This window comes from Diplotaxodon limnothrissa, linkage group LG10 (genome assembly GCF_057381915.1).
Source record: "Diplotaxodon limnothrissa isolate DT_005_m linkage group LG10, D_limnothrissa_male_GT1.1, whole genome shotgun sequence".
In the NCBI taxonomy this organism is placed as follows: Eukaryota; Metazoa; Chordata; class Actinopteri; order Cichliformes; family Cichlidae; genus Diplotaxodon; species Diplotaxodon limnothrissa.
In genome coordinates this window covers 13288235-13428725 of record NC_140605.1, presented here as the reverse complement: position 1 = coordinate 13428725, position 140491 = coordinate 13288235, and the positions used below count along the sequence as shown (strand labels likewise).

At 41.1% G+C, this 140491-nt stretch overlaps 11 protein-coding genes across 13 annotated transcripts; 5 read left to right on the top strand and 6 right to left on the bottom strand.

Moving 5' to 3' along the window:
* Window positions 1-5748: 5748 nt before the first annotated feature.
* On the bottom strand, window positions 5749-13946 carry rtn2b (reticulon 2b). Its single transcript, XM_085363568.1, has 7 exons — window positions 13856-13946; window positions 9619-9826; window positions 9368-9506; window positions 8956-9025; window positions 8237-8283; window positions 8008-8066; window positions 5749-7884 (listed from the first exon to the last, which is right to left on the bottom strand). The coding sequence occupies exons 1-7, from the start codon at window positions 13866-13868 to the stop codon at window positions 7782-7784; spliced, it is 639 nt and encodes a 212-aa protein (XP_085219694.1). The 5' UTR covers window positions 13869-13946; the 3' UTR covers window positions 5749-7781.
* Window positions 13947-16362: 2416 nt separating this feature from the next.
* ppm1nb (protein phosphatase, Mg2+/Mn2+ dependent, 1Nb (putative)) lies at window positions 16363-19882 on the top strand. The gene is made up of 5 exons (XM_085363567.1): window positions 16363-16777; window positions 16978-17549; window positions 19005-19122; window positions 19586-19700; window positions 19798-19882. The coding sequence occupies exons 1-5, from the start codon at window positions 16372-16374 to the stop codon at window positions 19880-19882; spliced, it is 1296 nt and encodes a 431-aa protein (XP_085219693.1). The 5' UTR covers window positions 16363-16371.
* Window positions 19883-22804: 2922 nt separating this feature from the next.
* Window positions 22805-24259, bottom strand: kcnk12l (potassium channel, subfamily K, member 12 like). The gene is made up of 2 exons (XM_085363566.1): window positions 23911-24259; window positions 22805-23805 (listed from the first exon to the last, which is right to left on the bottom strand). Exons 1-2 carry the CDS (start codon window positions 24257-24259, stop codon window positions 22805-22807), a joined length of 1350 nt encoding a protein of 449 aa, XP_085219692.1.
* Window positions 24260-32606: 8347 nt separating this feature from the next.
* On the top strand, window positions 32607-37154 carry ccdc61 (coiled-coil domain containing 61). Its single transcript, XM_085363565.1, has 13 exons — window positions 32607-32672; window positions 33997-34154; window positions 34241-34323; window positions 34873-35033; window positions 35118-35270; window positions 35362-35569; window positions 35660-35760; window positions 35871-36091; window positions 36191-36269; window positions 36344-36541; window positions 36641-36674; window positions 36889-36955; window positions 37060-37154. The coding sequence occupies exons 2-13, from the start codon at window positions 34007-34009 to the stop codon at window positions 37152-37154; spliced, it is 1548 nt and encodes a 515-aa protein (XP_085219691.1). The 5' UTR covers window positions 32607-32672; window positions 33997-34006.
* Window positions 37155-39732: 2578 nt separating this feature from the next.
* LOC146623978 (chromatin remodeler ATRX-like) lies at window positions 39733-61018 on the bottom strand. The gene is made up of 35 exons (XM_085364412.1): window positions 60861-61018; window positions 59505-59608; window positions 59382-59416; window positions 58746-58774; window positions 58490-58614; window positions 58041-58157; window positions 57525-57634; window positions 55725-55792; window positions 53861-55623; window positions 52586-52646; window positions 48561-48715; window positions 48182-48358; window positions 48005-48110; window positions 47683-47773; window positions 47339-47524; window positions 47045-47189; window positions 46722-46831; window positions 45750-45893; window positions 45462-45639; window positions 45227-45364; window positions 43941-44116; window positions 43742-43859; window positions 43519-43649; window positions 43378-43442; window positions 42868-42968; window positions 42624-42783; window positions 42456-42547; window positions 42250-42355; window positions 41981-42158; window positions 41476-41667; window positions 41217-41360; window positions 41060-41131; window positions 40882-40977; window positions 40272-40400; window positions 39733-40186 (listed from the first exon to the last, which is right to left on the bottom strand). The coding sequence occupies exons 1-35, from the start codon at window positions 60878-60880 to the stop codon at window positions 40103-40105; spliced, it is 5706 nt and encodes a 1901-aa protein (XP_085220538.1). The 5' UTR covers window positions 60881-61018; the 3' UTR covers window positions 39733-40102.
* Window positions 61019-63260: 2242 nt separating this feature from the next.
* On the top strand, window positions 63261-78184 carry pls3 (plastin 3 (T isoform)). 2 transcript variants are annotated; one of them, XM_085363563.1, is made up of 16 exons: window positions 63261-63320; window positions 69696-69800; window positions 69887-70038; window positions 71788-71917; window positions 72143-72275; window positions 73241-73322; window positions 73435-73600; window positions 73692-73834; window positions 74523-74618; window positions 74726-74921; window positions 75417-75495; window positions 75601-75718; window positions 75799-75929; window positions 76571-76694; window positions 76872-76996; window positions 77095-78184. In XM_085363563.1, exons 2-16 carry the CDS (start codon window positions 69740-69742, stop codon window positions 77225-77227), a joined length of 1869 nt encoding a protein of 622 aa, XP_085219689.1. In that variant the 5' UTR covers window positions 63261-63320; window positions 69696-69739; the 3' UTR covers window positions 77228-78184. The 2 variants fall into 2 exon arrangements, with proteins under 2 accessions (XP_085219689.1, XP_085219690.1); XM_085363564.1 differs by lacking the exons at window positions 63261-63320; window positions 69696-69800; window positions 69887-70038 and adding an exon at window positions 70617-71283.
* Window positions 78185-82421: 4237 nt separating this feature from the next.
* Window positions 82422-88934, top strand: cnga2b (cyclic nucleotide gated channel subunit alpha 2b). The gene is made up of 6 exons (XM_085363562.1): window positions 82422-82522; window positions 82638-82748; window positions 83212-83388; window positions 83874-83981; window positions 84095-84201; window positions 87481-88934. Exons 1-6 carry the CDS (start codon window positions 82422-82424, stop codon window positions 88932-88934), a joined length of 2058 nt encoding a protein of 685 aa, XP_085219688.1.
* A 3906-nt stretch (window positions 88935-92840) lies between these two features.
* rraga (Ras-related GTP binding A) lies at window positions 92841-97282 on the bottom strand. The gene is made up of 10 exons (XM_085363561.1): window positions 97148-97282; window positions 96743-96866; window positions 96491-96590; window positions 96328-96394; window positions 96001-96223; window positions 95062-95157; window positions 94788-94910; window positions 94596-94687; window positions 94392-94507; window positions 92841-93273 (listed from the first exon to the last, which is right to left on the bottom strand). The coding sequence occupies exons 2-10, from the start codon at window positions 96767-96769 to the stop codon at window positions 93170-93172; spliced, it is 948 nt and encodes a 315-aa protein (XP_085219687.1). The 5' UTR covers window positions 96770-96866; window positions 97148-97282; the 3' UTR covers window positions 92841-93169.
* Window positions 97283-99107: 1825 nt separating this feature from the next.
* LOC146623974 (charged multivesicular body protein 1b) lies at window positions 99108-103102 on the bottom strand. 2 transcript variants are annotated; one of them, XM_085363560.1, is made up of 8 exons: window positions 102944-103102; window positions 101375-101472; window positions 101137-101283; window positions 100968-101036; window positions 100776-100883; window positions 100636-100679; window positions 100407-100479; window positions 99108-100247 (listed from the first exon to the last, which is right to left on the bottom strand). In XM_085363560.1, exons 1-8 carry the CDS (start codon window positions 102957-102959, stop codon window positions 100203-100205), a joined length of 600 nt encoding a protein of 199 aa, XP_085219686.1. In that variant the 5' UTR covers window positions 102960-103102; the 3' UTR covers window positions 99108-100202. The 2 variants fall into 2 exon arrangements, with proteins under 2 accessions (XP_085219686.1, XP_085219685.1); XM_085363559.1 differs by lacking the exon at window positions 102944-103102 and adding an exon at window positions 102779-102925.
* A 3192-nt stretch (window positions 103103-106294) lies between these two features.
* Window positions 106295-108610, top strand: LOC146623973 (terminal nucleotidyltransferase 5D-like). The gene has a single exon (XM_085363557.1). It carries the CDS (start codon window positions 106295-106297, stop codon window positions 108608-108610), a length of 2316 nt encoding a protein of 771 aa, XP_085219683.1.
* Window positions 108611-116264: 7654 nt separating this feature from the next.
* Window positions 116265-134697, bottom strand: brwd3 (bromodomain and WD repeat domain containing 3). Its single transcript, XM_085364411.1, has 40 exons — window positions 134554-134697; window positions 134320-134378; window positions 134186-134215; window positions 133940-133999; window positions 132896-133046; window positions 130776-130874; window positions 130471-130631; window positions 130064-130285; window positions 129728-129828; window positions 129558-129628; window positions 129068-129168; window positions 128922-128962; window positions 128727-128831; window positions 128493-128643; window positions 128266-128400; window positions 128052-128180; window positions 127646-127871; window positions 127425-127565; window positions 125618-125798; window positions 125401-125494; window positions 125149-125319; window positions 124930-125006; window positions 124656-124848; window positions 124437-124547; window positions 124244-124351; window positions 123760-123884; window positions 123589-123671; window positions 123385-123496; window positions 123172-123233; window positions 122603-122758; window positions 122379-122499; window positions 122157-122282; window positions 121977-122046; window positions 121544-121594; window positions 121315-121458; window positions 120997-121149; window positions 120718-120887; window positions 119279-119367; window positions 117262-117396; window positions 116265-117159 (listed from the first exon to the last, which is right to left on the bottom strand). Exons 1-40 carry the CDS (start codon window positions 134585-134587, stop codon window positions 116330-116332), a joined length of 5379 nt encoding a protein of 1792 aa, XP_085220537.1. The 5' UTR covers window positions 134588-134697; the 3' UTR covers window positions 116265-116329.
* Between the last annotated feature and the right edge of the window lie 5794 nt (window positions 134698-140491).

The following is a 140491-nucleotide window of genomic DNA, read 5'->3' as shown; positions in this document are numbered from 1 at the left end:
CTGCCAGTTCAGATAGAGGGGGAGGAGGTGGAGGTGGTCAACAAGTACCTCGGGCTGTGGGTGGACAACAAACTGGACTGGTCATGCAACACAGAGCACCTGTATAAAAAAGCCCAAAGCCGACTGTACTTCGTCAGGAGGCTGAGGTCTTTTAACATCTGCAGGAAGCTCCTGAGGATGTTTTACCAGTCGGTGGTTGCTGGAGTACTTTTCTATGCTGTGGTGTGCTGGGGGAGCAGCACAGCAAAGAGGGACTCATCCAGGCTGGAAAAACTGATCAGGAAAGCTAGCTCTGTGGTCGGCATGAAGCTGGACACTCTGGTGACAGTGGTAGAGAAAAGGACACTAAAAAACTGCTGGACATTATGGACAATGCTGGGCGTCCTCTGCACACGGCCATAAACAACCAGAGGAGTCTGTTCAGTGACAGGTTGCTTCTCCCAAAGACAAGAACCAACAGACTTAAAAACCTCCTTTGTCCCACACGCCATCAGACTGTTTAATGCCTCTCTGGAGGGGAGAGGGAGGGGAAACAGGAGGACAAAGGAGGGGGGAACAACTAAGCTGTAGTGCCTCTTCACTTCACTGTGCAATACTTTTTATTAATAGTCAACGGTGCAATAGACTTCAATACTTGAAATGTGCAATTCCCTTGTATTCTTATTCCTATTTATTCTATTTATCCCTTTCGTATATTTTATTTATATATGTCTCTGTATTTATAGATGTGTATATATATAATATTCTGCTCACGTTCTGTAACTTCTGTCGGTGCTGTGCTTTTGGAAACCGAATTTCCCAGAGGAACCCACCCGAGGGATTAATGAAGTTTTATCTTATCTTATCTTAATTACCAGGACACAAGTATGTGTTCTGTCATCGTCCTAAATAAGAACACTCAGTCATTTGTTCCCTCAATCCAATTTTATTCTCCCATGTAAACATTTACATCCTAATTTCAGCGACTGCGTCGTCAGAAGAAATCTAGTGTACATGCTCCCAACTGCGCCTCAAAGGTGCGGCTTGAATAACGAACAACCCATCAGCCTCTGGGTGCAGGTTCAATGTATGTAGCCCGTGTGTCAGGCTGGTCAATGCCACGACAAACTTAGCATCTTAAGTGTGACCGTGGCTGGAAGTCCCAGTGGAACAAGGCGTGGGTAGGGGGAGGAGGAGGCTTCATCACCTCCTTCATCACACGCAGATGTGAGAGTAAGACGGCGGGTCAATGAGAAGCTCTGACTGTAATCGGTCACTTCGAATCCCAAATATGAAAGAGAGACTCTGCATTAAGTGACACACAGTGTTAGAAAATCGATGCCTGTCATGACGCTGTGTTGTGAATGGCTGAGGTTTGTTCTTAGGCTTCAGTTTAGCAGGCAGGGGGATTTCAGCCAGCGAGGGAGCGAGTCTGACTTCAGCGTCTTGCAGGGGTTTAGAGGAACAGCTGTCAGAAAATGTTCTAATTTACTCGTCCGCGTGGAAGTCCGTCACTTTCATACACCTGCTGTCATGTACACTGAGCCATCTTCATTTAATCATCTGTAATAATGGATTCCAGGGCTTCGAGGAATACCCTGTCTAGGACTATTAAACTGCAGGACTTGCAAGATGCATTTAAAAATAAAAAGAGAGGCAAAATTTCATCAAGTTTCAGACATGCAGTATCTGTACGGTGGCCCTCAGGTGCAAATAATAAAAACTATTTGACGAAACACACAAGACAAACACAACCACAGCAAAAGGCGAAAAAGTGCATCATCATTTTGTGATTTTTGTTTGTTTGTTTTTGTTGTTGTTGTTGTTTTCTGCCATGTTTTCTGAAATCTTATGCCTTTGTGTTGTTGTGTTTTGCACCTCAGGGCCTCTGTAGGCTCCGATGTTTTCCACAGAGCGTCTGTTTTTCATCGTCTCCGCCTAAAAAAATTCTCACATCTTTAAAGCTCTGCACATCAAGTTGATTTTGCTGCCTCTTCTGTTGTGAATCCATCTCAAAGTTTATCGCAGGATACCATAAACAACATCAATATGCCTCAGAAGGAACTCGTTATAGTGGCTGCCCTTCAAATTTGATCCAGTAAATTGATTTTGTACCGATTTTATCTATCGCTGATCGTTTTATTCTGTTTCTTTGCGAGTACAGTGTTTTTCCACTCTGAAATTTGTCTCCATTGACATTTCTTCTTCCCCTTTTTCTTCCTCTGAAGGATTGACCTTCCTCCGACACACAAGCCGCCTCCTCCCTACTCTGAGAGAGCACCGGCTGTTCCTCTGGGAGTCCACGCATCACAAGTGGCCTGGCTGTGTCAGGTAAAACCCCACTTTCTTTTTACAACCAGCTGAAAGTCACGTATGTGAATCATGACAGCTCTACACCACAATTATTAACACTGAATGAAGCGCACTGAGTCACAACAAGCAGCAGTAACAACGAGCTAACTCATGTCATAATCTGTTTATATTAAGCAGGAGGCTCTTTGGCTTTATTAATTTAATATGTTGGAGAGTTTAATTTTTTTATTTCCCTGTCCTTTTTTGGAGTCTCACACATTATAGAGGCCTAAAGGGTGACGATGATAGAAGATGATTTAGGTGATGATTTGGTTTTTTTTGCTTTTAATATACAGACTCGCAGGGCAGAGCACAGGCACGCGGTCACGGAGAGGCAGCACCCACCCACAGCAAGGCGGGGAGCCCAAAGCCCCACCCATCAGCGCTCCCGTCTGGAGTGGGTGTGTCATCAGAGTGGGACAGACCAGGTGTACATCAACCACCGTGAACACTACGTGTGAGGAACAGTTCCAATCGCAGTCCACCAATCACCCGGCAGTCACTCTGCCTGAGCAGCAGCGAGCTTATAGGCTTCACCTGATTCACAGAGCCATCAGTCCACAGAAGGAAGCGGTTGGTAGTGTATGAGGAAAGTGTCTCTCTATATGCAGGCTTTTTTTTCTCCTTAAAACATAAATCCTTTCTGCTGTACGCTGGCTGTCACCCGTAGACTGTACAAAGAAGGTGGACATTGTCATGTTAGCTCCTTTAAACCAAATCTCACAGTTGCAGGCAGATCTGAATATAAAGCTGAGGGACACTGCAAGCTCATACAGTAGAAACCTGTCAGTCACAAAGTAGGCTCACATTAAAGCGTTTATTTTTCATACAAATGGGGACTAAAATTTACACAAACAACGTTATTTAGTATCATCATAGATTGAAAAGTAGAGCCTAAAAACTCATCAGATAAGTGTTCACTGAGGGCTCAGCAGCTGCTTTCCCATAGACTTTTATGAAACCGGATTTCTTTTGAAATCACAGGCTTTCTTGCTGGCTGTTAAAAAGCATTTTTAACCCTGGCGTCCACATATGTGGACATCACATTTTGGGTTATTTAGACCAAAATACTACATTTTGCTCTACAAGGGCCTGATATCCACTTACGAGGACATTATACTGCTACTGTTCGATCGAAATTTTAAAGGAATATCCTCATATGTGGCTCTCATTTTTCTTAGAAACAAAAATAAGGCACTCCTAAAGACACTCCTCCAACGCAAAAGCTACATCCATCTTTCATATACAGTCTATGGTGACACACTCTTGTCTATACAGTAAATATGTAGCTATAGCCAGCAATCTGTTAGCTTAGCTTAGCACAAAATTAGAGATACTAGGGGGAAAAGGGCATTTCACAAAAGGTCCAACTATTCATTTAATTACCTTTTGTTATAAGTTCTCAGTGTGTATTACTTAGGGTACCGAAGTGCTTTAGAAGAACTAACTGCATCAGTTTATATGCCTATACATGAGTAAAAGTGGTTAGAGACTAGATTAATGTCAGAGTTAGCCTGCAAAAATAAAGTTTTCTTTTTTTTCTTTGTTGGAGAGCATAAATCCATATTCTCAGTCACATCACCAGACCAAACTGTGAGGTCCAGTGAGACTAAATATTCTAGCTGGCAACACAGACATAAAGGGATTAAAGTACTTCTATCGCAGCCCTGTGATGTGCGGTTGTAATGTTATGATGCTGTTCTTTTTTTAGGAACAAAACATGTAGATTTGTAATCCTGTGGAGACTTAACCTACCACAAATCAGGGAAACGACGATATGCAACAGTACAGATTACTGTTTTTTGGTTTCATGTGCACTGAAGAAAGATGCTTGCATTGTTTTTGTTAAACTAAAATAGATTACATAGTTCATAATCCTGTAGGATATACAGTGTCTGATTATTATTGTGAGGAGCCAGAGAAAGAATATTTTTAAAGTGCCATTAGAACATTTGGCAGGGGGGAGGGGATTCCCTGCTGATACGTGTATGCTGTAGTGCTCACATTCCTCCACTGTGACTAGATGGTTTTGAGCTATTTTTTTGACTGGCGTATGTATTAAAAGTGCATATTGTTGCCAAGTGTGTTCTCAGTTGGAAACATATCAAAACCACTTGAAAAGCTATAGGAATAGAAGAAAGAGTCTACTGAATTGCTGTGTGAAGACAGAACGCTCCAGATGAGGGTGTTCAGTGACCTTTTTAAAGTAAACACTCTGAGAGATGGAAGCTCTGAGTCACGACACGGGGAAACAAGAGAAGAAGTCCTTGAAGATTTGAAAAAGAGTTTGTAGTGACGAAAAGAGTTTGGTTTTATTTATTTTTTTAAGGGAAATAAAAATCATCTCAAGGTCACAGTCACATTGCAATTACTGTGACGCCCACATCAAAGAGAAAAGCTCTTATTATTACCGTGAGTCAATGATGTGGTGTTTGTGCTGTGGAAAGCCAGAGCTCACGTTGTAATGACACCACAGTGAGGGTGGAGATGTTTGAAAGAAATCAGTGATTTGTTTAGATCAGTCCTCGTGTTACGGGCTCCTGCGAAGACTTTCCTAGGGTAACACCTAGTGGACAAATGGGTCAGCGCAACCCCCGATAGAGCGTGTGCATCACTGAATACATAATGCGACCCTTGGCTGCTCCTTGTCAGAGAGAATTAAAACTTGGGTGGCTGCAGTCTTACCGTCGAGCCTGTTTACAAAGTGGAAAACTGCTAACCCTTTGGCACAGACGTCGTTTTCACAGCACAAAACTACAAGCGATGGAATAAATGATGCATTAATTCCATTTAGATGTTTCTCTATCAGAGTCCTGGTGCTGTGATTGCTCCCGCCGTCATGTCTCACTGAGTGTTGTTACATTCTTTATAACACCAGCTGAAATATACACTATGAAAGAAGTTAGCTTAGGCAGTGGAGGAAAATTGATTAATTAAACACTACTGTGCAAAAGTGAAGAGTCACCCCTCCTTTCTTTATGTTTTGCTTCCTAGGAGCCAGACTTTCTTTTCATTTAAAAGTGATATTTAACAATGGATCTGATTTCAGAAGTTTTTCTCTGCTTCAGCTGATCCATCTGCTGTTCACTGAAGTCTCATCAGAAATGGTCTCAGTGGGGTGGGGGGTGGGGGGAGGCTGTCAAAAAGCCATTCTTAAGGAAGGGAAACAAGGAGAAAATGCTGACATATGGACTAAAAATCAGCTGCAACAGGTCTCTTGGACTGATCGATACTGAATAAAGTTGGTTTTACCAAATATTGACTTTCACGTTCAATGGAATTGTACAAACTGTTTTTGCCTTATATACTGTATTTTCATGTATACTTACTTAAACAAATAAACGAGGGGTTGAGCTCAAGAGTTTTGCATGATACTGTTTGTGAAGGCACAGAGGAAACTCGTCTTTATTTGTAGTAAACAAGATTTTATTTGGGAGCAAAATTACAATAGAACATCACAATAAAAAAAAATCCATTACAAATACAGAGTAGACCTAAAACATGGGCTAGCAGATGATGCCTGACTTTAGGCAGCTGTTATTTAAGACCATGTGTTTATACTGATGATTGTTATTACAGTGACTAAGAGAAAAAAGTCTGCTAATTTCACACGCAAAGTGCGCAGTACCACTGATACTACACTAATTCTGATATTGCACTAATGCATCATTTATGCAATCAACAGTTTTTGTTTAGAATATCCACGTTTTACTGTTCTCTGTATACTGCAGAGGTGGGTAAATATGGTTGAAGATTAGAAAAAATACTCTTTCTAAAAATAAGACTTTTGAAAATAAATCGACAGAATATTGTTGGTAAATAAAAGCATAACTATCCAACATGAGTTTTACACGCTCATTAAGACACATTAGTATGAGCAGCAGCTTCTTTTTTATGGTCTAAAACACGGAGCGTTAGAGGCTTAAACGACACTGCTGACTACTGGCTCAGGCTTGGCAGCTGGTTGCTACAATAACGAAAGAGTTCACCCAAACTCTTCTTTCCCATTCGCCCACATGTCATGTTGTTTTCTGTGCTCATGTTTGTACAAAGTCACCTAATTTCTATGTTTACAGCATGTGGTAGCAACTACTTCTAGATAAGTGGTAAAAGTGTAAAAAGCATGTTTTATACTTCACAAACTGTAATGCTGTGGGGATATATTCATTATTTTGGGGGGAAAGAATGAAATTAAAGTCCACTATTTTGCCATCAGTGCTGATAATTCCATGAAATTCCTGAAACTGCACCAAATTTGACTATAACTGATTTAATGGCTTCCTCAAATGTTCCCTGAAAGCAGTTTAAGCATCTGGTTCCTGCAGTTATGGACATGTGATAATTGATTAGCTAGTTAGTGATGGCTTAGCAAGTCGTAACTCAAAACAATGGAAGATTAGTGAATACAGCCATAATACTAAATTACTCTACACAGCGCTGTACTCATATTTATATGCACAGCGAATCACAGAAGGACAGAAGGACAATAAAGCAAGGAATGCTTTACCATTTGATTGACAAGTCATTAGCCAGGGAGAGTGTGGTGTCACCCAGTTACACAACGAAAACCGTCCCACACTCATGTCGTGTGGTTTAAAAAAACATGGCAATTTTTTTTTAAAAACATTGGGTGATTTCATGGTTGCTATGTCTATCTTTTGTATACAGTCTAAGATGTTATCTAGAAAGTGCCTTTTTGTGTTTTGATCAATCAAAATGAACTGCATTTACTACAAGAGTCAATATTCCTCCCACTTGTTAAGAGTTGTACTTTTTTTATTAGCAAACTGCTTTCCCCACAAATATGAGGTCACTGTTTGTTTCTAATTAAAAGTGATTAGCACTAAGATTAAAGGAGAACACTCTCATTATTTCTCATGTAAGTCTTTTAAAGGTTGTGGGGCTGGCTGCTTACCAAGCTTTTTCCTCGACTTAGCAAGTGCAGCACTATTAATGCTGATTAATAGCAGGCGATGTTCATGTCTTTTTATTCTATGAAGCTAACAATGAATGATGCTTCATAATAAAGGCAGCAATAATGCTGCAGGGCTTCATTATAAATACTTCCACAGTTTGACAGGAACACAGCGGACTAGTTATGTAAAAATACACTTGTTATTAAAGAAAAAAAAAAGCTGTGATGTTCTGTGCCATCCATAGCCCACTCGAAGAGTATGACTGTGTGAACTGGTTCTATTAGACGCTGCCCACAGAGAGCATCACAGTAACTAAAATTCCCCTCCTCATACACCTCCTCATCCTCTCCCTCCTTCAGTGAATGGCAGCTTTGTTTAAGCTGTCAGGATCAATTATATCTTGCTCCCATAAACAAACATCATGGTGGAGAAGTGGAAACGAGCAGCCCCTCCAGCCGCCCCCCAGAGGATGTGCCCTTCCAGTCTTTCCCCAAATCCCAAATGCTGGGTGTTTTCAATACGTGACCAACACAGTTACTTTGACTTGGCTTTCTGTTTGGGCACATTCACAGCTGAAATTGCAGGTTTTGGTGCAGGGGCTGGAGGGGGCCTCACCGAATCGTACACACTGGAGAACCTACAACAAAACGGGGGCATCACAATGAAGAAAATACCAGCACCGAAGAAAAAGCCACAATTTTGCTAGCATGACATGACCAAGAACAGAAAACAATATCACATAAATGGGTAGCTCACTTACAGGCTTTTGACTCTCTTTAGAAAAGCTCTGACGGCTCTAGCAATCCTTCTTATCCGCACCTGTCACCAAAATATCACAAAGGTCAGTGCAAACCAGCAATTTCTGCATCTTACATAGAATTACATGCGATTTTTACTAAGATATGTTTCTGTTTTGTTTGGTTTTAACTATTAATCAACTTTGCTGAATCATTTTCATTGAAATTTTTTTTAACATAAAATAAACTCACCTGCTGCTTTTTGTACAGCAAAGGAAGGGAGAAAACAGCGATCACAGCTGGACAGACAAATTATTCATGTAAATGACTGGACTGCTACTTTTAGAGCACTCTAGCTGAGCACTCTAAACACTTTCTACTACCAGCCACATTCATCCATTCACACATACATTTAGGCTCCACTTTCAATCTTTGTTTTTGAGAGCTTTGTCTAACATTCACACACACACACTTCAGTAGATGCATCAGAGGCAGCTCAGGGCTCAGTATCATGCTCAAGCATGCTTTAATATGCAGTGTTGAGGAGCCAAGGATCAATCTACCAACCTTCCAATCAGTAGATGACCCACTCTACCTCCTGGGCTTTATGTCACTTTAGCATTGCACAAAAATAATCTAATTGGTTCTAATGAAAACATTCTCCTACTTAAATAATTGGTGCAAACCAGTCATCTGAGGCGACTGATGGAGGCATGACTTCAAAAGGAACTTGAGGTTTGCAGTAAAAGTTATTCCTTAAATCTTAACCGTCATGTGCAAAGTGCTTTTTTCTGCCTAAACCCAGTCACACTTTAACTACTGAGATGATAGATCACTCATGAGTCTTACAAAGAGGAAGATACATTTGAAGGTGCTGGGAGCTTAATATATGTAGGTGGAGGAAAGAGACATGGAGGAAATTAGATACGTGTGTTAGCACAAAGCATAAGTATACAGCGGGTGCAACTTACCACTTATTACCAGGGTCAGTCCATTAGTTTGGATGCCAACATAGGTCAGCAGATACAGAAGCACAACAAACTGAGAGAAAGAGCACAGAAAAAGATTACTGAACAGTTTAATAGTTTAGTTTATTAACTGTAATTTGATTTGTGAATGATGCTGCTTTAATAAATGTCTCGCTGAGATTTAAAGCTGCTGAATGTAGTCTTGATCCCATGAGAAAATGAACACTGCATGGTGGCTCTGTTTAATTTTTAGCTGCTTTTAAGCAATATAGCCTGGATTAAAACAGTACAGCTGCTCAGAGCCCCACACGAGCGTGTGTGGTGTGTAGCTGCCACCAGGTGGCACCAAAGTCTAAAAGTCTTTTAATCTTGGCTTTGTGACATCTATACTATTGCTTTACCATCACACTCATACCTTAATAGAGTCAAATATGTTTTCAATGAAAATGAGCCGTTTGATTTCTGTGACAGCAAATGCGATCAGCAGCACCGTCTCCTCCACCAGCATCACCGTCTCCTTATTTGTCAGAGAGCTGTCGTAATCCAGACATGACCTAAGCACAGGATAACACATTTGTGAGAAAGTTCAACATGCTTCCAGAAAGCAGAGGAGCAGCATATTTAGCTGGAAAAGAAAAACCTGTGTGTGAACACTGATGGACTCACTGAAAGGGGTGAACCCCGGGGTTCCAGCGCAGGAGCTCCAGGAGCTTATAATAAAAACGGAGGGAGAAGGTGATGCACATGACACCCAGAAAGACGTTGGAGACCACAGTCACGGCACTAAGCTGGAACAAGCTGGCCAGACCGATTACCAGCCCTGTAAACACCACACCAGTCCTCCACATGTGGCGCCAGTACACCAGATCCACAACTGCAAAGCAATTAAGCACAAGACATCATCTTAAATGAGTGATGCACAGAGAGCGCGGTATATCTGAGTGAATATGCAACTGAAATGGGAAGTTGTTAAGCTTAAATTAGATACAGGCTAATGTTTCTTATACTTCATGACCTGACTGTGAAGCAGGGTTACCAAGAGTGGTAACATGACAGAAGGGTGTAGAGAAGTCGATAAAACTGGAGTGGAGATAAAACTAGCAACGAGGCAGTAAGTAGTTCAAAATGAGGAAAGTACTGAAAACCCAGGAAAAGAACTTATCTATCTCTACTTATTTTAATCCCACAGAGGTCAGTTATGTTGTTGATAATTTTACTTCTTCACTGTGTAGGACTCTGGATATTGTAGCTCCTCTTGAAAAAGACCTCCTACTATAACTCTCAAATCAAATATGCACCTTAAAGCAGATAACTCCAAAGCTGGAGAGTAAATAGGATCTCAGTAATTTAGAAGATTGTCATTTAGTCTGGAGAAATACTGCTGCTTTGTAAAAAAAAAAAAAAAAAAAAAAAAGCCCTTCGTAAAGCTAGAAAACCTTACTGTTCATCACTGATTGAAGAACGTAAGAACAGCCCTAGGTTTCTCTTCATTAGTGTAGCCTGACTGACAAAAAGTCAGAGCACTGTTAAGCTAACCATTCCTTTAACATTAACATTAACATTATTTGAAGAATGTCAGTCAGGTTTCAGAGCTCATCACAGCACAGAAACAGCTTTAGTGAAGGTTACAAATGATCTTCTTATGGCCTCTGACAGTGGACTCATCTCTGTGCTTGTCCTGCTAGACCTTAGTGCAGCATTCGATACTGTCGACCATAATATCCTATTAGAGCGATTAGAACATGCTGTAGGTATTACAGGTACTGCACTGCAGTTGTTTGTATCATATCTATCTATTAGACTCCAATTTGTGCATGTAAGTGGAGAGTCCTCTTCACACACTAAGGTCAATTATGGTGTTCCACAGGGTTCAGTGCTAGGACCAATTCTGTTTACATTATACATGCTTCCCCTAGGCAGCATCATTAGAAGACATAGCATACATTTTCACTGCTATGCAGATGACACCCAGCTCTATCTGTCCATGAAGCCAGATAACACACACCAATTAGTTAAACTGCAGGAATGTCTTAAAGACATAAAGACCTGGATGGCCGCTAACTTTCTGCTTCTTAATTCAGATAAAACTGAGGTTATTGTACTCGGCCCAGAAAATCTTATACATATGGTATCTAACCAGATTCTTACTCTGGATGGCATTACCTTGGCCTCCAGTAACGCTGTGAGGAACCTTGGAGTCATTTTTGACCAACACATGTCCTTCAATGCATATATTAAACAAATATGTAAGACTGCGTTCTTCCATTTGTGCAACATCTCTAAAATTAGAAATATCCTGTCTCAGAGTGATGCTGAAAAACTAGTTCATGCATTTATTACTTCCAGGCTGGACTACTGTAATTCATTATTATCAGGATGTCCAAAAAACTCACTGAAAAGCCTTCAGCTAATCCAAAATGCTGCAGCAAGAGTCCTGACAGGGACTAGAAAGAGAGAGCATATTTCTCCTGTTTTGGCTTCCCTTCATTGGCTTCCTGTTGAATCCAGAATTGAATTCAAAATCCTGCTCCTCACATACAAGGTCTTAAATAATCAGGCCCCATCTTATCTTAAGGACCTTGTAGTACCATATCACCCTATTAGAGCACTTCGCTCTCACACTGCAGGCCTACTTGTTGTTCCTAGAGTATTTAAAAGTAGAATGGGAGGGAGAGCCTTCAGTTTTCAGGCCCCTCTTCTGTGGAACCAGCTTCCAGTTTGGATTCGGGAGACAGACACTATCTCTATTTTCAAGATTAGGCTTAAAACTTTCCTTTTTGCTAAAGCATATAGTTAAGGCTGGACCAGGTGACCCTGGATCCTCCCTTAGTTATGCTGCAATAGACGTAGGCTGCCAGGGGATTCCCATGATGCATTGAGTTTTTCCTTTCCAGTCACCTTTCTCACTCACTATGTATTAACAGACCTCTCTGCATTGAATCATATCTGTTATTAACCTCTGTCTCTCTTCCACAGCATGTCTTTTATCCTGTCTTCCTTCTCTCACCCCAACCGGTCGCAGCAGATGGCCGCCCCTCCCTGAGCCTGGTTCTGCCGGAGGTTTCTTCCTGTTAAAAGGGAGTTTTTCCTTCCCACTGTCGCCAAAGTGCTTGCTCATAGGGGGTCATATGATTGTTGGGTTTCTCTCTGTATCTATTATTGTATGATCTACTGTACAATATAAAGCGCCTTGAGGCGACTGTTGTTGCGATTTGGCGCTATATAAATAAAATTGAAATGAAATAAAAATGAAATACAAGATCTTGAATAATCAGGCCGTATCACCCCATTAGCTCTCAGACTGTGTGCTTACTTGTGGTTCCTACAGTATTTAGAAGTAGACAGAGAGACAGACGCCATCTCCACTTTTAAGATTGGGCTTAAAACTTTCCTTTTTGCTAAAGCACATAGTCAGTGCTGGATCAGGTGAACCTGAATCCTCCCGTAGTTATGCTGCAGTAGGTGTAGTCTGCTGGCGGATTCCCATGATGCATTGAGTATTTCTCCTTCAATCACAATTCTTACTCTCTTTTTGTTTATACATCTCTCTGCATTTAATCATTACTTATTGTTAATCTCTGGCTCTCTTCCACAGCGTGTGTTTTGTCCTGTCTTCCTCCAGTCGCAGCAGATCGCTGCCCCTCCCTGAGCCTGGTTCTGCTGGAGGTTTCTTCTTGTTAAAAGGGAGTTTTTTGCTTCCCACTGTTGTCAAAGCGCTTGCTCACCGGGGCTATATGATTGTTGGGGTTTTCCCTGTTTTCTTGGTATTACTGCAGGGTTACATTAGGGTTACCTTACAATATAAAGCGCCCTGAGGCTGTTGTTGTGATTTGGTGCCGTGTAAATAAAAATTAATTCATTCGGTTTTGAAAACATATGAGGTATACAAAAGATGCCATGTGCTACTTTTGCTAGTACAGTGAATGTTTTAAACTAAAGTTAAACAGATGCTATGAGTTGCTGTATCATATTCTCCCTTTTCTCTCTGATAAGTCCCACTGTGGATATTTGAACTGTTTTGAGCCATAAATAGAGACTGAGACTTTTTCACATGGTCTCATAAAAGTCATCTAAAATTCTCTCTACCACAACGACCACAGCCAGCGGGTGTTTGAAAAATGGACACATTGTTATTTAAAGTGTGGATAAGAAAGAGAAAAGGGTAACGAAGACAAATGACAAAACAATTTTACAGAAAATGAAGGACACCCTCACCTCGTTTCATGCCATGCCATGCTCCTTTATTAAAGGAGAAAATCTTTCTGAATGAATGCTGTTTTTAATGGGATCTGTACATGTCTGAAAGTAAATCATAAATCCTTAGATTAGACACTAGATCCTTACCCACCAACATTACACGAGCATCCTAACTGCAGCACAAATTTAAGATCATTTTATGATTAAAACAGATTATTTAAAAGCAGCAGAGTATTGCTGGTTTTCATAGTTGGGTTTCCTGAGAATTATAAAAGTAGATGTATTCTTATTCATTTATAAAAACAGAAACATTAATGCTGTCACACCAGTGAAGTCACTTCAAAGCTGGGCACAAGTACGCCCTCTCATTCTTATCCGAATAACTGGAGTTATGTGTTATCAGAAGTAAAACAGCCCTGACAAGACAGCATTTCTTATCTCCTATAACAATTTAAGCCTTTACAAATAAAACAAACTACATTCAGTCAGCAGTGGGCTCTCATTTAGCTCAATCCCATTCAGCCCATCTGTCGACCAAATGAAAGACACACTGGATTCAGTGTTTAACTTGCCATCCTGCCTGCATTCACACCTGCACAGCAGAGGGAAAGTAAATAAATTCCCTTCTTCTCCACCTGACAGCTGCACTCTGACCCCGTCTGCTCTCCTTCACTTTACTTAAAGCTGTCAATATTGATTTCCTTACGTTTGGTGGCCATTTCAGCGGCGGTCCTGCTTGCTCTCCTCTCTTTCTTGTGCTTCCACCGTTGGCTTGCACTCCAGGCTTTTTTTGGCCACCCCAGCTCTGTCAGCAATATAAGGCCCGGCTGGCCTAATTTTATCCTGTATTGGATTCACACACACTCAAATTGGGAACTTGAGACTTGAGCATGTACATGCCCCACAGCTTGTAGAGGCTAATGCTTCCTCAACCAGTTGGTGGCTGATTTGCACACAGAGGCCTTTCCATGCACGACAGACCATGACAGTTTTTTTTTACGTAAAATGATCATCAATCCAAACTGATAAGAAAACAACTAATTTTAGCAGGAAGCTAATGCCAAAAGCTGCGTGCTACAGCACTGACATCAAGCTGAATACATACAGTCACTGCAGTCACTTGCCACGTTTTACAGATAAGCAAGAAAGATGAGTTTCTCTATAGATTTATTATTCACTCTGCACAAATATCCCTCATGACACCTTCTGTGTGTCAGACCAAAACACGGAGCCAAACTCGCCTCGCCATCTGTATATTTAACACTTTCACTCACACCTTTAAAGCTCTAAAGATAACATAAGAACAACCTTATAAAAGAGGAAATCCATGTTAGAAAAGCACAGGCTCAGATGTATACTATAAAAGGGAGCTGTACTAACATTTGTATTTTAAAAAGCCATGATGTGTTTGCTGTACGGTATTTAGTACGAATTAAGGGTGTTATATAACTGTTATTCAACAACTGATATATTGCTAATTAATAGTGTCTAATACACATATGAAAATAAAAGTATGTACTTTTTTTTGTATGCTCTTCTACATTTATGGTTGTAGAGGGCTATACTGACGTGTCCTATCCTAGCACTGTGGCTTCATATCAAAAGGATTCTTGCTGGACCCTTCTGAGTTGCATTAGGATGTTCTTCCTGTGCTTGTATGGCTCTCGACAGTTACTCTAGAGAGCCATGTAAGCAGAATAAGGGCATGTATGTTAGATTAACTGGTGATTCTACACTGATCATACATTCAATTCAGATTTATTTATATAATATAACTCCAAACCACAACAGCAGTCACCTCAAGGTGCTTTATACTGTAAAGTAAAGACCCAACAGCATCAAAGCAAAAACCCTAATGATCCGACGATCCCCTATGAGTGCAAGCACAATGGCAATGTTGTTCATGAAAACGAGATCTCTGCAGTGAAAATCTGACATTAGCGTGAAAAAAAGGATGGAGAGATAAAAACTGTTGATCAAGCCGAGGAACATCTAACACATCTATTCTGCCTCCTCTTGGCAGGTGGTGACAAAACAAACTAAGATGTTTATTTTTATGGCGTGTATCACTTTGACAAGTGGTTTTTACACCATCATGACTTATTAGGTGTTAAAAAAAAATCCTCCCTTCTTGTCTGATTGCAGCTTTACTAATATCTGTACCCAAGTCAGAGTAATGTGGAGAATTACACAGTGGTGATGTCACTGATGTTCACTGCACAGATGTAAGCTGTTGTTTGGGGAACGGGGCCAAACAAAAACAGCTGTAAGTCCTGTTATGGTGATTAATCATGAAAATAAAAATTGCAGTTTAAATGGCGAAGACACGCATATTTCTGCCTCTGTGATTATAAAACGCAGGAATTTTAAAAGTTTAAACAGTTTCAGTTTCTAAATAACATCAGAAAAAATAAGTAATAAAATAAACATTTCATTACTGAGCAGATATTGCAAAAAAATACAGTCTATCTCCCGCCTAAAGAATGAACGCAGCTTTGATTTCAGGAAAAAACACCTGTGGTTTGAAGTGTATGTACTATTATTGTGTTTAATAAACAAAAAGATAAGGACAATATACGATCAGTTTAACAGGATCAACCTCCAACCTCTGTGTGTCTTCTTCAAACCATCTCACACTTTGTGCTGCGTGTCCGACAGTACTGTAATCCACAAGCCTATAATCCCGACCGATCAAAGGTTGAGATTAGGAAAGATGTGGGAGGGGCAGAGAGCTGCAGACAGGAGGATGGTGAGTGAGAGTGAGCGCAAACATGACAGTGGCAAAGCAAGCCAGGCAATGATTGGTGCGCACAAATAGCCAGCCAATCACAGCACGGGCAGGGAAAATAACAAGGCAAGGGAGAAGCTGGTGAAAGAGGGAAGAGCTATGAAAAAGCGAGGGAGAAGGTGAAATCTCAGCAGCACAGAGAAGAGGCCAAACAAGCAGGAGCGGAAGGATGATCGGAGGTGAAAGCGCTGATCAGTGAGGTCTCCAGAGAGGGAGAGGAGAAGAAAGAGATGAGCAGCAAGAGGGGGGTAAGCAGCCAGCACACACAACATCCATCAGCTCAGGCAGCCATGCTCTGAGCCCTGGAGCAGCAGGGCTACGCAGACACTGCACAGGCCCCACATCAGGCCTATAGCTCAGCCCTCCATCCCGGCCAGCAACACCGGGGCAGGGACAAGACAAGATTCCCTTCACAACACCTGTGCATAAAAGCCATGAGGACAGCCAGGAAGGGCAGTGTAGAGATGCCTGCGTTTGTGCGCCAGCTGGTGAAAGAAACAGAAAAGAGGGTCAGCTCTTTCTTCAAAGGGGGCCGTGGAGGAACAGCAGAAGGAGAGCAGCAAGGGGAGGGGGAGAAGGAGGAGGTCATCCCCAGCCCCTACCTAGACCGGCCAGTCCTGGACAAGCTCACAGAGGAGGGCTGCGCCCGCTGGGGCCTCACCTATGCCCTAGGAAGTATGCAGGGCTGGAGGGCCAACATGGAGGACTTCCACAACTGTGTGCCACAGCTGGGTGGAGAGCTAGCTGACTGGAGCTTCTTTGCAGTGTTCGATGGCCATGCAGGCAGCACGGTGGCTCAGTACTGCTCCCAACACCTTCTGGGTCACATCCTGGCTACGGGTGAGAGATCTGTTCAGTGACACCTGACAGTGTGTGTGTGTGTGTGTGTGTGGGTGTGTGTGTGGGTGTTATCTTATAAGGATATTATTTTATGAGATATTCAGAATTTTAAACAGGCTGGTGATTTTCCTTTGTTATTAGTCATCAATATGATGACTGCTATAGCTGCTGGGTTCAGAAAATACTGTTTGTGCTCACAGATGGAATAGGACCAGAAGATGACCCGCCAAAAGTGAAAGGGGCCATCGAAGAGGGCTTCCTCCAGACAGACAAGCACCTGCACTCTGTGGCCCGTCGAGAGGGCTGGGAGAGGGGCGGCACCACTGTGGTGGCCACTCTCATTTCGCCATATTACATCTACTTTGCCAACTGCGGTGACTCAAGGGCCATGCTGTGCCGGTCTGGGCAGGTCTGCTTCTCCACTGAGGACCACAAACCTTACAGCCCTCTGGAGAAAGAACGTATTGAGAGCGCGGGTGGCTCCGTGTCCCTCCAACGGATCAACGGCTCCTTGGCAGTGTCACGCGCTCTGGGAGACTTCGGCTACAAGGGGGCAGAGAACCGGACCCCGAGCCAGCAGATGGTTTCACCTGAGCCAGAAGTGTGTGTGGTGGAGCGCTCGCCGGCAGATGAATTCCTGGTGCTCGCCTGTGATGGCGTGTGGGACACCATCAGCAACGAGGAGCTGTGCGCCTTCATCCACAACCGGCTGCGTGTCTGCACCGACCTGAGGGACGTCTGCACTCAGGTCATTGACCTCTGCCTCTATAAGGTCAGCACTGTTACACATACTTACTGCATGCACTTGTGTTGCTGTTCAGTAGTCTGAATAACAAATCCTTTCAACTGATTAAAAACACAATTTCAGTTTCAAGCTGAGTTACATAATTTTTAATCAGCTTTGAATTTTATGGCTTCTAATCAAGTAAAGTAATCTACTACAAGACTGACTGTGTTTTTAAACAAAGACATAATGGACTGGATATTCATTTTGATATAAGGTAATGGGCTCTGCTTCCTCTTTTAAAGATAACCCTTTAAAAGTTCTGAGGTTGTAAAGGGTGCAGAGTCACACGTGGAAATATTTTCCTACTACATAAATGTTCATCTCTGCAACTAAAAACTTATCTTGAGGTAAAACTGTTTTAAATCAAAAATAAGCACGAAGTCACCATTAAAGTTTGGCCCATGTTGGTCCTGAGAACCCACTGAGTTTTAGGAAAAAACACGAGATAAAACAGAAGCAGACTAAGTGAACTTCCTCACTAATTCTATAGCACATGCAGCATATTTGTGAAAGGTGCTCCAAAGTCAATAAACACATCCATATATGGAAGCTTAGAATATAAAAGTTTTTTTTTAAATCCATAGATAAGTAATGTTCTTCTTAGAGTGTGCTAATGTAAGCTCTCAGGGTCACTTTCTCATGGAGCTGAGGGGAGCTGCAGAGTGAGATGACAACTGAGGCCCGAGCAGAGGCACATACAAGACGTGCGCCTTTTGTTAAATGTCTTGTTTTCTTCTTAGTTTAAAATGTCATGCCAGTCCTGTGTGGTTAAATGTGGCTTTTCCTGATCCTTTTCAGCAAGTTCTGCCATACGTATCAATCCATTTACAGCCTACAATTTAAAATGAACAGGATCTTTGGCTGAAATGGCAAAAGTTAAAAATTTAAAAAGCAAGACTGACCTCAGCTTAAGCTTTGGTTTAGTCTCACTGAGACTGCCGCTGCTGTTCATGGTACAACAGACTATCAGACAGCCTTAAAATAGACTGCAGGGGTGTCGGAACAGGTTACATCGCATTATTCAGGGTTCCCATGAGGCCTAATTACCGACACTCTCGCTCAGAGATTTTACAGAATGTTACAGGAATGTAACGAAAGAAAGTAGATATTGGATTAAAATTACTTGGCAGATTACAAGCACAGAAACACATTAAGATAAACTTGAGCCACATGTGCACTCTGTTGGGTCCTCATATCACGCTTATGTTACAGTGCTTCAGCTTGGATGTGCACAATGACCTCAAAATGTCATGCCTTCTTCCGCACTCCATTTCCATTTTGCAGCTCCCCTGAGTCTGTGTGACATTGGAGTGCAAACGCTGATGTGAAAAAAAAAAAAAGATCTATTTGTAAAACTGCTCAAGTGGGATGTTTCGTGAGTTGACATTTGTAAGGTCAGCCATCATTACTCACCTCTGCTGATGCCGTTTTGTTCCACAGGGCAGCTTGGACAACATCAGCATCATCTTGCTGTGCTTCCCTGGAGCCCCCCAGCTGTCAACAGAGGCATTACACCAGGAGGCTGAGCTGGAGGACCTGCTAGAGTCCAAGGTGGCAGGTGTGTGGGTAAAGATGCTTTGCAAAGGACAGTGACAACCTTCATATTAGCAACCTGGAGTCTGTTTTTGCCATGGTGTAATGTTTCAATTCTCTTTGGTGTTTCAATGGTTTGCAAAAAAAAAAGTTTGAACGATTTGTTAATCAATGTTGTTTTTCCAAGATAATTATTTAAATGATTTCTGACATCACGTGTCTTGGGTAAAAAACAAAAGCAAAACACCAAATCTGTGATTCTTGCCATGAACCTATTTACTTGTGAACACGGGCACTATCATTTATTCTGAGTAAGTCCCACATTTACCCTAGTGTGGTAAATACTCATTAGAAATCCTGATGTGTATTGATCCACAGCTGAAAATAGTCCTAAAAACTCTGCTCTTTACAGACTTTTGCCTAAATCTAAAGTGTCCAGTGTATATTAGAAGGAAACTCTCTAAAAATGCATCTTTCTTTTTAATCAGAGATTTATGATGAGCTGTGTGTCAGAGGGGAAGAGCCTGAGCTGCTGTCCGTCCTCACAGTTCTTGCATCCACTGTCATCCCTGGATTACCACCAGGTGGAGGCATACAGAGCAAGTAAGACACAAATGAGCATCTATGTGCATTTGTGCATGTAAACCACGTTCTGCTGGATGCAATAGTGATTACATTGTGTTACTTCTGTGTGTTACAGGAGGAACTGCATTATCTCTGCTTACTATCAACAACGTGATGCGCACAAGCCCATGATACCAAATGTGAGTGACAGTTACAATTAGGTCCATACGTTTTTGGACAATGAGACTTTTTTTTTGATAGTTTTTCCTCTCTGCACCAACGCAGTGGATTTTAAATCAAACAGTAGAGATATGATTGTAATGTTTCTTCAGCTTTAATTAAAGAGGCTTTACAACAGGATTTACAATAATGTGCAAACCACTGGTTACAGTCAAAAACAAGAATGCAGGATTAGACTTTGCCCAAAAAACACGGTTCTGTAAAAAAAAGAAATGTGTTATGGCATGGGCCTGTAAGGCTGCCAGTGGAACTGGGTTATTAGTGTTTATTGATGATGTGACTGCTGATAGAAGCAGCGGGATGAACTGTGAGAGTACAAAGCTGTACTCTCAGCTCAGGTTCAGCCAAATGCTGCAAATCTGATCAGGCAGCACTTCACAGTGCAAAAAGATAAGGACCTAAAGCATTGTGCAAAGGCAACCCAAGAGTTTCCTAAAGCACAGAAAAGGAATATTTTTCAATGGCCAATTCAGTCAACTGATCTCACTGGGACAGAGCATGCTTTTACTAAAGTGACTGAAGACAATAGTGATGGCAGAAAGACCCACAGTCAAGCTGCAAGTGAAGGCAACTGCAGTAAAGGTTTGGAAGAGCATCTCAAGGGAGGAAAGAGCATTTATTGGTGTCAGGGGCCTCTCTGTCTACAACCAAGCAAAGGATTTTTACCTGAGTCATAAAAACAATCCTCATATGCACATTTATGGTAAAACCATGTCTGCACAGTCAATGCAAACTTTTTTGATAAACCCCTTGAATTAAAGCTGAAAGGCTGCACTGTAATTATATCTTGATTGGTTGATGTAAATATCCACTGTCATGATGTAGAAAGGCAAAAAAACAACTAATGGACCTAACAATACAAGTAAAAAGACATTGTTATTACACAGTGAGCTCACTCTTTGTTACTTTATCTGTCTGTCTGTTCAGGGTCTGGGAGGCTCTTGAGAAGGCCAAGGGATTTAGATTTTGTCTCCAAAGTTCCTCAAAGGAAAGGGACTGTAATAAATGTGAATATTAAACCTGTTTTTTTTTTTCATGTGTGCAGTTTCACAACAAGACAATGGTGTTTGTTAGCAGCACCATCTTGTCATGACAAAAAAAATGCAAAAACAGATCTAGTAAAGCCTGATACTTTATATTTATACAAGAAAGATATTTTGTAAAAATGACTCAGAGACACTGACCCAGCAACCAAACCTCAACCTCAATAAACAGAAAGTGCAGATGACAAATTGAACTGAATAACAACCAACTGTGGCATAGTTCGTTTTCATTGGATAAAATAAGAAAGATTAGTACATGCAGGGTTGCATTTTGAAAATTATGATTTAAGACTGTACATATGTGTGTGTGCATGTGTGTGTGCGTATTAAAGAATGAACAGGTTTACCTTTCCTCTTCAGGAAACATTGTCACCATTAAATAAAACCTAGCATGCAGCTAACATGTGTCCATTTGTTGTGACAGGAAATGCTAGTAGTTCATGAGACAGCTCGTGGGGATGCGCACAATCTTTTTCCCTCGTTGCTGTGAGTGAAAGGCAAATAAACTCATTAGATATCTGACTACTCACAATTCATGTCACGGGATCTAAAAACGTTTTTGACAAAGTGTTTTACATTTTCAAAAACAAGAACAAAATATGTCAAATTTGAAATACCTTACAAATGGAACTAAAAGTCTCCCCCCTAAAATGCATCCCGCTGTGATTACTGTCTAAATTTACATGAATGCGTTCAGCATGTACACAATTTGCAATTCTTTCTAAACATATATTATTTCTAAACACATTCAAAGGTAAAGTTTACATGAAATGGGATTTTCTCCATGAACTGATGCCTTATTCCCCTTTTTTACAGCTGACAAAACAAACAGCACCAGAGTGGGTCAGTTTCTGGATGAGTTATTTTACTGCTTACTGCATTGTAACATTACGTCAGCGAGTCATTTTCTGTGTTACATTAAGGAAATTACATTAAGTGTCACTATTGTTTTAAATCTAAATAAAGAATATTTGTCTGATGACTTGCTGTGCTCGTTTCTTAAATAATTCATTTTGAACACAGTGAAGACAAAGTATGAGCGGCGACTGCCGAAAATGGGTGATTATGATTTCTATGGAAGTTTTTAACCTCACACTCATCATCTACTCACAAAAACCCTCCTTATAAATGAATGAATTACAAACGGCTTTTGTTGCATAGTAAAGGATTTCATCTAGTTACCTAAATCTTTCTCTCTGCTCTGCTGACGTGATCCTGTGACTATCTGCAAAGCCCTCGTTGACATAAGGACGTCCTCTAAGAGTCATGTTTCATTAGATCTCAATTGAAAACCCTGGATCTCTTTCATGATTACTCTGAATTTCAATGACGTCCAATTGAAAAATGTCTTTCTTGGTGCTTCTGAGCTCCTGCAGTTTGTTTGAGAAGCTCTGTTTAAATACAAATCATATTTGAACTGTTTTATATATGCAGCTAGTTATCTAAGAGGAGATATTTTGGTTTCTACGTTCACTAACCACCTTATGTACAACGTTGTCTTCTGAGGAGCTCAGGGAGGGGGACATGTGCAGTGTCCTTAAATCAGCAGTCCTCTTTAAGTGCTCCTTCAAAGCTTCTCTCATCTGATTGCGTTTCTGTGAGTCAGTCACTTCAGGACATCAAACCCCTCTTCAAATGATGCTGAAGTCTTTAACACATATTTGTCCTTTAACTTCCTCTTTCACCTCACCAAACAGCGTATGAACAATTATTTGCTGTCTACAGTCTGCTTTTCAGAATATTCTATTCTTGGATATTTTTTAATACAGAACAAATTACTCATAATAAAAAAACAATCCTAAGGAAATGTAAGGCTTAAATATAGAGAACCCAAAGAACAATTGAGGTGTTGTTATGATGCTATCTATCCACACTGGTTTCCTGTAAGCGATTATTCATAATCCCCAGTGCTCCCACACCACCAGAGAAACCATTCTGATGGCTGTAGCTCTGCCGCGGGCCCTGGTGAGCTGTTTCACTCAGCTGTTTCTGCAGCAGTGCCAGAGACACCTTGTTGGACACCATGAACTCATTCACTGAGATCATCTCCCCTGACAAACGACGCCCCACTTGTACTTCAGCCAACGCGCCCGCATCCGTCTCGCTGTCGCACACAGTCTCAACCGAGCCGTCTGTGTAGCGGTGGTGGGATGAGATGGGCTGCACGGCGTTGCGTTTGATGCGTTTTGGCCTAAAGTGTGCCAGTTGACGCAGTTGACGCCTCTGTTTGTGATTTTTGTTGTGGAGACAGGGGCAGCAGAGCCACCAGCAGCCAGGGGTGGAGCAGGAACAGAGCTGATGCTTCCCTGAGCAGACCAGCTTTCCCAGGATCCAGTTGAGAGTCTGCTTGATGACGATAGAAATGACGTTGAAAAGTGAGTAGATGCAACAAACCCCCATTAAGATGAAAAGGCAGTTTCCAAACCGGTAGGCCTCCTGAGATTCGTACTGCTGCCTCTGGCTGCTCACCAGGTCCCCGAAGCCAATGGTGCTGAAGGCCACGAAGCAAAAGTACAGAGAGTCCACGTAGCTCCAGTTCTCCATGGAGCTGTACAGAGTGGAGGCACTGCAAGCAATCACAACAGATGCTATCCCTAAGATCAGCATCACGTAATAGACGGATGGCTTCCATCCTTCCAGACTGTCCTCTTCACCAGATGACTCCTCCCTGCTCGACACCACCCCAACTCCAGCACACCTCAGCCGACGCTCATGACACCAGCGCATGATGTAAGCTAACATGGTGATGATCCTCTCCAGGAAGAGGTTAAAAAAGAGGATAGTGGCAGCACAGCCAATGAGACCATAGAAGATTAGGAATATTTTTCCTGCTATGGTTGCTGGTGTGGTCATGCCAAAACCTTAGAGAGAAAACACAAAATACAAGGTTAAATAAATGATCACAGCCGTGAGCAACATTCCAAAACTGAAGAAAAATCTGGAAAAAAAGTTAAGTGGAGACTTACCAATAGTGGAGACCACTGTGCCCACAAAGTAGAAAGCTCCAGAAAAGTCCCAGCGTGGCCTTAATGCGTCCACCCTGATGCCAGCTCCGTTTGCCTCCTCATACTGCCTCAGCAGAGTGTGCAGGGCGCCCAGGTTGACCCTGTATCTCCTGGTGAAGTTGTCCAGCTGCTGTTTCCACAGGAGGCGTGCGCGGAGCTCAAATGGGTGTTCCAAGGCTGAGAAGATGGCAGCTCCGCACAATAAGTAGAGCAGGATGAGTCCGGCCAGCAGGCAAAAACGAGCATTGTCCTCTTTCATGGGCGCTCTGGGGCAGCAGCAGCAGCTACCTGCAGCCCTCCTCTTAGCCATGAGCACAGCAGCAGCAGCGGCGGCACAGAGACACCACTGATACAACATGCACCGCCTCTGCCGGCGCTGCCAAGTCACAGACTCACCGTGCGTGTTACATGCATCAACAGGCACAAATATACATGCACTAGCAGAATGAAACTTCTGGTTTAAACACGCATGAATACATTTGGCTCTAACATCTCACAGGCAAGCTTTCTGAAGAAGTTTTTGAGGACAGGTTGATCGTTTTGTTGAAAAAATTTCACATCAGACGAAATATCTGTAATAAAATGAGCAAAAAAATAACAATGCAGATGCAGATTAGTCAGATGCGGTTGCAAAATCTTAAGTTTAATAGGTTCCTTTAACATGACAAATTGTCAGAAAACACTTCTTGTAAGTAGCAGTTTATGTCTTATAATCCACATAACATAAAATACTGAATGTTTAAAGTAAATAAAAACCACAGTACCTGGTCTCGCTGGCAGCACCGTTCACTTAAGCGCTGCAGATCTGCGTGTGCTCATTCCATGGATGTTCTGAACAATGACCAGCCAAAGGAAGCCTCTTGATTTTGTATCTGTGTGTGTGTGTGTGTGTGTGTGTGTGTGTGTGTGTGTGTGTGTGTGTGTGTGTGTGTGTGTGTGTGTGTGTGTGTGCAGAGACACTGTCTGATGTTTCATCTGTCAAACACTCACATCATCATCCCTCTTCTCACCGCCTCCTCCTCCGAGCACACCCTGATTGGTGCAGTCAACTCTTCATTTGTAAAAGTGCTTTTTTTTTCTTTTCTGTCATCAAACACCAGTTTAACATTAAAAAAAACCTCACGTTTGCGTCAAATAACTGATCGTGTGGTCATTTCCTTTCATCAAAGCATGGGACAAGAATTTCTTCTGATAAAGTAAAACTAACATTAACCTCTTAAGCCCCAAGCCTAACTGATCTCCGGCCTTTTGCCCCTGCATCAGGGGGCGTTGGGGCTTAAGAGGTTAAAAAAAACATTGTAGTAACAGGATTAGAAGCTTGCAAGTTCTGCTGAATTAATCAAAGTGGGCAAATTTTAGTTTCCCCTGCTTTCTTGTTGCCAGTGCTCAGGTGCCATTTCCACACCCACTTAGAGTGCTTTTTTGTTATCGCTGCAGACTGTGTGGGAGGATTTGTTGAGCATGGCTATCGGTTCCTCTGTCTGTTCGTTCCTTTAATCTTGTCTGGTGCTGCAGGTAAGGGCATGGGGTTCCCCGCGCCTGCCGACTAATGGCTGAATGTCAGCAGCAGGCAGGTGTGGAAAACAGACAGTCCATCTGCCTTGTCACGCAGAAAAGCAGCAAAGCAGCAAACCAACAATTTCTCTTGATGCTGGTGTTTCAAACGATAAAAAGCAAGATTTAAGGCAATCAGCTTTCACAAGCAAACAAGACGTAAAAGATCACATTTGTGGAAACTTGATCATTTTTTATTGATGTGAAATACTTAAAAGTGCATAAAATACTAACTACTTGCTTAGCTTTAAAAAGATAGAAGTGAAAAACGAAACATAGTGCTGACAACAATGCAACAAATAATCATCTACAGAAACAGTGACCCTGCTAACACAGTGATTTTCAGCTGGGGTAAGGTTGACTGTGTTCTCTCTTGGCTTTTCTTGTCTCTGTCCTCTCTCCTCCTGCCTTGGGCCCATGAATGTATTTCAGTAAACCTTGTTGAAGTAGATTTCCAATTCCTAAACTATAATAAACCTCCTCTGGTCTCTGTCCATCGGGACAGCAGGCCTGCTAGAGAGGCAATCATTGAGGATGCACAGATGTATCTTTTGCATTAGTATTTTTACCTGAAACATATAGAAGGAACACTGTATACAGCTGAAATTTACAAACTGTGGAGGGCAGATGGGGTCTTCAATCAGCTAGTCTTTTGTATGCACACATTCATTCGGGTATTTTAGATGATTTATTATGTGATCAAACATTCTGACCTTCACTGTCTGTGTGTGTTTTACTCTTGTTGTGATTATGACTAATTAATGTAACTGTTACTTATAATATGTATGTAACTTTGTAATTTTAACATGTTGTCGCCTCTTGGCCAGGACTCCCTTGAAAAAGAGGTTTTTAATCTCAATGGGACTTTTCCTGGTTAAATAAAGGTTAATAATAATAATAATTCTTTTTTTTTTTAAAGTCTAACACTGTTGTACCTCATAAATCAGATCTGAAAATGCAGCTGGTTAAATTCATGACGCGATCGTGACACACACATCAAACTGAGGATGTCTCATCTTTCTAACTGCTTGTTGTGTTGACTCCTCTCTCTTCATGTCGCTACCTCAGCAGAGTGAAGCTGACCCCCCACCCACTTGAAACGTAAAGGCAAATAGGCGGAGCGGTTAGTGCTACGTTTGTGCAGATTTGTGCAGGTAAAATTAGCGTTTGTGCTGCTACGGTTTCCGAGATATTAAACTTTATTTTATAGGTCATTCAAAGGTCACCATCCCCCCAGACTGCTCCAAAACGGGCCAAAATGGTCTACTTTTTTAGTGCTACGTTTGTGCTGGTTTGTGCAGGTAAAATTAGCGTTTGTGCTGCTTCTGTTTTAAAGATATTAATGAAAATGTAAAGGTCAACCAGCCCCCCCACATTACCCAAATCCAACAAAAGTGGTATCAAACGTTTGTGCTACGTTTGTGCTGGTTTGTGCTGCAAAGATTTTCGTTTGTGCTGCTATCATTTTAAAGATATTAATAACAATTTCTAGAGGTCATCAGAGGTCAACCAGCCCCCCCACATTAATTAAATCAAACAAAATGGGTGTCAATCAACTGTGCTACGTTTGTGCTGGTTTGTGCTGCTAAAATTTTCGTTTGTGCTGCTTCTGTTTTAAAGATATTAATGAAAATGTAAAGGTCAAAAGGTCAACCAGCCCCCCCACATTACCCAAATCCAACAAAAGTGGTATCAAACGTTTGTGCTACGTTTGTGCTGGTTTGTGCTGCAGAAATTTTTGTTTGTGCCGTTATTATTTTAAAGAGATTAACAAAAATTTCTAGAGGTCAACCAGCCCCCCCATATTAATGGAATCAAACAAAATGGATGTCAAACGTTTGTGCTGGTTTGTGCTGCAAAAATGTTTGTTTGTGCTGCTAACATTTTAAAATGTTTAATAAAATAACGTCTTGATGCGTGCTTAATCATCCAGGTAAGTAAATCCCAAAAGGTTGATTCTGTTCATCTGGACATTTTCAGTTGGAGAAACGTTTCGTCACTCATCCAAGTGACTTCTTCAGTCTCAGCTGACTGCAGGTTTCCCCAACCTTATAAACACCCGTGAGTGAAGTTGCCCCCCCTACCTTCTTCAAATCGAACAAAATTGATGTCAAACATTTGTCCTGCAAATTATTTTGTTTGTGCAGGTTATGTTTCCCTAATTTTATAAACAGTACATGTACAGTGAGAGAGAGATGTTACATCTGTCTTCACTTGCATCCCAGTCATAGAAGCGTTGGAGGTCGTTCATAAGAGATTACAGGATCATCCCAACCTCAGCAACAGGACCACTCTCAGCACTGATCAGTTGTGTTTGCTTTTGGAACTGTGTCTTAATTCCACCTATTTTGCATAAGGGTCAGTACAGGCAGAAATCTAGGTGTGCCATGGGTTCCCACAGGCCCCTGGTCAAAGTCACCAAACCAGTTCGTAAGCAGGTACAGGTGTGGCCAGAAGGGTCCTCAGAGGCACTGCTTTTCCACCACAGGCCGCCACACACGACAACACCACAGACTTTCAGGAATATACAGAAACTGTCACTGCCTAAATCCCAAAATGCATCGATGATGTCACAGAGACCAGGACTATCACTGTCTGGGCCAATCAGAAACCATGGCTCACAGGTCAGGTTTAAATGCTCCTAAAGTTGAAAAATGCAAGCCTTCAGAGCCGGGAATTAGGTGAGTCTAAGAACAGCAAGGGCAAACCTGTCACGCGGCATCAGCTACAGCAAAGCTTCAGCGACAGCAGAGATACTTGGAGGCAGTGGCAAGGAATACAAACCATCACAGACTACAAGCCCACTCTACAGACCGTGGTGACACAATCCCCAGACAGTGTGTGGAGATCCCTCCACCATCATTACTGAACCCAAGAAGTCATCTATCTCCTGCTTTAAGGACTACCGTCCTGTCAAACTCACCTCCATCATTATTAAGTTAAGTGCTTTGAACGGTTAGTCATGCATCAAATCAAATTATTGCTTTCCCCAACCTGGATCCATTTCAGTTCGCATACCGGTCAAAACGCTCAACCAATGATGGAATTTCAACTGCCCCTCACTCAGCCCTCACACATCTGAACACTAGAGACTCATATGTCAGAGTGCTGTTCATAGACTTCAGTTCAGCATTCAACACCATCATTCCCCAGCAACTCATTCACAAACTGGATCTGCTGGGGATCAGCACCTTGCTGTATAACGGGCTGCTAGATTTCTTGACAGGAAGACAGCAGACAGTACGGGTCAACAGCAACACCTCCAGCCCAAGAACACGGAATACGGGGGCTCCCCAAGGATGTGTGTTGAGCTCCCTTCTCTTCACTCTGCTGACCCACGACGAGATCTACTACAGGGGTGAAGTTAACCATCTGCCAGAGTGGTACAGCAACAACAACCTGTCCCTGAATGTGGAGAAGACCAACAGTGACTCTACTTCCTCTGCAAACTGAGAAGCACAAGAGATTCAACCCCCATTATGAGCACCTTTTACAGAGGCACAGTTGAGAGTATCCTCACCAGCTGCATCACTGTGTGGTATGACTCCTGCATTGGGTTCTGCAGGAAAAAATGACAACGGGTAGTGAGAGCAGCCGAGAGCATTGTGGGGACCTCTCTTGCCTCCCTCCCCAGGAGATCTACTGCACCTGCCTCATCTGGAAGGTCGTCTCCATTACAGGTGACTCCACTCATCCCTTCAACAGCGTCTTCAGTTTGCTGCCATCAGGAAGGATACTGAAGAGCCTCCGGGGCAGAACCAGCAGACTGAGAGACAGCTTCGTCCATCGGGCTGTCAGGATGCTGACCATCTCTGGATCGAGAAGGGGGGCCCAAGGGTACATCTTTCGCCATCCTACAATGCTGTGATTGTAGCCATTCCCCACTTTCTGTGAATGGTACTCATGGCCATTGATCAATAGGCTTTGATTAGTTGTCATTGATCAATGGTCATAAGAATTTGCATACTAACAATCATGGAATTAACCCCCCAGCACATTGTTCATTCAGTGGCGCTAGTTTCCTTCACTATGCAAATGTACTGTTTATATGGTTGGGGAAACCTGCAGTCAGCTGAGACTGAAGAAGTCACTTGGATGAGTGACGAAACGTTTCTCCAACTGAAAATGTCCAGATGAACAGAATCAACCTTTTGGGATTTACTTACCTGGATGATTAAGCACGCATCAAGACGTTATTTTATTAAACATTTTAAAATGTTAGCAGCACAAACAAACATTTTTGCAGCACAAACCAGCACAAACGTTTGACATCCATTTTGTTTGATTCCATTAATATGGGGGGGCTGGTTGACCTCTAGAAATTTTTGTTAATATCTTTAAAATAATAACGGCACAAACAAAAATTTCTGCAGCACAAACCAGCACAAACGTAGCACAAACGTTTGATACCACTTTTGTTGGATTTGGGTAATGTGGGGGGGCTGGTTGACCTTTTGACCTTTACATTTTCATTAATATCTTTAAAACAGAAGCAGCACAAACGAAAATTTTAGCAGCACAAACGTAGCACTAACCGCTCCGCCTATTTGCCTTTACGTTTCAAGTGGGTGGGGGGTCAGCTTCACTCTGCTCTCTACCTCTCCTCCTCCACTCTTACCACTAATGGGAGGGACTAAGATGCCAGGGGAGGAGTCTAGGAGAGGAATCAAAGACGTCCAACTGCCAGCAGGATTTAATGTTACAGTAATGTAATGCGCAAGTTTGGCTGGCACTGGCACACCATCCAGATTTACTTTACAGGTTTACACACAACCAAGTCAGTAGTACAGTGGGAACATTTTCCAGCATGTAGCCAATCAAAATAAATAAATGTCAATAAAAATATTGAACTTTAAAAAAAAAGTGCAAAAAATGCAGCTAAAGCTATCTTGCTGGATCTTAAGGGCCATCCTTCTCTGTACTGACCATAACTGTCAATCTTAATCTGTTATCCGGAGTTAATGAAACAGTCGCACATAATGTCACTAAGGGCTTAGTGTGAATTTGTCAAAACCTTAAATTGCTGATATCAGTATGAGATAAGCTATAATGGTTAATATGAAGCATTATTCATTCCATTAATGCTTCATATTAACCATTATTACCATCCATCTATTTGCTTCTGCTTCTCCAGTTCAAGGTCACATGGGTGCTGAAACCTAACCCAGCTGTCACTGTACGAGAGGCAGGATACACTCTGGACAGGTCACCAATCTGTCACACCATCATTACCAAATAAACAATTAAATTAAATTAATGGGATAAATATTTTGAAAATTTAACAAACAGTTAATAACTGATGTATAAAACATTATATTAGTGGCTATTATAATGTTACAACTGATGTTTCTGAATCTTTGTAAATGCTCATTATCAACTATTAATAATGACAATATCAAAGCAGAAAGAATATATCCACTTTTCATATACTTTGTACCATTTTAGTGATACAATGTCACTTTTAAACTGATCAACCCAGAGGGGATGTCCATATTTTTAGCTTGTAATTGGTAGAGGCATGTGTTTCCTGAAATAGTGAGAAAACTGCATTTGTGTTTGGCTCTGCAGTGCAGGTGGGGATAATGTGTAATGCTGAATTTACACTGCATGCCATTATGAAGCTGAGGCCATCATCAAACTATTAACAAAATATGGTATGTGCAGCAAACAGTAGTGACTTATTTAGTGTAGCATAGTGTTTATACTACTTTAAATTTCCATTCATGTAAACTCATTCTGCCTGACCACTTGCTGATGTTTCATCTAAGTCATAACAAGTTCCCAAAAGTTCTCTGAGTTTAGTTCTTCTTGGAAGGACTAAACATCTTCAGCCATCCTTTAGTACGCATACAATCCACGCCACACTGCGCTGATCCCAGTGTGTGTGTTTTATGTCCTTTCAGACAGACAGCGAGCACCTCACACTTCAGACTCAATCACTCAACTTATGGGTGAACACTGTCTCCATGGTAACAGTTCCTCACCCAGATTGAGTGAAGGCAAGCAGAGGTCAGGTTGTCCAAACGTTTAGGGGGAGGCACTTGTTTCTGACAACTAATATTAACCACTTAACCAACCAGTGGAAAGTAAACACACACTTGAGACAATGTCAACACGGTTGTTTTCCTTTCTTGAAACACTGAGGTGACAAAATGATGTATTAATTTAAAAAAAAAAACTGGTAGCAGCTTCAGAAACACGAGGAGATCCTTGGTACTGTCTGATCATTGCACAATATAAATATAGTCTAGCAGCACTGTTTGGAATTACTTATCTAGATAAGAGAAACATGTCACACAAGAACTAAAACTTTTCAGTAAAACATTAATTTTATTCTACTAATAAGTGATTTTACTATTATACTAATAATAATACTACATCATTCTAATACAATATATTATAGAATTATATTATCATAATGTAGACAAGAAACAGTTTTTTGCTTGTTTTTTCAGCATGACAATGATCCCAAACATGCTAACAATCCAGCAAAAGCATACCTGGATAGAAAAACACACAATGCACACAACACGCAATGCAGTATCAGTCATGGATTGGCCTCCCCAGAGACTAAACCTCAGAATTACTGAAACATTGTGGGAATCTTGTTGCACCTATTTCCCATTTTCCAGCAAAATATGAAGAAATGAGGGCTCATATTTTTTCACATTACTTTATATTGTATTGGATGCTTTTAGCAAATTTTAATAAAGCTAATATTATCATTACTCGTTATTATTACTGTTACATTGTCGCCGTTACACTGCTGCATCGTTACTTGATTAGCCTATCTGACATTTTCGTGCACCGTGAACATTCACCGTATTCCATTTCGTGTGGTTGTAAGAGCAATGTCTAATCGGTACCTGTGGAGGGCGCCCACACGCCTGCGAGGCATCGAGCCTTCATCTAATCGAGACAGAGGAAGAGGCGGCAGCGGCAGAGGCAGAGAGAGATAAAGAAGAAGAATTTAACGGTTCCCGGTTGTTGAACCGCTCCGGTCTCCACGGTGCCCTGCGGCTTATGAACAGTTTGGGGCTTGGGGTGACGGTCATTTAGTCGACTAGCAGTTATAGTCACTTCAATTAGATAGGTCACCACCATGTTTTTACTAAAGGTAGCAATGTTTTGACAGCTTACCACCCTAAAGAGCATCACTGCACGCAGAGGTAACGTTCATTTGTTTGATTGCACATCTAATAACGCTGTGTGGTTGATGTACAGAGTTAGCGCTCTGTGAATCCACTAAAATAATACTTGTGTTAACTAACCATAGTGTCCGTGCTAGATAACCCTAGCTAGCGCTGGTCAGTTGACCAAAGAGTCAGTTGACTCTCGCTAGCTGACGGAGAAGTCGGAGGAAATGTTGCACCGTAGTTTAGAACAATGCAATTATCTCTTCCAACGAAACCGTGCTTAAATTTAACGTTGTTTCACTCGAACTAAATCTTTTTTCCCCATGCGATGTGATAAAATGTTGCACATATCTTATTAGCAGTACCGGAGAAAGTGAAGTCGAGCGCGAAATCTTTCAGCGTTTTAACGCCACAAAAGAGACGCAGTTAATGACGTACTTTATTAAACAGTGGCTTAAGATCATCGTCAAATCCCTCAAGTCCCATGCTGTTTGACTGAAGCCATCAATCAGAACTTTTACTGTAACAATGTTGACACCTTTTAAAATGAACTATGTCCGCTGCCGCCCCTTGCGGCTTACTTGTGTAATAACAGGCTGTGCGAGAGGAGCAGAAAAAACAAGAGAGAGAAATGGTTATTGAAGATATCTATTTGAAGATAAGAAATGCATATGTTGTGAATAATATTTTATGCTTTTAAAATTAGGTTCTTAAGGAGGGTATGCCTTGTTTCACTAACCTGTAAAAATATCAACCCTGTGCAATCAATAATGCTACAAGCACACATGTTTTTATACACACTAATATATTTATATTGTTTTATTTATTCGAAATTGTGTTATTAGTCTTTGTACATATGAAAACTATTTAATTAGATATATTGCTCACTTTCTACTGAATGGGACTGCGTACCTTTTTTATTTTTTGTTTAATGACAATAAAAATTCTGATTCTGGCTGTGATGCTGAAAAAAATCTTAATGTCACTGTAATAAGACCGAGAATTGCAAATATTCCCAAAATGTTGGGATATTTTTGTGAGATACATGGAATGATACAATATATTTTTCACAACACATCATTTAATTCCCATTTTATTGTTGAGTATGCATGTCTCCTTGCAGATTTTCCCTGTTATCCTTCGAACAATACAGTGTTGAGATTTATCAGTCGCTCAACATGATCTTAAAGGCTCTGCTGTGTGTGAAGAAGCGTGGGTCAGCTCAGATTACGATTATGCTTTATATTTTGGCTCAGGTGTCAGATGTACGCATACATCTGTCTCTGTTTTAACAGGAAAGGAGTTGGTTGATTCAGTTGCTTCTAATCGATTGGAATAATTTGTTTCTCCGATTTAGAGCCAGAGCAATGGAGGGAGGCTCTGAGCTGATGGAGGATATTGTATTTCGGGGGGTGGAGTTTTCCGTGAAGATGGAGGTGGACAAGGGTTTGCTCATTGTCGAAATTTCTGATTCAATGACAGCGGATCGGTGGACGGGGGAGTTTGATCCAGCATGTAAGTGGCGTATACATCTCAGTTTACATATCACTATAGCCAGTCATTCATGCTGTTTAACTTTAACTGCTTTTTCATTTATTTAGATATTGAAGACCTCACTCGCAAAACTGGAAACTTCAAGCAGTTTCCTATTTTCTGTAGCATGCTGGAATCTGCAGTGAGAAAGGTGTGTGTGTGTGGGGGGGGGGGATTAGAGGCAGAACGAATGTAAACACAGTTAATAGATGAATATAAGGAGACAGATTTCCCTGAGGCTGTGTGAGCCGAAGAAGAGACTCGGTTGTGTTCATTGTCTCCACTTAAGCGAAAAATGCCCAGTTATCCCAGGATGTCCTACTCCCTTTTTCCTTTTAATTAACGTGTAGTAGCAGGGGGGAAAAGAAGGAGCCTGGAGGAAATTAGGAGAGACAAACTGAATTTTTGGCACATTTTTAAGTCTGCTGCAACTAAATTGTCATGAAAGCAAGGTATACACGCACACTGTAAATGTTAAAGCAAGACAGAAAAACATGCTTTCTGATATATCTGAAGATGCATTATTAGAAAATTAGATCCATGATCATTAGAAGAGATGGCTGATATTTTTTTGCCATTAAATTGCTGTAAATTGGGGGGGTAAATATAAAATCAGGAGCCTACGATCATAAGACTGTTCCCTAAGGTGATAATGGCATGTTTTATTATTCTGATTGTTGAAAGAGATGCTTCTTTGCAGACGAGTGACTCTGTTACGCTTGACCTCCTGACCTATGCTGACCTGGAGCTACTGCGAAACAGAAAAGCAGGGGTGGTCAGTCGTCCTCGCAGCCATCAGCAGCCATCTGCTCTCACCGCCAAAAGATATCTCATTCTCATATACACAGTGGAGTTTGACAGGTTTGCTCACAGCTTTGCTGCTTTATGCCCTCTGCGTCTGTAGTAGAAGCTGTGCTGATGTTCTGATTTTCTGTCCATGTGTAGAATTCACTACCCTCTACCTCTGCCCTATGTGGGAAAGCCTGACCCAGCTGTCCTGCAGAAGGAAATCAGAGCGCTCAGGGCTGAGCTCAGTGCTCTCACCTCTCACGGAGTTAACAAATCTGCAGATCTAGAAATACAGCGGCTACAAGCAGAGTAGGTTTAATCTCTACCAGTGTTACCAATATTAGCAGATGCTGGAAGTTTTCTTCTTCTCTTTTTTTAAATGTCTCCTGCTGTTTTCAAGGCTGGCTCTGGTTAAAGAGGAAAAGGAGAGCATGGCGAAGGTTCTGGAGCGACTGCAGTTGAGTGGAAATGATCCCACGTCTGGACGAGAGGACTGGAGAATGAGAGATGTGGTGAGGACGCTGGAGGAGCAACTTGTCAAGGAAAGGGCCAAAAGTCAGCGCTCGATGAGCAAGAGATGTCAGGAGCAGCGAGTGCTAGTGGAGCAGGTGATGCTTCTTTGTTTTTTTTTAACCTGTGTAACGCCCCCTTTTTAAAATAAATCAGTAGGTTTTAACTTTTTCCTTTTTCCATTCCAGTTAGAGGAGCTGAGAGCATCAGAGTGTGCTCTCCGTGTTCGTGTCAAGAGTCTCACCAATGAACTGGCGTTACTACGGAGAGGGTTAGACAATCTAAGCGTGTACTATATCTTTACTTTCTCTCTTTCATACATTCGCTTACACGCTTAAAATTTCAAAACCCAAATCAGTCACCCACTGAACACTCGTGCTGTTTTTCTTGTGTATGCAGCAGAGTGACTCCTGTGTCGGGTCGTATCAGCTCACGGGTAGATGGAGAAATTTATCGCTCACTTTCTCGGGAGAGAAGGTCTGGGTACGGGACAATCAGGGCTCGCTCGGGATCTAGAGAACGTACAGAGGATAGAGGACAGAGGTTGGTAGAAAGAGGAAGACGTGCAGACTCCTCGGGACCGCGTGCTCACATACCCAGGCCATCACCTTCCCCCACAGGTACTACCTCTGCTCCTGATGTTGTTTCTGTGAATGAATTCTCAGTAATTAATCGCACTGATAAAGATTTGTACTTGATAAGCACTTCTGTTTTTGCAGGGTCACGGGTTCCACGCTTTGATCCAACAGCATATATCCAGGACAGGCAGCGCAGACAGAAGGAGGCAGAAATCAAAAAGTTGGTTTCCTCACTTTGTGAGTATACGCCAGTACTCCGTGTAGTAGCTGCTCAAGCATGTTTTTCTGTGTCAGACAAAGGAAGGTGCGAAGGGACATGCTGGCATCACCCGTGCTCCCCGAGAGAGGCCGTTCACGTTCCAGAGAAGCCTATCCTCAGCTGACCCGGTCAGGCAGCAGAGGCAGGAGTTTATCTATGGAGCGGCGAGGGAGCAGGAACTCCTCTGAAAGCTCGTTAGTGGACATGGATGAAATGACCAAAACTCTGTACAGGTGATAGTACTTTGGATGGATTTGTGAAGGCCCTGTGGGTGTAGCTGGCTATTTTAATGTCTGGGTTGTTTTTTTGTTTTTTTTCTTTCATGTTTTCAGAGGAAGAAAACAGACTTACAATGGACCCAATGTGGTGAGTAATGACTTTCCTGTTATTTATTTGTTGTCCTCTCCTGTATGTATTTGAAAAGGGCTGATACCAGCCTTTTTTGGGTATGAAAGCAGTGTAGGTAGTAGATGTTAGTGGAATTAAATCACTGAGAGTTATAGTTTTTAATGGTTTTGTAGCCACTAAGTACAGAATATTACAGGCCTTAACATTTACAGTGCAATTTATCTGTCTCTAGTCCAGGGGAGGCCTTCTGTCCAGGAAGCCATTATGCAGCACACCAACACTCAGAGTCAAAGACAAAGGTAACTTGTACTTGTAACTTTTTTTTTTTTTTTTGTCCCCATCAGTTTACATGCATTTTTGGTTTTTTAAAGTCTAATTTGTCATTTGTTGTCCCAAACCCCAGAAAGCTCTGTAGATACAGGTACAGAGCTATCAGAGATTGATGCAAGGCTGCAGGCACTGCAGGAGTACATGAGAGACTTGGATACAGGACATTGACCTGCTGCACAGGATTGTCTGATTTCATCATCTGCATAAAACTGAGGAAGAAATCCTGATTTGGACCTGAGCTTCGGGTTTAGCAGAGTATGCACTAACATCAGAGACTAAAACTCCCTCTGGAAGCTCAGACTTCTGGAAACTACAGCCATCAATATGAAGGTCATTGGACTACCTTTTTGTGGACTAATTTCTTATGTTTTTATAAATTAACTTAAAATATGACTGTCTGTGTGTTGCCAGCTTTCCCCCCCCTTTTTTAAGCCCAAACAAACTGATACATGTGTGTAAAATTTGGCATTGCCTGGTAAATGTTGATCTTTCAAAGGCTTGTTTAATAGTGTGGGCAGAGTTGAGTCCTTTTATATTCAGTCCATGATGCAGAAAGGCATTTCGTCACTGGGTTTGCAGGTAGATCATTTATCTATCTATCAGCACGCCAACATCCATGTCTGATCCTTGCTTTCATCATCAGTTTAAAATGCAGAACATTTTTTTACGATTTCTCCGTTAATGAGTTGGTGTTAAAAAAGTGATCCATACATCTTTTGATACATTACAGAAATGTCCATGAGTATGAGTATACCAAAATGTTATAGTACATCCACACATTTAAACATGTAATGGGCTGTTGTTTCTACCACCCAGTGCTTGCTGGGATGCCTTACAGCTCCTGTGCTCTGAATCAGTGGATGACATAAGTGATACATGGTGGTCAGTTTTCCACTTTTTTTTTTTTCAATTATTATTATTATTATTATTATTTTACCTTGTCTTCCCACTTTGAAGTAAGGATTATCAGTGCATCTCAAGTATTTTGTTACCACTATACAGTCTAATTGTTCCACACAGTGCAATACAATACAGCCTTTTCTGCCCTTTAAATTCAGCATTATTTTGATGGTATCACAAACTGATTCCAAACTTGTTAGACATCTCTATAAGGGAACAATATTTACCATAAAAACAATGTTTTAATAGGCTATGCTGATGGTGCATGTAACGTGTGTAAAAACTTGGCACATTTTTCATAAGAAAGTGCCAAATATTTTCTGAAACTGTTGTCTGCAGACTGTTACTAGAACTTTATCCATTGTTTTTATACCACCTAAAATATAATTTATAAGAAAGATATGCTGTGTGTAAGGAGTCTTTTTATAGTTTTATACATACTGCTTTCCTTTGGATTAGTGTTCGCTGACAAGAAGCTTGAGGGGTACCTTGAAGATCTTCCAGCACTGCAGCTGGTCTGCTTTCACTAATTAACAAGTCCTCTTCTCAGGCAAACCAGACAGTGTCTGAACAGCTGCCGTGTGCCTAGCAGGATACTCAGGAGGGGAAACATGAACACCTTATGTTGGTTTATGCCATGCAGAAATTTGGCACTCACTCACATCCACAATGTGTTGCAAGCGTCACCTTTTTTACACAAGAATGCAGACACAGATTAAAAAAAGATTAGTGTAAGCCATATATTTGTTTTGTTTTTTATGGCAGGTCAAACCTTTATGTGCCATACAAGTAGCTTCTTCTGTCTGTTTGATTTGGCAGATTTTTTTTTTTTTTAAACATGGGACACCCTGACACAACACCAAAGGGATTTGTGTCTCCTGGGACTGAACAGGGGATCTTTCACTTGTTAGCCAAATGTATAACCACTAGACCAGGGGTGCTCAATACGTCGATCGCGATCGACCAGTCGATCGCAAAGGTAGTATTGGTAGATCGCATGGCATTAAAAAAATAGATGCCAGCCTATCATCCATCCCGTCACTTGATTGATACAGGGAAGCCAGTCAGATGACAGCAGATTTTTTCTGACGCTTAGGTCGCTGCGCATGCGCAAACAGCGGCGCGAAGTGTAGTAAAACTGACAAGCTAGTCAGCGAGTTAACTCCAATTTTTAGCTCTCGGTTTTTTCTCTTAAACCTGGCCGTCAGCAGCTACTGTCCGGACTATGCATCCCTGGCTGATTCAATTCAGTGCAAGTCATCAGAGTAAACTCAGGTAATGACAAAAAATTTACATAGTTAATTGTGTTGTGAAATATTGGATATTGCGGTTATGCATGTATATACATTGTAGATATAAAGAATCCTCAATATATTTATAAATAAGTATATGTTTTGGATTTTTGTAGTGGGTAGATCATTTTGACTTGGTCATTTTATAAGTAGCTCACATGCGGAAAAAGTGTGAGCACCCCTGCACTAGACTGTGGACTATCTACTACTGTCAACAAATCTAGAACAATTTCCCTTGTGGGATCAAAAACATAGCCATCTGGTACAGCTTTATATGATTCAAAGTTCAATACTGGGCCTTGGTTCCATCATTTTACATTCATCTTTTGAAACAAACCCTTTAGCTCTTTTTCAGCTTACATTGTAAACAGAAGATTTGTATGTTTGACCCTAATAGGAACACTTACGTCATACATATTAAATAGTTGGGGAAAAAATCCTCTTGACACAAAACATTCAAAGTAGCCTGAAGCCTGGATTAGATGTACAAACACTGACCTCGTTATTTGAAAAGTCATATTTAATGATCAATAACATCAACATGTGACAGGAGATAAGGAAAATATAAAAGGTGCACTTTAAAGCATGAAAAAAGTAAGTGTCTACTATATGACTTTAATTTAATATAGAAAAATATTGGAGTTAATCAACAGGTCAAGGATTAAGGCACATTCACCAGTTAGCTTTTGGTAGCAGCGAAACAGCCAAGCAACTGAACAACTACAACTACATACATGATAATGTTTCCTGTGAAAAGGCTGAAAAAGTGCTAAACCAAAGTGACACCGCTGGCCTGTTGTTTACGTTTAAACAACTTTGGAAGCTCAGTGCAAACTACTCTTGTAAAACATTCAATCTTCTGGAGGAAATAAGTAATAAAACAAAAATTACAACTTTCTCCTCCTACAAAGATAATTTTCTTGCTCAAGTCTGTCCAGGCTGCTTCACAGTCATCTGAGTCGCATCATTTCTTCGACTGTTCAGTATGCTTTGTATTCTGAATGTGAGCTAAGAAGGGGAATGATAGAAAAAATGTATATTAGTACAATAGTACGTACACACAGGTGCACTCACAGGTCTACAAATTACTTACTGTTTGTTGCTGTCCAAGAGCGTCTCGATAAAAACCATATAAATGTTCCTGCTTCTTCAGATCGTATTGTCTCCAGACCTCAGCTTTGCTCTTTACCTCGGCCTCAGGCAACTGGGCGTACTGCTGCCGCTGTAACAGAATATTTTGAACTCAACTTACATAAGTTTGCATTGTGAGTCGTCTGAATTTTGTTATCTGCCACTGCCTTGTGAAAACGCTGGTTTTAAGTTGATCCAGGATTAGCTGATCTTGTTAATGCAAATCCTATTTATTCAGTGACTCAAAGCCACAGAGTATGAACAGCCAAGATAAAATTATTGACCAGAGAACACAATCCACCATCAGAAACACTGTGGAGCTGGAGGACAAAGAAGTGTTTACTGACATTAATGACACAAAACAGTGCCAAAAACTGACCGACATTCATAAAAGGCCCAGCATGGCACTGAATGAATTTTTTTACAAGTACAGCTATGCAAAAGATTTTGCAAAATATGTTTCAATTTTAAAGTGAATTAAATACTTTTTAAAACTAACATAAATCAACATTTAAAGAACTTTATTTTCCTTAAAAAAATGCCCATCGCCACAGGATATGAGGGTCACTCACCATTAGAAACATGTATTCCTCAACAGTGTGAATCCTCATTTTCTGCAGTGCCGTGAAGGTCACTGAAACAGTTGTTCTGCTTTTGTTAAGCAGTTCCTGTAGAGACATTTTTACTTAATATATAATATAAAACACAAATGTTACTAAACAGTGAGGCGATAAAATGACATATTTATACCAATAGCTGCTCATTGGTTTTTAAATCCAAATCATCTTGGTGAGAGGTCTCTGGAACACTGGCTGGGTGTGACTGAGTAAAGACAGACAGTTTTACTCATATGCATATGATGTAAAAGGTGGGGATAATCAGTGCTTTGCAGTGAGCAGTCCTGTACCTCAGCTTCATACTCATCCCAAGCAGCTTTCCGTTCTGCCTCACTGAGCTCCTCGTCTTGTTTATGGTCCAGCAGGGATTCGTGCTCATGGTAAGTCACTATGTGGTCTTTGCAGTCTTCTAACAGCTGTGCCAGAACCGTATCCTGAGAAACATACAAGAAGTTATCTAGTGCTGCAAAATCTTAGTCAAACACCTGCGTGGTGTTTGACTAAGATTAAGACTGTAAGATTGAGACTGAAAATTAAGACTGTCGTTACCATTGGCAACACAGAAGCCGGTCTTTTGCTTTTCTTAGAGTTTGGATCGTTGAGCAGGTCTGGCTCGAATGTGTAAAGTTCAGTCAGCTCATGAAAGGTGAAGTGTCTCTCAATCTGCTGCTGATCTACTACTCGGAAGGACAGCGACTGCTTGGTCACCTGCCGATCGTAGATTTTCTCCTCCATGGTGCCCTGAAGATGACAACAATCACAATAACTAAATAAAAGAGTTGCAGCTGCAAGAATTAGTCCATATAAATTTTTGCATCGCTTTTCAGTTTACGTCTGATGTTGTTTTAATTTGAAAAGGACTATTTAGTGACCAATCTTAAACATTTCATCTGTTGATGTAACATGTGCAGAACATACAACAGTGGCACAGTAGAAAAGAAGCACATATGACTTTTAAACAGTGCCGTTTCTTCTAAACTACTAGAGAGGCCACAACTGACTTAAGGTCAAGACTTTGTGGAGCTCAATTTTCTAAATAAAAAAGCAAGCTTACCTGGGCCAAGAAGCGGTACACAAACACTTGTTTCAGCTGACCAAAGCGGTACACTCTGTAAATGCTCTGGATGTCATATGAGGGATTCCATGAGGCATCAAAGATGATCACCCTGTTAGCAGCCACCAGGTTGATGCCAAGTGAGCCAGCTTTTGTTGAGATGAGGAACAATCGGCCGCTAGAATAAAGATTATTCAAATTCAATCCGAACCTTCTGTTATATCAGTGTAGTTCATATAAAAGATGTGACAGAGAGAGACATTCTTTACCGGACATTTACAGGATTGTTAAACTCATCTGCCCACTTCTTCCTCAGTGTGGCACTGGTGGAACCATCGAAGCGGTAATAATCAACATTTTTAACCCAGCTGCCCGCTGTTAAAATTTAAACACAAGGAGGAAAAAAAAGCATAAAAATATAAACAGGCATTTCCTCTTAACTCATTATTTTCCTCTCCCATTAATAGAATACTACCTTTGAATGCTGATGGGTCTCTGGCACGGTGAGAATCCGCAAGAAAATCCTCAATCAGGTGTAATGAGATCAGTGACTGACTGAACACAATCCTACAAACGCATTTATGACATTAGACGCTGGCAGATCACTTGTTTAAATCTGCTTCATATCAGAAAACAAACATACACTTTATCCTCCAGTTCTTCAGCCATTCTCAGGATCTCAAACAAGAGCACCATCTTCCCTGAGTGCTCCAGGATTTTGGCATCTCTTTCAGAGAGAAGATCCTTGTACCAGCGCTCATCGGGACTCGGAGGCTTCAAGCTGATGGGTGCGTTCTCTACTGCTAAAGACATAAAATGGGAAAAACTGTAGCACATTTCACAAGCTATATTTGTTGGAGTATTAGTGGCATGTGGAGCTTTTATACCTTCCACTGCACAGACAACTTTGACATCATCAATAATTGGTGTGCTGTTGTGAGTGTTATTCCCTTCTTGTCCTTCGTTCTCTTTCATTCCTTCACACCAGCTAAAAATGAAGAAATAAACATAACCATTGTAGCATATGTATGCATGCTCCACATCTCTTCCTGGACGAGTGGACTAACCTTGATGAAACTTTGCATAAACATTGCCTTAGGGTACTTTGACTACCAAAATCTATATGGCGTATACAAATATTCTATACAAACTCCACAATCACATTTATTAGTGACACTTCCAGAGTTTATACACTTCCTGTCTACACAACATCCATTTTTCAATCTAGATTTATGCATCATGTTTCCTTGGATAGCCAGTTGGTCTACAATCTGTATTTGTTCCACCACTGCTTGAGAATACATCTTAAAGGAAAGGTCTTTAGTATTCCCATAACCCACCAGAATTGTTTTAGGGGTGCTTTAGGCTTTAATGAATAACAAATGAAGAGGTCTTACCTCTCAGCCTCAGTCATAGGGGTCTCTGCATCCTTGGGCAGATCTGCTGCTTTACCTTTACTCTTCTTTGCAAAAGAAAAAGAAAAACATGTTATTTCAGACTAATGAGTAATCAACATGCAGTTACGGAGATCTTTCTACCTTTTTTAATTTGCTCAGGTAGCTGAGCTGAAGGCACCATGGATGAGTCCAAATTCGGCCAAGGACCTGAAAGTCCTTGAACAGGTTTGCTCCAGGCCTCATCTTTTTGCTGTTATGTAAGGAGCTTACACCTGGGAAAAAGCACAACCATCTATAAACTCTTCAAGTAAAAAAAAAAGACATCTATTTTAGGTTTATTTTAGGGCACAATACAGATCCGCACCTGTGAAATGGTCAAGGTAGTATCGGTATAGATTATACTGAAGTGGGGAAACCCTCACTGCCAGCACGTACTCATACTTCGGAGGCAGAAACTGTCGAAGCTCCGAGTAATCTCTTCTCTAAGGAAAAGACAAACACAGTATTGTGAGCTGGAATATAAATGCAATGAAGAGAGCATTCAGATGTTCTATTATTTTTACCTGTATGCATCCGCCTAGCACTGAATGCAGTACATGTGCTCGCTTCTTCATGATTCGGACATCTTTCGGGGTGGAGTCAGCACACTGGCCGTTCTCTATGGGGTTGATGAAGCGGTTCCTGAATTCGCCCAGTGAGCCCAGAAGGTTCTTCTTGATGAAATTGACCATGCAGTGGTCTGGGAACAAAATATGTATTCGCAATAAGATTTCTAAACAAAACAACTAATAGATTAGGCTAAAAGCCTTTAAAAACTGAGCACATTGTGAAAAACAAATCAAAATTCAGAGTTTTTTTGGATGCAAATTTGTCACGTAACGTAAATAAACACTAAAAGTGTCCCAATTTTGCAGAAGATTTGTCCTTAAAAACACACTATGGAAAAAAGGAGTCAGCATCAAGCGATGATGAGCTGATCCTGATGTTTCTAAACACGAAAAGGAAGAAACAGAGATTCTGGGTGTGTTCAGTATTCAAGAGGAGGCAGTAGCAGGGAGAATTTCATGGTTTGGTATGACGACCGCTTTCAGGATGTTGGCGGAGTGGTCATTTGAGGAGGCAGAGAAATCATTTCAGAAATCATGCCAATATATTCAGTACCGTGGTACGGTTTTGAGCAAGTACACTTTTTGCCAAATGTAGTGGCCTGATTGGTCAGAAAAAAAGAGGGAAAAATCAAGCCTGATCTGAACTTTTGTAGTGCCAACACTATGTTATACTTTGACTTGAATCCACATAACGAAATGAAACAAATAAAATAAGTCAAAGCAGAAAATCAGTAGCTTGGCATCACCAGACAGATCTACAAAGGCAGGAAATTCTGGATGTTCTCATGTCTGTTGTCGATGTTCTGAAGCGAACAGAACTACAACCAGAATTTCAAAGGTGTGATATAGTACTGAGCAACAAAATAAATCAAACAAACCACAGCATTCAGGGATGTTAGCAGTAGGTCACACCTGCTGCATAATGAAAGAAGTGGCTGTGGAAGAGCAAACAGACACTTTGCAGCATAGCAAATTAAGAGCTCTCAAACTAGCTTTGTATCCTGGTCAGAAAAAAAGGTTAAAAGCATCGAAACCAAACTACACAACTGGCTTCTGAACACAAATAAAGGAAACAAAATTTGATGACTACAATTACTGCAAATCCTGTTTAAATGGGGACACTTGAGAGAGTAACTCCACCATCATGCACTTATTTAAACTAATTATAATCCCCATGTTTCTCTGTAATCACTTTAGGACTTCATGGCCACAGTTATGATGACCTAGTGCTGCAGACTTACACTCAACGAGGTTGTTCTGCAGTGGCGTGCCAGTCAGCACCACTCTTCTTTGAGTTTTGATGGCATTCATAGCTTTGGAGATATTAGAGCCATCATTACGCAGGATGTGCCCCTCGTCACAAACCACAAAGTCGGGACCTGAAAGGAAAAACAACATCAGATTCCATGAGCAAAGGCACGACACCTAAAATAGAAAGTCTTTTAATAGTAGCATGCCATAACAAAGTCACTGGACCTGGATCCACAAGTGTGCGATAAAACTCCTCCTTCCACTCGTCGTTGTTGATTTTACAGTCTAATGACAGGATGCGGTACATGTCATACCCCATTATCATCACACCTCCGTCTCTCTGCCACCTCTGCAGAGCTCTGAGTCGACCCAAGTTATGCTTCATTGTAGCCAGTTCTATCACCTGTGACCAATAAGGACATGTTGCTGACACCATATGAGGCAAACCAAAGATTTCTGGCCTTGTTTTTTTATATATATATAATTTTAACACTTTTAAATTTCTTTGGTTACCTTGACTTTATCTTCCCCCATGTTGTTTTGCCATTTCCTGAACTCACTGACCCAGTTGAGGATGGTATTAAGCGGACACACAACCAAAGCAGTTCTAAATTTCAGTTCTGTGGACAGCAACACTGTGTGGAGGAACGTCACCACCTGTCAAATGAGACAACTATGAATATGACACATCCAGAAGTGCTGTCCCCTTCTAATGGACAAGTTCATTTAAAACAGACTGAGATTAAGTGAAAAACTTCCCTGTAGTATGACTGATCACATCTTTCATTTCTGTTTTCCGAAATCAACGACTGCATTCACTAGGCTAAAGAAGAGAGGGACCATAAAGCCCACAGTGTGTCAACAGTACACAATTCATAAGTCAGCATTCGTGATGCTATAGGGGTGTAAAAGTGAACATAGAATGCATAAGTCACCATAATGCTGAACAAGACAGACAGGTTTTAGAGCAACATTTACTGGCATCCACTTGAAATCTTTTTCAGGGAAGTTCTTACTTATTTCAGTAAGATGACATCAAACCACATTCTACATCTATTACAAGATCATGACTGAAAGCAAAAAAGAGTCAGGCTGCTAAACTAGCCCGAAACAGTCCAGGCCTGTCACCCATTGACCCAACAGAACTGCTCAGAAAAATAGGAAACAGCAATTTGCTAAAAGAAAAGAAAAACATCTCACTGTCTCAAGGCATAAAATGAGCAGATATTTTTATATTTTCAATAAAACAAATACTCAATTTCAGCATTTGATATGTTCAGTAAATGAACCTAAATAAATGTTCAAATACATAAATAAAAATGCAATCTACTTTTCCTGACGTTTCACACAGTATCACAACTTTCTGAAAAGACCGGGCTGTATCAAAAATGAAAGCACAGACAGAAAATAATCTTTGGTTCAGGGAGTGCGATTTGTGATTCTGTGCAACTAGCATATCAAGGGTGGACATGTGTGTGTCTTTACCTGCAGAGTCTTTCCGAGGCCCATGCAGTGTGCCAGTACACAGCCTGATCCAGGAGAGGAGTTGGCCTTCTTCACAGACTCACAACAACTATCCCAAATAAACTGGACGCCTTGGGGAATGACATTGTGATTAGGTTTTTGGGGTGTTTTTAAATACATTTTAACAAGCTAAATACAATTAGCTCATATTAGACAAGTTTTAGGAGAGACGTGGATTTCAAACACAAAGTCTTAATGAACACAAAATTAAAAATGTATAATTAATCTAACTGCCCTAAGCATCAACATGATTGCAAAGCAAAACACAAAAGACAGAAACTAACCGTCCACCTGGTGAGGCTTCAATATTGTGACCAGGTTCCTGTGCACCTGAACGAGAGGCTTCTTGGTCTCCTCATCCTGATCCAGGATCAGCTTGGTTGTGACGGGACACGCCACTTGAGACAGCTCATCCTCTATGACAATGATCTGCAACACAAACAAATATGTCCTAAAAAGTTTCACTGCGTTGCATGTGCTGTGCTCGGTGTCCTTGATCTACAGGTACAAGGCATCTTATCAGCATTTCCTGCTCTAAACACTGATTTCTATTGCTATGGTGAAGTTTAGCGCAGTACCTCTCTCCTGTCTTCCATCTGTTGTTCCCTATTTGCCAAACGTTTGCATCTCTCCTCCTCCTCTCTCAGGGCTTCCTGAGTCTCAGCACGAAGGTTTTCATCTTCAATTATTCTGCGAATCCTTTTGCGTCCTTTCGGGGTGACTTTATTTTCGCGGGCCTCCTCAGGTGCATCCTCTTGATCGGTCTGTCCAGAGAACAATCCAACAGTCAGTATGTCAATCAGGCACGAGAGTTGTCTGTTGTTGTTTTTTGGACAAGGTTTATGGTATCACACATAAACAGGCCGAGATAAGAAGAATAACACATAAATTCATAAAGAGATAAAAGAGGATAATTCGATACCTTTTCACTGCTGGAGTCTGACAACAAAATGTAAGCCACTTGCGTTTTCTTTTCGTAACCATGAAGCTCATCATTCACCTTTGTGTTTGCTCTGGAGTTAAAAATAAGAAAGTATGTTTTCAAAAAAAGAAGGAAAAAAAAAAAGAAATTGTGCCGATCAGGTTATCCAGTAAATCTAAAACTACTAAGCTGCTTGCTCAAATCTAACCTTTGCGTTCTTCTTTATATTATTTTCAGGTCTTTACAATTTGTGCATTGGCACGGTATAAATTTAACTGAATTGAACGCTGATTCTTATCAGTGGAAGTTGAAATAAACATACTTTTTGAGCTTGTCTTCACCAGCCTCGTCACCCGACTCGCTCAGCTCCTCACTCATCCCAGCATCTTCATCCAGCTCATCGCTGTCGGCCTCACTTTCACTGTCGGCTTCACAGAAAACAAGTTAGACGAGATACTCATCTCCTGTTCCATCTGATCACTGTCTAAGTTATTCTTACAGCTCTGATTTTCTTTCCTGGCTCCTCTTTTGCGCTCCCGTTTTCCATCTTTGCTCTTTGGTGCATCCTTGTTACTTGATGTTCCCTCATCTAAGATAAGTTTGTGACGGAGGAGGTGGTGCCTGGAGATGGGCCCATCAGAGTAGTAGTCAGATGAATCTTCGGTAAAGTCTTCCCCTGTATCAGAGACATATTCTATCATTATTATTATTTATGCTCTTTAACCACCCCAAGTGATATAACAGCCCTCTGCCACTGGGATAGCTTCGCAATTTTGTATTAATCTCATAACTGAGATACTGGTTAAATAAAATCTGGAAAATCTATTCATAAGGAAATGCACAAGATTAAAACTTGTAATACCAAGAAAAAAACTTACCATCTTCATCTGTTCCACTACCATCATTGCCTCGTTTGATCTCCTTGTCACTCAGTGAATCAGATTCATCCTCCTGTGTTTCTTCATCTGAAGAGATATCATCACCCGAGGAGTAGTTGGATTTAATTTGGGCCAATAGCAATTTCTTAGCGATTCTTTCAAAAGTAGAAGAGAAGGAAAAGGCACCTGAAGTTCATTTCATGATCAGTTTCATTGTCTTCAGCTGGATATTTTTACACTTATTGTTACACATTACAACAAAATATGGTAATATTTGGGCTATATTACACAGAAATGATCATTTAAGTGCTCAGCTGCCAATATTCCAAAAGCTGGTGGCATTAAAAAGAAATCAGCTATATATGGTGAGTCGCTTCTAGTGGATCCGCATTATGTCTTTAAGTGATGAGCCCAGTTTGAAGCTCTTGTAGTTGCTTCACAGACCAATTAAAAAGAACTGCCACAACACTGAAAGACATATTCAAAACATTAGTATAGAAAGCAAAAGAAAAACGAGACAGAGGCATTTTTAAGAGTAAGAATTTATTACGACAAACAAGGATTCTTCACACACAAAAACAATAGTCTCAAACTCTCAATAGTTTGTTCGCCCTTGGGAAATCGCGAGTAACGCTTTTCTTTCTTTTTCCCTCTTTTTTTTTTTTCTTGCTCGAGTCTGACAGACATATGTTTGCAAAAATGACATTATGTTCATGTATTCCGCTCATCCTTTAAACTGTGACAGCTCTGATTTGAAGATCTACAATCTTTCGAGGCGACCAAAAGGCAATATAATCATGATTCTCCCAATTTTCTTGAAAAGGGGGACAAATTACACGTGGGACACAAAAACAGAAAATTACTGTACATAAAGATTTACTTAGAATGAAACATTAACTTTTTTTTCCCTACCCCAGGGGGTATCACATTTCAAAAATGGCTGAAGTATATTCAAACTGCAGTAAAATTCACGTAAAAAAAAAAAAACATGTAAAAAGTTCATTGTTTTAATACCATGTGGTGTTTTGAAGAATATATACAATAAATAACCCCTTTAAACTCCATTTACGTGGACCCAACACTGCATGAGTCGTATCTGGCTCGGGTTTGTCTACTGCATCCTACTTCAGCCATTTCTCCCACAGGGTTGACCCTGTTTTCAAGTAGGCTATAATCCAGGTCAGTGGACATCAGATAAGCACCACTTTCACTGATACCAAATCCAACGTCCGGTGAGAACTTATTGTTAAAGTACACACAGTACAGAAATGTTAGACGACAGCAGCAGGAACAGATGAGAGTCTTGAATCTCATTTGATATGTTTCAAGTTAGAAGAAAGACGCAGCAGAAAGCGCAAAGACACTGAAATGAAAATGAACACAGCCACATGCTACGTTTTAGCCCAGTAACTACAAACAATGTAAACTTTACATTTCTGCTGACCATTTTCCCCATGATAAAGTTGCACTACAACTACACACAGACGTCATGTGATGCTATTCATGTTGATAGGAGGCTACAATATCCCAGATTTAAGTGACTGTCGCCTAACAGCACTGCATTCACTGCTGTGCTGTCAGAAAATCCGCCCTGAAAAAAACATGAGAAAACAAACAAGTCACATCAATAAAGACATAGTGTAAACTTGGTTGCTTGTTTTTTGCACTCTAACAACTGTTTCACAGCCCACTCTCATTTCAGATAAGGTAGAAATGATCACGATTATAATCACTGTTCTGAAATAAATGTTTTCATCTGCTTTACGTGAGTAAAAGCACAAGCTGGGTCTCCTGTTAAGCAGGATTTAACCAGCTGCAAGTTTCAGTCATTACGTTTAATGGTCAGCAGTAATGTATAGTCTGTGTATAGAAAGTGGGCCAAAACACTAGAAAAAGCATAGGTGTTTCTAAAGAACACTGCATAGCACGTACATCATTTGGGAGAAGAGTAGGCCAAATGAAGAAATTTAGATGCGAGGTGTTAAATTAGAGGGGAAAAAAGGAGATTAGGATTCATCTCTGATTGCACTTTACGGTAAATCTTAGCTACTTCAATGGTATTGCACAAATGCTGTGCTATTACTCTGGGCTTAGCCTCCAAGAGCAGTAATCAAATTTCACTCACTTCCATTGGAAAGGGTTGGTATCAGAAAGCTCGACAGAAAGATATTAACAGAGGTAAAGAGGTGGAAAATGAGTGTGAGACGTAAGATAATCTCAGTCAGAAAACAAAAGTAATACTCAAAGTATTCAACTTCTTCGAACTCAGCTTCTACTCCCTACCAATATGTAATAGTTTTCAGAGCTCAAGTGAACTGACTGGATTTCTAGCTTTTATTTGAGACTCCTGACAAACTGAAGCAAGTAATACCTGCATGTCGACACGCTTTGACTTAAGTCATTGGAATGAGCACACAGGAAAGCAAGTGAGTGTCAGGCTGACACAAAGCCTGCTCCAAAGTGCATTAGCTGTGACTGTGGGTGTCAGCGGTGCAGCAGGATTTCAACTTGTTTCCAGAGATGAAGTAAAAACTTGCTCAAAGACAATTGTTGGGAGTCTCCTAACTTTCAAAGAAGGCTGACTACATACCAGATTACAGAGGTATTTTATCAAATTAGATTGTACTAGATTATACATCGTGATGGCCGAGTGTAAACACCAGAGCCTTGAAGGTGCATCAAACAAACACTTAACTATCAAACATGTTAATGAAAAAAAAGCACATTACTTCTACTGCAGCTGGTGGTTAACTTACCACAACTTGCATAAAACCCAATAGCTGGTTTGGAAGGCTGGGTGCGTATCCTCAGCTCATGATACTGTTTTGAGGTGAGGGCTGTGGGAGACTTTGAGAACTGTTTTGAGAGCTGCTAAACTAACAAAAGTTTGCATTTTTTGTTTGTTGGACTGTGAGAGGAGCCATGTAACAAATCGTGAGACTTACAGACACTCACAATACCATAAAGGTAATTACACTTTGGCACTTCTTTCAAAGTGCAGCAATAAAGTAAACACTTTTATAATGCAACAACTCTGTGGTGTCAAATAAAAACCCATTTGTGTGTGACGTTCGGGTCCTGTGCTGTAGAAAAATTACAAAAAGGGACTGCACGCATCAAACTTTTGGGCCTAAAATTATTCAAAAGCTGAATAAATTGAATCTAAACACATGTACAGAGCCAGGTACATTGTCTCAGATCAGTTTATTCAAAAACCAATCTTTTTACCATCTAGCCCACAATTGAATGCTCACACCACAACTGTGACCATTAAAGCTAGGAGCAGGTATTCAAAAAAAAAAAAAGGTGAAGCATAAAATTTTTAAACATGTTTTGCAACTCTGCAAGCATCGCTCCCCATTTGTAATATAAAACAGAAAAAGGTTTTGATTAAATTATATTGTTTTTAAAGTCATAATATGTGCAGATAATGTTGCTGGCAGGTTTCAAACTTTATCCTTCACCTGGAAAATAACAACACTCCATTTACTTCAGTCAACAGTGCCACTCCATGTTGTTTTTGTGTAGTTTGTAAAAACACAGAATGAACAGTACATCGAAGCTCACTTTTATACTCACAATGAAACCACACCTGTACTCGTGGTGCTCAGGTTAAGCTGTACGCCAAAACAAGCTTCACTGTTCAAATGTATACTTTGACCTCCTTCATTCAAGTGGGTCTCTTAACATCAGCCAAGTGTCCCAGGGAGAATACGCAGGTATGATATAAGAAATAATACTAAAATGTTCTTGTATTTCTAAATGTAAAAAATAAAACAAAGACGAGCAGATTACGTTGCTTATCAATAACAAAAACCACGTCACGATTTTATCTCTAGAATGTGTATTTGATCGCTGGGGCCCTACTGCAGCTACGTTTGGGTCGTGTTTGAATTGGCTGTAACTGAGTCCTAATGACATGGGTGTTGCTAGACTTTGCGCAGACGTCAGGATTTGAAGTTGCAGCTTTTCTTCTACACCTAACTTGCTTTACAAACTCTACATCCGGGCTTTTTGAACCGTACCTATTTTCTGGATCATCGTCATCTTCTGCTGCCCATGAGGGCCCAGACTGCTCCTCATCTCCTATAAGAACAAACATCAGAAACATGAATTTCAAAATGAAATTAAGCTGCTACGTTTTGAAAACATATATATTGCCAGAAAAAGTGAATGCTGGATTGTGTGGACATTGAAAGAAAATATTCATATTTATTTTTGTCACAGTTCTTACTTCATGATTCATGACGAACCACTAATGACACAAAGTTCTGTTAAAACTTCTTGAGCCATCACTTATTTCTTTATATTTTGCTATGAAAATGGAAAATAGGTTAAACAATTTACTGAAACATGTAAACATACATGGTGACACAATATAAAAGCAAAACAAATGACCACTTTTATTCTTCAACACCATCTTCAGTAGTTGTGCAGGCTTCTTAAAGGACATTCAAACAAATCTTTGGATGTTGGCTGCCTTTTGTTCTTTTCTCTATCAATATAATCTCACACTGCTTCAACAATTTTGAAATCCTCTCTCTGGGGCGGCCAATCAATGACTGACAGTGTTCCACTGTGTGTTTTTCTATCCAGATATGCTTTTATTGCATTGGCAGCACCACTGTCTAAAATGCAGTTTCACACCATTAAGAGCTTCCACCATGTTTTTAAAAAGGGCCATTTCTCAAAGTTTCCCTTCCTTCTTGACAGTCACTGGTGCTTTTTCAGGTCTTTACTAGATTTTTTTTCATGCTTCCTAATCTCTTGACCCAGATACTGTTCATCTGCTGTAGATAGTTTATTTTAGGCCTGCCACTTCTTGTTCTGTCCTTACACTTGCCCTGTTTCCTCAAATTTTCTACTGACATGCTGGATGCCATGTTGAGATACATTGTTCTTGCTCAATAGCTCTTTGGGCATCACTTTGTTGGTGCGAAAATACTATTTTATGCCTGCCAAACTGTGTTAACTTTGGCATTTTTTGTGCAAAAGAAATGGGAACAAGCTGCTACTAACAAAGTGCCTAAAGATACAATTTAAAATTGGTTCTTTGCTAAGTTCTCTGTTATGTGACTGGTTAGTTGACTTTTTTAAGCTTAAATGATTCATAGATCAGTGGTAAGTAGCTCTGGTCAGGTACAAGGACTGGGCTAAAAATGAAAAAGTGCAAAGGCAGCCAATGACCTTCAATAAGCCTGAAGAATTATTGCAGTCTTACTTGTTGGAAGTAAAATATGAAGAATTAAGGGGTGGCTCAAGACTTTTGCACAATGGATCTAGACACCTGTAAAACTCACCTGACGATTGGTGGAATGCAGCTGCTCCTAATAAGGCCACATCTTCTGTGATTGGCTTCATCTTCTGATCACTTCCATCGCTCCCAGAGTCATCGTCATGTTCTTCTTCACTTGATGAGGTCGATGAATCCATTGCTTCCTGACGAGATTTAGTCTTAGCGTCCTCACCTTGTATCCTACTCCGCTTTCTAGCCACACCCTCCTCTCCTCTCTTGACAAGATGAGGCTTCCCTATTGACCTCAGCGTATTTAAGTGTTTTATTTTCTTTTGCGAGTCTTGCTCGTCGCTAGAGGAGTCCGTCCCACTTTCACCGCGAGCTTTGACTCTTCTGTTAGTTGAGTCGGCCTCAGGGGTGCGATCCAGTATCTTGCGTTTCCGCCTAATATTCTCTGGTGAGATTGGAGTGTTCTTATTAAGCCAGAAGAGACATTTTTTCGCCACTTTATTTGGCGACGCTTTACCACCATCTTCATCACTCTGGGGTTCATCAGAACTTTGTGTCATCGCTGCTCGCTCAAGCAGAGCAGCAGGGACTTCATCTGAATCAGAGTCGTCTCTTGTCCTGCTCAGACTCTGCTCTTCAGTTGTTTTAGCAGGCACCGTGTTGGGGGCCTCTTCAGTGTCAGAGTCGCTGTCACTGTCTCCTACTGAGAGAGATGTTTTGGTTTTCACATCACTTGGTCGGCGCAAAGGGGTTGTCTTCACCCGAGGAGAACGTCTATTGCCCTGTTCTTCTTCTAGATACAGAGATGCACTGGAGTTGTCATTGCTCATCTTGCTACCACTTGTTTCTTCATCTTCTGATACATGTTTTTCCTTTGACTTCTTATCTTTCTTTCCCTCCTCGGTTTTGGGGGGCGCAGATGACGGCTCCTGCTCCATAGCTACAGGTGTAAGTTGTACTACTAGTTTTTTAGTCATGTCAACGCCGCTTTCAGTAGATTTCAGGCCAATCTTTTGTGCTCTCTGTCTGGCTTTATGTGAACCTGAAACCATCTCCTTGCCCGGACAGTCTTGTAGACTCCCATCTGCAAAGCCCTTGGAGTCAGAGTCGTTATCTTCTAAATGTTCAGCTGCCAATTTCTGCAAGTCACTCAAGCACCTGTCATCAGGTATGTCTATCTCCATTTCTGCTTCTGTTACAAGTCCATCAAAGTGGTCACTAAGCAGTTTTTCCCAATTGCTCGATACATCCAAATCACTGAATTCTTCCTTAAGGCTATCCTCCAGTCCTGCTAGGGATTTTCTCAAGCCTTTAACTACTTCCAAAAATGACTTCAGGTACCTAGTGCGAACACCAGGTGTTGGTTTGTTTTGTGTCACACTATGAATGAAATTGACAAAAGTTTGGTTTAAGGTATTTGTTGAGTCCACTAAATGTTTGGCCTTTTTGGTAATGTCCTTGGAAACCTGCAGCATGCTGTAGTTGAACATCACATTTCCATCCATACCAGTGTGATCCCATTTATCCAGAGAAATGTTTTGAGGTGAGTGTGGTAAAATGTTGAAAATCTCAGATTTCCCCGGATCGACTCGATTCCTCTTGCGCTGCTGTTGCCACAAACGTTCCATGTTCTCAAGGACACTGTCACAAGCCATGACCAGGTCAAAAAGAGGTTCTGGGCTACACACATAGCAGTACCATTTGCTCTCCAAGATGCCCGACAGTTCCTTCCTTCCCAAATTTCTTAAAATGCACTTCTTACAGAAAGCATTGCTACAGAAATCGCAGCAGATCAAGTTGCCTCCTTCAGCACACCACCTGCACGAGGGGAAAAGAGAGATGATAAATGTGGCTGACAAAAGTGAGTTAATGGAAATGTTAATATTTCAGTTAAATGACTGAATGCTACTAAATCGTGCCTGCACTGCTCATCCATCCCGTCACAATCCTTGCTGATGTCATCACTTGAGTAATAGTTGTAGCAAGACTGTCAAAACAAAACATTTAATTAGAAACAGCTCTGAGCAATGTATTATAAACACTAACAAGGTGAAAAATATAATTCTGTTGATGATATCAATATACTTGAGGTCAGGTTTTTTTAATGCATCTTTTTTCAGTTTTGCTATTGTTTTCAATCAGGCATCAAACCCAGTGCTGACAAATCAGTCTGGCTCAATATTGTGCATGACAGTAGTTTTATTTTTGTTTTACTGGTATTCATGACAAGAAGCCACCCACACAAGGCCAACAGAATAAACACACATCACCAAGACAAATTATGAGCCGCACCACAAATAAGGACCGAGGTTTAAAAGAATTAAAAACACCTGATATTAGGGCTGCTCGATTATGGCAAAAATGATAATCACCATTATTTTCACTGAAATTGAGATCACGATTATTTGACAATATTTATTTAACCCTTTAAGACCTACCATAGAACCAAGTCCGCCAGAGCTTATATTATTTTTTTTACATGTTGTAGTGCCATTTGTGGGAGCATTTCAAGTTGCTATACATCAATACAACTGTTATAGCCCATATTTTAATAATATGTATGTATTAAGTCCATAGTAACTACATTAATTGCAAAAAAGTGCAATAAACTACAAAAAAATTGAAAATCGTTTTTGTTTTTTTTACATATATTTCTACTTGGAGAAATTTAAGAGGTTTATCTCTCAAAACTTTAAATACAAAAAAGTTGCAAAAAATAGTTTACAACAACAGGAAATTTATTTTGAGTGTCTTCATAGTTTTATTTTGGAGATACAGCAATTTTTATATACTGCAGGAAAAACAAAAAAACAATCCTATGATGCAAATTTGCAAAGAAAACAGCATGTGCATCAAAATAAACTAGTTCTAGCAGTGCAATTTGAGTTCTAAGCATCCCAGAAACTATTCAGAAAAGTCAAACATGACTTATAAAAACACCAGTATAGGCTTTTAAGGCCTACAAGGTTCTACAGGGATTTAAAAATAGTTACACAAAACGGAGCGTGCTGCTCTGACCGGCTTTAAAGGGTTAACAATAACAATGTATTGAATAATGACTTTTAAAAAGTAATATAAAATAGTGTGCAAATACTGGTAACAGTGCAAATGTTTGCAATATAAGAAATAAATGAAAAATGTAAACATCTATGTTTAGTGAACTTTGCAGTGTTGCTCTGTGGTGCAGCTACTACACCGTAGCAAAGTTTACACACTATGTCTACTTGATCCACGTCTGACTCCGCGAACCCATAATGTTTCCACACCACTGAAGTTTTTTTTTTTACCTCTTTTCAACCAACGGCAGTCACTCTCCTCTCCAAATAACTTCTGCTTAGCTTTCCGAGCTTCCCTCGGGTCCTCTTAATTGTTGTGACACGTGTTCGAAATGCAGAGCGGTGCGCTTGATTTACCACACGGAGCAGCGCGAGAGTAAAGCACGAGGGAGGGGCTAATAATCGGCTCAGTCATTTTTAATGATCGTTGAAAGCCCAGATCGTAATCGTGATTAAAATTCGATTAATTGAGCAGCCCTACCTGATATGCCTGATGATGTTCATGATTAACAATCAAAAAACCCAAAGAATATAAATGTAGTATTTAACAGCACAAAGTTATGTATTCTTTTCTGTGCTTTGGACTTACTGACTATATTGTTCTGATAACGTTCAAAAAGTGGGTGAAATAAAAAATTCTAGTATATCAATAAGCAGACTCACCTTGCATATAAGGACTTTCAGAACTGGGTGGCGATACAAGGAATCCCTCCGGAAGTGGTTAACTTGTCGGCCACACGCAGTGCAACTCACAATTCCAATGTGTTCAACTCCTGGGAAACAAAAGCTCCATTATTAGCAATTACATGGTTATAAAGAATGGGTTGCAGGACAGCTTCTCTTGTTGCATCTTTACGTACACCCAGTACATTTTCCTGGTAAAATCTAAAAGAGCGAGATCCCTTACCGGACTCAGGCAGTGGAGATTAAAAGTGAGGCACTGCAATCTCCAAAGTGGATTGTCAGAAGGCTCTCTTCCAAAATAATGACTATTTAGATACTAAGTGAAGTGATATTTTTTTCATATTACTTTAAATACTTGAGCATTTGTGCCTAAACCATTAATAGAACTAATAGAATAAACATTCTCTTTTTGATGTGTTGCAGATTTGATTCTTTATACTAAAATTCCTGCCTGAGCATTAGCTAGTGAGCAATTTCATAGGAGTAGTAACTGACCTCCACGTCTTCTTGAAAACTCTTTCCGCATTACGCTTGATTTCCGGCTGCGAAACTCCGGGCCCCTGAAATCATCTCTGCCATTGTCGACTGCTTCAGGCCTGACCAGCACAGTGCCTGTGCAAACAAAAAGTAATCATACAGTTCCATCATTATTAAATATGAAATTAGAAAGCCAAAGCCAGTTACAGACTTGAAGATCCTGCATACCCTATAGGCACTCCAGCACATTTACAATGACTTAATTTTGTTAACTTCATCATAAAGTAAAAAAAAACAAAAACAACAACAACAACAACAACATGCAGATATAAACGTGAAGTCTATCAACGATATACTCTGAATGAAACACTAGCCCACTTTCTAGGAAAATGTTATGATGGTGTATAAATAATTATGTTTAGTGTCAAAGTAGCAGTGTGTGTGCAGTCAACAACCTTACGACCTACCTTTAGGCAATCTAGTGATATCAAGGTGACCATTTGCATTAACTGGTCCAAGAACCAAGTCCTCACTTGCATTTGAGTCCCCGGATTCATCCAATCCAGAGTGCTTCATGACAACTGAGGGTTTTCTGTAACATCAGTTAAAGAGAAATGAGCTATATTTAACAAAGTTTAAAAACCTACATGGACAGCAAAAAAGGAGATGATGCACACCACAAATTTTGTGGTTGAAATACTTTTAAACACACAATAAACTCACCGCCTCGAGTACTTGCCATCAGCACCAGCCTGCAAAACGAGACGGTTTGTTTATTTAGGCTGATGGTCATCATGGCTTTGTGTTGAAAAGTATCCCAAAGGGAAATGCATTAAAACATTTTTCTGAGTCTGTGAGTCATTTGAATAGAGCATAAGGACATGACATAATTTTCATAATACTGAGCAAATATGTTTTACAGATACCTCCAACCTCCATACAGTTAGACTACTGCTCAGATGACAAAAATAACTGAGTATTTGAGAGAAATTGTGACACAAATTGTTAAGACTATCGCTATTCCTAATAAAACAGCAACAAAAACATGTAAGTGGATGAACCGGCTCTATGATTCTTTGATACAGACAATGTGTGTGAGGTGTACAAGAACAGAATTTAATCTACTTGACATTTTATACGCATTAGTTATCCACTTGACAAATATTTGTTATTTGTCTCTCTAGATTAGGTTGTAGATCGAGTCTGTGTTAATACATTTTGGAGAAGGGCTGTTGTTTTTACTAAATCCAGATAAAACCGTTAATGGCACCATTAGTGCCATCAGTGTTACGCAACATGACGAAACACTACAAACACACATACTACACTGACATGTGTTTATTATGCATGTTCACTTACCTCTGTCAAAGTAGAACAGCACCTGTTTGTCAAACCTGTGAACAAAAGATCAGTAAAAAATAAATTGGTAATGCATGTAAACGTGTTTCCATTAGTCATGGTTAGAGTGATTAAAAGATGTACCATCAGCATCCTCAACTTTTGCTGTGCCACTGCTGTCCTCAGTGGAATTAGCCAAGTATTCATGAAGTTTGTTGACCAATACATTTAGCTTGCTGGTAGAGTTGCTGGACAGGAGAGGAAAAAAAGCAGGGCAGTGTTTATTTGATTAAACAAAACAATTCGGATTATACAGTGCTGTGGAAAAGTATTTGTCTGCTTTCTTAGCTCAGACAAAGATAACCAGAGTAAATACTAAATGTAGTTATTTAAATGATTATTTCATTTATTGAGGGGAAAAAAGCTATCCGAACCTACTTTGACCTACATGGAAAAAAAAAACTGCCCTTTAAACCTAGTAACTGCTTTTGCCACTGTTGGCATCAAGAACTGAAATAAAGCATTTGTGATAACTGGTAAATAGTTTTCCACATCGCTTTGGAGGAAATTTGGCTCAGGTTTCCTTGCAGAGTTGCTTTAATTCCGTGACATTGGCGGTTTTTTGAGCATGAATGACTGGTTTATGGTGATGCCTGTCTCAATCAAATGAACTAGGCCACTCCAAAACCTTCATTTTGGTCTTCTTGAAGCATTCACTGGAGGATGTCGCAAAACATTAGAAGTGGCTTTGTAACAACTTTTTCCACACGGGGCCAGGTAGCTTTGTTCGCTTAATAACTGAAATCATTTAAAAACTGCATTTCGTATTATCCCCACAAATCTGGCTAAACTATATAGAGGTACTTACTTCCGTTTTAGATAATCATAACCTATGTTTTGTCCAAAACTTGTTCGTTTATACCAGCTAAAAAGTTTACACTCACCTGATCAACATTAGAATTAGAAATAACTCACTTTCCTGATCGATGTAAATACCTCTCACACGAGACAAAGGCCCAACCTCAAATCTACAAGTAGAGCTAACTAGGTTAACATGGTATGAAGACTACTTTCTGATGCCCCCTTATTTACAAGTGGTCAGCACAGCTTGTTTGGATTGGACAGACTTTTAAGCAACCACAAAGAGATCAGATTCTGCTCCCGGGAGTGTACTATAAATCACTGCACTCCTTTGAGTTCAAATTATGAGCCAGCTTATGTATGCTACGTTCAGCTCCTCCAAAGTTAGCTAAGAAAAGGCTTCTAGAACTGTTTACGAAAAGCCACGTTTTTCGATTTATATAGCCTAATGTGCTGTCCTACCTCCATTACTATTATGTTACTACTAAACTAAACTTGAACTGGCCCGAGTATTATTACCTATGCGGTCATTCTGGTTTAAATAACAGTTAGCTAACTCTGTTAGCAAGTGGCTAAGCTAGCTCGCCGTTATATTTGCTAGCAACGCTAAACAAGCGCACTGTAAACCGCCGGTTTTACCTCAGCGTCACTGCAGACATGTTGCGAAGCAGCTGAACAACCGAAGTCGTTCAAGTTTTTACACTTTCATAGCACAAAATAATGTGGCGCTTAATCTATGATCCACATCACATCCCACACATCCGTTATTGATAACAACTGAACCGCCCGTCAATGGATCTATTTCGCCTCTTTTTTTTTCCCCTCTTTTTTAATGCGTACGAGTGAGCTGTCGCTCATTATCGCCATCTGCTGCCATGGCGTGTGCATGCTCAGTTGTGTTGTTTTCTACGGTTGTATTGCATGGCTTCTCCCTTTGGGATCAGGTTCCAGCCCCCCTTCCCTCCAAAACCACCTCAGAGAACCTGAATTGGATGAGCGTAAGAAAATGGATGAATGGATGGAAGGATTTAGGTGAATTTGAGTGAGTAATGCTCATTTTCAGCCATTTTTAAATTACTCTCCAGCTCATGTTTTTCAGTTTTCTAACAAAAAGTTATTAAATCTTCCCATAGGGAGTAGTCTGTCTGTCTATCTGTCTGTCTGTGGCTGACAGACAGACAGCCACACACACACACACACACACACACACGCACACACACAAAAATGCCAAAGAATGTATTTTAGCTTTAAGTTAGAACAATTGTATGTTTTAATTTTACTTTCCTGAAAATAGTTCAATAGTTCCCGCAATTTCTGTTAGTCATTTGTTGGACAACTCTGTAATAGACATCAAAGCCAGATCATATATATGATAATATGTTTTAAGGGACAACAACAGCACTAACCCTGAAGGTCATTTTTCTGTACTCCAAACTTTATGAAAGGAGTAACTTAATTTATGACTTTGCTGAAAGTTGCTGAAAGCATGCCTTATATTTTTTAACGCAGCTGTAAATGTCTTTTAAAAAACATGATGGGATTCCAGAGCTGTAAACTTTGTGTGAACCTTCTGGTTTTTATGTACTTGTTTGCTTCAACAACAGATCTTTCTTGTTATTTAACACATAAATTACATGTTATCTTCCCTGTTAGTATTCTGAGTAGTCTATGTAGTCTGTAAAATACCAGTAAAATGCCTAGTGCCCACACAGTCCCATTTTATAACACTGTCTGTCCCACATACTTTTCAAGTTACAGATCACATCTGCTTCTGATCCACTCACATCATTCCCTTCCACCTGAAGACAATAGGTAAAATAAAGCGTGGAAGATATTTAAATTTCATATTACTTGTTATTTTTCTGAAAAAAATCAGCCATTGTTAAATCTGTTTTCACTGTTATCTTAAAGATTACATTTGACAACCTCCAAATGATGAGTTTTGATACCTCAGCATTTATCAATAAAGGTTTTGGTTTAAAGACCATCAGAACAGGGTTTTTTGAAGGTTATCCCTTGTAATCTATGCAGGAAGAGAATGAGATCTCTAACTTCTGATCCTCAATTCAGAAAAGAGAAATAAGGTTTACCCCTAGGTCCAAGGGGAAAACAGTTAAATGTGCAGCACAACTGAAGGTTTTCACCTGTCATATAATGTTGTTTTGTATTCATTGTGAAAACCTCACCTTAAAGAGCGACAGCGACTTGGAAAACCACGCTGGTGGCAGTGGTTTAGACAGCAGACCAAATGTTTTTTTTAATTATAAGGTCAACAGTTTTATTTGTCTTCTATGAATTAAGGATTCAGCTTGTAAATTTATCAGTGTTGTATAATAACTGTAGAGTTTTTAAGTCCTATTAGGAGTGTCCCTTAAGAGTGTTGTTGACCCACTATTGATCATCTGCCTAATCACACGAGCCAAGGTGTGAAAACAGGTGTGGGTCACTATCAACCGAGGTTTCAGGTGAACCCATTGTGAGACCTTGCCCAACCCTATCGTGTGACTTACTGCAATCAAATGACCTAAGATGTGAGTAGGCGATAAGGAGTCTGGGAGGGGGTGAAAGAAAATCTGGTACTCTCCACCATTTGCTCTTAGAACTGAAGAAGATTCTCAGATGAGAGGTGAGTACAGATGCTTTTCTTTCCAAGCTCCTAAGAAAGTGTAGGTAAATCAAAATACAAGAAAAACTCCCCACAATTTAAATATAAAGGGAAAACATAGTTAGATATACTTTGAAAACATTTTATGAGAATTTAAAAATACTACATTTTCAACTGAAAATATTGCTGAATACATACATATATTTGTGCACTTGAGATATGACATGCCTATAAAGAATGTAATTGATTTATTATTTCTATAATTGTTCTAATAAATCAAATTAAGTAAAAAAATGTTTAATACAAAAAGACTTTTCACTGATGTATTTTATTTCAGTTTACATTTTTGGCATGGATAACCCTCCATATAACGCACCGCCTGTTTGGTGACGTCACGAAGGGCGGGCGAGCATTCCTGCCGTCTACTTTTGTCTCTACGTGGAGGAGGTAGGACTGCAAACTGGACAGTGTCTGGAATTTAAGGCGCACTAACAGTAAGTACCAATTTCCTGACAAGTTCTAGACCAGCACCTACTTATAGATAGAGTTTATATCAGTTTTGCTTATCAAAACAACATCCTTTGTCCCAAGCTTTCCTCCCTGTTATCCTCTGTTTGTAGGGATGGGTTTGCTGGAGTAAGCAGGGGTAGTTTCCTGCCTATGAAACTTACATGTCTGTCGCTAGCCGGCTAGCTCTAGCTACACCTTGAATGTAGCTCGTTCATCCTCTCGGAGCTGAACGAGTCTGAAAATGTTGAAATATTGCACTCTTTCACTCCTTAGTTATGACCACATAACTTTTGGAAAAAGTAACTACTGCTCAAAGACGTAGTATACATATACTAGTTTCATTGTTTAACTATGTATCACATTTATACACGAGGTTCACATTTCTAGTTATTTTTTATTTTTGTAGATGCGGGCTGTTTAGAAATTTTTGAATATGTAAAATCCTACAGGAAAAGTCAAGTTAGACAGAACCAGGTTTGTTCCTTCATCACGCCGCCTCTCACCGGAGGAAGTATAGGTGGAGCCTGCACTATTTCTTTTAAGTAATTCTTTTTAATCTTCCCGCTCCACCAAGTTAGCATATAAAAACCACATACCAGAATACAATATCACAGTCTGTAAATAAATCTTGTGTAACACATCTCTCTGCTCAATGCTCTTTACTTTGCTGAGTGTTTCTCCTGTGTGTGTGTGTGTGTGTGTGTGTGTGTGTGTGTGTGTGTGTGTGTGTGTGTGTGTGTTTGTGGGTTATTTTCTGCAAAGGTCTGACTCTCCCACTTTTTGCCAATGAACTGTAAACGTCTATGACGCCTTTGCACTCAATGTGCAAGAGTTAGCGTAGCTGATCCTTGAAAAAGCATTGTTCTCATGTGGTCTGTGCTGGTAAGCCTGACAAATGTTTCCCAACCAAAATAAGGCAGCTTGCTTATGCACAAAGTGACTTTTTGTCTGTGTCTGTGTGTGTTGAACAGTGGTCTATGTAAACTTGTTTACTGCCTAGAGCGATTTACCAGATTTTTCCTGGAGCCCATCTGGAGCTGCAGCGCTCACTTACATCTGGGATTCCAATCCTGGATCGTTCTTAGGACACGGCTGATCAGCAAGGTCGGCTGATAATGTCAGAGAAGCCCGTATTTTAACTTCATAAATGTTGTGACTTTGAACATAAAGCGTGTTGTGAATACAGGGTCTGGCCTTCTCTAAAATCTTGTTTCACTTGTATGGCAGGATACGAGGATGCAGGAGACGAGGTGTTTAATTCATAAACATGATTAATACATTGTTAGCTGTTCTCGTAGTGTCAGCGCTAGTGAATGTGATGATTGCATTTCCTTTGTGGGGAATGAAAAATGCTGGACGACATTTTAACTGTAACCTGACTGGCGTGGTTAGATTGCCCATGAATGTACTGGTATGTAGACTATGCTCCACAAAATAGCTGAGGTAAAGTGTAATTTTCCCTTGCTCATGCTGTGGAAGTATAAGAGCGCCTACTGTATGTGTTATTTAAAAGCACAGACATTACATGTGCACGCTGCTGTCTCTCCAACCAGACCTTGGAGACTGTGGATGGGTGGTGTATTTTTAAAAAACCTTGTGCTTCCAGCCGGGCTCACACCTGTGCGAGTGAACAGGTTTTCCCACTTTTTTCCACCATCAGGATCTATGGGAACGGTCACTTGTTCTGCAAGTCAGTAAAAGTGATCAGGTTACTCTTTAGTTGCACTTCTTTCTTTATTCAGAAACTCCTTTTTTTTTTTTTTTTTTTTAAATTGCGTGTGCTGATGGATGTTTCTGAACATTAAAACAATGCATTGCTATGCTAGAATGCCAAGTCATTTTAAATAAATCATGTGCCAACTTTAATTAATACTACACATCAAATGCACCAGAGAATATTAATGCAATGAGTCACTAATGTTTTCCATTTTTTTAAAGGCCCCAGCTTATTAACGTGGTTTTTGAAGCAATCGGATACAATGTCAGTGGTATTTTTTACGGTTGCTGTGCCTTTTGTAGTACTGTGAGTGTGCCATGCCTATAAAGGATAATGGTATGCAAGGTTTTTGTTGAGTAATAGCATAGGTGTAGGTGTGGCTGCTTACCTGTAGGAGTAACAAGCTGATTCAGCAGCACCTCTGTCTGTATGGATTCCCGTACTAGCCCCTTTTAGACTTCCTTCATCATTTAGTAAAGCTACATGCTTTCATTTGGCCAACAATGGTAGGCTATAGAGAGCAGATTGTAAAGGCTAGGTGGTTGCTGTCATTTCATTTGAATGTTTCCATGATGATTCACCACATGGCCTGGCTTTTAAGGCTTTTATAATATCACTTTAACCCAGCCCAGGGTGTTGCACTCGCAGCTGTACATGATGTCAAAGTAGAGTAAACTCCGCAAACAATTTGTTGTCATCACCTCCCTCCTTACCTGTCAGTACTGCCCTGCTGATCTTATCCCAACAGCCTGAACAGGAAATAAAGGGCTGGCCCTACAGACTGTCTTTCTGCTCATGAGTCATTTTCACATCTGCACAAGATTGTGAGTGTAAAAAAAAAACAAACAAACAAAAAAAAACGTCCCATGTTCTTGCAGACCGTGTTGGGTGTGTGCTTATTGAACTTAACCACATTTGGGAAGGGTGCCCAATCTATTTGTGTGCCTCACATTTCCCACATAACTGGATGAAACACTGGCGGGGCGGGGTGTGTCGCCTCAGCTCTGCACATTTAATTCAGCCATCTGGGAGCAGCCCTCGGCTTTAAATTGAGTGAAAGATTCATCAAAGGCGATTGTAAATGGCGTCAATGTGCTGTTTTTGGCTCAACAATTAAAGCCGCTGCTGGTAAAGAAGTGTGTGTGTGTGTGCGTTTGTGTTTGTGCGTATTTGTGATATCCAGTTGTAAAATGAGCTAGGAACCGAGAGAGCTTCTTGAACGGAGGGGGGTTAGATGTCTTAAAGCCTACAAAACAAGTCCAGTTATGCTTGTTTTGCTGCTGCTGGGTATCACATGACTAGGATGACTGCACATCTATACAGATGAGCATTTGTTTCAGTCCAGCTTAATTTCAGCTGGAGCTACCAAATCTTGTATTTTAGGATATTTACAATATTTTTCTGTTTTTGCTTGGTTGTTTGTTTGTTTTTAATTAGTGAAAAGTATATAGCTATGGCACTCCTGAGTCATCCTCTTTGTACTATAGCCAAAGACTGACCTCTTAATAATGTGCTCTATCAGAGGTATTGATGTGCTTTTAGGCAGACATCCATTTAGGAGGTTGATGTTGTTTTCAATGTTAAAGCACAGAATTTTTACAACACACACACACACGCAAACACATGTGCAGCTGTCAAAGAAAACAACTGTCTTTGGAAACCAGCCGCTCTGAACTCTACTCTCTAGTGTAACACAAGATTTATGGCCACAGCTTTGCTACGGTGATTACAAATGCTCTATTCTTCCGTGCATCTCACATTTGTCCATTGCCATCTGTGCTCTTGCTCCACGTACTTGTGCCCTTCTTCTGTTGTCACTCCGCCTCCTGTTGAGGGTGTGACAAGTGAGCGAGTGAGGTAATGTTTGTGGGCCCTTCTTGCAGCAGGCCCAACTCAACCGGCCACATTTCACATCCTTTTTGGAGAAAAGTTAAATATAGCAGTGCTGAAATTGGCATTTTCCTAATAGTTGAGTGGGGAGTTTGTGCTTGGCCTGATTTGGGGTTGCTTTGTTGAAGGAAAACACACTTCTCTCTGATTTATAGTAAGTCTTTTAAAATGATTTGTGCTTTGATGTGGCTCATTAAAGTGACAAATCCCTTACCGTCACCTAGTTTTCGAAATTATGTAATTTTGTCTGAAGGGCGTTTTTGGGCAAGTCTTTCTTGTTTTTGCAGGGCCGTGTGTTTTTAATTTGTCACTTTGTTTTATATTTATAGCTTTATGGGAACTGCATCACGTCTCTGATGCCTTGTGGCTACTGATGAGTCACCTTTCGTGACTATTAATAGTTCATTAAAGCAGATGCAAACTTTGGTTCACTGTCTGCTCAGCTGTCTGGGATGCTGCTGAGGGTAGAAAGATAATAGATGGCTCAGTTCACTCAGAGACGTTCAGGCACAAATTCCACTATTCGTTCTGTTATTTTTATATGTTTTGTTGGGGAAACCAGGCGTTGCCCAGGATTTCTGACAAATGTGACGATCGCACATCTGTAGCTTAAAGTCTGGCAAGAAAAAGGGAACGCGTTTCTATCTGGAAAAATCTTTGCTCTTTTGCTAACCGCTTTTTGTTTTCTCAACCCTCGTGTTGGAGAGGAATGCCATCATACCAGTTTAGCCTTGGAGAGCGAGGGAGCTCACCTCTCTGTAAGTGGAGCTCACTCAGTCCAGGCCTCCTGCATTCCTTTGCAGCTACTGAACAGGAAGGGGGTGCTGACAGAAATTCCTTATTTTCAGTGCCTTTTTTTCTCAATAGTTCCTTTGCCTCGGAGGAGAATGGGAAGCAGTGGTTTTTGTCAAGCAAAGTAGCTCTCGAGACAGATTCTCACTGACTCGTGGTCGATCCGTGACTTGAGTAGTTAACCTTTGAACCAGATGAACCTGACGGGTCATGTTTCATTTGCTCTGGCTGTTTAAACAGATTTCCATCTGGTCTTGCCCATGGCGTGCCACTCGCCAGCGTTGATCTAATATTCAATGGGTTTGAGCTAACCTATCAGCACACTGCAGTCTCTTTGCACTGATCTGTCACTCAGTGCTGTCTTTTTTTTTTATCTCTATGAAACAGCCATGGGTTTGAATATGCAGGAACTGTAGACAAGGGTTAAGCGTTTGGTGTTCCTGTTCCAAGTTCCACTCTTTGCCCAAATAATATTGACCAGTGCTATTGAATGGGATTTGGGTGCATGCAGGTAAACAGAAATGGGTGGTTAGAACCACCAGCTTTCCCCTGACAATAATTCATATTTATAATTATTAGTAAATTTGAATGGGATATCTGATGACCTACCACAGAACATAGACCAGGGGTGGGCAACTCCAGGCCTTGAGGGCCGGTGTCCCTGCAGGTTTTAGATGTGTCCTTGAACCAACACAGCTTATTTAAATGGCTAAATTAGCTCCTCAACATGTCCAGAGTCGTGGTAATGAACTAATCATGTGATTCAGGTGTGTTGACCCAAAGTGCAATCTAAAACCTGCAGGACACCGGCCCTCGAGGCCAGAAGTTCCCCACCCCTGCCATAGACCCAAGAGACTTTATGGTCTTCCTTAAAGTTAGCTACACAATTCAAATGCCTTGTGTAGCTGTTTGGCTACACAGAAAGAGGAGATTGCAGGGATTAAGCCAATGTGGGGGTCATAGAAACATACTAATTAAGCAAACGGTGTGTAGCTTGACAGCCACTGTGCTATCTGTTCAAATGTTGATTGGTTGAAAAGTCACCTTGAACAGGAATGGGAACGATAGAGTTCACCACAAAGAGGAAGAGATTAAAAATGAATAAATAAATAGGAGAAAAGCAGACACAGGACAGTTCGCCCTCTTGTTTTCACTTTACTACAAACAGCTCTTTGTGTGTTTTGACTCATGTGTGCACTGTAGCAGGTACTAAGGTCAACTGTCCCTGTCATGGTCACTGTTATGTGTGATTGTCCATGATGTGTGCAAAGCTCATCACAGGTGCTTAAGTCATGTAGTGATTGGCACTGGAATCCCAGATTGCACATTTTGTTGATTGTTTGTAGGTCAATCCATTTAATTTCAGATGCATTTTGGTGATAACACCCCACAAATGTTTCACATTTGCACGTTTGTCTAGAGATCCCTGGCTTTTGAGTCTTTCCAACTGCTTGAGTCTTTTGAGTCTATTTGAAACTGCATGCACAGTCTTAACCACTTTTTAATTGCAGCCGTCAGTAAAAAGATTTAACTTGCTTTGTCGATTTGATTTGTAGTATAGGCACACAGTAAAAATAAAACATTGTAGTTAAAAAAAATCTATATTTTACAAGATTTACTGTATAGTATACTAACTGAAGAGTAATCATTTAGTCAACCAAAGGCTGATGACATCTTGACTCATCTAGTAGTTTCATTGGAAAATGAGCTTGCTGCTATACAATAAAACTAACAGGACGTGACTTTGATTAAGGAAAAGGAAAAGCGATAGGTAAATGAAGCTATTTTAGGCCTGACAGAAAATAAAAGGTTCACTTATCTGCTGCGTGTCGATGCCACTCCCTTTGCTGGTTGAATGCATAGAAAGTGACAGCAGTGTGGGTGAGTTTGCAGGAGTGATAAAGATGCTGTTTTCCTCCCAAACTATTTTTAAGATGTTGTGACTCTGCTCTCTTCACAGTCACACCTTTCTTTGACTGACCAGCTCAGGTCAATCTCAGAAAAATGTCTGCAAAGCTAACACAAGAAGAAAGGGAGGAGATAAGACAGATATTTGAAAGTTACGGTAAGTAAAAGTCGTGTTTCTTTTTATTGCCGTCATTGTTACTGTTGGTTTAACCATATCTGATGATTCTTTCTGTGTTCTTATAGATAAGAACGGAGATGGGAATATCTCTAAACAAGAGCTTGGTGATCTTCTTAAAGACATCGGCCATCCGCTGCCAGGATTCAGGCTTCGAGAGCTCATCCAGAAGCTCGATACAGACAATGATGAAAAGCTAAACTTTAACGAGTTTACCTCGGTACGTTCTAAGCAGAGCCGAAAAGCATCCACATGCCACAAATGCATACAAGCATACTGCAGGAACGTGAAAGTGATAAACTGAAGAAGTGATTAATCCTTCACAGTAGCAGCTTCTTGTACAGTCTGCATTCTTTATCAGTCAAAACTTGGGATCACAAACAGCACCCCAAAATGTTATCACCCTTGGTCCAAACATCTACTGACTAATTATGTATGTATTTATTTAATAATTAAAATTTTATTGAATTAGACATTAGAAACATCAACATATAAAAAGGCAGTTCAAAGACACTGATGTAGTGTGATGTATACAAGGGAATTTGTACAATAAGTACAAAAAGATGTTTTCACTTTTTCTTTGGATATGAACTCACAGAAGAGGCCCTGTTGCTCCTTGGCTATCACATTTTTTTACAATTGAGACTTCCCAACATCTTGTCTGGCACGAGTCTGATTGATTAGGTATTTTTTATGGCACTGCAAAGCTGGGATCTGCAATCCAGCATGGTCCATGTATAGATAATAATGACATGTATAGACATACATGTGCCATTATGCAAGAAAGATGAATCAAAATGAGCAGAAGTGGCTGAAAGTATTAATAACCTCCACAAGGCTGCTATTGTGTTGTTGCGGTTGCTTCTTTCACCTACACTGGGTAGGAAGTGCAAGCTAGCATCCTGTGGCCTTCTGCATGTAAAGAGTGCTGTGCTAGTTTGCCCAGCAGCTCATTGTGGTCACACCGACAGCTGTGGAGGCGAGGCCACTGATGAAGCTCTGATAACTCCGGCTGCAGGAAGTATCACATACATTCCTACTGAATACATATTGTCAAACCAGCTTGGTTTCAATTCTCTCCCATGTTGCGATTTACTGATAAGATACGCTGCATATCAAGAACTGTCACCACATATTGCTCCCATTATTATTGTTAAATGACGTTTAAATATGTGGGTGTTTAATTTGGAGGATAAGTGCTGTAGCTGTTTCTGTCATAATCTCATCAACCCGAGGCCATCCTGGACCTTTGAAGCTCGTTGATGCCGTCAAAACCTCAGCTACTAGCCTAGATACTCACCATATCTTCTTAACCCAACCTGCTGGCTACAGGGCTATGTTTTCGTGCCACTGAGGAGAAATTCCAGCAGATCTCCTGTGTCTGCCGAGCAACCTGAGCTGCCACGGTGGCTCGCAGGAGACCACAGTAACAGGAGAGAAGATGGTTGAGGCTTTTTGCACAGAAGTATGACTTAATAAAGATTGTTTGCTTCACTGATTCTGATTCATTGATTAGTCTGCTGATTGCATTGAAAAAAAAGTCAAAAATGGTCCAAACGCTTCCAAATGATTTCCGATTTTAAAAAAAAATAGAAAAAATAATATTAAAATACTGAATTACAAATGAAATTGCCGGAATAATCATATTATAAATAACATGCAGCTGATCTGAACGTGATCTTTAGTAAATTTGCTCAGATACTCATACAGTAGTTTGACACATACCTATTTAATCAAATGTAATTCAAAGGAAGTGTCTGTCATTGGTCTGTTATGCTGAGTCAGTCATTGTAGGTACTGGTAAATGATGGTGTCTTATCTAATCCAATTCTCGTAAATTAGGATTATTTCCACCACTTTTTTTGAGATTACTACGACATAATCCCAAATCAGTGTCTTTAAATGCAACACAAACACGCCATAGCCTTCAGCCTTCGCCATTTCTAACCATTCTTTGCTGTTATTTTAGATTGTTGATGAACTGAAGGCCGGCCAGATATCCAAGTCTTTCCGCAAGGCCATCAACAGAAAGGAAGGCATCCTGGCTATTGGAGGGACGTCTGAGCTGTCAAGTGAAGGCACACAACATTCGTTCTCTGGTACGTCAGAGATTCCCAACCTCATTGGCACTGTTTGCTGCCAGTGTTTGTCATGAGCTGTTGACTTTGTACCCTCTGCAGTTCAGGTGCAGGCGCTTCATTTAACACTGAAGTAATCTATATTAGACAATGTGACCTAGTGAAATTAGGTGATATAAGCAGCCCACTCACGTTACCTTGTTGGTGTTTGGATTTTAACTAACCTGTGTCTGTTTGTCCTCATAGAGGAGGAGCGATACGCCTTTGTGAACTGGATCAACACCGCTCTGGAAAAAGACCCTGACTGCCAACATGTTCTGCCCATGGATCCCAACACAAACGCCCTCTTCACGTGTGTTGGAGACGGTATCGTACTCTGGTGGGTGCTCCTGTTACTGTCCCTCACTGAGCTCTAACACTGCTCTAAAGGTTGTTCATATTAAAAAATATGAGTTTTTATATCAACATATAGAGGTCTAAAGAGATCGCGTTGTCTGTGCCTGAATTGCAGCTGGACTGGTCAAAGCTCAAAATGATGCTTCACTGTTTGAATTGGCTACTTTTAAAAATCTGTTTGAGGTGCCGGTGTGGCTCCCTGGGTTGAGCAGGCGACCCTATCACCATGAGGCTAATGCAGCATGCCCGGGCTTGAAGCCACTGGGCCTCGGAGTGCTGCTTTATCCCTGTAATGCCTCAAAATCCCAAAACATATATTTAAAAAAAACAAAAAAACAATACACACACACACATTTGCTTCTGAGTTGGAGTTCAAATTAATATCCACCTTTCACACCCTTCATTTGCATTTTTGTGACCTAGCAAACAAAAGCTATGATTTTGTTTATTACATGCTGAATTATGTTTTGTGATACTGTACAACTGTTTAAACATACATCAGTTTTACATTAACTCAAGCTCAGTTTATAAGACTGAGAAAATATATGATTACTTTTACTTAAGTGTTTTTGACACCAATGGCTCTGAAGTAGTAAAGTAACAGTCCTTCATGTTAAACATATTTCTGATACAGCTAATTAAGTTGCAACATAAAAGGATATTGTTAGTTTGTCTAAGGTTATGTTGCTACAATATAAAAGCAAGAATCAGTTAAACATCACATGTTTGAATTTATGTTAAAGTTTAAAAAAGTGCCACAAATTTACTTAAACTGTGAATGCAAATCTTTCCAACCATGATGCCCTAAAAGTTAGATATTTACGCCCAAGTTGCTTAATATTCACAAACACAGATGCTTTAGAGACAATAAACATTTGGATTTCTGTCTCCTTAACAACATGCATCAGACATGTTAATGTTTGTGGGGTTTTTTTACTCTTTGCACAGCAAAATGATCAACCTGTCAGTGCCCGACACGATTGATGAGAGGACTATAAATAAGAAGAAGTTGACTCCTTTCACAATACAGGTCAGTCAGTTTTTTCTTATGGTGCTTTTTTCCCCCTCACATTTTTTAGCAAATGTTTTTGTTGTTGTTGTTGTTGTTGTTGTTTTGTTAACTGTTAATTTGTGCCTTACAGGAGAATCTAAACCTGGCCCTGAACTCTGCTTCAGCCATCGGGTGCCATGTGGTGAACATCGGTGCTTTAGACCTGAGAGAAGGGAAGCCCCATCTGGTGTTGGGCCTGCTGTGGCAGATCATCAAGATCGGTCTCTTTGCTGACATTGAGCTCAGCAGAAATGAAGGTACAGGGCATTAAATAACATGCGCTTCAGTCCTGTTGTTCCCCCAGTCTGTTTTCAAGCAGTTTAAGTGATGATTAATGCTCCTGAACAGCACTGGCGGCATTGCTGAGGGATGGGGAAACTCTCGAGGACCTGATGAAGCTGTCACCAGAAGAACTGCTGTTACGCTGGGCAAACTTTCACCTGGAAAATGCTGGACAGAAGAAGATCAACAACTTCAGCTCTGACATTAAAGTGAGTATACTCACTGGCACTGAATCCAGGTGGTGCATCTAAATAGTAGATGCAGAGAGAGGGACACTAAACAAAACTTTAGAACATAATATTACAGGTTTAATGTGGCTTTTAAGGTTCTTCACGGGGCTTTTTAAATCCATTTTTGACTTGTTTTTCACTCCGGTAATAACTACGTCTACCAACACAGGCGTCTGTCAGCCCACCTGGACAGGTAGCACATGTTTGTACAAACTTACCCAAATATCCACTTATCTTTTCCAAAAATAGGAATGAGTGGGTAGTGTCTCAGGCTTAGCTGTGTATGTAGGGATTAAGACAAAGACACAGTCTTTCTGTGGCAACATGCATTTTAGTGAGTTAGTTCAGGTGAAAGGTGCCACTACGTCAGATGTACAGCATTTTGTATACAGTTATGCACCTGTATGTGTATGTATTTTTCTCAAGCTCTGCATTTGTTTTTTTGTTTCTGATTAATTCTCATTATTATAACATTTAGCGATGTGATCCTCTAAAAACTTCTAAAGTTCAGTTTTTGTCCCTGTTGAAGTTGTTCTCAAACTAAATCAAGTTTATCATCACCTTTCTCAGAGTGAAGCTGCCTTTAATAAGATAAAATGAGTGCAGGTTTTGTTGTTTGTCCAATAGCAGGAACCTACATTTTCTTTCTTTGTTTTCCTTTATTTAGGATTCAAGAGCCTATTTCCACCTTCTGAATCAAATCTCTCCAAAAGGCACAGATGAGGATAAGCCACGCATAGACATCAACATGGCAGGAATCAATGTAAGCACTCTGACAGTCAGCGCTCACAGCTGAGCATCTCCAACACATGCCAGCAGCTGTACAGGGCCTCTGACTCAAGTGTGTGTGTGTGTGTGTGTGTTGTTCAGGAGAAAGACGACATGAAGAGGGCAGATGCCATGCTGCAGCAGGCTGACAGACTCGGCTGTCGGCAGTTTGTCACTCCAGCTGACGTTGTCAGTGGAAACCCCAAACTCAACCTTGCTTTCGTGGCCAATCTGTTTAATAAATATCCAGCACTGACCAAACCTGAGAATGAGGATATTGACTGGGGACTGTTGGAAGGTGGGTTATCAAGACGTTCACAGGTGGTAATCAAATGAAAGCTAAATTGGAAGATACAAGAGGCCCCAGGGATCTGTAGTATTTCTCTGTTACATTATTTATGGGTGAATGAGTAAAACAAAAAGTTTGATGCAGTCAGGAACCATCTTTGATGGAAAAGCAGAAAATGAACATGAGAAATCTCCAAAATTAATTTTAAAAAATCTGCTTGAAAGAATCTAGCTGACAAAATGGTTGTATTTAGATTTCTCCAGATAGTCAGAGCATCTGCCTAACACAAACATAAACATGTAAGTTATAGCTAACAAACAACAACTAAGAGGTGTACTGTAGCATAGAGAAGTCTTAATATGACAACAAGTCCCTCCTGGCTTTGGCACCTACTGCATACGTTAGTCAGTACATTTGTATTTACAATAATCTTTACTGTTCACTTGTATAGTTGCATACATTCATCATTAAGTCCCTTAAGACTCACAATCCTGTACTGTCCAGGTGAGACGAGAGAAGAGAGGACGTTCCGAAACTGGATGAACTCCCTGGGAGTGAACCCACATGTGAATCATCTGTATGGGTAAGTAAACTTACTGGCATCTGAAACAAAAAAGTGGGATGCTAGCTTCTTCTTTTTGTCTTATTTAATGTTTATTATTAATTACAATGCTCACTATTCTTCCAGAGACCTACAGGATGCCCTGGTCATCCTTCAGCTCTATGATAAGATTAAAGTGCCGGTTGACTGGAACAACAAGGTCAACAAGCCACCATACCCTAAACTGGGAACCAACATGAAAAAGGTAGACCTAATGGCCTTATTCTTTTAGATTCAAGAAGAAACATGTTGGCTTTCTCCAACTATTTAATTTATATTTCCCAGCTGGAGAATTGTAACTATGCAGTGGAACTGGGCAAAACGGCCAAGTTCTCCCTCGTTGGCATCGGCGGGCAGGACCTGAATGATGGCAATGCTACCTTGACTCTAGCACTGGTGTGGCAGTTGATGAGAAGGTACAAAAAGTACAACACCGTGTGATTTCAGGAATAGAATCAAGTAGAAGTTCCTCCTTCCTTTTGTTTCTGTGTTTCTGCTTTTCTTGTAGTCAACAAGATAAGGAAAAGGTTTACAGCCTGGCGTGCTGAGCATGCATAGCACATTTCTGTGTCCAGCTGACTTATTTTTAAACACTTAAAAAATATAAAACAACTAATTTTCTGAATTGTTTACATTCTACAGTAACACAGATTGCAAACTTTGGTTTTTAAGCCTTAAGTGGCATCAGCAACCTTTATAAGTCATATGTAGTACACATAGTATATGTAGTACATTAAATAATAAAGTTATGCATCATTATATTTTAAAGGGACTTCTTATCCTCATTTACAGCATTTGGGAACAATTGGTCGCCAGGGAAAAATGAGTATTTAACCGGCTGCGAGTGGTTTCTGGAGGTTGCTGGAAGTCACTGTGAAATTGATCACTGTGCCCCAGTCATTGACCCCATGGTAGCCATTAATCACTAAGGAAAAATGCTCATCCCACAATCGGTTGCCAGTGTTTGCCAGGATGTTTTTGTCTTTGGTCTTTTAGTTAAAAACTGGAGTTCTCTGTTCAGTCCTGTAATAAATATTCTGCCTCTCTACTCTTTCAGATATACGCTGAATGTACTGGAGGACCTTGGTGATGGAGAGAAAGTAAATGATGACATCATTGTACGCTGGGTGAACAAAACATTGGCAGAGGCTGGAAAATCAGCCAAGATTTCAAGTTTTAAGGTAAAATGACATTGGAGAATCAGACATCTCTACATATGTAAACCAGCCCTCATCAGCATTGAGCAGCGTAAAAAGATGTAGTCATGTGATTCGGTTGGGGAGGGGTGGGGTCTCATTTTGCTGAGACGGCTCCATGTGTGGGTCGGAGCCCTAATCTGTGTGTTATGTGGCGATCAGGACAAGGAGATCAGCAGCAGTTTGGCAGTACTGGAACTCATAGACGCCATCCAGCCTGGCAGCATTGACTATGATCTGATCAAAACTGGCAGACTCTCTGAAGACGACAAGCTGGAGAATGCCAAGTAAGGACAAAAAGAAGGAGAAGCAGCTTTTTGACCATATACTGGTAAGTAGGGGTGACCAGCTTTTATATAACTTACCATGTCTGTATCCTCTCTAGATATGCCATTTCCATGGCGAGGAAGATTGGAGCCCGCGTCTACGCTCTCCCAGAAGACCTTGTGGAGGTCAAGCCCAAAATGGTGATGACTGTCTTTGCCTGCTTGATGGGTCGGGGGATGAAACGAGTCTAACTAGCTGGAATCATTGTGACAATTACTCATACCCACAGGCCATTAGCATTTTGAGAGAGCTGCCCCATTCGAAGGAATTATGTTTTTTTTTTTTTTTTTCTTGTGTGTCAGAATCATACATTTGCATGTGTCCCTGCATCTTCTGATTAATAGAGGTGTTTTCTGAAGAATAATGTGCTTTCATCTTATTTAAAGTGAGGCTGCAAAACTAAAATTTCTAAAGACTTTGATCATCTTTACAGTTTCAGTATGCAGAACTCTTAACGTGTAAGAATGCTGTTTTGTTTTGTGTTTTTTAAGCGAGCGTGCCTGTTTGCAGCTGCAAGGTTGTTTACATATTTTTACTCAGCTCGATAAGTAAATTATAGCCTTGAGTAAGCAAAACACATTCCCAAATACCATAGTTATGAATAAATGCTTGGTAAATGTTTGGGAAGGGGGAGGGGGAATAAAAAGAGAAGAGGCATCAGACAACCATTTCCTCTCACTTGATGAAGTAAAACCATGGCCTAAACTGGCATCTTAACTGGCAACGTAAACGTCTACATATCCATATACAGAAGCCATAAGGTCTGATCATAGTAAAGACCATGATGTGCTATCTGTATTCTTGTACTCGTCATTTGTTTGTTTATTGGGATCATTATGCGATGTAAATGCTGTTCTTTGGGTGTTTCTGGTCTTAGTTGTTTGGGTTTTTGTTTTTTTGTTTGTTTTGTTTTTTAAAGTATCTGTTACGTTGGATGAAGAGCAGGCTGACTGGATTCTCCTGGCTTCTGCTGTGCCTTCTTGTCTCAAAGACAACTTGCACTCATGCGTTGAGTTTTTCCTTTCCTTTTGTATTCACCGTTACCAAATATAAATTGCAACTTCATTCCAGGTAGCTTTATGATACTCTATGACAATGGCCAGATTGTATTTGGTCTCGTGTTCATGTCTATTCCTAAGGGCTTTACATGCAACAATAAATATGCCTTGGAAAACCAGTCTTATGTTTGATCGTGGTTATTTCTGACCACAAGTTCATCTTTTAAGCTCTTCCACTTTTCTTTAAAAAATGAAATTTACTATTTTGTTTTCACTTTACAACATTATTTAGCCTGGCTAAATTAACCAGCCCAGAACACAGATTATCTTTGGGGTTCTTTTAATCTGAATGATAAAGTAAGTGCTCAGAAGAAAATAAAAAAGGTTGTAAAAATAAAGAAATAAAATTGTTACAGACAGTTCTTATCCAGTAACAGCTTTGTGCAGTGGTAACCCACTGCTACTGCAGGTTATTTCCCCAACTTTATCAGCATCTGGAACTCAAGGACGTCTAGCGTCATTTTGTGTGTGATATAAACCCATACATAAATAAAACAAACTTAGCAGTGCAAAAATAACTGTAGTGGCTTCTCCTGCTAAGATACAGAGCCAAGATTAAACAGTTAACAAGGTACATTTCCCTCTTACCCATAGAGATAGTATAATACAAGTGTGAACTCAAATACATACAGTGCATTAATTCAGCAGAAAACGGAATATAGATCCCTCTGAGATGAACGGCGAAGTTGGTTGCAGCCACTCCTGGTGCCTTAACTGTTGCACACTTTGCATTCAAAACAGATCACGCAGCGGAAAAAAAGGCATTGCACACCCACATAAAACCAATGCAAGCTAGCACTCCCGTCTCTGTAGATCCCCATGATCCCTTGCGCTCTCAGGGGTACCCCAAAAGAAACAGCGCCATCCAGTGGCATGTCCCATAATATCGAACTTCCACCTGGCTACAATACAAACAAAGTGGATGCTTTGGTTACTTGTAGATCAAAATAAACATTATGTTGTAATTATATAGCACTAATTCGGGGACTTTATATTGTAAGATAAAGTCTCTACAATATTAGAAGCAAACCTCACACACCTACCTCGCACATCTACACAACCCACTATGAGCAACAGACATTATGTCTCTAAGATTTTTAGGACAGATTGCAATAAATTCAGTTTTGTGGAGATTTTAAAGCATGAATTTAGAGGTCGTCCTGGCTTCAATGCCTATAAGACATGCCTGTAGTTTACCTAACTGACTTCATGGAAAAATAAAGCTGGGTATCATCTGCATAGCAACAAAGATGTAAGATGTCATATTCAGTTTCTTGTTAAACACAAATACCTGCATGTCTGAAAGCTAACATGTCTAACCTTTAAGCAGTTGGACTACAGCAGCAGAAGACCACACAAGGTGCCACTCCTTTCAGCAAAGAACACAAAAACTAAGCCATAATTCTCATCGGCTCACCAAAACTGGAAAATAGAACGATTGGAAAAATGTCGCCTGGTCTCATGAGTCTGGATTTCTGCTGCACCATTCAGAAGGTATAATCAGAATTTGGTGTAATCAGTATGAAAGTATGGATTATACCAACAATTTTTTACTTGACACACTTTGGGGCCCTTAGTGCCATCTGAGCATCATTTAAATGCACTGTTGGTGACCATGTCTGTGTCTTTTACATGGGTAATATATCAGTTTATCTGAATAAAGTGACGTATTAAGTATAATTAGTGATGCTGGATTCATCATGCAAGAAATGCATCATCTTGGCTCAACATCTTGAAGGGTATGAACAAACAGTGGTTGGTATGGTTACAAGTAACCATAGAAGAGGATACATACAAGTCTAAAAACACTTTAACATTTAATATGTTTAAACTGATGTTAAACATGACTTTTTTAAGCATTCTCCGAGTACTTTCAGTGTATTAGATCTTTTGTTTTGTGAATGATTGATCCCAAAATGTACTCAGGAGGAAGTTCTTTGTTTCCAAGCGCCTCTTACATCAGATACCTGTTGTTGTTTTTTTACTGCTTCTCCTTCCTCTTATCTGAGCTTCTGTTAATGTTACTACCTTTATGCTTTATGTTCTTCCTCTTTTTCACCATAAAATCCCCCACCTGTTTTTTTATTTGTTTTTTTTTTTAAAAAAAACCTCTGTAAAAGAAAAAAACAAAGCACTTACAGTTTCTGCTTTTACTCATCTCTTCACAGTCCATCAACAATCTCGTTGCCCAACAGAGATAGTAATGGCAGATTGAAGTTTACTGTTCACTGGGCTGAATCTTATTCAGATGGAAAGTCCTCTGGGCTTCACTCCCACTAAGTTTTTGAGGATCTGATTAAAGCGGAAACTGCCAGGCTCTGTCGGAAAGCTGCATGATTATGAAGAAGTCTCGTGTGGTCCCCATCGCCTGGGTTTTCAAGCTCCATTTGCAGTGGAGAGTGGTGGCTGTGGTGAAAGTTTAGACTCCTAAACATCGCTGCTCTTGATACTTTTTGTCAACTAGAGAAGATTAAGCAAAATATTTCAAGTCAAACTCTCAGGATCAAACTGTCAATAATCATAAATATCCCACAGATCCTAATGTTCCCATCCTAGATCATAAAGAAAAGAGGCTAAGTTCGTGTTTTACCTTATATCTAAGGTACATCCTGGCTCCCCACCTCTCACTCTATAGTAGCTGGGATAGGCCCCAACCCCCCACGACCCTGATAAGGATAAGCAGAAGTGAATAAATGGATGGATAAAGTTTCACAGTAAGTCTACAAATATAAGTGTACAGCCCAAAAATCATATGTTAGTACAAAGGTACTGTGAGCAAAATATACTTAATTCCTCACATTTATTATATGCAATGTAATGAGATAGTTCATAGTAGGAATCAGCGCAGAAGCAGCAGCATATGCTTGACTACATTCATGTTTCTGTTTCTGCTAATCTTCCTTTTTTGTACTGCACACCTCTTTGAGCCAAACCGACTACTGTTAAAATGACCCATCTGCTCAGACATGAATGAGCTTAAGAAAAGTTATCATTGTGTTTATGAGAGGGCTCACAAGCGAACAAGGGTTATGATATGTCATTAAGCCGATATGTTACAAATGCTGATGAGCTGTCAAGCAAATATAAAAAATGTCAGACTAAGAAATGCTGAGAATATGAATCAGGCAGACTACATATATAAAGAAAATCAAATAAATCAGGTGAACTGGCTGCATTCTTTTGTTCTGTTTCTCACGATTCTCCTGAGTAATAAAAGTTAAAAGGAACAAGGTTTTCCTAGAATACTCTTCAGTCTGATGCTGACATCAAGGCTCTCAACTACTTGAAAGATTTCCACACCCTCCATCTCCCACCCCTACCTGCTTCCTCGGCACTCAGCCCATCTGAGGATGAGGTGGACCACGTGCTCACGCATGTGAGGAGAGCGCTCTTCGAGAGGAGGCTCACAACCGAGAATGGTGCAAGAGCAGGACTTGCATCCGGCGTGGGCACAAAGGATGGATTGGCTGGTGAAGACCAGCTCTTTTTTTTTTTGGACTAATTCAAGGAAACCAGAGGTAGGCTGATATGTTTAAGCTGAGGCCAGTTTGGCATATACTTTATTATGATGCTAGTAATCTACATTTGCTGTGAAGCACTGTGGAAAAAAGTTGTGTTGCGTAACATATTCAATAAGCGGAATTAATAATTATTTGCAAAAGTAGAGGGAAAAAAGTCTCATCTCCACATTAGTAAAGTTACAGAGTGTGGACTGGCAGGCAGCTGGATGACTTTAGGGGTGAATTATCACTCTTTGTGGCCTCAGCAGCCATCGTGCTGTTATGTCATGCCACACTTTGCGCTCTCTCAGCAGCCTGGTTTCCTAAGCGATGTGGTTCCTGAGGGAAAGCAGCTGACTGGTTCACTGAGCCGCAGAGCTCCAGGATGGCTTTGTGTGTGTGTGTGTTTTCATTAATGACCCACCAATTAGTCACACAATGGTAACAGTCATCTAAGCACCTCATCATCTGTCTGTGCTGCAGGGAGAACAGCAGCCTTAATGTGACTTTTTGGGCTTTAACTGAACTTTGACTGTGTATCTAAAGTGCTGCTGCGTCCATAAAACTGAGCTTTTTATTTCTCATGAGTCGTCACAGCAACCACCTGCTGTATGATGGGCTAGGTTAGGGACTATCTACCACAGTCCCAGTTGTCCCCCACCGCCCCAGTCCCCTGACTATTATCTGAGACATGCACCATAAACACTTTTCTCTCCTGCCACAGTGTAACTGAAGCAGGAGAGCATGTCCAACACTCCACAATATGGATTAAATGGCTGTAAGTGGGTCTTTAATATTAGTGTTTGTCCGTACTGTCAGATCTAAAGATGACGGGCCAGCTGGCAGAGAGAGATCGGTCTCCCCACAATCTGTCAGTGAAGACCAGCTTGGAGGAGGAAATCGAGAGAGCAGAGAGCATTCTCAGCAGGTAACAAGAGCTTCCTCATGTTCATTATGTTTTTCTCAGAGGTTTCGTTCAGAGACACAAAACAGAGGCTCTCGTAATGGCTTAAAGAAGCCGGGCTGTCACTTTTTCCTACTAGGGTCCCATCGATCTGTGATGACACATCCTCGGAGCTGCAAAGAGTCGCTGCTCTCGACCCTCATGGAGGCAGTTCAAGAAATTCTTTTCAAAGGACCGGAGCCATCTCAAGGTAAACCTGTGATGACTCAGCTGTGGCACGTCAGTATGGTATGGCAATTTCAAATGGACTGATTCAAGGAGCTGAAAGATTATTGTGTAGCTCTTATTACATATTAAATAACTTTTTTGTGGCAAAGGTCTGGCTTTGTAGAAATGGCTATAGAAGAGCTTTTTGTCTTTTTTCATGAAGGTCGTCGACTGCTACAAAATTCATTACATTTGTCCAGTGAAAATCCTTTGACCTCTGATGGGTTGCAGGAATTTAGAGTCCCTTTTTTCATTCAGACTTTTCAAGATTTTCCAGTCCTACAGATAGAAAAGGAAAGACAAAGTGAGGTCTCAAATCATGTGCTCTAATTTGCAGCTCTGTGATGGTTTCGCACATTAACTGTGTTTGAACTGATGCATTTTGACATGATTTTAAGTTATAAAGCTGCCTAAAGATGCGGTGTTGTGTTCCTTTTGTGTGTCAGACTGGTGAGCCTGGTGGTGAGACTGCGGGAATGGGCACACAGGAGTCTTTTGGAGGAGGAGGAGAGGCCAGACTCTTTCCTGGAACGCTTTCGTGGCCCTGAGCTGAGAACGGCCCCCAGTCGCATCAGCAACACACAACTGGATGCCAATGGCAACAATGCCAAAGGGATCTTTAGGTATGCCCGGCTACCACCCTGAACCTTTACTATGTACACCTTCATGTACATGCATAAGGAGTACAGAGTTACACTTGTACAAATCACGACGGGACCTTCTGCTTCATGGCTAAAATAAATCCTTGAAAGGTCTTATTAAGTTGTAGAGACACCCAGAGTTACAGACAGTGTTTATTCCGCTCAGTGCTGAGGCTGTAATTTATGTTGTCCTTGCTGAAATATAGGTTTACTGCAAGGTGCTATGTAAGGAAAAGAAGATAGCTCAACTGAGCTTTAAATATTTTACATTTAGTAGAACGTCACAATATTTTAAAATGACCCGAAAGATGTCACATTTACAAAAAAAGTAGTTGTCTCATATGGCTGTTAACAAATAATTATATAGCTATTGTGTTGTGATGCATTATATTGCTGTTTTTCTCTCTGTTGTTGTGCACTAACAGTTTTTGCTGAGTGTCATAATCACAGTCTCCTTTTGCTTACAGGAAAAAGTGGGATCTGTTTGTGGTGTCTCCCTCCGATGACGTATACTACCGCTGGTTATTTGTTATTGCCTTGGCGGTGCTCTACAATTGGTTCCTTGTTGTCGCGAGGTAATAACATTACAGTATGTGCGTCAGTGGGGCCCTGCAGCCTCCAGAGGGTGTACAGTGTAGTGTTCACTTCTTAGACTAGAGCACTAAATCCTTTTTTAATGCATTTCCAGGGCATGCTTTGACGAACTACAAGTGAGCAACTACATCTGCTGGCTGGTGCTGGACTACCTCTCTGATGCTCTATACATAACAGACACCTGTGTTCGACTCCGGACAGGTAAGCCACCTAAAAATGCAGCTTCTGGCCTTCTTAAATTTTAGATTACTCTGATGACATAGTTTCCTCTCTGCTGAATGAGTCAGTGTTTTGCGTTCATTTTACATTTTCTCAGCTTTCTAATTCAAACCTCGCTGCTTCCTTTTCAAATCAAATCAAATCAAATCAAATCACTTTTATTGTCACATCACATGTGCAGGTACATTGGTACAGCACATGTGAGTGAAATTCTTGTGTGCGAGCTTCACAAGCAACAGAGTTGTGCAAAATACAATAATGTAAACAAGCAAAATACAAGAATGGCTACATCTGAAACTAATAAATATATGTACAATATATAATAGTATATGCATTTCTGGATGTGTATACTAAATATTTTTCTACGTGTGTGTGTGTGTGTGTGTGTGTGTGTGTGTGTACACATATTTTACAAATTAAATAGAGTAAACAATAAATAAAATATATAAAAATATACAGAGTTGAGACATGTGCAAAACAGTGGCATTACTGTACAGTATGGAGTGCATAATGTTAAAGTTCTAGTAGTGAAGCTGAGGTGTCTATGAAGTGTTCAGCAGTCTGATGGTCTGATGGAAAAAGCTGTCTCTCAGTCTGCTGGTACGGGACCGGATGCTGCAGAGCCTCCTTCCTGATGGAAGTAGTCTGAACAGTTTATGGCTGGGGTGACTGGAGTCCTTGATGATCCTCCCCGCTTTCCTCAGGCACCGCTTCCTGTAGATGTCCTGGAGGGAGGGAAGCTCACCTCTAATTATCCGTTCAGAGCACCGCACTACTTGCTGGAGAGCTTTGCAGTTGTAGGCGGTGCTGTTGCCATACCAGGTGGTGATGCATCCAGTGAGGATGCTCTCAATGGCACAGTGATAGAAGGTCCTGAGGATGCGGGGGCTCATGCCGAATCTTTTCAGTCTCCTGAGAAAGAAGAGGCGCTGCTGCGCCTTCTTCACTGTTTTGTTTGTGTGTACTGACCATGTAAGATCCTCAGCCAGATGTACACCAAGGAACCGGAAGCTGCTCACTCTCTCCACAGCAGCGCCGTTGATGGTGATGGGGGTGTGTACTTCTTTGCACCTCCGGAAGTCCACTATCAACTCCTTTGTCTTTGCGACGTTGAGGGTGAGATGGTTGTCTTGACACCAGTGGGTCAGGGTGCTGACCTCCTCCCTGTAAGCCGTCTCATCACCATTGGTGATAAGACCCACCACTGTAGTGTCGTCCGCAAACTTCACAATGATGTTGGAGTTGTTAGTGGCTGTGCAGTCGTAGGTGTAGAGTGAGTACAGGAGAGGGCTCAGTACACACCCCTGTGGAGCACCAGTGTTCAGTGTGATGAGGTGATGCTGCCCAGTCTGACCACTTGGCGTCTGTCAGACAGGAAGCTAAGGATCCAGCTGCAGAGGGAGCTACTCAGTCCTAGATCCTGCAGTTTCCTGTCCAGCTTCGAGGGAACGATGGTATTGAATGCTGAGCTGTAATCTACAAACAGCATCCTCACATACGTGTCTCTCTTCTCCAGGTGTGACAGGGCAGTGTGTAGTGTCAGGGCTATGGCATCATCAGTGGACCTGTTGTGGACCTGTTATTTACACATCAAATGCAAACTAACTTTACATTTTAGTTACAACATCCACTAAATAACAATATCACCATGTAGATGACCCTATGCTAAAATTGGCTTGTGAACACATCAGGGATGCATGATGAAATAAAACCATTAATGTGTGTGAAAATGTGTGTGTGTCTCCAGCACACACACAGCACCATGTACTGTTAAATTCCATTATTTTAGTGCCAAAAACTGATTGTCTGTCAAAAAGTGATTTACAGTGTTTACAGGTGTTTTTGTTTTTTTATATGTAAAGTCTACACCTATATTGGTAAATAGACTTTAATGAACAAGATTTAGAAAGAGGTTATAAAATGTAAAAAGTACCCGTCTTTCAAGTATCTTTATGACTCTGGTTTATTGTACCTACATTATAAGCAGTCTAGTTTACAAAATTACTGATATACTTGTTGTAATGTCTGCTGCCCTCTTGGGCAGATCACCTTAAAAAAAGACATTTTTAATGTCAACAAGTTTTTTTAACTGGATATATAAAGTAATTTTGCCAAAAAGCGAGTGTGGCGTCTAACTTGTAACAGGAATGCTGATTAATGTTTGCTCTAGATGGCTTGATATGAGGCATGCATTTGACACATATTTCACATATTATAGGCCAACAAATTATTTACAGCAGTTTAAATACAGGCAATCACTTTTTTGCATGACATGTTGTCCACCAGCGCTTGAAGCGTGCTAAATGCTTCACTTAATGAGTTTTGACACCTAAGTCAAACAAGTCTAGCAAACATAGAGGTCCCAGGTGTTTCCAATGGTAGCCCTAGTTAGCTGTAAGCAGAGATCATTCTCTAACTTCTGATGTGGAAGCAGGCCTGAAATGTGGCAGAAGCCAACTGAGTTCATAAAAAAACAATAACGGTTACCCCTGGTCATGGTCCAAGAGAGAAAGAGTTAACCTAGTCACTAGCTTTATCTGCTTCTTGGTACTTTACATGGAGCACATGTAGAGGAAGAATGTTGCATGCTAATTTATAGCTAATGCTAGCTTGGTTAGCAAGGTGCATCAATAGACTCTGTCCTGTGCACTGATATCATTTTATTAGTGAAGAGGGGGGGAAAAAAACAATATCAGAGCATCTTGAATGGGCTTTAATTATTTTTAACTGTGCAGAAAGCCATATCATTACTTCAGTGATATGAATATTTTTAGAGCTAGCCTCCTGTGGCCTTTGGAGGAAAATGCCGTTTGAGGCAATTAAAGCCCTTTCACATAGGAAGCAGCATGAGCTGCACTGGTATGATCACGAGAATGTATGTCACACTACACTACAAAGTATGTGGCACGTACAGTATTCCCTGGGTGCTTCCAGTTGTGCTGGGGTTTGCCTGATACAGTAAGAAACTGTTTTGGTGCAGTGTAGTAAAGAATGTGTCTGAGAGCACAATGTAGCACAACCCATGCCACTTCCTATGTGAAAGGGCCTTTAGGCATTAGCTTCAGACCCAGAGATTGCCACTTGGATTTATCAAATTATGCAGCTCAAAAAAACCGAACAATGTGCTTAAAGACTCTAAAATTAAAGCTGAGAGGATCTAACCTACCAGTTTAACTGTTAAATAAAAACTTGATTTGAGCCGCCCTCTACTTTTTTTCAGCCACCACCAAGCTAAACATGAGTTTTATTTATTTTTCTCAGGGTTCCTGGAGCAAGGTTTGCTGGTGAAGGACCACGCCAAGCTAAGAGACAGCTACATCCGTACATTACAGTTTAAGCTTGACTTGCTGTCCATCCTGCCCACTGACCTGGGGTACATCTCCACAGGCATCCATACACCACAGCTCAGGTTTAACCGTCTGCTGCGCTTCCCACGCATGTTTGAATTCTTTGACCGCACAGAGACACGCACCAACTACCCCAACATCTTTCGCATCTGCAATTTGGTTCTTTACATCCTGGTCATCATTCACTGGAATGCCTGCATCTTCTATGCTATATCTAAGTCTTTGGGATTTGGCTCAGATACGTGGGTGTTCCCAAACATCTCTAACCCCGGGTATTCCACCTTGACTCAGAGTTATGTCTACTGTCTCTACTGGTCGACTCTTACCCTTACCACCATTGGAGAGATGCCTCCCCCTGTGCGAGATGAAGAGTACGTGTTTGTGGTCTTTGACTTTCTTGTTGGGGTATTAATCTTTGCTACAATTGTGGGAAATGTTGGCTCTATGATTGCCAACATGAATGCCACCCGTGCCGAATTTCAAGCTCGTATTGATGCCATCAAACACTACATGCACTTCCGCAAAGTCAGCAGAGAACTGGAGACACGTGTCATCAAATGGTTTGACTACCTCTGGACCAACAAGAAAGCAGTAGATGAGCAGGAAGTGCTAAAGAATTTGCCAAACAAGCTGCGGGCTGAGATTGCTATTAATGTCCACCTGGAGACCCTGAAGAAAGTACGGATTTTTCAAGACTGTGAGGCAGGACTGCTGGTGGAGCTTGTGCTTAAACTACGCCCTCAGGTCTTCAGTCCAGGCGACTACATCTGCAGAAAGGGCGACATTGGTAAGGAGATGTATATCATTAAAGAAGGGAAGCTGGCTGTGGTGGCTGATGATGGGGTCACACAGTACGCTCTCCTCACCACTGGTAGCTGCTTCGGTGAAATCAGCATTTTGAATATCAAAGGTAGTAAAATGGGAAATCGTCGGACAGCCAACATCCGCAGCTTAGGTTACTCTGACCTCTTCTGCCTCTCTAAGGACGACCTGATGGAGGCAGTGACTGAGTATCCAGATGCTAAGACCGTGCTAGAGGAAAGGGGCCGGGAGATTCTGATGAAAGAGGGTCTTCTGGATGAGAATGCTCAGAGTGGCGGGCTACAGAAAGAGGACACAGAGGAGAAGGTGGAACGGTTGGAGTCCTCTTTGGACACCCTTCAGACTCGGTTTGCCCGGCTACTCAGTGAATACACACACACTCAGCAAAGGCTAAAGCAGCGTGTCACTCTGCTGGAGCATTTCCTCAATCAAACAGACTGCTGTGCAGAGGCAAATGTGAATGACATGGATGAAGGTGCAGGGACAGTCACTGAAAATGACTCTGGGTTTGTTGCCCATACAGATGGATCACCAATAAGACTTTAGATCAATACCTAACGGAATAGGAATGACTCTTTAAGACTATAAGAAACCCATACGATGCATTTTCTCTGCTTTTACTTGTATTATGTGAAGGTTTTATCAGTTTAGCAATTGCAAAGAGAAGTTTGCATGTTAATAAACATAAGAAGAAAATTTACAACACTGCTATGACCATGCATTCTTTGAGTTCATAAACCAGTGACACTGAGATAAAGTTTTAAAGTTACTTCCTGAATCAAACCAAAACAAAAGATGGAATACATGAGAATATATTTTAAACTGTAAATTAAAGATGTATTTAAATGCTACCAAAATAAAGGGAGTGATTCTACACTAAACACCTGAGACCTGCTCCAGTTTACAGTTTCTAGTTCACCTGTAAACATCTTGTTTTTGCTTGCATCAGCAGGAGACTCAGTTCTCTCCATGTCCTGTATATTGCGCTCTGGGTGTGCACACATCGTCTCTTACCACTCCTTGAGGGGAAGGGGTCCACAGAGAAATGGTTTGCGGTGTTCAACTGCACAGGGATCTTTTTGTGCGTGTCCTTATTTTGCAGGTTAGACTTACTTGGGCTCTTGAGGGACATCTATGGAACGATCCTATTTCTTGCATTTTAAGCAAAGTGACTTAAAATGGGCTAAGTGAATAACTGCTCAACTGAGTTATTATTAATCTCTGGTTCTCCTCCACAGCGACCTGTCTCCCTCCCCTCAACCCCAACAGGTTGTGGCAGATGGCCTGAGCCTGGTTCTGCCAGAGGCTTCTTCCTGTTAATAGGGAGTTTTTCTTCCAACTGTCGCCAAAGTGTTTTCTCACAGGGGGTCGTCTCATTGTTCAGGTTTTCTCTGTATTCTTGTAAGGCCTTACCTTCCATTATAAAGCACCTTGAGGCAACTACTGTTTTGATCTGGCGCTATATAAATAAAACTGAATTGAATTGAAACTGTAACAATAACGTCTTCTACTGGGAAACTTTTGGTGCCGTTATTCCAAATCAGTGTTGTATAAAACCACTGAATAGCCATTATAAGTGGTTACTAACCCATACATACACATTGTAAATATTAATGCTGTGATATTTACTTGGTAACAATCGAATACCGGCCAGTATTGCCAATATCAGTACTGATAACGATACCTTTAAAACATACACACAGCTTGTGTAGGGGAGAGTATCATAATTTGGGTTAAAATACACTAGGAGTCAACAACATTGTAAAAAGGCAATATTTGCAAGCTTACTAGGTATTTACTGGCAGAGATTCTATGTGCACTTCTTTGCAGGACCAAAAAATGTCTACGCAATTCTGTGCCTATTAGCAATATGAATGGGACTGATAACAACAAATACTCGCCATTCTGTAGTCTGATAACATCTAAATCCAGCATCCAGCCACCATGCAAGGCGAGGAAACAAGATGATCCATTACAGCAGGACCCAAAGGATCCACTGCCAGAATCCTAATGTCTGACACGACAGTACAACCCAGTGTCCTTGATCCTGTGGTTCAAAGCTGTTTTGGTGGCAACAAAGGGCACCTAAAGTATTTTATGCATGTATGGATTAGTGCATGTCTAACTTGTTATTGACCTTAAATTATTTATTTATTTTTACAAAGTTTACTCACTGTCAACTTTCCCCAAAGTCTTACCTTCAAATAAACAATCTGCTACCACTATATGAAATAACTTACTCCCAGTTATTTCATGCAAAGTTACTCACTGCGGGGGGAGACTGGGGATTTTCCAGCTATTCAGCCTCTGCATTCCAGGATACAGCTCAACCGCATGAACACTGTAGATAAGCTCTACTGGAACAATGCCTCCGGATCAGATCTGGCTACAGTAAAGAGGCAAGGCATAATAGCCCATATCCCTTGCAGACCCTGAAGGAGTTGGTGGTATCAGGTACCATGACTAAATCTCAAGTTACTTTCCATGGACAACATGAATAAATACTGTTTCTCTCTGATAAGAAACAAATGACATGTAAACCACTCAAACCTTGAAACCAAACTTAAAAATAAATGAAAGGCTTATTCTGGGTACATACACAGGCCACTTTGTTAGGTACACCTGTTCAACTACTCATAAATGCATATAAATGATCAGAAAAACAGCACCACAGCAAATCAGTGTATTTAGACATGAGGAAGAAGGTAATTTAAGTGACTTTGCATGTGGTTGGTTGTCGGTGCTCGACAGGCTGGCCTGAGTATTTAAAAAAACTGATCTGCTGGGTTTTCCTGCACAGCAATCTCTAAGGATTACAGAGGATGATCTCAAAAAGAAAAAATACCCAGTGAGCGGCAGTCCTCTGGGAGAAAAGGTCTAGTTGATCCCAGTGATCAGAGGAGAGGGGTCAGGTTGCTTCAAGATGACAGGAAGACAACATTAACTCAAAAAACCACTGGTTACAACTGAGATATGCTGAAGAGCATCTCTTAATGCACAACATGCCAAACCTTGAAGCTGATGGGTATAGCAACAGCAGACAAAACATGGTGCAAGAACAGGAAACTAAGGCTGCAATTAAGACCAAAATTGGTCAAAAGATTGAAAAAAAAAAAACATTGCCTGCGCTGATGAATCTGCTTTTCTGCTGCGACATTCAGATAGCAGGGTCAGAATTGTGTGTCAGAAAGCTGCTGCTGGTGGTGTAAGGAGAAAAATATTTTCTTGGCACACTTTGGGCCTCATCGTACTAACTGAGAATCATTTAAACACCACAGCCGACACCCAGCATTTTCATCTTCTGATGGCGCCATCTCACCAAACTCACATCTTCTTAGACTATTTTCTGAAACATGACAATGGGTTTACTGAATGCAAATGACCTCCACACTCACCACATCTCCAGACCAATAGATGTTGTAGAACTGGTTATTTGCATTATGGATGTGCAGCCGAAAAAGAAAGAAAGAAAGGGAGTCCACTCGAGTACTAGCAAAGTGTACCTAATAAAGTGAGTGTTTTATAGCCTTAAGAGGAGAATGGATTAGCTAGATTTGACTGAAAAGTTTAGTTTGGAGACTTTAATACTCTGCTTGTTTTGATCCCAATAAATATTATAATTTAAATGTGTTGAAATTGTGGTAACTGATCAGACATCAAAACTACAATAATGTTGAAATTCAGTTGGCCTGTGCTCCATTTAATTTTTTGATAGAAAAATAGGAGCAAAAGTGAGCATGAGAGCCACTTGTATCAATCTTGTATCACTGGTTCCCAGTGCTCAATTCCAGGTAGAAACATGTATTCTGGCACTTCTTTAGCATAATTTTGCATGATTCAAAATTTAAAAATTCTTTATTTTAGACCTGATCTTTAGCAGTCTCTAAGTTCCAGTCTAAAAAAAGGCCTTTTAGCTCATCCCTTTAAGGCAACAGTCTCAAAAATATCACTTTCTTCTGATTGGTCAGCTTCCAGACACAACCCCACTCCATCAGAATCCAATAAAAATATAGAGTTGGAAATGAGTTAAATGGAAATAGGTCTACTTTAACACACTCAGCAGCTGTTTGCCATATTAAATGAACAAAAATATGCCATTTGCGCTGTAACTTGCTGTCCATCCCCTGAAGTTGTCTCACTTAACAGGTGCACTATTTGCTATGTGTACAAGACAACTGGTGCCACCTGTCAAGTTAGCCTGGTGAGACTACAATGAAGAAAAGGACCAATAAGAACGATCTCTGATCCATCTCTGTGTACATCTGTTTACAGCGCCTGTTTCTAAAAGCAGTTAGTATTGTCAAAGATTAAAAACAGAACCCCCCCCCAAAAAAAAAACAAAACAAAACAAAAAACAAACCACCCCACACTTCAAATATTTTTCTGAATAGAACTATATTGTTTGTAACAGCTTACAAACGACATTTGAAAATCAAATCATACAATATCTGCTGCTTCTCATACGGAGAGACATCCCCAATCACTGGGATTCACTGCATGGAGTGAATGAATCTACTGAAATATGACAAAGTGTGACAGCAAATGTAGCCCTCCCCTCCCCCACCTCTGTAGTAAACAATACATTTCCCAACGAGTTGTTATCACTTCTCCCGTAAGAATTAGAGCAAAACAAAAACAAGGTGATTTCTCGCGTAATAACTGTGATTGAATATGAAGATATAGACGAAACGGTGCAGGGCTGCTCATGTGACACCAGGAGACCGCAACATGCTGTCTGTGAACTGATTGGCTGAGAGTATCCACTAGGACAAATGCACAGGCTAGCGCATCCGCATGTGCAGGCTATGCTTGGGTCCATCCACTCGCTCCAACTTCTCAAAGTGTTTCCTAGCATTACGGATATTGATGAGAGTGGCTGCAGATGCTGGAAAAAAAAGATGTGAGTTCTTATTATTGTCTGTGTAGGTTCTCAGTCATCTAGGACAAGGTAATCTAAGCAGCCTGGAAAGCAAACTGACTGACCTCTCATCTAAGAGATTATTCAGTTCTAAAACCAAATGGTTGAGAGTCCCATGTATTTAAACCCTAGTGAGGATTATTCTTTAAGAGGGTCGTTGACCCACCATTGATCATGTCCCTCATCGCATGAGCCATGGTGTGAAAAAAGGTGTGAGTCATTAGCAGCAGAGGTTTGGGTGAAACCATTAGTCCCTTTTCCATTACTACCTACTTTGATCGATCAGTCACTGATGGCCACAATTTTCAGGACTTTCCATTACCTCATAGTATCAAGTACTAAAAACAGTACCCGCTCAGCAGGTTTCCAAGTGATCTGAGCAGGTACTAAAATGTGACGTCATCAGACTGCATGCCACCGATTGGCTGGTCAGTGGCGTCACTCGATGAGTCACACGATGAGTGTGAGTGTCTCATTCACAAAAATCAAAACCACTATTTTTGAACCCAGCAACAAGTGAAATGGCTACAAAAAAAAAAAAAAAGTCTGACAAAAAGCCACAGACTGAGCAGCAGGTATATCATCGCCTCTACATCCACCTTTGTTGTAGCATTTTTGTCGGATATTAATTACATCATGGGACGCTCTGATGCATTGCTATGACAACGACCGCGCACATTAGGTGGTACTCAATTGTAATGGAAAACCATTCAATCCGAGTCGAGGCGAGTTGATCGGAGCAGGTACTAATGGAAAAGCGGCTATTGTGAGACCCTGCCTCACCCAATCATGTGAGATCATCTGTTGCAAGATCTGAAATGCCTGGGAAGGGATCTCAACACTTCCTCATGTCATGAGGTACATGATCAATAGAGGGTCAACGACCCTCTTAAGGGACATTCCCACTAGGGATTTGGTTTTAGAACTGAAGAAGCTTTTTGGATGAAAGGTGAAATATCTTCAAGAAACTTCCAGTCGCTTTTCTTTCTAAGCTCCTTAGATGATGATGATGATTATTATGATTATTATTATTTTTTCTCATAACTGTGAATCTGCTGCAGAGAAATGTTATCTTCACTACTTACGAATAGAAGGGTCCGACATGATGACCATGACATAAGTGTTGGAGGTGAAGACGTCAATGAAGGCTGCAAAATTTGAGTTCCTTACTTCCATGCTTTGGAAGGAAGCTGCAAGTTTACTGGAATGATAAAATAAATAAAATTAAAATCAACACACTCCAGCTGATGGCATCTGGAGAGGAGGCGGAGCATCTGCAAAACACTTACCTACAGCTGAGTTTGAACTGTTTGATAATGTTACTGATCTTCTCAAACCTGTGAGCGTCACGCTGCTCTTTGCACTGATAGTGGGAGATCACCTGCATTTACAAAACAACACGGGGAAACGACAAGATAAATGACTCATTTCTAAATTTGTATTTCCTGCCCAGACGCTGCAGAGGAAACGGACACTCTCACCAGGAAGGTCGCTCTCTCAAACAGAAGAACTTCATCTGCCTCTATGATCTGTGCAAAATTTCTCAGGTTTGTTTCCAGCTGCTGGACGTTTGGGATGAGCTGGTACACTATGCTGGACCAGGCCTGCAAAGAGAAAAAAACCCAACAACGTTCAGCTAAATTTACCAACAAAAAAAAAAAAGCCTCAGCTTTATTAGCTGTGACAATAAATAAATAAATAAATAAATAAATAAATAAATAAATAAATAAATAAATGGACAGTCAGGTTCAAGACCTTATATAGGGTTTCATCCCAGATTGATGTCCTGAAGCATGTGCAAGCTAAAGGCCTGGACAGTCTTCGCAGATCTTCTTCACGTTCTTTAAAGATCTGTAAAGACAGAAAGGTCACACCAAAAGGGAAGTGGGACCAGCTCAAGATCAAAATAGACACAAATAAGTAAAATACAAAGAAAAAGTATGAAAGGAGGTTATTATAGATATGATTAACATAACAGGCAGTAAAATTAAGAGGTGAACAATATGACCATTTACAAATATTATTGGTACCCTTAAGAGCCCTACGTTTAGGTTGTTCATATTCAGTTCATACTTAAATGGGTCATACTGTAGCTTACACATCAAAGTGATCCCTTTCACTTTTTCAGTGAAATGAAAGTTCAAGTTTCAATCAAGAAAAACTAGTGCAAAAGTCTAAAAAGGACCACTTTAATGAGTAAATATATACAACTCATTTCCTGTGCTGGTGCCAGAGTCACTTATGTCTTGGTAAGGTTTTATTTTAATTTTTTGAAGAACCAGCCAACAACTCAAGCAAACCTTAATAGTACATACTGTTATATTAACTTGTTTCCCACTTTAAAGGAGTTCACAGACTCAGCTAAATGAAGTTGGAGTGGGAGACTTTTGTTTTTTAAAGCTTTTTGGTGGAAACACATGGAACTGGTTCTACACTGGGCACTATGGCTGTGCTTGTGGAAAAGACTGAACAGTACAATCTTAGAAAAGATGTAGTATGATCAATATTTTTTTCCTGTTTCTGTTCTGGATGGGCAGTGTCATGTCTGACTGAACCGGATCAGACTATTAATCAGCACTTGACTCGCAGATTAAATATCATTGTATAACACTGCAAATTCAAGACAGAGCAAAATAGTAACACGTGAGCGGGACAGCAGTACTAATGATGTATGAAATGTTACTTGAATCTCACCAAATCTCTCTGGTCTTCCTGCACAAGGTCCATTTTGTGCACAAGACAGAACACCTTGGCATCAGGGGAATTCTGCAGAATGGCTTCCAGACACGACTGGTAGTAGTGCATGTCTTTCTCTAGCTCACGGCTCTCAACGTCAAATACGTAAATAAGAACTTCTACATTTCTGAAAATGTTGTCCCTCTGGCTGGTGAAGTAGTTCTCCATGAATGTGTCCTGTCTGTTGGTTTAAAAGGCACAGATAAGTGATTAAAAATAAGGAATAACTTTGGCTTCTCAAAGCTGGTCCAGAAATGGCAAATAATTAGCAAATGTGTGTCTTACCCTCCACAGTCCCACAGGTTTAGAACCAGATTGCCAAGAAACCGTACATGGGAGTGTTCCACGTCAACTATGGTCAACCAATAAAAGCAGAAGAGTTAAATAAATGTAGATAATGAAACGCTCAGCATTAAAAATACATTTTCATATAAGACGGTGCTCTTACTTGTAGCTCCAAGGCGGCGTGTGTCTCGAGCTATGTAATTGGCAAAGATGATTGATCTCATACTGGTCTTTCCAGACCCACTTTTCCCCATCAGTAGCACCTGAAAAGCACACACACTCACTATTATAGTGGGAAGGGTAATTAGGTGGATTAATCTCTGATTTTAGAAGTACATGCTTGAAATCAAAGGACACTTCAAAAAGGATAAAACGAGTTCTCTGTAATGATCTAACAGATCTGCCCTTGCTTTACCTTTTTCTTCATTGCTGTGCTTGACATCCCCCTCAGCAAATACGAGTGTCGGGTATCTCAGTGAGCTGCGGGTCAGATGACTTCAGGCTGTGTCTGCAGCTGTCCTCCCCTTCCTCTCTTTGGGCTACGGAGAAAATCCCCCCCAGAAAAAAAACCCCAAAACGTGTTCATAACACGTGTGAACGCTTAAAACAGAAACAAATCAAACATATCCCGTCACTTTTGATCTTTAATAATCCTCAATAAGCTTGCTGGGCTTATTTACTTTTCTTTCTCTGTTATAAACACTTGAGCTAATGCTAACTTAGCTAGCCCGAAACAGTCCAGATATAAGGCTAGGTTAGCTTAGCTTAAATAAACGGCTGAATAGCTGCACTAAAATTCAACAGCGTATCATCAACCTACCCGAAAGAGTCGACCAGTTACCTAAACCGGTGCAGTTTTAAACAACAGTTTTCCTTTGTTTAAACGAGTACAGTTGATAAACATTACTTAGTGAAAGCAGCAATGAAGTCAGGATCAGCTGCTTCCTGTGTACGCCAAGAGTCACATGATGAGCAATTTGGGCTTTAAGCCCCGAGTTCTGTCTCACAGGCGACGTCATAGATTTAAACCTTACAGACGTTTTTAGATTAAAGTCTAAAAGAGAACAACAACCTTCAGTTTAACTCCGAAATAGTTTTAGTTGTAGTCCTTTTTGAAAAAAAAAGAAGAAGAGTTTATACTTCAATAGGCTAAAGGCAAACCTTATTTATGAGGCATAATTTAAACCTCCCATTTTGATTTGTATCGGAGATTCAACCAGAGTGGCTGCAATTCAATTTATAGATGTATTGTTAATTATTAAAGACCTAAACTTTAACACTTAACATCAAAACAGGTCGTGACTTGTGAATTTCTTTAAAATTATAGCTTTATTCAGTACAATAGCACACCACGTCATGCCTTACATCTTATTTTTTATATATTGTTTTTATTTATTTATTTGGTTATTTTTATACATATGGATAACCTTAATTTATTTTATTGTCTTTCAACCTGGTCCTGTTTTTATTGTAATTTGTATGTGTGTGTGTTTGTCTTTCTGTGCTCATAATTTTGTTCCGCAATGCTGAGTGGCAATAAAGGATATGAATTAAATAAAGACCCAAATAATGGTTTCATTGTTAACCCATGACTACATGACTCAGAGACCAAAGTAATGGCTGTAGGCGTGACTGGTTTTGGATTTTTGATTTATTTTGAAACCTATTACGTGAAGCATTACAACGCGCTTTTAATTTCGCTGTTTTGGAGCGTTTCTATCATGACATTGGGATCAAGGATTTCTCAGAAAAATTTGTGTCTATTATCATTCACACAATTATTTCCACTCACGCAAAAAGCGCTTCTTTAATTACATGATGCAGTTCCGCCTCTTGGCCACTAGAGGTCTGTTAGACACCCGTAGCCTCAATGTGCGTGAAGGAACAGATTTCAAAATAAAATATATCACGGCAAGCGTTTGAATATTCTTATGTTAAAATGTGATCTCAAAAACACTCACAGAGGTGTCACTTGTGTGTTTAAATGCTAGAATTCATTGTTGAGTATTTTGGCAAATGGCCTGTATTTGTATAGCACTTTACTTAGTCCCCAAGGACCCCAAAGCGCTTTACACAGTCATTCACCCATTCACACACTGGTGATGGCAAGCTACACTGTAGCCACAGCTGCCCTGGGACGCACTGACAGAGGCGAGGCTGCCGGACACTGGCGCCACCGGGCCCTCTGACCACCACCAGTAGGTAACGGGTGAAGTGTCTTGCCCAAGGACACAACGACCGAAACTGTCGGAGCCGGGGCTCAAACCGGCAACCTTCCGATTACAAGACGAACTAACAATTCTTGAGCCACGATCGCCCCATTTTATCAGCTCTAATGGATAAACTGACACAAAGAAAAAACATTGTTGCCATTTTGATAGTTCAAAAACAAAACAATAGTAAATATAATAAATATAAAACTGCCCACATTGAGAATCCTGATTTACAGTTTTTTTATTGTGACTAACTAGAATAATGCCACTTTAAACTGTGGTAGTACATTTGTGATTTCTCAAACAGATTTGTTTATTTGCTCATTAGCCTTTGAATGTAAGACTTAAAGTATAGCGTCAGAAACACATCAGCCGCATAGCAATGACCGAATCTGTAAGAAGAAAGGATTAAATAAACTGGAACATTACATTTTTTGATCAGAAATTCATTATGCTCGTTCATGTAACACCACTGCACATAAATCTCTTGACATCTCTCAATAGCCATCTAAGGAGATTTTTCTTGTAGAGCCGTTTTAAAGTGGGGGGGGGGGGGGGGGGGGGGGGGGGTTTCTGATCGTATCTGCATACAGTCCAAGTGAATATTCAAAAATAGAATGATTACTGAGGGGACAACAGACAGAGCAGCTAATTTGGACCACGTGTCTCTTTTAAGAGGAAAATTAAAGACTTGACTGGAAAGAAGAGGAAATCCGCATTTGGAAATCTCTCACAAAAGCAAGTCGAGACACTTTACCCACACCTGAGAAAACAGGTGTCATCCTTTACATATTCATAATGTGCTCAGTTCTTGTTTTTAATGGAAAAATAATTGGAAAGATTACCACTGGAAATTGCTTTTACGAGTATCTGCAGCAGCCCTAACCCTCAAAGCATGTGCGTACGTCTTAAAGTGGGCATTTCACTCCAAATGAAATATTCATAGTTAACAAAAGGAGGATGAATTGGTTTAATTAAAAAGCGCAGAAATAAAAGTGTTATAAAATTTTATTGTTTGCTTACTGTTTATTTTCAGAACCCCTTTTCCAAATAATCAGCAAGATTATTGAAGACCAGAAAAACAAAACAAAAACAAAATCTCAGGCTAATCTTTCAGGAACCTCACACAAATAAAATAAAATAAATCAACAGAAGAAGTCAGTTCACCGATAACTGGGGAGGTCTTCCACTCTTTGATGTCAAGAAGACAGAAAGAAATGCATAAATGTTGTCTGCAATCATGGAATCACAAACAAAAATTGAATTCTATCCTCCAAAATTTTTTATCATTTCACCAAAACTATATGAAATTGGCCTATAATTTACAGGGTACTAACTGTCAAACTCCCACATCACATTTATGGACTTCTTAAATATACATATTTAACAATAATTATAAATTACTTCCTCTTTATTGGTAAATATATATATTCAAGAATTACATACAATTTCCATACCAAGTAAACCACTTTAATAACGTGATGTTATCATAAACATATCACCAACATGAGGAAAAGTGATACAATAGCCCCTCAAAGGAGACAGTAGATGTAAAAAGGAGAGAAGACATGATGGAAATAAAAAGGTGTTGGGGAGTTATATTCAGGTAGTGTACAGACGCTTTGGAGTCCTCTTCCAGCGCCATTCGACTGCAGTCATTCTTTACATCTGATCTCTAAGTTTAGCGAGCCTTTGAGACAGTTCGTCCTTTGGATATGAGAGTGAGAGAAAAGACAGCGATTAAATGAGGATGAAGACGAGACAGTTTTTGTTTGCTGGATCCACAAAGAACTTCTTCCTGTTTTGCTTCATCTATCTGAGTTTTGCAAATGTGTTAGTAACAACTATGATGTAATGTGTGTGTACCTGTTCTGCAGAGGCCACACTGGTACCCACTGATCCCGTCTGTCCTTGAGGGAGCTCCATGTTCAGATCCAACCTAAGCAAGAGGCGGACATGGGAAGTGTACATTTTTAAACCAAAATGAAATATCTACTCTTTCATAACGCCCTGTAACACATCCGATCATATCTATGTCTCTACGTCACACACTGGCCCACGTGATCAGATATTTCACAAACAGTGAAAATGTTACCCTGCTTCATCAGCCATTTCGTGCAGCAACGACTCCACTTGATTCTGAAACACACATGACACAGCAGGTTTCACCTTCGAGTCTTTAACGGCCTGACAGCGTGAAAGAATATAAGAATAAACCGGCACGGCGTGGGGTACCTGTGGTGTTGTGAGAGTTGTCGTGCTGCTCATCGTATCCTCCATCTGGGCTGTCTGAACATCCAGTGTCTCAAACTGGTGTTCAAATTTATCCATGAGAGCAGAAATCTTAAAACAAGCATTGACGATGTGTTTTAATCGGTTCTTTCTTACTAAAATCATCACATTATATCCACATGTAGACTGTTGTACCTTTTCCAGATTCATACTCTTCAATGTGGCGTCCATGCCTTTCACCACTCCAGCCATTGATTTTGTGACCTGAGATAGAAAAACACCACATCAGTCAAATAGCCACAAACAGAGCTCAAACTGAAATGTTGTCTTCAGCCTCTAACTGATCTTTCTAGGACTACAGCACCTGGTTCATTGTGACTGCAGTTTGGACCCTCGCTGCCACAGCATCTACCCGAGCGCTCATCCGCAGGAAGTTCACAGACTGGTTCTTCTGTCTGATGGCGTTTTCTGCATGAATTCTTGCCACTTCCATGTTTCCTTTCTGGATGGCCTGTGGGGTGGCAGACAAAAATAATGGTTCAGTAAAATCTTGAGCAGTCTTTCATGAACTGATGAATGGATTCTGAGTCATCGCTGCTTACCTTCTTGACTTTAGCCTTCTCTAATTTTTCCTCTTTGTCACATTTCTTGGAATTTCTTTGGAGTTCTTTGGCAGCAAACTTTAGATTGAAGAGATTTTCTGGTACAACAAGTTAAAGAAGAACAAAGCCCAAATACAAAGCCCAAATACAAAGCCCAAAGACCAAAATCTGTACACCTCCGTCTCCTCACATAAGTTTGGCCTAAACTAAAACTCTGTAATAATTATTGGAAAAGGAGACAGTTCATAAAGAGACAAAGATTTTAAATCTGGTATCAGGTGATAGTTCTCATTATTTATTTATTTTTTAACCACGATCTGATGCATTTAAACCACTACAGGAAGATAAAAATTAAATGCATCTCCTTGAATTTCAAGCTAAATAAATGATCACAAAATGTGAAATAAACTTGAAGCTGGTGCTCTGATGTCATGGGAATACTGTGAAACTAAACACTCCAGCAAAAAATACACTCAAACATAGATGTGCAAGCAGAAATTTGATATCAAGGAGAATATGTCTTAAACACAAGTGTTGCCAGGGCGCGTTGTTATCCAGTTCTGAACCCTATACTTTAGTAGAAGATATAAATACACACTTAGCATTTCAGTCAGTCTATTCTAGATAAGGATTGCGTAATTCTGACCCATATTAGTCAGACTCAGATAACAAAGGTCTGACATCATCACGTGACTTTTGGATGGAGAGACTTGCTACAAAAAAAATGTCTGTCACACCTTTGAGCCACACAACAATGGTTTGTGTATCTATTTTCTCAGCTTGAATAGAGTCATGTGGGCAAAAAGCAGAGTTGCACCAACAGACTGAAGAAACAGCATCACCACTGCATGATCTGTCCACAAGAGAGCACTGACAAGTTCATTTTCCATCCTGTTTACTACCCGTGTTAGTTACAATTCTTTTTAATCAAAGTCTATTCAAATGGATTATCTTTAAGATTTACTGTTTATTAAAAAAATACTATTAGTCAGCTGGATTTTAAAACCCGTAATAACAATGTCAATACAGCCCTTAAAATTCCAATGTCAGTCTGAATAACATTTACATTTAAAAAAGTCTGAGATTTGTTCTCATGAGTTATACTGTGACAGACACGGGTTACAAAACAGGTATTTTTGGAGTTTTCTAATAATTTGCCTATGTTTGTATGGCTCCCGGAAACCACCGCCGCGCTGTGTTCAACAACACACATCCACCTTGTTCCTTTATTATGATTCGGAGTGCTAGCTAACACCCAAACTTCACGGGAAACTACCGAGCGCCAGCTGCTTTATTTACACCCATTAGCAGTGTAAGCTCTTAAGGCCTTCAGCCCAGCTCGGTCGCCGTGTTACGACGCCTATACAGACTATGAAAGGTTCAGGTTATTCGGTAAGGCGTTACCTGTGTCTCCGCTCAATATCAAACATGTTCCGCGACGCTTCAGACATCTGTCGCACATTAATCTCAGCAGTCTCGTCAAAAACCACCGTGTTGTGTTCGCCCGTTTAGCTCGGCGTTAACATTACACCAAGTGACTCTCTCTCACCGCTCTTTTTAAAAGGATACTTTCCATGCTGGGCATCTTGAGGCCGTTCTTTTAAAATCCAACAGTTACACAATAAAATCAACACACAAAAAAGTTGCTAAATATAACAAAACTTCCCAGTAAAACTTCACCTTTTCAGGTTTCGGTCCTCGTCTTCTTCCGCACTTCCTGATGTCTGATCAAAATATGGACGACGTCAGTGTCACGTGGTGACGGTATTCCATTCAGACGTCACGAAGGAGCGGCTAGCCCCCCTCCTCCACCCGAAATGTGAATGAGAATAAAAAAATAAAAAAAATAAATAAATAAATAAAACTAACGTTAAAACACCGCAGTTTTTTCTACGAGTAAACTCCGGCTGAGCACAGTGACCGAGTGAGCACAGACTGATAAAAGTGGACGTGGCGTTGTACCCTGCGGAGTGCCGGTGGGAGGTAAAAGCGGTTGGTTGATTGATGATTAGATTTACGGTGTGGATCACGGCTGGGAGAGAGGATGACTCACTCCGTCTGATGTGATGTTCACCCCGCAACAGCTCGGCAGTGCGGTGGCACGCCGGTAGTTCAGCCTGACAGGTCGGTGTGCTCTGCCGTTACAAGCCAAACTTTACCAAACACTTCAGATGCGTTTGGAGGGCGCTCAGATACGTTCTTTGTTTCAAACTTGAGTGGTTGTCACTTGCAGTTAAGGAAGACACCGAGCGTCGTGATTTACCGTAAATTTCGTGACGCCTGATTGCCATGGAAACAGGGCTCCTGCGCTGAGAGGAAAGTGTCCGCGTTATAACTTCAGCTTCAGCATCAACCTTTCCAACGAGGTCGCATAAACCTGTTGGATACTTCACAGTTTTCATTTTTCTTGTCTCTGCCCTGGCTTTACTTTCCACCACGAAGCAGGTGAGTTTTTATTTGTATTTTGTAAACGCATAATTATCTCTTCTGCTGGCACAACGCAGTAAATGCACCCTTTTTTCTCCTTCCTTCAGCATATTGCTCAGTTTCAGCCAAAAAAAAAAGCAAACAAAGAAACAAAGATTGGCCTGTTTATTTACTTACACTGTCTGTCAACTTGTCAACTAGTAGCTTCTAAATGGAGCGGAAAATCCAGATGTTGGTCACATCTGGAACTAATCTGTGATACATTTTAAGTTCCGAGGACAACACGTTGCTCTGTGGTTGAAACATTAAAGAGCAAAATGTTGTTGATCCAAGCAGAAATGCCCACCACCAGCCTTTTGTGTGTCCCCACATCACGATCACCATCTGTGTGCTCAGTATTGTGGGGTGGACTATGCTTCAATCCATTCACAAGCTTCCCTGCCTAAATATTTCAAGAGTTTCACAGCCATAATGCCACCGCAAGTGGTGCATTTGGTGTCGTGGTGGTTTTGTTTTGTTTTTTTGCGCACAGAGAGACAATCCAGGAGAGCCAACGTGTGATGCTTCATTCAGTGGCTGTATGAGTCATATAGTCTTATCTATAAAGAAGCCAAGTGGCAGAGGAGCAGTCCTGCTGCAGGACCGAGTTGATATAACCCCTGAGATTCACTAGAGGCTGCTGTGGGCCATGCTTCCCTGTGCCCCGAGTTGCTGCCACTGACTGCATTTTGCATTGATGACCGTCAAATACTAACACAGGATAGAGGATGCAGAAGGCAGGTCACACGCTGTGCGCAGCACAGTTGATTGAGTGCTGTTTACAGTACGTCACAGGGCCGTGAAAACCATGTGAATGAAATCGGTACAATTTGCGTCTCAGTTTGCATTTTTAAAAATGGGGTTAAAACATTTTCACAGGTATTTTCATTAAGCTTTAGCCACTATGCTCATATTTGATGTAACACGTTAAAATTGAACCATTCCCTTTTCTTTGATCTTTATATAAACTATATATGATGAGCTATTATGGAGGAGTATCGCATGAAAAATATTCTTAGAACAGCACACTTTTGATTTTAATTGAATCTGACCTGAAAGTTGATGAAATTTATTTATCAAGTTATGCAGATTTAAACATTAGATTTCAAACACTGCTCGTTTCATTTTGATTACCAGCTTATGCTGGTAGTATATAATAAGCTAAATGCACCTATTTCTTAGGTACATTTACAGATACACACATAAGTGGAGCTCTTCTCTGTGGTGTGTGTTCGGTAACAGGCTAAAATCTGACATTTGTCTCTGTACAGAGTGAGTCAGCGTGCATTAATGATGACGTAGACCACCTTCCCCCCACTCTAACTCATTTCCCCTTTACCCCCTTCTTAATTTAAAGATTTTAACAAAAACTATGTCAGATACAATTTGTTGTGACATTAAAAGACCAGGAACATTTACGCCATGCTGTATATTTGCAGAAAGATGTAGTCTGGGGGTATTAATTAACCGCAACCCTGTTTTTATTATGCATGACTCCCTCTGATACCTTTTGACATAGAGGTGCAAGCCAAACAGACAAATCCAGCTTGCCTTATACAGACCGACCAGGTTCTGTAGTTGCTAAGTTTAATTTCTTCCCTGATTACCTGTCAGCTGCTGAATGACAGACAGGTGAGTCACCTGTAACTAGGACATGTAATCATGGAAGAAATTCAACAAACTTGATTACTGAATATTTATCCAATGTGACCAACAAGTAAAATGGTGTGAAAGGCAGCTGGCAGTGTCCATGGCTGGCAGAGAAAAAGCCCCAGTTCAGTGTGGGAGGGGTCGTAAAGTAGAAACAATGTTACATATTTGGCCTGTGCATTTGATTAGCTGATGTACATGGTCTTAGTTTTATGGTCTGTGGCAGACATTCTGACGCGATCTTATAAGAACATATTTTTATTACATTTGTTGGATTACTGGGAAAATATAATTTGTTACTGTGCGTCATCAGTGGCTTATGTTTAAGCCCTTACTGTGCCACTTATTTGACTTTGCCATATGTTACGATTCTGTTGCCATCTAGTGGCAAAACACCAGGCAAGCTAATCACCGAGATATCCTCAATCCTCAGAGCTGCCCATTATTCCTAATGCTGAATTGCTGAATTTCAAATCCAACTAATAAACAATTGCAGTCAGAGAGGAATGAGGGTGGCAAAAGACTTTAGCTCATATATGCATTTTTGTTTGACTGCATTTTTGACACAATACTTTACAGAGGAGAGAAAAACAAAGGGGCAAAAGCCAAGTCTACAAAACCTTTCTTTTCGCACACTCTCTTGCAAAGGCTCAGCGCTAGTGGCTTATCCAGCTCTATGCAAAAGTGCATTTTTTCCACAGGATGTTATGCTTTCTGATCTCTTTTCCTGCTCCATGCGTTCCCTTGCCAGTGTAAGATGTTAGTCGTAATGTGATGCAAAACTCTGTTTCACAGGTGAAGACGATGGAGCTTCAAACAGAGAAGAGGTTCCACAACCTAACCCTGGAGCAAGTTCAGGCTCTTGACAAAGTTTTGACTGAGGTAATCCCCATCCATGGGCGAGGTAATTTTCCTACACTGCAAGTGAGAGCGAAAGACATCATTCGTGTAGTGAAGGACCGTCTGGTTGAAAGGAACATTCAGGTTAAAGATATACGCCTCAACGGCATGACTGCCAGCCACATCCTCGTTAAAGACAACGGGCTTGGCTACAAAGACTTAGACATCATTTTTGGAGTGGAGCTTCCGAGGCAGGAAGACTTCCATGTTATTAAGGAGGTGGTGCTGGGGAGCCTACGAGACCTTCTCCCTTCTGGGGTTAACCGACGTAAGATCACCTGTCTGACAATGAAGGAAGCCTATGTGCAAAAGATGGTGAAAGTTTTCAATGAGCATGATAGATGGAGCCTTATCTCGCTTTCTAACAACAGGGCTAAAACTGTGGGGCTCCGATTTGTTAGTTCCCTCAGACGACAGTTTGAGTTCAGTGTGGACTCCTTCCAGATTATATTAGATCGTATGCTCCAGTCTTACTGGGGGAACGAAAGGAAACAAGAATGGAAGTTGGCACTGACTGCTGGGCCTTCATCTAAAAAGGACGATGACGATGAAAGCAAAGGACAAGAGAAGCCGAGCATTCCTCAGGAGGTTGAACATGATATGAAAGAAGATTCTGCAGTGGTGACTAGCACAGAAAGTCCGTGCCAGGATGAAGGTGTTTCTCCACTCGAGGAAGAGCTTCGTCAAGAAGAGGTCGAGAGTGTAGACGAAAAGCCCGAGGTGCAGCAGGTGCTGGAACCGGAGAGCATAAGCTTACAACAGGAGAAAGAGGAAGTGGAGGGCATTGAGGATGTACAATCAGAGGAGGAAATTGTGTTTGAGATGTGTGAGAAAAAAGGAGAAGAGAAAGAACAGTTTGAAATCAATTATCCTGTAGTTGCATCGCCCAAAACTTTATTTTCAGATGTTGGGGATCCTCTGATGACACATGCATGTTTAACCCTACAGAGTAATGACGAAAAATACGAGGCACAAGCTTCCCAGCCTGTAGTGTGCACATCACATACAGAAAAACCAGCTCCACAGGATTTAAGTCATCGTGAAGAAAAGTTCAACGTAGACTCTGTAAGCTGCAGGACTGATTCTACCCCAAACCCGCAAGATTCAAATCTTGAGTTTTCCTTTCCTCCCCCAGCTAAAAAATCTTGCAGCACATCAGCGGACATTGTGCCGGATTACTGCCCCTCGCCGAAATTACAAAGAAAAATGTCACGGAAGTTGATTAGTAAGCCTGAAAAATGGTCTTTACTAACCGATCTGTCAGACCTCACCACACAGCTGTTTCCACCCATAGAGCTACCAAAACAACTTCAGCCGAAACCTGCTGTGCTGGAGAGTTCTCAAGTTAACAGTTCAAACATACCAAGCTGTCAGACGGAGAACTCGGAGGGTACAGATGTACTTACAGTTCCCACACACAGTACAGTCAGTACACCGCAGGATGGGACTTGCTCCAGAGAAACTTTAGAACAAACTGTTAAGCCAAAACACTCAAAGGAGCCTCCTGATTCAGAGCCTCAAAGCAGCTCATGTGCAGCAGGTGTGGTCTCACAGCCTCAGGTATATGAGCATAAACCGGAGCTGGCAGACGCCGTCCCAAACAGCTGTGAGTCAAGCTCATGGCTTGGGGAAGCAGGAGAGCCCACCATCACTGTTGAAGCTGAGTGCATGTACGGAGACTTTGATCAGGCTATGGATCATCTTCGAAACCGCCTCATTGCCACCCACAACCCAGAGGAGATCCGCGGTGGGGGATTGCTAAAATACAGCGACCTGCTAGTGAGGAACTTCCGGCCAGCCAGCGAGACAGAGATAAAGTCCCTGGAGCGATACATGTGCTCCCGCTTCTTCATCGACTTTCCTGACGTAGGCGAGCAGCAGCGGAAGATTGAGGCCTACTTGCAGTGCCATTTCATCGGCAGCGAGGAGACTAGTAAGTATGACTATTTGATGACCCTGCGGCGCGTGATAGATGAGAGCACGGTGTGTTTGATGGGACATGAGAGGAGGCAGACCCTCAACATGATCACAGTGCTGGCTCTAAGGGTGCTGGGCGAGCAAAACGCCATCCCCAACACGGCCAACGTTACCTGCTTCTACCAGCCGGCTCCATACATGACAGAACCCATTTACAACAGCTACTTCATCACTCAGGCCCAGCCGCCTCTGGTCTACCACCCGTACCCTTTACATGTCCACATGCAGACTGGTCTGGTGTAGCAACGTTGATGTGCCAACAGGGAGGCATGCGAGCTGCTTTCAGCATGGTGCTCTGCAAGCAGAAGCACAAATGCAAGTTTTAGCAACAAAAAACAACCACGGGCGCAGTGGTGTTTAATGTTTTGAAATCCCTCCTGCTTATGACATGAAAGGCAATGAAAGGTCAGAACTGCAAGTGGTCTGGGATCAAAGCACGTCACCCTTTCAAGATGAACACTTTTGACAAAGGAAAGAAACGCAAGGAACCCACTTTTCAGAGAGCTTGTGATGAGGATCGTATTGAAGCCGAGGGACTTTATTTGTGGCAGCTTCAGCTGCGTTTCGGTGGAGCTCTGAACTGATCATCATCCCGTGATGAGAACATCGTAGTGTGATACTTTTCTTATGGTTCGATAAACCTCTCTAACAATTAAACAAAATACACCTGTTGGCAACAGAAATCCTAGTTTGAGTAAAGCTTGGGTCATGGTAATTTCTCAAGGGTTAAATCTCCCATATAGGTGTTTTGTAAGTCAACAGCCTTCGTAGAGTAAAGTCAAACGTGTGGTTATAACTCTGTATTCACTGTAGAGGAATAGGACTGCATTTACTAAAAGAAAACCTTAGACGAAATCTCTTGTGGTGTTTCCATAATCTTGGTGCCAAGTTCTGTGTTTTTGTGAGTGTAAACATCATTTCAGAGAGCTGAAAAGTTTAGTGCCATTAGGGACTGTGTGAACATTATTGGGTTGATAAGGGGGCCTTTGTAGAAATACATACAAAAAAAGACCTTCTACATCAAAGCCCTTGTAAGTGTAAATCATACTCTTAGAAAAACAAGAAAGCATCAGAGTTTTTGTTTGGAGAAGACTTCTCTTTAATTATGAAATGAAAACTTTCAAGCTAGCTTCAGATTAAAGAGTTGGCACACAAAAAAAGACAAAATTGAGTTAATTAGGATATCCGTCAATAAATATCAGGCACAATAATGTGTCATAGTTGGCAAAAACTGAGAAAAAGACCAGCATATTTTTTGGGTGACAGATGGAATTTGGTTGGTAATTACCCTGTAGATTGTCATATGTTTTGGCCCGGTTATAGCTGGTCCATAATCTCCTAATGAAACACAGTGAACATCTTATCCGAGAAAAATATTGTTTCACTGAGGGTGTGACTTAATCAGATTTTATTGGCAGTGGAATAGCAACAAAAAGGTCAAACAAACAGCTTTTGATGGCTGTGTTGCTAAATCCTGACAAGTAAACACACCATAACAACTTGCCAACCACTCCATACTTTACAGGAAGGTCAAAAAAGTACAACAAAGACTATATAATCTCTTAATATGTGGGTATTCATGTACAATCTCAATTTTGAAAAAGTTTAGACGCTGGGTAAAATGTGAATAAAAATAGAATGCAGTGATTTGCGAATCTCATAAAGCATTTGTTATTCACAAAAGAACAAAGAAAATGCATCAAATTCTTATACGTTTTACGTTTTCATGAAAAATATTAACTCCCTTTGAAATTGATGGCAGCAGCACATCTCAAAAAAGCTGAGATGGAGCCCACAAAAGACTGGAAAGTAAGTGGTGCTACAAAGGAAATCAGTATTGGATGCCTGTGATGTTCAGGCCCTCGGACAGCACTGCCTTAAACAACATGATTCTGCCATGGATATCACTGCATGAGCCCAGGAACAGTTCAGAAATCACTGTTCACTGTGCCAGAGGTTAAAGCTCTGTGATGCAAACAAGAAGCCATATGTGAACATGATCCAGAAATGCTGCCATCTTTAAAATGGACTGAAGTATAGTAGAAAATCTGGTGTGTAGAATTATGGATGCTGAATCCTCCAGACTAAAGAAGCTTGTTATAGCAGCGCTCGGTTTAAAAGCCTTTCATAAATTCAGTATGGGTAAGCTGGTGTGGGGGTGCATTAGTGCCTGAGGAACTGGCACCCAGTGCTAAAAGGTATATACAGCAACACGTTCTCCCATGCAGAAGACATTTTTCAGTGAAGGCCTTGCATATTTCAACAAGACAATGCTAAGCTACTTACTGCATCTATTGCAGCAGCATGACTTCCAATAGAAGAGTCCAAGTCTGGCAGTAGACCAAACCTTTCACCATTAAAAAAAATTTGATGCACCATAAAGTGAAAAATACGACAAAGAAGATCCCGGACTGTTGAGCAGCTAGAATCCAGTATCAGACAAGAATGGGGCAACGTTCCTCTCCCAAAAGTCCAGAAGTTACTCTCCTCAGTTCCAACAGGTTTACTGGCTGCTGTGATGCTACACAGTAGTAAATGTGTCCCTGTCCCAACATTTTTTGAGATGTGTTGCTGCAATCGAATTTAAAATGAGCTACGTTTCTCTTGAAATGCTACCTTTTTTTCAGTTTAAACATCTGATGTTTTCTGTGTTCTACTGTCAATAAAATATGGGTTTGTGAGACTTGCAGATCATTACATTTGAGCACCTCATCATCCACACTATAAAAGCTAATAGATAGCTAATAATAGATGCTTTCAAAGGCCTTTAATCTTTTATTTTAATACAGAGTATTTATATATAAGCCCATATTATTAATGATAACAACAAGGATGGAAGAAAAATAAATTATGAGGCTTCTTCACACCTAATATGTTTCCTACAGTCCCTTAAAATGTTAAGACACACCTCTGCTCACAATAAGTGACAGATGTCATGTTCCTAGGATTGTTGTTGTTGTGTGTTTCTGAGTGTGTTGATATTTATTATGACATAGTGTAAAATTCTGAGCTTAGATCTGTGCCCATATAAGATTCAAACTTACCTGCATTTTAGAACTAAATTCTCCTATTCCGTGTCAGGGAATTACCACGAACTTCTTATGGATTTGTGACCGAGGGTTTGACTGTCTTGTTTTTAATTTTGTTCACACAAAAGCTGAGAAATGACAGCATGTTGAATCCCTTTTCCCACAGTCGACAGGCTGAATAGACTTTGTGTTTGTATAATGTGTTGACAGCTGTTTGTTGTAGTGGACGAGGTAGATGTACGTTCTGTCGGGGTGGTGCCTGCTATTGTGTGCAAAAATGTTACTGCTCATTTTAAGTATTTCAGCTGTCTTCAGTGCAGCCAGCAGTTATTGCACTTCTGTCTTTGTGTGTTTGTTCACTGTGTATGCATAGTACATGTAATCAGTATTAAAAAAAAAAAAAAAAAAAAAACCTAAATCATTTAAGCACAGGTTAGGATATGTGGACTATTCACACTGAGACTGAAGCACAATGTAAATGCACTTAGGTGTTGTCGAGTAATAAAGGTGTTGGACATGCTCGTGACTCTCCACATAAGTATCGAACACATCTAAAGTACTCTGTGGTGCAATATGTAGTGGTCGTATCTATCTTTAGACTCTGGGTTTGTTGTGTATCGTTAAGGAACTGTTATGCCAGTAGAGAAATGTCCCTGTTATGATATCTAGTTGCTCAGATTGTTGTGTTATTGTGATAATAAATCTAACACAACCTCTCTTTGTCTGGAGTCTTTTCCTTTGTGGTCAGACTTCCACTATATCATTTTTTAAAAGCTGCATTAAACCTTCAGAGTAATAACCTGTTTGACACTTATCATTCTGTACCAATATTAAACCGTGTGAACGCCTGTTTATTTCCCTTTAATTCCTTACATTTGTAAGGAAAATGCATTTTGGGGTTGAGCAGCAGAGTTGAGTATGTGGGTTGCACCCATTAAAACCTGGTAAATCTGCTTTGCCAATGCAAAACAACTGATTCATTGACCAAAACAACCACACTGACTGACAAATGATGGTTAAAGAATGGGACCCCATCCCACAGCAGTGTGTGACCAAGCGGTTGACCAGCATGATGGGGAGGTGCCAGGCGACTGTGGCTCTACATGCCAAGGCCCCTGTCGTTAAATGAATACATTTTTAAATTGCTGATATGTCTAGTTTCATTAGACCTCAATCATTCAATCCAATAAACGGCACCAAACAAGTGTCAATAGCAGAATATATTTTTCTTCAGCGCAACCTACACGCTCAACTCTGCTGCTCAACCCACAAATGCATTTTCCTTACAAATGTGCCACCATTTAAGGGGAAATAGACCTTCCAGTGGTTTAAGATTTCTTGCCAAGAAGTATTGTTACAACAAAGAAATGCAAAAAAACCCCCCACACTGTCCTTACTTTTTGTGCCACATTTAGAATAATAATATTCTTGTGCTTCATTATGAGTTATTAGTATAATTAGGCAGATTGGTGTATGGTGGTGAAGGTCCTGGGTTCAAATCCACCAGGTGGCTTTGGTCTTTCTGTGTAGAGTTTGGGTTTTCCATCAGGCCAACTATGCAGCTACTTTCATCTTCCCCCTTATTCACCAGGGGATGCCACAGTGGCAGCTCTGCATGTTTGATTGGGCAGATTTTTACGCCGGATACTCAGATTCCTCCAGGAATTGGAACTTCCCCTTGTTAGTAAAATGTGTAAACCACTACTCTATGGATCTTCTGCATGTGAGGTCAACTGGTAATTCTAAATTGAATGGCAACCCATCCCAGGACGCATCTCATTTGCCGAATGACATTTGGCTGGAGCCCCACACAACTTTAACCTGTGTAAATGTGGTTAAGAAAAAGGGTGGATGGATCATATAATTAGAAAAATGTCCTGAAGGATGCTACATCCTTACTCTAGGTTATGTTTTGGCACATTATTAAGATGAGGACCTATAATCAGTCTTGTGAGAGCTGATGGGTATGTCTATAGGATTTACGTTTTATATGAATAATTCATACTTTTCCAGGAGCACATTACCAATTTTCACAGTATTTTGGTAAGACCACCCTCAATTATAATGCTGCATTTTAAAGGATGTAATTCTAATCATTACCTTATTAATGCTGAAGACACAAAACTGGCCAACACACTCTTTTCCTGCCGTGTGCTGCACTCACCCAGCAGCTATACATTACAAAGAAAAAGCCTTTAATCAGATTTTAATCACTTGATATAAGCATTTGAGGATTTAGCAGTTTAAGACTCAATTTAGATATAGAATGAAGGCGTTTTATATAACAAGTCACCTTTTCCTTTTTTTTGTTGCTGTTTGGCACACTTGTCACACTAAAAATGACCTTTATCTCTTTATGCACCGAATAGTTAGAAATCGTAAGATCCTCCAGCATCACTGCAGTTTCTAGGTGTGGTGGAGCACGGTGCGTCACAGCTCAACCTTGTTTGTTCCTTGTCTGACTCACCCCAGCTTTCAGTGCATTAATGCAGTTAGGCAGTTGCAAATGGTACAGTGAGGTTTATGACTGCCTACCATCACAGTCAGCAGCCCCAGTGTTCAGAAACTCTCGAATCTCTGCCTTCGGTGGCTGTTTACGACCCATTACTAAGACAACTGATGACTCAGTCCCTGTGTTGCGCAAGTAGCCCTTCAAGCTTATGCAGGCTTAGCGTGGACAGATATCAGACATGGAAAATTCTTTAAAAGAAAAAAAAGGGGGGACAAAATTCTGAGAGAAGTTAATTTTCTTTTTTATTAAAAAAAACAAAACACAATTAAAACATTATAAAAAACACATTAAGCTTATTCAACCTATGGGAGAACGTTGTCTTTGTTGACTAATCTGATGCTTTGAGGCAAGACTAAGCGTCATCTACTGTATGAAAATACTGTATCAAAATAAGAATAGTCTTCCCACACTGAGCCATAGGAATTCCAAGACACCAGTTAATGCTGCTGCTCAGCACACCTGATTTTAGACGCCGATTTGTGTTTCGTCTCTCAGAATCTGTCACTAACCGAGCTTTACAATAACTTCGGAGGCCTGCCTCTCTCCTCAGTGACGGAGGGGTGAGAAGGTGTGTCTGAATCATAGCATCCAGTGTTGATATGAGAATGTAGGTCATGTAGGGGGGGGAGACAGTGATTGTATAGGGTGATGGAGAAAGCCATCATGTGTGCAGTTGATCTACTATCAAAGTTTGAAACCCATCAGGCTACAAAGAGAAGAAACGGTCATCCAAGGATGATACTTCTGCTGTTAACCAGAAGAAAGCGCAATCAGATGAGACCTTCAGTTTAATCATGCACAGGTTGAAAAAGATTTCTACTTATATTTATAAACCTAAACAAAAAAACAAAAAAAGGGGGGGGGGAGGCTGAATCGAAAGTGCCGCTGGCACAGTTCAAACATTCTTACACAAAAATGAGGTTTCATCTTATTTCTCTAATATCTTTATTACTCAGCTGCCACATGGAGGAGATAAATGTGCAAATATTTCCTTTTTCCTCATCACTAATAAAGTATGAAATAGATAAAGTAACCCGAGTATAATGCAATGGAAAAATAAATATTTCTGTGGAAGAGAGCTGGCCAGGGCATTCCTTTGCTTTTGCACAGGCTGGGTAGAGAAGGAGCTGCGGAAATAACCATGAATATTTGCAGGTCTGATCACTCAGAGTACAACAGCACTAAAAACAGTGGCTTTGTTACCCCCGAAAGAAAGAATACACCACCTTTACCCTTTAAAAACAGCACCCAACTCTATCTAAATAACAGTGCTGAAGAGAAGACCCAAGCAAGAAGAAGCTGGGGAAAGACATTTCCTTTCACATTCACAGACCAAGGACATTGAAAGGGATATTACTATGGTAATCTATTCTCCGTCTGCTCCCAGGGCGTCAAATACTGCTGTTGTGTCAAAACCACCAGTGTCTCAAAGAAATGCAAAGAGGTGGAGACAGTGTAGTGATTGGTTATAGAAACCAGTCTACCACTCAAATACAAAACAGTTTGGGTCTTATGGACCGCTTGGAGTCGCATTTAAACACAGCAGGTAAACTTTTCTTCTTCAACAAGCAGGTGTAAACAACAATCTTTTTCCTAACCAAGCAGTTTTTGGTGTTCAAATCTCACCAGCAAGTAAAAACTGAAAGAAAACAAAGTGAAATACAATGAAGCACCCAAATGTGACATAACCCCATCTCAAGACAACATCTGTACAAAGCCAAGAACAACAGCAGTATTTTATGCCCTGGGGTAAGAGCGTGTTGCCATTTTATTTTACCCACTTCTTCCTAATATTGCTAGTCCTCAGTTGAGGAGAGCACAATCAGATGGAAGTCTGTGCTGCAAACGAGAAAGGTTGACATCAGATACCTTAAGTGATTCTGCACCTGTGGCTGTGACCACTACCACAACAGTTTTGATTTACTAAGTGAAAAAGAAATAAAATTAAACAAAACAAAACTACAGATGAGCACCATTTTTTTGGCATCTCCACATCCTTCTTTGGCGACCAGGAGCAAGAAAGGTTGCTGGAGGGAAGAAGGGGAATTTATATAGTGTTTAAAGTTCTGGACGTGAAACCACAGGATGAGGAGGAAGAAGACCAGAGCCATGTCGTAAGGGCTCTTCCAGAGAAGCAGTAAGGCCGAGGTGAGTTAATCCAGTTGGAGAGGGTCCGTGTTGAACAGAAGCTCTGTTGACCAGGGAAGAAAAAAAATCCGTGGCAACATTTTATGAGCACCGGCTATCAGTTTGAGAGTCATAATCAGTCTTTAGATAAAAAGAGAAATCATATTTATATATTATATATACACACACACAAATTTGTATAAAAAGAAAAAGAATAATCCCTGATGTGTTACTCATGTTTTACAGTTCTTTCATTGAGGTTTGGAAAAAAGGGGATGGGTGAGGGGCGACGTGTCAGTGACTCCAGCCCATAAGGTGGCTGACACGGGCTTTCTCAGTCATACGGCGTACCCGTCCTGAGCGGGACATGCCCAGGTTTAGAGGGTCGTCTTTCGACCCATGGCCATCATCCTCCGAGTCGTCTCCGTATCGAACTGTCCTGCGGCCCTGGTTTCGTGTGTTGACCCGCCGAGACTTACACTGGCTGCCTCTCTGGCTGCTAGCTGCTGCTGGAGCTGCTGCTGCTCGTGTCTGCACCTCAGAGTTGTTATCATCCTCGTCCTCTGGCTCCTCCTCTTCCTCTTCTTCCTCCTCTTCCTCCTCTTCTTCTTCTTCCTCCTCTTCTTCCTCCTCATGTTTTAAATCCACCTGTTGCTGCTGCTCCTTCTCTTCCTCTTCCTCCTCCTCCTCTTCTTCTTCCTCATCCTCCTCTGCCTCTTCCTCCTCCTCATCCTCCTGCTCCTCTACCTCAAGCTGCAGTCGTGCTCGTTTAGGTCCCTGTGCCTCTGTGTCCTCTCCTCCTTTGTGTCTCCTCTTTTCTGAGGCTGCCACCTTACCCTTAGCTGAGAGGCGTACTGACAGGCAGGGGGCTTTGCTGTAGTCGTGATCTCCTCCTCCCTCCACGTACTTTTCCACCTCAGAGTCAGAGCTGTTGTCGCTGTCCGACGATGAGGAGGAGGAGGAGGATGATGATGATGATGATGATGATGACGACGACGAGGTGGAGGACGACTCCAACGAGGAGCTGTTGGATCCTGACGCCTCCTCTTCATCGTCGGACTGCGACGTTTCTCGCAAGTGCCGTTGTCTGGAGCCGTTACTTAGGTGCAAGTTATTCTGGTGACCTGATGGAAAACAAGAGGGCGGCGGGTCACTTCTGCACCGTAACTTTGCAGAAACACTGAAAAGGGAAAACGTGCATGCTTTTTAGTTACTGCTCGCAATACCTGATTTCTTCACGGGAGTTGCTTGGCTGCGGGTCACCCGATGCGGTCCTTGATTTCTGCTCCTGACACTCGTCCCTGAAGTTGGGGAAGAAGGCTGGACGTCCTCTTCCTCTGCTACATTACCGCTTTGCTGAGCTAAAGAAAAAAAATAGACACAATGCAATTATCCATCAGAAAAGCTGAGAGTACAGAAGCAACTAATCACATTAGAAGATACTAGAAGCTTTTAGCAGGGGTGAATGTATGTAAGTCAGGTAACACCATCAAAAATAATGCAGAGAGCCTGAATGTCATTTGTTATATTCACCATTTTGTTGGGATGCTAACCTCGATATTAGCTAACTAACACTAAACAAAGTAGAGCCAAATGGACAAATTGAAATGGTGACCTGTTTTATAAGTGGGAAAATATACTTTGTTTGCCATTCCTACCATTTCTCTTCAGTTTCTCTGAAAACAGATTTTTTTGTCTTTTGTTTGGTAGCGTTTTCATACTTTCCTTTTTTCATGTCCCCAAGCTTTCAAAACTCCTTGATTAACATGGATATTTCATTAATTCTTCCATCCTGGTTTATTTTCCATGATTTGCTGACCTGCTACAGATTTAGTGACGATATAAATAGATAAATACTGGCTTGTAGCATGTTCCTAAAACTAAAAGCCAAGTTTACACAAAACCTTAGATTGATCAGTATCCACACAGCGTCACCACCACATGCTAAAGGTGGGAAAAGTTGCCTGCATCACTCAGGCGGGAGATTTTATTGGCTGACTGACACCTCTAGGCTTGCATGGCCATGCTGAGTACGGCTTTCCCCTTACAGTTGATGTTTGCTGGACAAAGATTTGGGGCAGAACCACTCACTGTTTGTTTGCAGTTTGTTCAATAAACTAAATTTTCCAGACATTTCTAAAAGACGGGATTCTCAATATGCACCTTTGGTCAACTTTTCTTGCGCTGTGTCGCGTGTTACCTCTGTTGAGATGTGCCTGTAGTAATCGTTACAGTTTTATGATGCAGAATTTGATTTAAAATGACAATTTTTAACTCTCTTAATTGGGGGAAACAAACTTTCTAGCAGAAACGGAAATTGTTTTTAGCATAGCATAACTAACAGCAAACAGTCACCACTTCCAACAACAGTAAAAAGTGATGCAAGATAAAGAAAAGAGGGCAGAATCTGCTGTTTGGAGCATTTTTGGCCTTGGGGGAAAAAAAGAAGCAAAGGAGAGAATTGCTTTTTGCGTCACATCAACTTTTGCTTAATGCGTTACTCAAGACTAACTGACGTCTTTCCAAATGAATAATTTGTGCCACAAAGTTTGGAAGGAAAGGTGTAAACAGAGTTTGTTTCAAAGCTGCACTTCCCAGCTCTGCTGCAGGAAACATCAACAGTAAGAAGCCTTATATTGACTTCAGTGTCATTACATGTGACCTCAGAGTGGAACAGGCAGCTCCTTGTTCCACACATGCCAGTTTTGTTGAAAGATTATTTTTTGTTTCAGTTGTGTAATTTTTTTAGTTTATCAAGACATATATGTTTCTACATCCTATCCAGTCCTGAAGAACGAGTCACTGTAAAGCTATGTGAAGACACAATTATGAAATAAAATGTGTGTTATTATAATTATTATTTTTTAAAGGTGATGTGTCATGAAACTGCAAGGCTTCTAAAATACTGGTATATAAATGTTCAGTCATACTGCCCCTGCTATTATATAATAAGTTGTTTAAATAAAAGTGTTTATTGACACTTTTAATGAGCCATCTGTAAAAGCTGAAAAAAAGAAAAATGACACTGATGTTACGCTTTGATTCACAGGAAACAAACATCTGTTAAGTTTTGATACAAACAACCTCTGCAGCTTTTCATTGGATTAAAACCAAACTGAGGTCATTCTGGTTTTTGAAGAGTAAGAACTATTACTTTAACCAACTCTAAGAGCAGCTCACTGCACGAGTCTACGCAGCAGAAGGATCTATAAAGCACAGAAAGCCACAACAGTGCAGACGTACCTTTATGTGATCTCTGAGAACGATTCTTTGTTGAGGTCTGGGATTTTTTTGGCTTTGATGCCTTCCCTGACTTGTGCTTTCCTTTTGAGCTGGGCAGGAGAGGGGAACAAGAAAGAAGCAACAGTTCAGAATTATTGTTAACAACTAGGGATGGGTATCGAAAACCGGTTCTTGTTGAGAACCGGTTCCCACTGTTTCAATTCCTTGGAATTGTTTGCCATTTTTGCAAACGATTCCCTTATCGATTCCAGTCGCCCCGAATGACGTCACCACGTTGCGGAGCGTCATTTACCTGGCAGGAAACACGGCGCGTAAGCGGCTCAAACGCTCAAAAGTTTGGTTATACTTTACGAGAACGGATGACAACAGGGCAACTTGCAATACTTGCAAAGTAGATACTTCATCTAAGGGAGGAAACACTACGAATATGCAAAAGCATTTGCTCACAAAACACGCGATGACCTTAAATGAATGTCATGTTTTGAATTCCGCTCCGGACTCGTGAATCTCAACCCAGCAGCAGTGGTAACGTTTGCACGTCCTCTCCCGTTAATGCGGCAGGTAAATAATCAACTAACAGTTCATATTATGTTAGCGCGATCTGCCTTATTACAAAACCTGCCATTACTGTGCATTTAGGTGACCATGATGAGAGAGACAGACAGAGTCTGGCTCAGATGCTGGCAGTTCTCCCTGCAGTCTACCGGTAGCGTCTCCTTTCAGGCCAGGATAGACGAATGTCACCGAGCAGTGACGAAGTTTGTGGTCAGATGTTTGCACCCATTTGCCACAGCAGATGCCCCCGATTTTAGGTAAGTGAATGTGTTTAATTGTAGGCAGGGACATTACTGGATATTCTTGTGTAATTGCTACTGAATAATTTATGTTATGCTTTGTTATTGCTACAGAAGAATATTTATTTTATTATTTTACATTTACAATTTTTTTTTTCCTGGGGACCCTGTGACACCCATTGAAGAGCCGTAGGCTGTGGATCTCTTAAGATCTCACTGTTGGGTTTGTAAGGCCATGTTACTCCTAAATTTCTATCTTGTTCAAAGAGAAGATATAAAACAAAGTTCTAAGCTAATCGACCTTAGTGTTCTCCTTTTAAAAAAAAAAAAGGAATCGATAAAGAATCAAATCGTTAAACAGAATCGAAAATGGAATTGGAATCGTGAAAATCTTATCAATACCCATCCCTATTAACAACACAATAATAAATATAAACAACGACAGGGTGCCTGCAACTTTCAGCAGTTTCTGGAATCGTTTTTCCAACCACGACACCTTGAAATGATATTAAAGAGAAAACATTTCTTTATTTCAGTACGGCACTTCTGAGATGCTTTCAGAAGCTGCAGACACTTTGATGGGCCCGAGTGAAAAATATAATCTGATAACACGGTGCGTCTAGGTTTGTGAATGTGGCCGGGTACCTGTGGGATGGACTATTAGGTGGCGAGCTGCCTCCGTTGTGCAATCTGTTCCTGTAAGTGAGATGTTGACGAGCCCGCCGTTCGTTCTGAATGGCAGACTTGTAGTCAGAAATGATGGAGATGATGTGTTTTTCAAAGAAGGCCGACAAGCTGAGGGTCATGGTATAGATCTAGAAATAAAAGAACGCGATACGTAAACACTAAACCAAAGCTTTCTCAGACTGCACCTATAACAACAGCATTTTTACAGAATGTTTTATTTCTCAGTGAACTACTCACCTGTGACTTCTTGTTAGGAGTGTATGCTTTAGAGTTGCTGAAAATGAGGCGGATGTCTTTGGAAAACTCCATGGGATTTTCATAATTTCCTACTGCCAGGGTCTCTGACACTGTACCCAGATCCATGGGAGTGTCAATGATGTCTCGATAGTCCTGAACGAAAAAAGAGTGCAGAAACGCTGAAGAACACAGTGCTTCACCTGAATGCAACTTCAGTTTTACACTTGCAGCATGCACTGCAAATGCTACTTTAAGCTGTAAAAAGTGTCTGGCATGTGTGGTTTTATTTCAAATGGAGGTTTATCCTGATTGTTTTACCGGATATTCAAAGAGATCCACAGGCTGCCTGAAAGGTTCGGAATTCGTGGAAGCTGTCATTCGACGCAACAGCTCTCGACATTGACCTCGCCAGGCTTTCGGATCCAGAACCACACCACGCTTCTTAGAATTTGCAGTGCCTCCCTGGCAGAGACAAAATGAAAGTCACTGAGATTGGGACAACAGCTGGGAGGTTAAAAATCCTGTCAAATATCAACTGCTGCCTTACCCGGTGTCCTGTAGATGTTCCTGGAGTGTCTGAATCTACGTCCAAGTCAACCTGCAAAAAAAAAAAAAAAAAAACCACATAAAAATCCATGTTTCCATTTGCTTTTTGGGACATGTGAATGTAATGCAGTGATCTCCAGCTGGGATAGCCTATGTTTCCTTTTCATTTCCAAATCAAACAAGAAACAAAGGCAACGTCTACATCAGGTCATTAATGGATTACTGGATAACAAATACAGTTGGCTTCCTAAGCTAATCTCTAGTGCAATGGTTCAAATCACATCCTAAAATAAAGTAAGTAATTTTGTAGGAAACATGAAACATTAAAGACCTTATTTTCTTTTCTACTGACTTTTTCAGTGATCTGCAGGAATCCTATAGTCAGTCTAATAATACAAACCACACAAACGCAAAAACACTTGTGCAACACCCACCTCAGCTTCACTGCTGACTTCAGACTTCAGTTTACGATACAGATCCAAGACGTCGATGCAACTTTGGTCCCTGAATGAGGCAGCGGGATCAAGGCATCAGAAATGTTTGTTTTCATCATGGTCACTCCACTGTTAAAGCATCGGTAAATTTAACACAGCAGAAACTCTGTCAAGTCTTACCCGATATAATGAAGGAGAACATCAGTCACCACCTTGGCAGCTGCTACAATGGGGCTTTGAGGTTCATTGAAAGTGCGGGCATTGTGTTCGATGTAACGCACCTCCCACATTAATGCAGAGATCCGCCTGGAGCAGAGGAACGCATCAGTGGTTGAAACTCAGACGTTAACACACCAGGACTTTGAACTCATAGAGAAGGTTTATGAGTGCATGATGCTTCACCTGTAAAAGCGATTCTCCAGACGTGTGCGGATGGAGCTGAGGTCAGTGGGGTAAGCCACTACGGTGCAGTACAGAGGGTAGTCCTGCAAATTTACCGGTAATGCGAACGCCTTGGCTACATCTGGGGAACAAACACAAATAAAATCAAACCTAGCAAAGGTCAGGAAAACAAGGTCAGATTGTACTTTACCGCAAAGCTTCATCAATCCTTTTGGGAGGCATACCCAGTGTCAGAAGCTGATCGATGCCATGAATGACTCGCTCACATTCTTCATCTCGTGTATGAGCCCCCCATTCACCTTCCTGAGGCTCATAGAGTAGAGCTTTCAGCTCCTCTTCTGCCACCTCTACACCATCACCAACCTGCTCTGGCAAAGCAGCTGATGGAGCCACAAAAGTGTTAGAACATTAAACAGCAGTTAGTAACCAAGAAAAAAAAGGAGAGAAGTAAAATACTTTTTTTTTGGTAGTTAAAAGTTACACTGCAGGCTATAAAGAATTCTCTGGGTTAAAATTAATGGAATAGAGTTCAATAAAAACACAAACAGTGTTTCTATGGTTATTCCAATAAGGACACGGAAATGAAGGGCAGACAATGTTTTTGTTGTGGGTTTCTACCCCGCTGTTAGATGAATGAGATCAAATGTGTTTCTTTTCAATAGAAATGCCATAATGTGCAGTATTTCACTTTTATTGGGTACGATTATGTTTGACTTTTTTCTGCGTCTTTTATCTTCTGTAACAGAGCGCCATATTTCAAAATAATACACACATTTCAATAAATATTACTGACCTTCCTCAGGAATAGGCTCCATATCCCAGGGACTCATTTTCTCCCGCTCACCGTTATCCCATCTGATGAAACAAATGTGATAATATGCCACTAGATCATGCTGCGTATGAGATTAGAGATGCTTATCTGATTTTACTGTGGAGAAGGTGACATGAAGCCAGCAAAAAATAAATTAAAAAAATTACAGCGAGCTCTGCTCACACACAGACGTACTTTACTGCGTAGCACTGAAACAGGCTGTCGGGATACTCTGGCTGCAGGGGCTCTTGATCCTCCACAGAGCCGAACCACCAGGCGTCGTCAATGATGCTGCGGAACCTCATGCCTAAACAGAGGATCAAACTAAGGTGACGGACAGTCCTTACAATTTTACGTGAGCAGTAAATACAGGAAGGAGACTGCTGGGGAGTGACTAACCAGGTTGCCAGTTGTGCTCTTTAGCCTCGTTGTAAAACTGCTGCAGTACCAGAAAATCAATGACATCAGGCATGTCATGATACCTGGGAAGTGTGGGAATGAAAAAGTGGTCAAATACATGTGGTCACAGTCGTTTATTACATTGAATATACAAGTATTGCTCATGCTCACTTTAAGGAGAAAGACTCATTGGTCATTTTCCCTGAGACTGGGTCCAAGAACGCCACTTTTAAGCAGCAGAGGGTAGGAGGTCCCACTTCATACTTAATTCCAACCACTTTCACAGATTCCTGATCCTGAGGCGGAAGAAGAGAAAAGGAGGTCAATGCAGCTGTACAAACTCCTGTAAGGAAGGATTACTGTGGCATTCTGTATATTGTGTTTCAAGAGATTCAAGTTGTTTTCATTTACAAAAACAGCAGCAGATTGTGGTGAACTACCGGGGTTGAAGGGGGACTCAGCAGAGAGCTTAGAGGCTTGCTAATTTTTGCTCAGGTCTAAGAGCAGTGCAAAGTGAGTGAGACCACCAGGTTACCGCTTTCAGGTGGTTACAAAAATTGGCTGCCGTTTTCAGACTCTCCAAACAGCTTGGGCACTAATGGAGCATGCCGGGGCCGATACACAGCACTTGCTATTATATAAAACTGTGCCTCACCCTGAGGTTGAGTCTGTTCCACGGCTGCTTCTGAGGGTTGATGCTGTAAGCCTTAGCTCTGCGAACAGCCCGGACGTAAGCCTGATGGCCCTGTTTGAAGTAGATGAGCTGGAGGAGGACAAGAGAATCATGATTTTAAAAAGTGTGATGTAACATGTATTTCCTGTTTGATATTAGGAGCGTCAGTCCTTACTTCATCTCCCATTTGTGGAACAAAAGGAGAGCGGCGGGGGACAGTCTCCATAATCCAAGATGGCGGCAGCCACTCTTCCGCATCAAGTCCACCCAGAGAGGAGGTGGGTTTCTGAGTGTATATGATTTACCACATGTTAAAGTACATACTCGTGCCATGTTGTGTGACAACTAGCAAAATGTGCTTTTACTGTGACTACTGCAGCTGCAGGTGGCTCACTTGTTTGGTCTCCTTGGACTTCTTCTTCCTCTTCTCTTTTTCCCTCGTCCTTGCCTCCTTGGCTTCGTTATCTCCTTCTTCCTCAGAGCTGCTGTAATCTGGAGGCTGTACAGGTCTCCTGGTAGGTCGCTTTGGCGGCTGCAAATTGATCCCAGCATCCGCTGTCCAATCAGAATATTCACTGGAGGAATCGCTGAGAATCAAAGCGGGGTATCGTCAGGCAGGTGATCGGACTATATTTTGAAAATTCTCCTTGATCAGTGTGTTTATTTACCTGGAGCTGCTTTCACTCTGCCACCGAGCATCACCATCTGAAGATGCATCGGTTTGCTCCACCTGTTCTTCTGCCTGCTAACAAAAATACATCCAAAACCTTCAGTATAACACGAATGACTGCTAACAGTTAGCACTTGTTTCTGATTTTATTCCTGTTTACTAAGTGACCTTATAGCACAGTAACTTTACAAATCAAGCAGAACAAGGTGAATCATACTTCTCCATCACTCTCCGAGTCCATCTGGCTGTTAGAGGTACGTCGGTTGCTGGGATTTCTACTCCTGGTTCCAGGACGCCGGATTTGAGCTGACCGGGTTTGATAGGCATGGCGCTTATGAGTTTTCTTCGTGGGCCGCAGGGAGCGCAGGCGTGAAGACAAGAGATCGCTCTACGGAACCCAAAATATCAGGAATGAATCAGCACATGTGCGATTTCTGACGTAACAATAGTGACGCAGAAAATAGCGTACCTTAGGTGCACAGGTTACTGGTTTCTTCTTCCTCTCAGCGTAGTATAGAGAACATTCAATGTCACCTTTGGCTTGTCTGCACTCCTCTGAAACTCTTAAAAATAAATTTAAAAAAGCATTTTGAATTTAAAATTAAAAAAAAGATCTCCTTGCTTTAAAATCAAATCTTTCTATGCAAACCCCTTAAAACTAATCTAATTCCCTTCATCCTCCTCACCTGAATATCCCCTGCAGCACTTCATTGACCACCACTCTGCGGCTCCAGGCCAGCAGGTCCCTCTCGGTGGCCACCTGACTGGGAAGGGCGTTATGCTGCATTTGCCACACCCCATCCACCTGCCCACTTCTGCGAGGTGCAACAACTGGAGAGGAGGGCACCGCCTCTGCGCCTTCACCAGCTGAAAACAAGATTATATTTTTTTTCTTTTAAATATAATTACAGGTTACTGGGGACAAACTCCACTTTTGGAAAAACTTGACAAGAAATGTTTATGTTCAGAGTTTTGCAAAAACAGTAGAATTTCACAAGTATAACCTCAGCCACTGAGAAAGAGCCAAAAATGTTCTCTTCGATTTAATTTGAGTTTATTTATATAGCACCAAATAAAACGAAGTGTCGCCTCAAAGCGCTTTATATTGTACGGTAAAGCCTAGTGGTGCAAGGGATGAAAAATCTCACGGTTCGGATCGGATCACGGTTTTAAGTCACGGATCGGATCGATTTTCGGATCAGCAAAAATAGGGGGGGAAAAAGACAAAAATTCGACTCGCCATTTACTTATAAGTATTTTTAGCCTATTAAAAAACATTCAACTGAAGACTCATTCCACGCACTTATATAAAAACAAATTAAGGTGCAATATGGACATTATGGACCATGCTGGGCATCCTCTGCACACGGCCATAAACAACCAGAGGAGTCTGTTCAGTGACAGGTTGCTTCTCCCAAAGTCAAGGACCAGCAGACTTAAAAACTCCTTTGTCCCACACGCCATCAAACTGTTTAACTCCTTGCTGGAGGGGAGAGGGAGGGGAAACGGGGACAAAAGGAGGGGGGAACAAGTAAGCTGTAGCGCCTTTTCACTGTGCAATAGTTTTTGTTAATATCCAACGGTGTAATAGACTCACAATACTTGAAATGTGCTGTTCCCTTGTATTCTTATTCCTATTTATTCTATTTATTCCTTTTTTATTCTCTGTATTTATATATATGGTGTATATATGGTATATTTCTGCTCACATTCTGCAACTTCTGTCGGTGCTGTGCTACTGGAAACTGAATTTCCGGGAGGAACCCATCTTAGGGATAAATAAAGTTTCATCTAATCTAATGTAATCTATAGGGCAGTACAGGGCTTTGAATCTACCACTCTGCTGTGATATAACGAGCGGTCACGTGGCTTTGCGTTGCCCTGGAGGTCCACCCAGTTCAGCCATAACTTTAAACCTTTCATGCTCATACATGCTTGGAACGATCTTGTCACACTGAAGTGGATGCGCAACGAGATATCATAGCGTGGCTCAAGCACGTTCATCACATCATCATATCTTTAGCCCGGTCGGATTGGGCAGCAAAGGGCTGCTTAAATGCCGCAAACTCCTCTGCTCCGCCACTTGGACCGCTAGCGCCGGCCATAACAACCGCTTAACAGACTGACCACACGCACCATACACATACTTTTTCCTTTTTTGAGTCTTCGGATCACGTGCGTACCGAACCGTGGAGTGGCATCAGTTCTTATTTCGGATCAACCGTGATCCGTTGCACCACTAGTAAAGCACCTGCAATATTGGAGAGAAAACCCCCAAAAATCAGGCGACCACTTGGCAAACAGTGGGAAAATAAAAACTCCCTTTTAACAGGAAGAAACCTTCAGCAGAATCAGGCTCAGGGAGGGGCAGCCATCTGCCGTGGCTGGTTCTGGGAGAGGGGTGGGACACAGGACAAAAGACACTTAAAGTTTTGGGAAAAACTTCAATCATTTTGAGTAAAAAAAAACAAACAAAAAAACAACAACACACACCTTCTTCCCCTTCTGCCTCCTGCTCTGCATTCTGACGCTCATCTTGTTCATTCTGCAGCTGTCTGATGAGATTGTCCAACGGGCTTTCTCCATTTTCTGCCGTTTGCTGGCCAAGAACCTGCTCAACCAACTCTCCATCATCTAAGTAAAGCAAGGAGAAATCAAGCATCAAATACCATCTGTCACTTCTTCTGAATTTTCACCTGTGAATCTGTGCTTACTGTTAGCCATGTATCCCATCTGAGGTATTAGCTGCTCTTCCTTGCAGTTCTCCCGTCCAGGCACCAGGCGCTGGTAGTGAGAAGGATGAGGATTCCCGTCGACATCCACAAGGAAGGGTGGAGGCATGAGGTGTGGCGCCTGTTGCGTCTGCTCATCCAGGACGTAGTTATTAGAGTCACGGATAAGAGGGCGATAGTCCGTGTGGAAGAACATCTGGTCGGGAATCTGGAGGGGAACAAGAACAGCGCGCCGCCACAGGGTGACACCGATTCTTATGATTAAAGAACAAAATGTGTAATCACAAATCCACTGTGCTGTCCAAATATTTATTCTAAATGTTCCTTTAAAAGTGAGGAAATGATAGGGGTGATTGTTTTGGGCAAACAAGACTCAGCTAGCAGTTACCTTTTCATATGGTCTGCTGCAGCCAAAACCAAAGATGAGCAAATGGCCGTGTGAGTCAGTGCAGGCAAAATGCTGCCCATCTGCTGAGAACTTGCAGTCAAAAATAGCACCGTGGCCTTGGCCCTCAATCTGCAAACAAACATTTAAAATTGAACTTAAAGCTGGTGAAAAACAAAGCATTGCTGGTAGGTGATGCTCGCTGAGGATCGGTTACCATGTTGAAGAAATTGCGGATCTTGACTCCTTTGGTTAGGTCCCAGATGTAAATGTTGCCATCGTGGCCGGCAGATAACATGATGCGGGAGTCAAATGGATGAGCCTCCAGCACAAACACCTCGTCGTCATGACCCTTGAACAGAGAGACAGCACAGACAATCAAGTAGGCCAATTTGCCATTTTACACCGAATGAGCTGCAGATAATGTCGGCTTCAGCTACTCACAGACAAAATGTGCAGCAGCTGTCCTGTGGATGTGCTCCACACTTTGAGCAGGTAGTTTGACACCGCTGTGATTATGGTGCTGTCAGTGCGGTCCCAGGCAACCATAGTCACCACCAACTTGGCTTTGTCGTCACCTGTGGCGGCAGTGCTCCTAAAAAGAACATCCCATCGGACGTGAAATATGATAGCGGCAGAAGTGCCATCACTAAACACTACGAGTCTTCCCTCTCTTACCCTGGAAGCCTTGCAGCCATGTCTAAAGTGGTGCTCTTCCACTCCTGCTGCTGGTAATGCCAAATCTTCACCGTACCGTCGCGACTGCCGCTCACGAACCTTAGGCTGGACACACATACGCAGTTATTCTTCGCACACTTGTAAAACACACAAAAAATATTTGAAGTCCCTGCAGATTTGAGCAAGCACACTCACCTGTCACTGTTATTGCTGAACTGGACGACCACGACTTTATCCTAAAAGCACAAAAAGTAGGAAAGAATACAAGTTGTGTGAACGAAGCTTAAAAAGCACAACAGAGCGGACCAAGCAGGATGTAGTGACTAGATGCTGTTTCTTACCGTGTGAGCATCCATCTCAGAAACCTTCATAGGAGACTCAGCACCAAGATAGTAGACCCTGATCATATGATCAGTGCCTCCAGTAGCCATGAACATGCCACCTATTAACAGAAGAACACATTCAGTCTACAACAATGACCCTCACAGTGTTCTGCCATACTGTATATTAGTTAACTTGTAACCATTTCAAATGATGAAATGCTTTTCATTTTGCAAATACACTACCCTATTTTTTTAAACTGCGGGCAGCATTTATTCCGTCACTCAAATGAGATTCTCTTATATGCATCTGTGGAAGTTTGGCCTGGTTAAGTTAATATCTTAAAAGCAACAAAAGTTTACCTAAAATAGGAGATGGAATTGGTTTTCAACAGGAGCCACAAAAGTAAAAATTAAAAAAAAAAATAAGTGCAGTTATTAACAGAGCTGTGTTCAGAGCAGCTGAGATCATGTAACAACAAAATGTTGCCTGGCATGGAGATACACTTACCACTGCTGAAAGATGAAGTGGAGACTTGCACCCCGGGCCGTGAACGCTCCATAAACTTGACTGGATGATCACTGAGGGGAAGGGAAAACAAAAAACAGAACCTGTGGTTATCTTAATGAAAACCACCAAGCAACCACTAAGCATGCCACATTAGACGCCTCAATACTTACTTAAATTTCATGGTGAGCGAATGCCACTTCCAGAAACACACCATGCCGTCTGCACCAGTTGATGCCAGGTACCGAGTTGTTCCTCTAGCTGCTGGACAAAACTGGAGGAGGGAGAGAAGGAAAGTTGGTGTTGGTTAGTCACAGGGAAGGACTGTGCAGCATTTCACATAACAAGCCAGCAGCAGGCCCAGGTCAAGTGCTCAAGATAAGGTGAAAGCATTAAGTAGATGAATTTGCTTTCAAACATTTAATTCCTGTATGATGTAGTCAAGTTTTTAGTTTTATTTGATACTTCAAATGTTGTAAAAGGGCTCTGCACTTTCTTTTAAGTATCACCTGTATGGATGTGATAGACGCAGCATGAGCCTGCAGCACAGTGATGGGCGCACAGGTGCGTAAGCACCACACTCTGATGACTTTGTCACAGCTGGCAGAAGCAATGAGGCTGTTCTCGTGGTTGACAGCCATGTCACAGATCTCTGCTGAGTGACCGCGGAGTGTTGCCAGGAGCCGGCCATCATCTGTGGCCCAGATTTTTACCAAGCAATCATCAGAACCCTAAAAACCAATCCGACAGCAACACATTAATAAGACAGCTCCACTGGAAACCACCTTCAACTGAAGCTCCATGTTGTGTTTTGGAAGAGTTCAGTAGTTATCTTAGATCTGGCACGACAACTGGAAGAACAATCACTAAAATAAAATAGACAGGGATGATGAAATAATAAGAAATTCTTACTCACCGTAAATATTCGACGACCGGTACGGTCAAAGGCCACACAGTAGACTGAAGAAAGGTGGCCAAGGATACGTTTGTGTATCTTCATGTGTTGGTAGGAGGAAGACGGCAGAACCTGGCCAAAACGACCTGTGCCTGTGGCCTGGCGAGCACCCATGATGGACACTTGATGTGAAACACATACGAATAATTAGTAGAAGCAACACACTGACACTGAAAACTTAATACCACGGGTCTAAGTGCTTAGTGGAAATAAAAGGCATAAATGATATATTGTTGTAAAAATGTTTTTAAAAACAGTTTACACACCAACATTAGGAGAACTTCCATTGCTCACTGGAGGTTCTGGTGGACGTCCTCGGTGGAGTGCAGCGACAGCTGAGCCACTACATACCTTGTGGCTACAACCTATGTTAAAAACAGTGAGTTGAAGAATGAATGCCAAAAATAATGCACTATAGCCCCTTTACCATTAGTACCTACTCGGATCGACTCGCCTCAGATTGACTGGTTTTCCATTACAATCGAGTACCACCTCATGTGTGTAGTAGCTGTTACAGGAACATGTCCGAGAGTCCCATGACATAATTAGTATGCAACACGAACACTACAACAAAGGTGGACATCAAGGCAACAATATAGCTGCTGCTCAATCTGTGGCTTTTCATCAGACTTGGGGACCACAGCATTGTTTTAGTTACCATTTCCCTCGTTGCCAGGTTTCAAAATTGGCGATTTAGATTTTCACAAACAAGACACTCTCATGACTCTTTGGGTGACGTCAATAACCTACCAATTGGTGGTATGCAGTCTGATGCACACTTTAGTACCTGCTCAGATCGCTTGGAACCCTGGCCAAGTAGGTACTATTTTAGTACCTGGTACTAGGGCTGGGCCATATTATACCGTTCACGGTAATACCGGTATAATGTTAGGCAACGATAGGAAAATGAAATATCGCGATAGAATATGAGTAAAACACGCATGCGCAGTGCCTTTGTTTTCATATGCACATGGCCGATTGTTGAGTGAAACAGATGAACCAGAATTGGTTTGTAAAAATGGTGCAACTTCAGTGATGTGGAACTGGTTTGGTGTTTGTCTGTCAGATACACGACAAAGCACATTTTTTTGCAGAACATGCAAGCGGCCGTCGGACTAAGATGCCCTTAAATCTGGGAGTAATCTGGGTCCTAAACTCCGTATACTTCAGGTCAAACGAAAACTGCAGCATCACTGAGAGTTAAAAACTGTCTAAATTCTTTCATCTTTAATAAAAACGATCAGCGTTGCTGCTTTACCAGGTGTAACTATGAAGTTTAACTTCCAGGCATCCATGAAAACAAAATGTATTACATTTAACGGAGTTAGAAGCTAGCAGGAAGCTAGCGGAAGTAAGCTCGCTAGTTTCGCTAGTTACCTAAGCATGATATAGCATGTTCTGACTGAGAGATTTCTGAAAAAAATCAAACGTACAGCTCTGCTATCACTTCCAACATAAATGAAGACAGGAAACTAAACAGCAGTGACGTTTGTAGGGTTACTGAAGTTGGGCTAGCTGGTATATAATCATGTGCTACGTGATCGCTAGCGACACAGCTATGTTAGCATAACATAAACAGTGAAGCTGAAGGACGAACACTAACACTTTTCCACTTATAAAAGTTAACGTTAAGGTTCCTCATGGTTAGAGACAAATGCAATCGCATGGCAGGATGCTGTAAAAGGACCAATCTTCAGTCAGGAGAACAACTGAGATAATCCATCCACAATACGAGGTTAGTCATTAATATACTGCAACAACATGGGAATAGAGCCGCTGCCAGAGAATTCAACATTAATGAATCAATGGTACAGAAGTGGAGGAAGCAAGAAGAATGAGTTTAATAAAGTTTGATTTATCTGACTGCTAATGTGCCTTATAATCCCGTGCACCTTATGGTCCGAAAAATACGTACTGCACACTGCAGTTTAATGTTGCAAAGCACCTCTTTTTAACTTCAGTGGATATTATACATGGTTATGCTCAGTATATGTCAGCCTATTTCTACTGGAAATGCCTTTTGGTTAAACTTTCAGCAAGGAATTTGCATTTGCACTGTTACATTTTTATAAAGCTTTAATGTACATAAAAACCAGCTTCTTGTTTAAGTGAAAATAAATGATAGGTTGTCTTTTTGCGCTAGTAATGTTGTGGAGTTGTATTTTGTCACGCATCAATTATATCGTCAGTTATATCGTTATTGCAAATTTTCAAATATATATCGTGATAAATATTTTTGGCCATATCGCCCTGCTCTACCTGGTACCAGGTACTAGAACCTAACGGAAAACCCTGAAAGCTGTGGTGAGTTAATCCGAGTAGGTACTAATGAAAAGCACAAAATAAATACATTTAAAAAATCATAGAAAAACAGGAATATGCTCACTTTTGCTGGTGCGAAGCAAGGACTGTCTTCCCAGCCCCAGAAGTGTCTGGACTCCAGGAACACAAGGTGGGATCTCCTTTTCTATAAGTGGGCCTATCCGCTGGCAAATCCTGAGCAAATAGTCTGCAGGAATGTGCTGGTTCAACACCACCTGCACACGTCAGCGATGGTAATTACATATTAATACAACAAATAACAAAACAACACACGATTACATCAGCTGCATTGTTACGGGTGCTAAAATAAACTGTTATGTTAATTTAAACGACTCTAGACAATGGCATAATCCTGAAAAACCAACTGAACTGAATTGATCAGCTAACTGATCACTGAAGAAACGACTATTTTTAAATAACCAACAACAGAACATGGTGAAACAAAATGTTCTGCATGCTGGTTACCACTGCAAATGAGAAAAAACAAAACACGAGCCTCACTTTCTGTAATTTAAGGTGATTATAACATTAACTGACTCATTTTCAATACAGGCAAGAAAGATCCAATCCAAACAGCTCTGCAATCACACATAAGTAGCCTGCAACTGTTTCATTTTCCTCTTCCTGTTTATTGCTGCCTGATATCATAATGTGTGCATGGTTTTGTCATGCAGATAGTTGGAAAACAATCAAGGGAACGGGAGGGAGAGGTAGAGAAAGAGGAGGGAGAGAAAAGCTTGCAGCGAATCAAAAGAGCTTCTTGCTATTCTTCCGGTTCGCTCGCCAACGCAACTGCGATATCATTGGCTCCAAAAGAAGACTGACACGGCGCTGGATCTAGTTCAGCCTATCACTATCGGCTCTTATCTTCATTCTCCGCCCACTAGCCCACACAATAGCATAGCCTGTATATAGTTATTTATCAACAGGCCTGCACTAATATGGATTGTTAAATAGGTTAAAATAAATACAAACATGCTGAAAACACGCCGTTTTGGTTGGTTAAAAGAATTAAAACGTTGACATCCACGGAAAGGTTATTGTCAACCGAAAGCGGAATAAAAAGATCCATATTATTAAAAAGTTATTAATGACTATTCACACTCACCCAATCTTGGAAGTTCCGTTTGTATTTCTTCCCGTCCCAACTCCATCGTTGCGGGACCAACTAAAGTTAAAAGAGACGATATCAGAGAGGACACAAAATTGCGAGGCTCGTCCCGGCAGGGAATCGCGCTCCTTTATTTAGCATCGATCAAAACTACTAAAAAGCTGGCCCCAAAAAGCGTCAAGATGGGCATCACTACGGAAACCGCACATGAAAATAAACCCAGAAAGGTTCAGCTGAACCTACCTCATACTCCTCCAGCTCCTCGATCAGGATCTAACAACACAGAGACACAGTTAGCAACGGATGCTAACAAACCTACTTATTTAGACGATTTTTAACCAGTACGACTTGCTTTTTTGTTTATCGTAGGGTATTACCTTTGCGGCTTTTTTACATGGTCCAGACTGCAGAAATCTGGCAATGAGGTAATAGAGTTCTGAAAAGAAAAACAGTAAATGAGCTTGGTACTAACTGAAGTAGCTATTGAGCGGAGCTAGCGTTAGCCAGCTCCGGGCTGCGCTCGGTTAATTAGCTCGCTACCTGGCACACAACTGGAAACAGTGTAAATGCAAAATATTTAGTCGCGAATTAAAGCAGCGGTCAGTACTCACCAGCTTCGATTTGTGAACACTGTTCTCTTGCCATCACTTGGTAAGACAGGCGACATTAAGACAAACTGATGTTTTAGCTCGCTGGTTAGCCGCCGGCTAGCTAAGAGTAGCTAGGTGTGTGTAGCTAAAACAGGCTAGTGAATGGCCTCCTCTCGCAAGTTGTTCCCATACTATCCGCTACCTTGGATTAGTGCCCTCTAGTGAATCAACACAGTACCGGACGGAGTGCTTTCTTCAGAAAGAATGAATCCATGTTACAAATAAAACTCGTTCAAATTTCACAGATTTTACACAAAAATTGAATGTTAATACTTTTCACTGGTAAGATAACATTTTTCAGGATTAATAGTTTTCAGTTTTTCAGTTTTAATATTATATCAGTTTTAATATTTTAAAGGGTAAATGTATTCGTAAATGTATTTTGTTATTTTTATTTATTTATTTGGGGGGGGCACCAACGCTATTTTGTGAATAAAAATATTTGTGGTTTGAAATATATTGTTGTCAGTCAATATACAGTTGCAATTGTTGGAGCAATCTCACTGATCTTAATATATTTGGACATACAAAAAGTATTTCCAAAAGTTTTCAATCAGTTCATTTTCTAGTAGGTACAAATCAGTGACTGTAGAAAACAGTTATTGGTACAAATGCATTCATCTTTAATATGAGGAGTGTTTTGGTTACAGTCTCTAGCATCTGGGTGTCATTGTGGAAGAATCATCCTTGACTTTAACAGTAACAAAGAAAATATGCAGCTTGTTAAATTGTGAAATAGTATAGCATTTATTTCCACCAGCTCACCCTTGCAAGGCTGAGTTCTAAAGAGTGGGCTTGAACATCATTGCCTTTGTGTGGAGACAACGTTAGAGAGGCAGGGTTGAGAGGGTTTGGGCATGTGCAGAGGAGGGATAGTGGATACGCTGGGTAAAGCATGTTGAAGATGAAGCTGCCAGGCAGGAGGAAAAGAGAACAAGCATAGAGGAGATTCATGGATGTTTTTTGTTTAAGAAGGTTCCTAACTCAGTGAAGTGACTGGAATTATCTGCTAAACAGCCAATAAGAGCTGTTCTTAAAATGCTTAGGATGGGAGCTCTAGAAATAGAAAGCAGACTGTATCATTTTTCAACAGGTAAATATAAGAAAAGAAGATGTATTTAATTTTACAGGCTTTTAGAGGTCCATCCATCTTCATCCGCTTTATCCGGGGCCGGGTCGCGGGGGCAGCAGCCTAAGCAAAGAGGCCCAGACCTCCCTCTCCCCAGCCACCTCCTCCAGCTTATCCGGGGGAATACCAAGGCGTTCCCAGGCCAGCCGAGAGATATAATGGCTTTTAGAGGTAAATTATTGTAATGCTCCAATCACAGGTTTATCCATTCAGTGTTTTCTATAGTTTATATATAAAAACCCAGCCATTTCACTTCAGTGATAACCAGAAACAGCTCAAAGCCAGCAAACCCTATAAAGGAAGTGCCAAGTGAGAATGAGTGATGGAGGCCTAATAAAAATATTACAAAATAATAAGGCAATTACTAATAAAAATATGAATTTTTAATAAAATAATTATGTAATTCACAAATGGGAAGAATTGATGGATGATCAATATTTTTTTATATAAGGTATAGATAGAAGTCTCTGGGCACTGTGTGTGAGGTCCCAGGGGCTGAGACTCAGGTGGAGCTTTATCCATAGGAAAGCTGCTTTGTTTTTAACAGCTTCACCAAATGAACCTGAAATCTGTGTTTAACAGAAGACCTGTAAGATGTGTAGAAAAACACCTAACATTATTTGATTGATCATGGACAGTTCCTGTGATAATTAAAGTACCGTTACTGTGCCACCTGGGTAAATGTGCACATGGCTCAGATATTAGTCTACTACACTGACACAGTTCCATTAATAGCTATATTCTGACAGACATCTCACTGTGTTTGTAACAGACTCAATAGAGAAAAGTCTCTGGGCAATTCTAAGATAAAAAAAAACTCAGTTTAGATAATTTCTGATATATTTCATAACATGCAGCAGCAGATCTCAGAGAATGACTCGGCCTCTGTGTGGAAAGGTTTTAGGAATATCACCAACTACAAAACCTCCCACTCCACTGATGACTTGCTCTTGGCCAACACCCCCAACGACTTTTACTGCCGTTTTGACGAGCCATCAGGCAGCCTTCACACCTCCAACAATAGAGACACTTTGGACACTCATTCCCCCACCTCTCCCCCCTCCATAGAGCCATCACCACCTTCAAACACTTCACCTACAACACCCCCCTCCTCACCCCACACAAAAGAGGATTTCACACCACCTCCTCCCACCATAACTCTTCATATTCATGAAGCAGGTGTGAGGAAGCAGTTTAAGAGTCTGAATGCTCGGAAAGCTCCCGGCCCAGACGGTGTGTCTCCTGCCACCCTCAGACACTGTGCAAACGAGCTGGCCCCAGTGTTTTCTGGCATTTTCAACTCCTCACTGCAGGCATGTCATGTGCCTGCCTGCTTCAAGTCCTCCACCATAATCCCTGTCCCCAAGAAACCTAGGATCACTGGACTAAATGACTACAGACCCGTGGCTCTGACATCTGTGGTCATGAAGTCTTTTGAGCGCCTGGTTCTCTCCTATCTCAAGACCCTCACGGCCCCCCTCCTGGACCCCCTGCAGTTTGCATACAGAGCCAACAGGTCTGTAGATGACGCCATCAACATGGCCCTACACTTCATCCTGCAGCATCTGGACTCCCCAGGAACCTACGCCAGGATCCTGTTTGTGGACTTCAGCTCTGCCTTCAATACCATCCTTCCAGACCATCTCCGAGGCAAGCTTTCCCAGATGAATGTGCCTGATCCCATCTGCCGGTGGATCACTGACTTCCTGTCGGACAGGAAGCAGCATGTGAGGCTGGGAAAGAATGTCTCGGACTCCTGGACCATCAGCACCGGCTCCCCTCAGGGCTGTGTTCTTTCTCCCCTGCTCTTCTCCCTGTATACCAACTGCTGCACCTCCACCCACCAGTCTGTCAAGCTAATCAAGTTTGCAGATGACACCACCGTTATTGGACTCATCTGGGACGGGGATGAGTCTGCCTACAGGAGGGAGGTTGAACGTCTGGTGTCCTGGTGCAGCCACAACAACCTGGTGCTGAATGCCCAGAAGACAGTGGAGATTATTGTGGACTTCAGGAAGCACACAGCCCCACTCCCCCCCATCATCCTGACTGACACCCCCATCACCTCTGTGGACTCATTCCGCTTCCTGGGTACCACCATCACCCAGGACCTGAAGTGGGAGCCCACCATCACCTCCGTCATCAAGAAAGCCCAGCAGAGGATGTCCTTCCTGAGGCAGCTGAAGAAATTCAACCTGCCAACACGGACGATGATGCAATTCTACACTGCAATCATCGAGTCCATCCTCACCTCCTCCATCACCGTGTGGTACGCTGGAGCCACTATCAGGGACAAACAGAGACTGCAGCGTGTTGTGCGCTCTGCTGAGAAGGTGGTTGGCTGCAGACTCCCATCTCTGCAGGACCTGTACACCTCCAGGACACTGGGGCATGCAGCTCGGATCACAGCTGACCCTTCTCACCCTGGACACAGTCTGTTTGACCTGCTCCCCTCAGGCAGGAGGCTCCGGTCCATTCGCACCAGAACCTCTCGCCATAAGAACAGTTTCTTCCCCTCTGCTGTTGAACACATGAACAATAATCGTATGACTGTTCCCACCACTAACACATGACCCTACGCTGTGTCACTGCATCATTCCATGTTTGGCACTGATCACCACCTGCACTCATGTATATATCATGTATATATCTATCTATCTACTTAGCACTTTTAATTCTTATTCTCATTTTTATTTTCATGTCTATTTAAGCTTAATTTATAACAGTATGTTTGCACTGAAGCACCGCAGCAATTTCCTAATGTTGTAAACCCGCTCAACATTTGGCAATAAAACCCTTTCTGATTCTGATTCTGATAAACACACCAGTATAATAAGTGCGGCTCGGCTCGTAGCAGGACTGCGTAAACAGTTTAGGATGAAGCCATAGTTTTGGTACTTTGCTTACAGTTTCGAACCATCCACCTGTGTCAATTACAGATTCGTTCATAACATCTTGCAGCAATATCTTTGTAAGGAAGGTTGTTCTCATTTGTATGAGCCACATAAAACAACAGGGTAAGAACACGTTATGGTGAAGTATGCGTCCATTTGGGTAGTAAAAGGAGATAGGAAGTACTTTTGAAAGAGGGTGTAGAGGATGTTGTGCATAGGTTAAAAGAGAGGCAACTGATCTGTTGTGGTGACCCCTAAAGGGAGTAAGTGAAAGAAGGAGAAAACCTCATGGCCTTTCTTACTTTTAGATTAAGTAACACTAAATTATGCAGTTTTACTCAAAATGATGCAGAACTGTTGAGACATATATTTTCATTATTTTATTACTGCCACCCTGGGTGAAGTTTTCTGGGCGATGCACAGTCATGTTTTACAGCCTGACATGTTTTCATGATGAGATGTTTTTGAAGCACACATTTTTGACAGACTTATGTATTTAAATAGTTCATGCGTAAACATTAATGGTATATTATTCACACGTGTTCACAAAAAACCACAGAATGTATCGGTGTTATACTGAAGCTGAACCTTGCACACAATTCCTTGAAAATCTAAAAACTGAAAAAGCTCCATTCATTGGCTTAGATAGAAAGACTCATGGAAAGGTTGAGAGCATGTCTGAGTCTCAAATAACCACCAAGGTGAGGTCACTATTTTATTTGGGAAGCTGAAAATAAATACCCTATGCTTTCCTTCTTTGTAACTAGCAAAAAATGAACAAACAAAGATCACGTATAAACTTCTTTTGAAGTTTCTCACCGTGCACGGCTGGCTGACACAACACCCATCATCACAGATCACAGCAGCAAAGCTGTGATTGTTATTGGATTTTTGAGTTGTGGCTTCACATACTCGCTCACATACGTACATTCTCAAGGTTCCCTCGTGATCTCCAGTTAAATTGAAAAAAAAAGTTCTCTTGCCGTTTGCTGTGGTTTGTTCAAATATTGCTTTTGAGAGAATTGGCAGCTTATGTTCACTTCGTCATTGTTTGAAGAGGACTCTTTGTGTGTGAGTGTGTGTTTATGTGTGTGGTTTGACTCCACGATAAAGCTTTTTATATATAGAATAACAGTGGAGGGATGGTGTAGATTTATTTCTCGTCACGTAGAGCTATGTGGTCTTTGCCCTGTTCATGAATAGCTATTCACCGGGAAAATTATAAAGGAAAATGATGTGCGACGACTGGCAGACTCACACGGTTTCTCGCAGGCAGTTGCAAAAGAGTTTTCTTTGCAGACAAAACATCTATGTGGCCTGAAAATGATTTGATATGCTGTGGTGTCATTCTCCCTTCTGGCAGCATCCCTTCTGTTACGGTCATGAATAACGAAATTCATTATTTAATAGTCAGTCCGCTGTGAAATACAAGTATGTCTTAACCCACTCGAAGCATTTGGCCTTGTTTCCCCTCTGAGGAGTGATTTAGAGACACACATCCTGTGAGAGGTCTATTAGACAGCATATCTTTTGACAGATGAAGTGAAGGAGTGGGGGTGTTGGCCTATTTGATCATGCTTTGGATGCAACTCTCACAACAGAATTGTTTTAGAGTGTTACATGCTACCTTGTCTTTAGACATAGGAAAAACCACAAATCAGTCTAACTTTGTACAAATGCCTCCAGAACTGATCTGCAGGAGTGTGATCTGAACATGTGCTTCAGCTGCCTTTTTCAAAAGGAGTTAACCTTTCCTGTCACATAAATTTTCTTCTGTTTATATGCCACCCTAGAAATAATGCAGATTTCTAAATAAAGCATTGTGCAAAAGCAAAGAGCCACCTGTTATTTCTTTATATTTTGATTGGAAACTGAA

What these genes read in the sequence shown, in the direction of transcription:
- LOC146623978 (XM_085364412.1), bottom strand. Translation starts at nt 60,880, where the DNA reads ATGTCTGCAGTGACGCTGAG. An exon ending in TCGCACACTTGTGGATCCAG is followed by an intron (nt 45,365 to 45,461) that starts GTCCAGTGACTT and finishes TTTTCCTTTCAG; the next exon opens with GTCCCGACTTTGTGGTTTGT. An exon ending in GGGATGAGTATGAAGCTGAG is followed by an intron (nt 41,132 to 41,216) that starts GTACAGGACTGC and finishes GTCTTTACTCAG; the next exon opens with TCACACCCAGCCAGTGTTCC.
- pls3 (XM_085363563.1), top strand. Translation starts at nt 69,740, where the DNA reads ATGTCTGCAAAGCTAACACAAGAAGAAAGGGAGGAGATAAGACAGATA. An exon ending in TGACTCCTTTCACAATACAG is followed by an intron (nt 73,323 to 73,434) that starts GTCAGTCAGTTT and finishes TGTGCCTTACAG; the next exon opens with GAGAATCTAAACCTGGCCCT. An exon ending in CCAAGATTTCAAGTTTTAAG is followed by an intron (nt 76,695 to 76,871) that starts GTAAAATGACAT and finishes TGTGGCGATCAG; the next exon opens with GACAAGGAGATCAGCAGCAG.
- LOC146623974 (XM_085363559.1), bottom strand. Translation starts at nt 102,836, where the DNA reads ATGTGCGACAGATGTCTGAAGCGTCGCGGAACATGTTTGATATTGAGC. An exon ending in CTGCAGTCACAATGAACCAG is followed by an intron (nt 101,037 to 101,136) that starts GTGCTGTAGTCC and finishes TTTCTATCTCAG; the next exon opens with GTCACAAAATCAATGGCTGG. An exon ending in GTGTGGCCTCTGCAGAACAG is followed by an intron (nt 100,248 to 100,406) that starts GTACACACACAT and finishes TCATATCCAAAG; the next exon opens with GACGAACTGTCTCAAAGGCT.
- LOC146623973 (XM_085363557.1), top strand. Translation starts at nt 106,295, where the DNA reads ATGGAGCTTCAAACAGAGAAGAGGTTCCACAACCTAACCCTGGAGCAA.
- ppm1nb (XM_085363567.1), top strand. Translation starts at nt 16,372, where the DNA reads ATGAGGACAGCCAGGAAGGGCAGTGTAGAGATGCCTGCGTTTGTGCGC. An exon ending in GGGTCACATCCTGGCTACGG is followed by an intron (nt 16,778 to 16,977) that starts GTGAGAGATCTG and finishes TTGTGCTCACAG; the next exon opens with ATGGAATAGGACCAGAAGAT. An exon ending in GGTGGAGGCATACAGAGCAA is followed by an intron (nt 19,701 to 19,797) that starts GTAAGACACAAA and finishes TGTGTGTTACAG; the next exon opens with GAGGAACTGCATTATCTCTG.
- rraga (XM_085363561.1), bottom strand. Translation starts at nt 96,769, where the DNA reads ATGTCAAGCACAGCAATGAAGAAAAAG. An exon ending in AACCTGTGGGACTGTGGAGG is followed by an intron (nt 96,224 to 96,327) that starts GTAAGACACACA and finishes TTAAACCAACAG; the next exon opens with ACAGGACACATTCATGGAGA. An exon ending in CAGTTCAAACTCAGCTGTAG is followed by an intron (nt 94,508 to 94,595) that starts GTAAGTGTTTTG and finishes TTATCATTCCAG; the next exon opens with TAAACTTGCAGCTTCCTTCC.
- kcnk12l (XM_085363566.1), bottom strand. Translation starts at nt 24,259, where the DNA reads ATGGCTAAGAGGAGGGCTGCAGGTAGCTGCTGCTGCTGCCCCAGAGCG. An exon ending in CACAGTGGTCTCCACTATTG is followed by an intron (nt 23,806 to 23,910) that starts GTAAGTCTCCAC and finishes TTTCTCTCTAAG; the next exon opens with GTTTTGGCATGACCACACCA.
- rtn2b (XM_085363568.1), bottom strand. An exon ending in ACATATTTGACTCTATTAAG is followed by an intron (nt 9,026 to 9,367) that starts GTATGAGTGTGA and finishes TCTTTCTCTCAG; the next exon opens with TTTGTTGTGCTTCTGTATCT. An exon ending in CTAAAGAGAGTCAAAAGCCT is followed by an intron (nt 7,885 to 8,007) that starts GTAAGTGAGCTA and finishes GTTTTGTTGTAG; the next exon opens with GTTCTCCAGTGTGTACGATT.
- cnga2b (XM_085363562.1), top strand. Translation starts at nt 82,422, where the DNA reads ATGACGGGCCAGCTGGCAGAGAGAGATCGGTCTCCCCACAATCTGTCA. An exon ending in GCAGAGAGCATTCTCAGCAG is followed by an intron (nt 82,523 to 82,637) that starts GTAACAAGAGCT and finishes TTTTCCTACTAG; the next exon opens with GGTCCCATCGATCTGTGATG. An exon ending in TGGTTCCTTGTTGTCGCGAG is followed by an intron (nt 83,982 to 84,094) that starts GTAATAACATTA and finishes ATGCATTTCCAG; the next exon opens with GGCATGCTTTGACGAACTAC.
- ccdc61 (XM_085363565.1), top strand. Translation starts at nt 34,007, where the DNA reads ATGGAGGGAGGCTCTGAGCTGATGGAGGATATTGTATTTCGGGGGGTG. An exon ending in AGCGAGTGCTAGTGGAGCAG is followed by an intron (nt 35,570 to 35,659) that starts GTGATGCTTCTT and finishes TTTCCATTCCAG; the next exon opens with TTAGAGGAGCTGAGAGCATC. An exon ending in ACTCAGAGTCAAAGACAAAG is followed by an intron (nt 36,956 to 37,059) that starts GTAACTTGTACT and finishes CCCAAACCCCAG; the next exon opens with AAAGCTCTGTAGATACAGGT.
- brwd3 (XM_085364411.1), bottom strand. Translation starts at nt 134,587, where the DNA reads ATGGCAAGAGAACAGTGTTCACAAATCGAAGCTG. An exon ending in TCCGCAATTTCTTCAACATG is followed by an intron (nt 128,181 to 128,265) that starts GTAACCGATCCT and finishes GTTTGTTTGCAG; the next exon opens with ATTGAGGGCCAAGGCCACGG. An exon ending in CAGTAACCTGTGCACCTAAG is followed by an intron (nt 125,320 to 125,400) that starts GTACGCTATTTT and finishes TGGGTTCCGTAG; the next exon opens with AGCGATCTCTTGTCTTCACG.